This window comes from Staurois parvus, unplaced genomic scaffold (assembly GCF_062004578.1).
Source record: "Staurois parvus isolate SC_StPar_1 unplaced genomic scaffold, SC_StPar_1.0 ptg000401l, whole genome shotgun sequence".
In the NCBI taxonomy this organism is placed as follows: Eukaryota; Metazoa; Chordata; class Amphibia; order Anura; family Ranidae; genus Staurois; species Staurois parvus.
In genome coordinates, this window is record NW_028318197.1 from 5,710,858 (window position 1) to 5,855,036 (window position 144,179).

The following is a 144,179-nucleotide window of genomic DNA, read 5'->3' on the forward strand; positions in this document are numbered from 1 at the left end:
CCCCCCCCCCCCGCCAATTCATAACAGGCCCTTCAGGACTGGTATAGATTTTAAGGGGGAACCCCGTGCAAAAATAAAAAAAAAAGACATTAGATCTCTCCAAAATCCATACCAAATCCAAGAATGCAGCCTGAGAGGATAAGAAGGGGGAAGAGCGTACGCCCCCACTCAAACCATACAAGGCTACAAGCCCTCAACATGTAAAGGTACGGGTATTCCTGTGATGTCATTGACTATATATGTTCATAATATCAGAAGAGACCAATGAGTCTAACTCCTGCTGAGTGGAGGCAGTGATCCAGATTGAGCTCCAGTGAACGTATGTATCAGGATTGACCCGCAGATAGACCAAGCCTTGCTGCGGATGGCGAGCCTCCAATAGACGATGGGGTTCACCCTGCAGCAAGGATATCACGAATCCCACCTTCACAGATTCGGATGCAAACGTTCGAGGTTGGAGGTCAAAGTAGAGCTGGCAGGAATTTAGGAAGGCCCGAAACTTCCCTCGATCTCCATGGAATCGCTCAGGCATTGGGACTCGAGGCTCTGGCGGGGGAATGGAGAACACGGCTCCAGCGGAGGGTCCCGCAGGGCTACTGGTAGGGGGTGAACCGACCGGGTCTGACACCATAACAGTAGGAGCAGCTAGGGCCTGGACGCGTCCCTCCAAGTGTTTATAACCCTCTTCCAACGTCTTGACAGCTTGGGTAAGCGCGAACAGATGGTGGCACATCTATTCCCAGGGAGAGGGTCCTCCTCCAGACTCCGTCATTGCCGTATGATTCTGTTAGGGACCAGCCGGTGGTAGCCTCTAGCGGCCCACAGACCAGAATTCCCCAGGGCGCGGAATCTAATTTCCGACATGCTTGTTCATCAGAGCCCCTGATGGTGGGGATGGACTTGGAGCAAGCCGAGACCAGGTCGTGACCTCTGGGTGCAACCAGCTGTGGTAGAGGCACCTGTCGGTGGTACGCAGCAGGTGAGAGTCTGATGTGAGGAGGTAGAGTAAGCGAGGTCAGACAGGCCGGGTCGGTAACAGAGGAGCAGGTCGGTATAAAACAGCAGGCAGAAGAATAAACGGATCACGGTCTGGGTTTGGCAACAGGAGATCAAAAGTGCAGGAGCAGGCAGGAGAATGGTCAGGCAAGCCAGGGGTCAGAGCAGGAGAAGTCAGCAGATCAGGATCAGGCAGGGTCAGCAGCAAAGTAAACTCACAGGAACACAGGAAAGACCATACGGCACTTGAGCATTGCAAGAGCTGGGTTTAAATAGCCCGCCCGACTCCTGACAGGCGCTCCTGGGTCCTAATGCTTGCCCGGCGTCGTCATTGGTGACAGGCGCACCTGGGTCCTAGTTCCCGCCTGCCTGTACGTTTTGTCAGGACTCTACGCATGTGCGGATTCGATTGCCGCAGTGATCTTCCCATTCCCTGACACCCCATTTCTCCGTGGCTTTCCTTCTCTACCCCCTTTCTTTTTTCTGGGGGGTGATGAGGTTATCCGCAGAGTACATTTACTTTGTACTCATTCCCTTCTTCAAGAGCACCTGACTTCAGCTAATCATAACTGACCCCTCTCCTCCTGTAAAGACAGATGACACATGTCCCCCCACCAGGTAATGACAGATGACCCTTCCCCCCCACCAGGTAATGACAAATTACCTCCCTCCCCCCAACAGGAAATAACAGATGGCCTCCTTCCCCCCACCATGTAATGACAGATCACCCCCCCTCCCCCCCCACCAGGTAATGACAGACAACACCCCTCCCCCACCAGGTAATGTCAGATACCCCCTCCCCTACCAGGTAATGACAGATACCCCCTTCCCCACCAGGTATTGACAGATGACACCCACCTTCAGGTACCCTCCTCCTAGTAATGACACATGGCCCCCCAGGGAATTACTGATCCACCAGATCATCCAGGGGAATGACAGATCCCACTCTGCTCATCCTGCTCAAACTTGCATAGTAAAATATGCAGCCTCTGGAGCCCGCAGTCCTTCGTGGGGCCCCACAGGAGGTGCTATGAGATTTTGTGAGAATTATTGTGTGAATGGCAGCAGGAATCGTGGGGAGGGGTGGTGTGCTGTGTATCTGTTCTCTGCACAGATCCGACCGGTATCTTTTTACCTCTCCAATGACAGCAGTACCAACTCCTGGACGGTGCTCTCCTCCTCCTTCCTCAGTCAGCCCAGTGAAAGCTTGGTGTCCATCCCCGCCTGCTTGTCAGCACTGACATTTTCCCATCTAGCATGGCTGGCCTCACCCCGTCCTTCCTCCGCTACTCGCTGGCTCAGGACTTGAAAATGAAGCTTCCGCTTTGCTCTGGATTCCACTTTGCCCATCATAGTGACAGGGAGGCACCCCGGGAGCATGAGCGGGGACACATTTGTGACCCCTGAGACCCCTGATGCTACACCCATGCCCAGCCATTTTATTTACTTGAAGTTTGCATTTTTAATGTTTCAATATAAGGATTAATAAAATCACTGTTCTCCGTCAACCTGAATTCTTTTTTGTTTGTTTTATTTTGGTACATGTTCCCCAGAGTATTACCCAGCCCCCAATGCTATTTGTTTGACAGTCACTTGGCTATTAACCTAGAAGTAGTCCAGGGCTACTTTTTCAATGTTCAGCTCCCATTGACTTAAAAAAAAAATAGAAAAACACTACTTCGAGGTCTCACAAGTTTGCCGCACAACAACAGACTTTATCACTGGAGGTGAGTATTATGGTGGGGTGCATCATTTGCCCATTGGCTTTCACTAGGACAAAGGAACCTATTATCAGAGCCTCTAAATGGGTGGTGGGAGGAGAATTTAGTCAGCTGTTACCACCATATGTGAGCATATATGGATCATATAACAACACCAGGGGTGGACTGACAACTCATGGGGCCCCCGGCAATAGGGGATCATGGAGCCCCTGTGTCCTTGCCCAAACTCAAAAAAGCCTATGAAAAAGGTACCAGGGGCATCTCATGGGGCCCCCTACTGACCCCGGGCCCTCGGGCAGTGCCCGAGTTTCCAAATTGTCAGTCCACCCCTGAACAACACTGATAACAGTTTCCATCTACAAGAGACTTCTGGTAAAGCTTATTCAAAACATCCCATGAGTGGGAATGAAGATAATCCAGGGATCCTCTCTCCATTGTAGTGGATGCTCTGGTTAGAGGGGCTTGATCTACTCTTTTCAGCCTCTGAAGCTCCTCCCTCATCTGCTCTGCAGAATCAAGATGGAGGGCATTCTACTGATAATCATTGCACTAAACTGGTCCAGGCAGATGTGGCACTTGAGTCTCATCAGGCTCCTAGCAGACTCTCTTTAGGGTCATCTTTTTGTTTCAATGATCAGTTTACCACCATGCTTCACAGTTGCTGGCTTTGAAGCCCAGATCTTAAAGGATAAAGGAACTATGCCACTCTGTTGTCCCTAACCTCCTCAAGGTAGGAAACACACCACTCACAAGGTCTACCATCACACTGGAAAAGCATGCGTTGCATGGTGCAAATCAAGGAAGTTTCCTCCCAGGAAAAACTCTCTAGGACACATCTTGATTTTTCTCTGGTTTGGATCAACATTTAGCCTTGAGTACTGTTAAAAGTCAGATCTCAGCTCTACTGGTTATCTTTCTTGCCTTTCACTGTATGTGAGAACTATATGTGACTCATATAGTTCCACCTGTACAACCACCTGTGACTCCACAGGAAATCAAACTGGAATGTTGGCTCCTCAAAAACCACCTTTTGAACCCTTCAGAGATACTAACCCCTCCATACTTATTCCACTAGGTTGCGTTCCTTATTGCGATTGCTTCTTTAAGGTGAGTTTCCAAATTGGTGGCCCTCTCTTGAATTTTATCTTCTTCTACACTATATGGTCATTTCTTCCTATCACCTTATAGCCAGAACATTGTATTCCATGTTTCTGTCCTGCTCCAATACATCCCAAGAAGATTTCACTCCACTGTTTAAATGTGGTACAAGTTGTTTAAGTCGTGTCTGTCTTCTTTCAGGTTAACTGGCTCTCTTTTAGTCATTCCTGGGGGTTCCTGTAAGAGACAGCTTGCATATTATTCCACAATTTTTAGGTAGTGTAGGTAGCTCTTTATCAAAGTCTTTAGGCTTAAAGCGGAGTTCCACGCCAAAGTGAAAGCTCTGCTTCTTTACTTCTTCCCCACCTCCAGTGCCATATTTGGCATTTTTTGGGGGGGAGGGGGGAGCGGATACCTGGTTTTGACAGGTACCCTCTCCCACTTCTGGCTTAATTCACTACAGCAAAGTGGACCAGAATTTTGACCCCCTCCTTCTTCCTGCAGTATTCTGGGACACTTCACAGGACCAATCAGGTAGCGCAGCGTGGCTCGCGCATGTTCAGTGGGCACCCGGCTGTGAAGCCACAAACTGTCATAGCCTGGAGCCCACAGTTGACATGCCAGCACTGGGGTGAGGAGAGGGAGAGAAGGAATGACAAGAGAGAGCACATCGCTGGACCCTGGGAAAGGTTATTGTATGTATATTAAAAGTCAGCTACAGTTTTTGTAGCTGCTGACTTTTAGTAAACACAAAAATGACTGGAACTCCACTTTAAGAACAAAGTTCCTCCTTTCCCTGTCAGGGTGCACTCACCTAGATCAGTAAGTGCCTCTTGAACTTTTCAGAATCAGGCATCTGTTAAAAAGCCCTCCCTGGACCCCAATGACCCAAACAACCTCAGACCCATCTCCCTGCTCCCATTTACATCTAAACTCCTCGAGAGCCTCGTCTACACCCGACTATGCTCTCACCTCAACGACAACCACCTCCTCAATCCCCTACAGTCCGGCTTCCATCCCCTACACTCCACCGAAACCGCCTTACTCAAACTCTCCAACGACCTGCTAACCGCCAAAGCTAATGGCCACTATTCAGTGCTCCTACTCCTTGACCTCTCTGCGGCCTTTGACACAGTCGACCACCCCCCCTCCTCAAAATACTACGGCCTCAGATATTCTGCTCTCTCCTGGCTCTCATCCCACCTGTCACAACGCTCCTTCAGCGTTACCTATAATGCTACCACCTCCCCCTTACTCCCTCTCTCTGTTGGGGTCCCTCAAGGCTCTGTCCTTGGGCCCCTTCTCTTCTCCATCTACACCTCCTCCCTTGGCCAACTCATACACTCTCACGGCTTCAACTACCACCTCTATGCCGACGACACACAAATCTATCTCTCAACCCCCCACCTCACCCCCTCGGTCTCTGCCCAAATCACACACCTACTGAGCGACATATCAGACTGGATGTTGTTCCACTTCCTTAAACTGAACCTCTCCAAAACCGAGTTTCTTGTCTTCCCCCCAGCCCGGACACCACCCCCCATTGACTTCTCCATCACATCCAACAACGCCACCATCAAACCCGCCCCACAGGCCAGAGTACTTGGTGTCATTCTGGACTCCAACCTATCCTTCCAGCCCCAAGTCCAATCTTTAACTAACTCGTGCAGACTCCACCTCCGCAACATCGCGAAAATACGCACGTTCCTAACCCCAGAAACCACTAAACAGCTCATCCACTCCCTCATCGTATCACGACTCGACTACTGCAACTCCCTCCTCACTGGCCTGCCTCGCCGCTGGCTATCCCCGCTTCAGTCGATCCTGAATACGGCTGCCAGACTCATTCACCTTTCCAACCGCTCCGTTTCCGCCACCCCCCTCTGCCAATCCCTCCACTGGCTTCCGATTGCGCAACGGATCAAATTCAAAATCCTAACGCTGACGTACAAAGCTGTCCACCATACTGCCCCGAACTACATCACTGACCTGATATCCAAGTACCGCCCAGCACGCACACTTCGCTCCTCACAAGACCTCCTTCTCTCTAGTTCCCTGCTCTCCTCCTTCCATGCCCGCCTCCAGGACTTCTTCAGGGTGTCACCCATTCTCTGGAACTCCCTGCCCCAACCCATCAGATTATCACCTACTCTCCTCTCCTTTAGGCGCACCCTGAAAACCCATCTCTTCAGGGAAGCCTACCCCACCCCCTGCTAACTTGCCGACCTCCTCCACTCTTCCTACCACTCCATCCCCCACAGCTATCTCCTCCTGTGCCACCATCCCCTCCCTCCTAGATTGTAAGCTCGAAAGAGCAGGGCCCTCAATCCCCTCATGTTTTGCATTGTATTGGTATTGTTCTGTCACATGTTCTGTCCCCCTTTGTAATGTACAGCGCTGAGTGAACTATTGGCACTTTATAAAAACTGTATAATAATAATCTGTTTCTCAGGTTTTGAAGGCTGCCGCTTGGTCTTCTGTTCACACTAAGTTTTACCAAGTAAATGGTCACGCCTCCGTTGATGTCAGCTTCAGATACAGTGCCTTCAAAAAGTATTCATACCCCTTGAAATTTTCCACATTTTGTAATGTTACAACCAAAAACGTGAATGTATTTTATCAGAATTTTAAGTGATAGACCAACACAAGGTGGCATATAATTGTGAAGTGGAAGGAAAATGATAAATGGTGTTCAACATTTTTTACAAATAAATATCTGAAGAGTGTGGCGTGCATTTGTATTCAGCCCCTGAGTCAATACTTTGTAGAACCACCTTTCTCTGCAATTACAGCTGCAAGTCTATTTGGGGATGTCTCTACCAGATTTGCACATCTAGAGAGTGAATGTTTTGCCCATTCTTCTTTGCAAAATAGCTCAAGCTCTGTCAGGTTGGATGGAGAGCATCTGTGAACAGCAATTTTCAAGAACTCTTGCCACAGATCGGATTTAGGTCTGGACTTTGACTAGGCCATTCTAACACATGAATATGCTTTGTTCTAAAGCATTACATTCTAGCTATGGCTGTATTTTTAGGGTCATTTTCCTGCTAGAAGGTGAACCTTTGCCCCAGTCTCAAGCCTTTTGCACACTCTAACAGGTTTTCTTCTAATATTGCCCTGTATTTGGCTCCATTCCTCTTCCCATCAACTCTGACCAGCGTCCCTGTCCCTGCTGCAGAAAAGCATCCCCACAACATGATTCTGCCACCACCATGTTTCACAGTGGGGTTGGTGTGTTCAGGGTGATGTGCAGTGATAGTTTTCCTTCACACAAAGCGATTTGCTTTTAGGCCAAAAAGTTCAATTTTTCTCTCATCTGACCAGAGCACCTTCTTCCACATGTTTGCTGTGTCCCCACATGGCTTCTCGCAAACTTCAAATGGGACTTCATATGGCTTTCTTTCAGCAATGGCTTTCGTCTTGCCATTCTTCCATAAAGGCCAGATTTGTGAAGTGCATGACTAATAGTTGTCCTGTAGACAAATTCTCCCACCTGAGCTGTGGATCTCTGCAGCTCCTCCAGACTTACCATGGGCCTCTTGGCTGCTTCTTTGATTAATGTTCTCCTTGCCCGGCCTGTCAGTTTAGGTGGACGGCCATGTCTAGTAGGTTTGCAGGTTTGTAGGTAGGTTTGCAGTTGTGCCATACTCTTTCCATTTATGGATAATGGATTGAACAGTGCTCCGTGAGATGTTCAAAGCTTGGGGTATTTTTATATAACGTAACCCTGCTTTAAACGTCTCCACAGCATTATCCCTGATCTGTCTGGTTTGTTCCTTGGCTTTGATGATGCTGTTTTTTCTTTAATGTTCTCTGTTTAGGAAGTTGAGAACTTGGGCTGTGCAAAGTTTCAAGTCAATTGATTGAGATTTAGGCAGTTTATTACACGTTAAGCTACATTAAGCCATTTTCACATTAAATGTTTTAGTCTGCCTCTAATAAACCTCTGAGGGCTTCACAGAACAGCTGTATTTATACTGAGATTAAATTACACACAGGTGGACTCTATTTACTAATTAGGTGACTTCTGAAGGCAATTGGTTCCACTAGATTTTACTTAGGGGCATCAGAGTAAAGGGGGCTGAATACAAATGCGCGCCACACTTTCCAGATATTTATTTGTAAAAAATTTGAAAACCATTTAGCATTTTCCTTCCACTTCACAATTATGTGCCACTTCACAATTATGTGTTGGTCTATCACATAAAATCCCAATAAAATACCGTACATTTACATTTTTGGTTGTACCATGACAAAATGTGGAAAATTTACAGGGTATGAATACTTTTTCAAGGCACTGTATAAGGTCATCCAGGCAACTCTCTGAGCTGTAGCTAGCCCCCAGTTTACCATGACATTTGTGGGCCTATAAATTTTTTTTTACTTTGTTGCTCACTCCTCAGTAAGACTGCTTTGGTACATCCCAGTGATTCAGAACTTCTTCCAACCCTGTGTCACTTAAAGTGGAACTTTAGTCAGAAAATAAGTCCTGAAAAATTACTTTTTGTGGTCCCGTTCAGGTATAGCTATGTAAAATATAAAAAATAAGTGTCTATGCTATTTAAAATGTAGTAGTATATGCGATCAAATACCACCACAAAAAAGTTCTATTTGTGGGGAAAAAAAGGATGTAAATTTCATTTGGGTGCAACATTGCATGACAGTGCAATTGTCAGTTAAAGTAGTGCAGCACCATAATGCAAAAAAGGGCCTGGGCAGGAAGGGGGGTTAATCCTATGGAGGGAAAGTGGTTAAACTGTTATCTGTAGAGTCAAAGCACACAACATAGCTGGGGGCACCCAGATCCATTGTGACTTTTCTACAGAAGGATTTTAATAAAAGGTTCCAAAACTGGTAATTTCTCACTGTTAAAACTCAGCAAAAACAGCATGTACTTAAAATTAGTACAGACAAAATATTTCCATGGTTTCCCAGGGTATGTCATAAGACTGTTTCATTTGTTTTCAATTTTCACATGTGATTAGATTTATGGCTAAATGGCTCTAAGGCTTAAAGCTGAACTCTAGCCCCATATGAAAGATGCAAATGAATGCAGTTCTGTAATCAATAACACATAATTACATTTAAAGTGATAGTAAACAGAGAACTGTTAATTACCACAATTCATTCACATAAATCATATATATCATACCACTGTATTTTGTAAAAGCCTATACATACCTTACTCCTGCAGCAATGTTCTGTGGCCACATGATCTTTCCATGTTCTTTTGGCATCTGCAGGGAAACATCCTTGGGAGGAGCTTCTTTTTTATTTCCATCAGAAAATGTTTATTGAACAAGAATAAAGTATACAGTATCCAAAAGTCTTACAATAAGGGGCTTCTATTACTCTGCTAATGTATACTCTTTACAGTATGAGTGCCTACGCCTGCACAGCCCTGATTAGTGCTGTGCCAGTCACATGACTGAAATAAAACAGTTTCAGAAGAGCAATTCAAATGACATTATAAATATCTAAAAAACTGTTTTACAGCTTCCTATAAATCTTAATTGAAATGTGTATTTTTGTGCATTAATATCGTGCAGAGTCACTTTGTTCAGATGGCATCTGCATCCAAGTCTCTTTTTTTAATTTGGGCTGCACAGATAAGAAAAAAAAAGGAAATTAAGTGCTTAGAAGGGAATTGAAACTGGAGCATGCTCAGCAGATGACAATAGCTGGTCTACAGAATATCAGACTGCAATGGGGACACAGAGATCAGAGGGAGAGCTTAAAGCAGGATCAACCAGGTATATCTCATGCTACACAAAACAAATTTAGCATGTAATGAGAGTTTTCATAATCTGGGTTAATAACACTTTATTTTTTTTAAGTACAAGTAAGTAAGTGAATTTGAACCGATTTGTAAGAGGAAGAAGCCGCACAAAGAGCCAATCAGTCCAAGTGATGACAAGAAGCTTGCTGATAGGGAAACTAAGCAAAGAGACTTAGAGAAATTAGCTCACCACTGTTCTGCTTATGCTTTCACTGTCCTGTCACAGACTAGGATAGGTTTAGGATGATTTGGGCTCAGGTGAAGTTGGTTGAATAGTGCAAACCATCAGACTGGAAGCATCTAGTGGCAAAAAAGCTATTACAGGGGAATCTCTGGAATGAAGTTCAATATTGCAGTAACAGCGTTTTTTTTTTTGTTATTTTATCATTTAAAGGGCTGTTAATTTATTTTTTAATTTTTACTAGAGTTCTGCATTTAAGGTAGCCATACATATGGGCAGAAAGGTGTAGTTGAACACCATTTCTCCAGCACTTGTGTTAACCCAACCCTCACCTAAACAAAAATGCTTTTGATACGGCAATGGGAAGACAAGCAGAAAGTCTTTACAGTGCCCCCTATTACTGAATCCCACATAGACACTAGGCTCTGTGTGACTTACTGGGGTTAATTTCCTAAAACTGAAGAGTGCAAAATCTGGTGCAGCTGTGCATGGAAGCCAATCAGCTTCTAACTTCAGATTGTTCTATTAAGCTTAAAAAATCCCAAACCAACCTGGAAGCTGATTGGTTTCTGTACAGAGCTGAACCAGATTTTGCACTCTCCAGTTTTAGTAAATCAACCCCACTGTGACCATGCTGTATATGCTGGGAGGATAAATGGACCGGTGGCAATGACATCACTGAAATCATCCACTGTGACCACACCTCTATAGAGTGCCAGTCCTTGAAAGCTGAACTCCAGAATCCCTTTAGTCATGCATAGATGTACAAAGCACAGCTTACTAAGGCTGGCCATACACTATACAGTTTTCTTTCAATGTTCTGTCCAACTTCTGCCCAATTTTCTTTAGATTTAACTTCAACTATGTAGATCAAGGGCCTGCCTAATTGGATACAAGTAAAAGTGTTGTTTAGATTTGACCTCATATTATATGATTTTTGGTAAATCTAAAGCAAAATTGTCAAGAAAATTGTATAATGTATGGCAAGCCTTAGATTTCTTACTGTAATTTCAGAGCACACTGTGAACTTCTCACAGTGCGCATTAAAAGCTGCAGCCAGTCAGAGAGAGATCATCTCATTTTCTGACTGAAGTACATCTAGCATCATTTCTCCTCAGCTTTACTGTCCTACTGCTTGAATCAGGGCTAGGGGTTCAGGAATGAGAGGCATACTCAGGCAGGGTGCTATGATGTTTTCAGGAAGCTATGCACAATTGCACTGCACCCCACTGACACCTCCCACCAGCTGTGATCTGCCAGCAATACATAGAAAAGCACAGAAGACTAGTGGTGATACTATTGGATCTATAATAAGGTATGCAATGAAAGCTAAAAAAGTATTTTTTTAAATTGTCATTAGCATGATGAAAAAGGAGAGAGGATTCTTAGAATGCAAAATATAAGCAGATCATACTTCCGTTTTAAAGCCTAACTGCAGGAAACATGTCACCCTTGCAGTCACCCCCCTACACTGCAAGGGCTAAATGCGTTTTATGTGTATGGGTGCAGAGTGCAAGCTCAGTCACTTACCTTATGTTCAGCTTGGGCCAGCTCAGGCACCCTTCTCCTCTGCCCAAAATGATAGTCTGTGGGTGACATTATGCTGGGGAGTGCTACTGGAGCCAGTTGCAGCTTATAGAGCAGGCTGTGGGGAATTGGTCACATTGCTAGAGGAATGCTACTGGATCCAAGAGTAAGCTAGGTATTTACTTACTTTCTGTGCACCTCTAGACATAATGGGCATTTATACCATTATTAAACGTTTATTATATTGCAGCTTGCCAATAATTAGCAGTAAGGGCTGCATTAGTTTTCTTGTTTTAAGGCTTTCTTTCTTCTATTTCTATTTGGTGATCCAGCCAGTAAGTCTGTTGTTTTTTAAAAGAACAAACTTTCTTTGATGTTAGAGGATTGAGACAGACCATTTACCACTGACAGAGGTGCCTACAAGGATCAGATTTTATTCATTTATGTAAAACCTTTATTCAAAATGGAAAAACTGTTGCTGTGAGTAGTTATAAAGTGTTAGCTGAAGCTTGGCTTCAATTTGTTAGTGTATTTAAATCTGCTAGTACATATAATTCCCCCCCCCATACTCGATCCAGAGATGTGCACGAGAGTAACGGCTCTCCTAGGTCTCTCCTTCCTCAATGGCTGGGAGCCAGTGCTGTCAATAGCAGTCAGTGAGGAGCAAGTGGGAGGGGTGAAGGGCAAAACCATTGCTCAGAGTAGGTAAGCATGACATGTTTGTTATTTTAGAAAAAAATGGGAACATTTAGTATCAGTTTAAGTCTTCCAGTGTGAGGGAGCTCCACTGCAAGAGTAAATTTTCAAAAATTCCTAGAGTTGGGCTTTAAAGTTCCCATGTTCTCCTTTGGTCAGTGTCTGGGAATATCCAGGAAGTCACAATACACTTATGAGCAAGAACATACTGCTGTGCACTTTTAACCAGATAAGGCAATCTATTAGAAGGTGCCAAAGTATTTCACAGCACAAGACAGGTTATGAGAAAGAGGAATTAAAACTTAAAGCTGAATTAAAGACAAAAAGTAAAAAAAAAAAAGAAAAAAAAGTTGAATAGGCAGAAGAGACATGCTATTTCACTTTAAAAAAATGGCCTGCTGTTCAAAATCCTCTACAGAATGTACAGCGTGCCATTTACATTTCCGGCACAATTCCAGTCTGTCTAGAATGAATGACTGCCTTGCATGCGTGGGAGCGACGTCATCCTGCATTGGCCAATCAAGATGACCAGAGACCAGCACTGGGAATGGGCTGGAAAAAAGATGCTGGTGCTGGTTAGGGACCTTGCAGTCATTAGATTGTGTCTTCAGTTGTACTTTTCAATCCTACTACCTGAATAAGTAATGCTTTGCTGTTATCTGATTTATCACACTACACTAAAGCCACGATGAGAAAATCGGACGAAAAATACCGCTTTTGGAGCAATCATTAATATACAGCTTTTAAATGCTGATCATGACAGTTCATGCAAAATTATCCAAAGGGACAAGCACAGAAATGTTTCTTGTACGATGCCAGAACAAATGATTTTCGTTTAATCAGTACAGTATTCGTCCAAAAAAAAAAAAAAAAGAGTGACCAAGACTGCACATGCTCGGAATCGAAAGAATACATTACAATAAAATACAATACATTACATCAATTCCAAAGTTGTATTCGTTCGTATGAGAATTTACATAACTTTAGTACCCTATTTGTTTTCGATATGAGACCAGCATGCAAAAAAAAATTAACGATATTCTCATAGTGTGTACGAGGCTCAAGGGTCACCTTACACGTTACAATCTGATCATATATTCTTTATACGATCAACTTTAGATAAACCATTTACTACTTATAATCATAACATATCTAATCTATCCAATTAAACAAGCCCTTGCCGCACATACTTGTTGGTAGATCTAAAAGAGATTGCACAATCAGTAATGTGTATGGTGAGCTTAAAATTGGATGCTTGGGGCAGCACAGTGGCTAGATTGTTAGCACTTCTGCCTGGCAGTACTAGGGTCATTGGTTCAAATCCCAACCACAGCACCACCTGCCTGGAGTTTGCATGTTCTCCCTGTGCCTGTGTGGGTTTCCTTCCACACTCCAAAGACATGCTGGTAGGTTAATTGGCTCTTATATAAATTGGCCCTAGTATGTGTATGTATGAATGTAAGTTAGGGTCCTTAGATTGTGCGCCCCTTGAGGGTTAGGGACTGATGTGAATGTACAATATATATGTAAAGCACTGCATAAATTGACAGGTACTATATAAGTACCTGAAATAAATAAATATGTTTGTGTTGGTACAGAAAGTACTCAGCATGGATAACTTCAATTCAAGCTGATCAGAGTGGCACATCAGAAGATCCTTTAGCTACAAGCGCCACCTGGCGGATGCAGGACACATTGCAGCGCCCCCTCCTTGCACGGCATTCAGAGAGCCATTCCTCTGTAGATATTGTTAGAGACATAAATTATCTTTCTAACCTGCATTTCTTATCCTACTGCGACCCCCTGAGGCCGCCTGTCCCTGCTCCTCATTTGAACAGCCTATCTGCGCTTCCAATGGCCGCCCTGGAAAGGCCAATTTGCTGTATACTTCATAAATTTAATCCCTACAAAGGGAGCAAAAATGGAGTCTAGAGACAAGAAAGAGAATACAACAGCACTGATTCCCCAGCAAACTTAAAAGGTAAAGACTGATACATAAATCATGTAGCTGAACCTATCAATAACACATTGCCAAATAAAAAAATGGTTTTCCTCTTTATTAAATACAACCTCCCCCAAGCCTTAGATGCCTGAGACCACCACCAAAAAGAGGTCATAAATAAAAATATTTGACTGTGTTCAGGGACTCCTGCTTATACAGAATCCTATTCATTATTTCCATGAAGGTTCGTTTTTATATGCACATACAGAAATGATGAGTTCATGGTGCAAACTATATTACAGGTCAAAGGTTACTTTACATTACACTTATTTTATTTGCTTGCACCAAATGGCTCAACTATATGCACACACTAGACACAGACCAAAATTGCTTAAAAAAATAAAAGCTGACTTCACTAAGAATACATACATGCAATACTATATAGAAAATAGGAGAATATACAATTCATTGTCAGTGTGGTGGAAATGCATTCGATTCATCGTCACAGTTTCCAGTGGCTTGTTAAGTGATGACATAGAACTTAAATGGCTTGAAGCATTGATTGAGTCATTTACCTACAAATATATATTCGGCAAATGGCTAATAGGTACCCTACTTCAATTAACGGCATGCTTTAATAACATCTGCTACTTTAACCGTGGGTAAAGAGGTATGGCTGTACCTGTGTCTATAGAGCAAAGAGGAGGGAATGTTTTATTGGAAAATTAGGGCAGCATTAAAAATACAATTACTATAAGCAGGTACAGGAGAATATTTATGCTTTGTATTTGGTTGGGCAAATTAAAAATATTCTGCTGTTAAAACAATATATATATATATCACCAATGCCTGCGTTCAGGTAAAACTAAACATGTTCTTGTGTTTAGTTTTCAAACAAAATAAAACAAAAAATACGAAAAACAAGCAAACAAAAAAATATGTTTTTATATATATGCACCGTTTAGTTTTCAAAAAACAAAATTATATATATATATATATATAAAATTGACGAAGCTATACAAGTACCTGAAATATATATATATATATATATATATATATATATATATATATATATATATATATATAATAAAAATATATATATAAAATTATTAATATTATTATACAGAATTTATATCGTACCAACAATTTGCGTATTTATGTGCACTTTACAGCACTTGTGCCTGTGTTGTTAGCAAAAAAAACCCCAAAGCCACATATATATATATATATATATATATATATATATATATATATATATATATACACATACATATACATATACACACACACACCTTACCGCACCCGTGTCTGTGTTTAGCTTTCAAAGAACAAAAAAAGCAAAGCAAGAAAAAAAAAAAAAAAAAAATATATAGATATATATATATATATATATATATATATATATATTTCAGGTACTTATATAGCGCCGTCAATTTATATACATATAATCAATTATTATTATACAGGATTTATATCATGCCAACAGTTTGCTTATTTACGTGCACCTTACAACACCTGTACCTGGGTTTAGTTAGCAAAGAAAAAAAAAAACAACAAAAAAAAAATTATATATATATATATATATATATCCATATTCCCTTGGTAGGGATTTTCTGGGTCCCCTAGCTTCCCCCATACAATCCAAGAGCATACAGTGTGGATAATTGCTCTTTTAACTGGCTCTAGTGTATATATGTCTGTCTGCATATATAAAGACATTGAAGTTTTTTCAGCCACATTGTTGATGCGAATTTCTCTACCTTTGGGAAGCTGTGAGAATGATGTAATCTTTCTTTAAATATGGAAAATATATACATTTTGTCTGTGGTTATAGGTAACATGTTAGTATCCATCCTATGTATAGTTCAGGTCCCTTAAGCTTTATACCAAAGGCATGCACTTCCTTTGGACAGACAATTATAGCTGTCCTAGACAAGGAATGCAGCCTATCATATTTTCCGTCTGGTGTTGGTACAGCGGGTACAAAAGGTGATTTTCTTTAAACAAATATATATCCAGCGAAAAATTAAACCATTTATCTCAAGGACAGGGCATCCTAGAAAATATTCAACTAAAGAGCTCTGCTGACCCCTGCTGGGGAAAAGGTGAAGCTCCATTTAAAATAGCTTCTGCTTTCCTATCGGCCACCCTGATTACATCTCGCTATCTTATTAATAATGTTGACCCAAAACAAAGCCTTAAAAAGCAATAAAACTAGATTGCTTCCTATCAGAGATAGCGAGGGCTGAAGTGCCGTTTTGGAGATGAGGCTACATTTGGATGTGCACTGAGGAACAGAGAGATGATATATAGAAGTGTCACAGTGTCTGCTCTTATGAAGTCACAAGTGCATATTTCCTGGCTGCAACAGCCAGCCCACACTATTGTGCTATTCCTAGAGCCTCTGGAACTCTGGATCTAGAGGGGAACTACAAATCTCAGCATGGACATCCAGAGGCTGACTGGGCATGCTGGCACTTATAGTTCCACAGTCAATGCCATTAGCTTTTCTCAACTTATGGGGGAATTAGAAACCCAGGCATCTCTATAAGCTATATTTTCCCTACATTTTCTTCCTCTGACAGTCAGAGGGTTAAGGATTATGCAAGTGGGGACTTGCACTGTATTTTCACCCCCCACCCTTTCCTAATAACAAGCTTTTTGTTTTACCACTTCAAGCAATCATTCAGTAATTGTCCCTCATACATGCAACTGAGAAATGTCATTGTACTTCTGTAAATATTGGATTAGCTCCTCAATGACCAGCTCTCCAGCAGAAGCCAAGAGCCAGGCTAAGGTTTGCTTCATAAGCCCAATGGTCAATAGGTAGCCAACATCACCATGCTCCTTCCTTTTATCGACCTACCTCTCATCGCAGCAAAGCTTAAAAGGTCCATTCACTTCCCTCTAGAGCTGCCTTTAAAACCCAACACCTGACTACTGCAGATCCAATTTCAAGGCCAATCCCCCAGTATAGCATTAGCTTACTGGCCTTACAAAACCAAGTTCCAATTTCCTTCTGTCGGTGTAAGCTTAAATACCTCCTAATCAAGTTAAGGAAAGCTAGTTACCGATCCACAAAGCCACTAGACCCAGCGGATGTTTAACAGACCTTTTGGAATTATTTACTTAAAAAAAAAAAAAAAAAAAAAAAGCTTAACTTAAATAAAAAAAAAAAAAATTACAGCACAAATGCAAACAAACAAAAAAATGCAAATAAAAAAAGTTCATTTTTTTAAAGTTCTTGACATAATACATCCCAGTTCACATCGATCCCTGTACTTTGAAGGGCAAAAAAAAAAAAAACAATTGCAACATTGAAACAGTTGATTGACAAAAGGCATTATTGTGTCCAGCAGTCAGTGTACATATTCAATTAATTATGACGTCCACAGATTTTGTTTTCTTTTCTTTTTTTTCCTCTCTCTCTCTCTAGTCTTATGTGTGTGAAACAAGCAGAATCAGTTCTTTTCTTGTCCATTATTGTGGCATTCTATCGATTTTCCCAGCACTTTGTTAATATGTAACAGACTAAAGCGATTACAGGTGCCAGCAGCTGGGTCTACACAGAGAAATCTTAGGTATAGCTGGTCCAAAATTGTCTTCGACACTTGTGCCCTCACTAAAAAGGAAGACATGGATAGAATGGGTCAGATCTAAATAGAATTTCACCACTGGAATTTTATAATGCACACTATTAAATACTTCTATGAAATCATTTCCTAGGATGGGGCACTTAGGATATTTTTTTTAATCTAGCAGGAAGTGTAATTAGGATGTCTGCTTAAAGTGTCATTTTTTTTATTTTATAGTCCTGAGTCCTAGCTGAGGCTTTTCCCAATTTCCTGTGGAATGACAAGCAATCTTGTCAGAGGGCATGGAAAAAAAAAGGGGGGGGGGGGCTGTTATGCCTTTCTCCTTCCACACGAATAAATATAGCACGAATTTTTAATTCGTCTTCCTTTCACAGACAACAATGCTGGTTTTGAATGCTGGACACAATTTGGGTTTTGTGAAAGTGTCTTTTTTTTTGTTGCCCTCCCTCATCCCAGCTGTCCATATGGAATACAGCGTGTACAAGTTGGATCACAATGGAAACAACTGACAGGCACAACAAAACCTCTAGGACGGTTCTCCCTGTCTCTGGGATGCACTGCTACTGATAAACCTATTCAATAGCCAGCACAGGAAAGAATAGAAGAGGAAGAAAAAAATCACTATCTTTCTGTGTGTCCCCCATGGGTCTCTTTCATTGAGACTTGTTAATATGCACGCCTCTTACATCCACTACTACCAGCCTTTCTCATTGTGCTGTTTTGTCCTGTCTACTGTATATTGTTCAAAGATAGACTGCACAAACTGCCCCATTAGAGTGTGAAATTTAAGGCCAGAGGGGTTAGGGCCACACAAGGCTTGGAGGCTTTTATTGACTCAGGTACAAGATGCCAGTTACTATGCTCTTTTTGTGGTTTGGAAGTTAAAAATGGCAAGATACCAAATGTGGACAATTGTTCTAGTTTTGTGTATGGGGAAAACTCCTAGACAATTCTTAGCATTCAGAAAATACACATTTATGTACATTAACAAAGCTCACAAAGCCATTTATATGTACATCATTAAGAGTACCTACCCATAGGCAAAGTTACATCAAGAGAACCCTGATACCTCTCTCTCTCTCTCTTTGTGTATATATATATATATATATATATAAATTATATATATATATATATATATATATATATATATATATATATATATATACATATATATATACATTTCTATTTCAGCAGATAATGATCTCAAAAACTAAACAAAACTATAATGATAAAATAAAAATGTAAAAAAAAATAGTTTTGTATATGGGGAAAACTCCTAGACAAATCATAGCATGCAGAAAAGAAACACATTTATGAATATTAATACCAATGTTTGCTCACAAAACCATTTATGTGTATATTAATAAACGTACCAAAGTTACAAAAAGAGAAATGTGATATCTCTCTCTTCATATGTATATATATATATATATATATATATATATATATATATATATATATATACACATTTCTCCCCCCCCCCCCTCAAATATTGATCTCATTAAAAAACGAAAGCAAATATAATAATGAAATGAAAATGTAAACAAAACAATATATTAAAAATGTAAACACAAAAGAAATCTATGCTGAAAATATTTTTGAAGCTTCATAAAAGCAATAAAGCAATAGATAATTGTGTTCACATTCTGAGAATTCGAATTCGAATGAGATGGCCTCTATCATGTAACAGTAGCTTTCACAGACCTTATATAACTTTAATGGGGGGGGGGGGGGTTACGATTACCTGCTAAATGCATTTAACACCGACTCATAGTACATCAGTTATGTTTGAGGTCGGGTAATCTTGTCAGAATTGAATTAGAGGACTGTGCACTCTGGTAACAATTCATCTGTACCTGCTAATCAATATTTATTATAAATATAATATGACATAAATACAGTTTGTGGGTTGTAACTCGGAAGGGTAAAGAAATGTCGGTCTAATGCTTGGGGAAAAATAAATGAGATGATAGGAATGAAGGGAAACAATATATATATATATATATATATATATACATATTTTAAAAAAATAATATAATATATATTTATATATATATATATATATATATATATATATATATATATATATAGAGAGAGAGAGAGAGAGAGAGAGAGAGAGCAAGGGTAGTGAGTAGAGATAAAGAATTTTTTTTTGTTATACAAACTATAGTTAGGCCATTTTAAAAGTAATGCTAATTATTTTATATTGCAAAATCATTATTTTTTGCCTTACTGAAGCAACAGAAAAGATACAAAATATAATAGGCAAAAATCAGGAGTAAGTAAAAAAAAAATCTACTTTCAAAAGCAACTAACAAAAAATAAGTGCTGTTCAGATTGTGGGACGCAAATGTTTGCCTGTTGAAGGGGCTCTTTACTGTCTAAGTAAGTGGGGTCTTTTCCTTCTTCTATGTCACTTTAGCTTGGCTGCCTCTCCAGAAAGATAAATAGAACTCTCAACCATGATCAAGTAAATAGACACACGTTTTCACCTAGGATTGACTAGATACAACTATTGCATAGTTCCTACAGTAATTCTAATAATAGTTTATGTACATATATATATCTATATAAAAGCGTATCCTAAATATAACGTTTGTAATATATAATATTCAACAAATGATATAATTTAAAATAATTGTTATACTTTCAATCGGCAGCAAATTCCTTTCATCTACTGCTGTATATTTTTCTGTCCAAAAATTCAAGCACACGTTCTTTCTTTTTTTAACACATCATTTTATTAAAATTCTTATAAAAATTGAAAATCTCCCAAGGATGCGTTTTTTTCATACATAATTGGGTGTATATCTCTATGCAGATGTCTTTGAAATTAATTTTTGTTGCCTTCTGTTTTGTGTTTTGGGGAAATAGTTGCATAAAAACGCCCTGAAGGTTACTGATGACAACAAAAACACAAATATTTACAAAAAAAATGCGAAAAGAGTTGGTGAGATTTTTTTTTTACATGGGCATAAATATTTAAAGTTTCATATAAAAGAAGGAAATAAAATTCTCTCTATTTTTTTAAAGTGATTCCACTGGTTTTATAGACAACTTACAACATCTCTACAGCACACAAACATACTTTACAAAAATAATAATAATAATAATAAAAAAAAAAATTATAGTCACAAAAGCAGAACAAATGATTCCTCTTGGCGTTGTAGGTAGGCAGATTCACTGTCATGGGTCAGTTTTGTAAACATGGTTCACAAGATACCAGAAGGATAGGATTTGGAGAATGGATTGACCTCCATGAGAAAAACAAAAACATCAAAAATAAAAAACATGATCAATAATAATTATAATTATAATAATAGTTTTTTTTACCCAACAGTCTTTTTCAGTGATTTTTTTGGAGCACATCAGTCTGTATATAGAAAAGTTCACCAAGTCCACTGTTGGGCTGGCACCAAATGATGGGCTGTTGGGTATTGGGGATTACTGGCAGAGCTGTACTGGGCGTTATATTGCATATGCTGTAATGACTGGGCGCTATATGCTGAGAAGGGGATGCCAGCGGGGAAAGTGGCTGCTAAGTCCTGAGCTTTGAGCGTGTGGCATGGTTTACCATCTCTTACTAAGACTGGCACTGCCACCCGTCTAGGGGAGGGGAGAGGAGTGACTTCCATACCTTTCTCTGCCCGAGCCCTCTTCATCTTGTACCTGTGGTTCTGGAACCAGATCTTCACCTGGGTGGGGGTGAGTCGGATCAGGCTGGCCAGGTGCTCTCTCTCTGGTGCTGAAAGGTACCTCTGCTGCCTAAACCTCCTCTCCAATTCATAAGTCTGAGCCTTGGAGAACAGCACCCGTCTCTTCCTCTTCTTCCCAGAGTCTGCGCTGCTGGAGGTCTCCTTATCGTTGTCTGGGGATTCATCGGCAGAAGGTTCGGGGGATTTGGGCGAGGAGTCCTGCTGGGAGTTGCTGGATGCAAACCCGTGTACTGCAAGGAGAATGGATGGAGGGAGCTTGTCATTAACCAGGCACTAAGAACACTAGAAGAAACTACACAGCAACCTGTTCCTCTATCCATAGAGGTGAAGATATAGACAGAAATATATAGACAGATAAATAGATACATAAACAAGAGAGAAAAGAAAAGATAGCTAACCAGTTAGAGAAATAGGACAGACAGACAAATAGATGATAGATAGATAGATAGATAGATAGATAGATAGATAGATAGATAGATAGAGTGAGAGATAGAAAAATAAGAAATATAGATAGCTTATAGATGAGAAAAATAAAGCTGGACAGATAAAATATATAGATAGATAGAAAAGAAAGAAAGAAAGAAAGAAAGAAAGAGAGAAAGAAAGAAAGAAAGAAAGAAAGAAAGAAAGAAAGAAAGAAAGAAAGAAAGAAAGAAAGAAAGAAAGAAAGAAAGGGAAAAAAGAAAAGAAAGATAACTGATAAATGAAAAATAGAAATGGACAGAAAAAAATAGATGAGAGAGAGATAATAGAAACAGTGATAAAAGATAGACAATTAAAAAGTAGTGTAGGTGTGTATGATTTAAATTTGTCCATATACACAAACTTCTTTAAAAAATAAGACAGAGAGAGAGAGAGAGAATAGAAATAGAGATAGATAAATAGAAATGTAGTGTTGTGTGTATGATGTAAATGTGTACATATAAACAAACTTCTATTAAAAATAGAAAGAGAGAGAGAGAAAGGAGAAAGAGATAATAAAAATAGTTTGAGATAAAGAACAATGTTGTGTTTGTTGTGTGTATGATGTATATTTGTACATATACACAGACTTCTATCTATAACACACACAAATAATAACAATAATAAATATATATATATATATATATATATATACATCTTCTATCTATAGCACATATATGTGCTATAAATAGAAGATGTGTGTGTGTAAATATATATATATATATATATATATATATATATATATATATATATATGTACACACACCGCACACATCTTCTGTCTATAGCACAAATATATATACACACCACACACACATAAATAATATAAATACACACATATATACATATATGTACATATATGCACACACAAACAGACAATATATATATATATATATATATATATATACATATACATATATACATAAACCACAAAGCAATATAAATGCACACACACACACACAGACATATATATCTTTCTACATGCTATCCTTTATTTCCCAGCAATGACCTTGCCCATAAACTTAGCAGCCCCAGCCTTCTGGACGTTGAGTACATGAGAAGAAGCTGCTTAATGATGTGAAGTTTGGAAGTTGCTCTCCCAGCCTTCAGCCTTTATTTTTGTCCAAGAGACGTGGATGGCTTTTTAAAGAATAATCAACAATTCGTTCATTGATGAGCCCAGCTCCAGCCTCGTGCAGACATTTTTACTGCCAATAGCTTACTCTTCCCAGTGGACACAAAGCCGCCTCTGTCTGGGGAATGGAAAGTGGAACTAGCCCCTTCTTCTACTTCCAGTTGGGAATGTGCAGAGATAACCCTGTGCCATGCCTTGTACAGAAGAGCTGACAATTACCTGCCAGCCACCCAGCCCCCTCCCCAGAGACCTACCCCACACAGGACAGCCAGGAAAGTCCTCTACTTACAGGAATACTGTATACTCTCGGTAGTAGCCAGCCACCGTGTGTAAGGATTATCGCTATTGTCATAGAAGGGGTTTTTCAAAGGCAGTCCTTGCACAGCGTCTATGGTGCTCTGTCCTAACCCCCCAGATTTCTTGGGGGGCTCCGTCCCCTCTGCGTCTTCATCCGCCCCTTCAGCAATGGATCCTTCTTCATCATTGGTATCAGGCAAGTCTAAAATGTCTTTTACTGAAAAGCCCGTCTTTGTGTTGGTTAAAGAAGACATAATGGTGCTCAGTGGCTTGCAGGTATCACCAGTGATGCCAATCCTCTAGGCGAGCAAAGGACAGTCAGGGGGGAAAACAGTAGCAAAAAAAAAAGTGATGATAGCAAAAAAAAAAAAAAAAAGAGAGAGAAGAGCAGCAGCAATGGTGTTAGCAGAGGATCTGAGGAGGGGAACCTCAGGCTGCTCGGATGGGAGGAAGGTTGTGTGGATCTACTGCAGATGAGGGATCTCACAGAGAGCCTCCTCTCAAATAGTTTGTAAGTCCAGGAAAGATGCCAAAGTGCGCTCCTTACTTCAGGCTCTGGCTTAAGCACACTGAGCTGATGCCTGCTGCCTGGGAAAAAGAATAAGCCATTGCTGGAGCAGATCAGTCCATATAAGGTTGGTGTTCACACATGAACCTGCGGAGAGCAGAAAAAAGTACATTAAAATAGCGAAAGCTTGGCCACGTGTGGGCGGGTCTTAGGAGTCAAGTGGATGAAGACAGTGTTTGCAGATGTGAAATTGTGGGTTTTGGGGACATCGGCGCCTTTACCATTGGTGCTTCACTACATGATGAGTGGTATAACGTGTCAATTAATTACAAAGACGGGGAGGGCCTTTTTACATAGTATTTACATACAAAGGGGCCTCCAAGTAGATGATATTCTCCACACTTGAGACCACGTTTAAACAAATTGTCTTTTTTTTTCCACCCCCCACCCTTGCACTCATCCTCATTCTCTTGCTGCTCCAACAAGACAGAATATTCAGTATTTACAGAAACAGCTAAACTAGATTAGACCCATTCAAGATATTGCTGGTTACCTAAACAGGATGCTTATTCAAATGGCAAAGGACCAACTTATGTAAACCTCTTAGGTCAATATTGTGGTTGGGGCTTAAGGATGAGGAGTAGAAATTAAACAGCAAGTAATTGATTCTACTTTACTCCAAAATAAACCAAAGTGGGCAGAAATGGAAGGAGACCTTTTTTTTGCCCCCCCCCCCCCCCCTCTCTGGCTGGAGAAGAGATTTGCTGTTTGTTGAAGGTAACACTACTTCCATTGTATTGACCGCAGACACATTACTGATACAATGTTAACATCTAAAACAAACTGAGGCATTAAGATTAGAGCCTTTCTGGTTGGAAAAGACATCACCTACTGCAATTTGTACCCTTGATGGTCTGGAAAGGCTCTCCAGAAAGAATAGGTGTAATTCAATCGTTATACATAATAAAGTGATAAGACTACTGATTTGCTCTAACAATAAAAAAAGACACAAGTACATCTAGTTTAAGCAATAGAAAAAAATATGAATGCATAAATAGAAATCCTTCAAATACAATGAAACTACGCATTTATTTGGTTGAAAACGAAAAAAAAAATGTTAACGCAATACCTTTTGTTATGACAACCAAGGTGCATGTTTCTTTATTATGAGGTTTTGATTGTATAGTGTGCTTCTGCCTTATTACAATATTTTAGCAATATAATAAATAAAGCTTTTTTTTTTTTAACCTCCTAGCTATTATGTTATTATGTATTCATCGTTCAATGTCAGTGATAGATATATTATTATTGTATCCTGTTGCAATTTAGGTTTCATGTTGCATTATTGGTGACCGTTTTATACTATGTACTTTTTTTATAGTTCATTAGGCATAATTGCTATTGTAACAATATTAGAATTTATGTGACAATATATTTGATAAATGTTACAAAGCCATATACAGAGGGAGAGTTTTAATAAAAGTCAGAGTGAAAAGGAGAAGGGTTTAAAAAGGGGGTTCTTAGGAGGCTGGGAGAGGTGGTCTTTGTGGGGGTCTGGGGAAATTGCCTGGTTTTCTCCCACAACTGTACTGCACATGAAAAAAAAAGAAGCCAATGGATTATTGTTGATCAGTTGATTCCAGGATCTGTGTGCCTCCCATTTAGTATGTGATGTGTGTGACAATGCACTGGGTTGTAGCGAGCCCCCAGCGCATCCTGGGTGGTCGGACCCGGGCAAACACAAATACAAACCGATTGCTAAGCTGCGGACAATGGACGAAATGTAGACAAATGTCCGGGTCCCTTTGGATGCCTTTGTCAGGGCTCAGTTTTTGCATTTATTTCAGTGGGGAAATAATACATGATTGACGCCCTCTTACAATGTGCTCTAACTGTTTGGGATAAATCTGAGGTTGTTGCTAGTTGTCATGGCATTCAACCTCTTTCAATGGGGCTATCTCTTCATTCATTTCTCAGTCCCTTGCTCTCGCCTTAACCCCTTGGGCGCCGGCTCGGTGGCCAACAAACGGTTAAATAAATCAGTGCTTCCACTCACCACTTGCCTAATCTCATGGAGAAACTTCAGAAAGTCAGATTATAATCAAGGCAAATACAATTTCCATGTATCCTCAGCAATTTTATATTTTTTGTTAAGTCAAAGGTTTAAAATAATAATACTATTAATAAAAAAAATCTGTAAATTAATACACTAATTCAATCAGTGTTCATTTGCATTTATACATACAAGTCGTTTTAAATAATAATTGCAAAAACAAAGAACAAGCAGAGGGTTCAAAAAGAAACATATAACACATGTGAGAAGTTAAAACCTCAATGTTCATTATTTTCCTTGGTGGAATGAAAATCTAATTAAAATTAATAAAGTCGATAGCTATTTTGCTTCAGTTTATAGCATTAATAAATGCTTATTGTGGTAACTGCGGCAATAATCTTGGGGGGAAAAAAGGTGCTTAATTTGCCAGTTTAGAGTGGCACTTGCAGTAAGTGAGGTTATGCTATGGAAATCCTTGTTTGTTCCTAGGAGATGTGCTTCACTGCTGATATTAGAGGAAGAAGAGCCAGTGCCACTTAGCAATGATGCCTTATAACGTCTCCTTATGAGGCTGCTGCCTGTCCTGCAACCTGCTCTCTCTGCTGCCTGCTATGCAGCCTGCTGTCTCTGCTGCCTGTCTATAACCTGCTGTCTCTGCTGCCTGTCTATAACCTGCACTCTTTTGCCTGCTATGCAACTTACTCTCTCTACTGACTGTCTATAACCTGCACTCTCCTGCCTGCCCTATAACCTGCACTCTCCTGCCTGCCCTGCAACATGCTATCTCTGCTGCTTGCTATGCATCCTGCTGTTTTTCCTGCTTGTCTATAACCTACACTCTTCTGCCTGCCCTGCAGCCTGCTGTCTCTGCTGCCTGCTATGCAACCTGCTGTCTCTGCTGCCTGTCTATGTCTTGCACTTTCCTGCCTGCCCTATAATCTGCTGTCTATCCTGCTTGTTTATAACCTGGACTCTCCTGCCTTCCCTATAACCTGTTGTCTATCTTGTCTGTCTATAACCTGCTATCTCTGCTACCTGCCCTACAATTTTCAGTCTGCAGTGCCTGCCCTACAATTTGATGCCTCTGGTGTCTTCCCTACAACCTGCTGCCTCCTCTGCCTGCCCTACAACCTGCTGTTTCTGCTGCTGCCCTACAACCTGCTGCCTGTCTTACAATCTGCTGTCTCCTCTGCCTGCCCTACATCCTGCTGTCTCCACTGCTTTGGGTCACCTGATAGGTAAATATTTTGCTTATACAAGGACTTGTGGCCTATTAGTCCCACCAGGCTCCATACAAAGTGAACAAGGGCCCCATTCATTGACACTTCTTCCTTTGTAACACCAGTAGGTAAAACATTCGCCCTTTTTGTTTGAAAACATACAAAGACCTTTAGTGGATGATTGGGAATTATACACTCACGAGCAATGGTGATTATTACATTTAAAATAATAAATCCATTTACAGCAATCGCAATTACCATAACAAAACCCTCTACGTCACAGTTTAAAAAAAAGGATTTGATTGGTCTTGTATTCCTCACCTAGCAGGAGAATATGCACAATATTCCTAGACATTTTTTTTGTATTCATAATTATACACTAATGGAGATCCACCTCCCCCGCCAATTTGCTCTCCAATTTGATGCAGAGCGATCCCAGCATTATGTAACGATAAACGATTATCCATGGTAGTTTTTCAGGCTCTTATGGTATTTTTCTTAATGTATGTTTATTAATTATTACGGGTACTAATTCGCAGTTTTAATCAGCTGTAGAGGTATATGCAAAACGTCGTGGCTGTCAATGCAACATTTCATGCATAGTTAGCATCTCATTACAAATAAAGCAATGTCTGCAGCAGAAGCACGACGTATAACATGCATAGAGTGTGGATAGGAATTATTCTCGTACATTTATAAATATATATATTATAAATAAGTATAAATATAATAATACATATATGTATAATTAACAAAATAATCTTAATTAATAGCTATAATTAACTATTTTTGCTGTGATGAACATATATATATAATATATATACATTTTGTTCATATAGGATAACTGTAATTTTATCTTGAACGCCACACCGACAGGAGGTGTTTTTGTGTAGTGCTACTATGTTTAATAGCACACTTCATTGTATTCCACTCCACTCACTAAATTAAATTCCTAATTTTTTGTTATTTCCATCTATACATACCACATAATGTGCATATACATTACAGAAGATACATTATTTTTTAAATCTATTTATACTGTATACGTCTCTCTGTGAGATATATATATATATATATATATATATATATATATATATATATATATAAACACACACATTGTGTAAAGTATTTTTTATACTTTACACTAAAAGAGCAGAAACTGTTTCTCCCCATATTTACATTGATGAATGATTGCCCAATAGGTCATCCGCATTACTGAGCAGTCAGATGTATGCGATCTCCTGGAGCTGATCTACCTAATATGTCACCCATGTTAGCCGCTCTCCTCCATGGTGCTGCCATCCTCTGAGGCTCCTCACCTTCCCAGTTGATGACATTGGCACAGCTTTATCTTCTGGTCTGGCAGCGCCTGTGGTGGCTGGTCTCGGGAGTGGAGCAGCAGAGTCATGGAGCACTGGGTTTGTGTTTGGGGATTGGAAGACTTGTGGGATTATTTGAACAAGGGAGCAAGGAGGAGAGCGATGTGACTGGGATAAGTGGCAGCACTTCAGCTCAAGTGCTCTCTGCTACTATTTACCTGTTTACTTTTACAGGTAGCTTTAACACAAGTCAACCGCCTTTAAGGACATAGAGGAGTGCCTTCTTGTTAATCAATAAAACCCTCTTTCTGCAAATCTTTTTTGTCTTCTTTCTTTCTCTCTCTCTCTATCTCTCTATCTCTCTATCTCTCTCTCCCCTCCTCTACTTCTTTCTTTGCTACCATTTACCTGTTTACTTTTACAATTAGCTTTAACACAGGTCAAACAAGAACTAAGAGGAGTACCTTCTTGTTACTTAATAAACCAACCTACCTACCCTTCTTCCTTCCTTCCTTCCTTCCTTCCTAGTATTCCAGTTGAATATTTATAACATTTGCTAAACGTAAACCTTGCATTGGCTCACCCAATGCTGGAGATCAGTTTTTTATAACCATGCACACTAGGTTGAATAGGTGCAAATATACTCAGGATTATATAGATACACAAAAAGCACAGATCATCTAAAATACAGATAAATAATACCAGCTCATCTAAAATACAGATCCATAATAACAGATCATCTAAAATACAGATAAATAATAACAGATCATCTAAAATATAGATAAATAATAACATATCTAAAATACAGATCCATAATAACAGATCATCTAAAATACAGATCCATAATAACAGATCATCTAAAATACAGATTAGTAACAGATCATCTAAAATACAGATCCATAATAACAGATCATCTAAAATACAGATTAGTATCAGATCATCTAAAATACAGATACATAATAACAGATCAGCTAAAATTCTTATTAATAACAGATCATCTAAAATACAGATCCACAATAACAGATCATCTAAAATACTTATTAATAACGGATCATCTAAAAGACAGATACATAATAGCAGATCATCTAAAAAACAGATACATAATAACAGATCATCTAAAATACAGATACATAACAGATCAGCTAAAATACAGATACATAATCAGAACAGGTCATCCAAAACACACCCAGTATGCAAGAGAAGTGCAATCTAGCAGTGTCCTATACTCAGCTCAGACCCTGAAAATGACACTCACTGTATAGATAGAGAGATGCACCACTGAGCAGTATCTATTTAATCAGAATAAGAGCAGATACTGGGAATTACATATGTATAAATATATATACAAAAATTTACAGGATGACATGTATACATCTGCTTTGGGGGTTACTTTGGGCTCTACTTATTAAAAAAGTAGAGACTGTTCGCTTTGCAAAAGTAATCCTTTATAAATACAAAGCAGCTGTAATCAGTTCGATCATTTATTCAATCATTCATTTAAGAACCAGAAAAACATACATTTGCCTTTATTTCACATGCACATGATTCCAAGCGCACCTCTTCTCTTCTTCACCTCTCTCTTCCCTGCCTGTATCTGGCTTCATTTCTTAATCTCTCTTAACTCCACTCTTCCCTTTCTCCCACCATTATTTTTCCTATATACTGAAAGTTGTCAGATAATGACCTGTCTTTTTGACAATTGGATTATAACACCGCTGGAGTATTTCAGATCATTGTGTATTTTTTCCCTCCCTCCTATCAGCAGATTATCTCATCCAAAATTCATGACTAACCCTGCGTGGAGCACCAGTATTACTATTTATTTCCATTTAATGAAACTTCTGACACTCTTCTTCAGTGGCATCATAGAAAACACTAGCAGCTTGTTGAATAAAATCCCAAACTAAAAAAAAGAAAAAAGAATGGTATAATAAAAATGGGACTACAAAATAAACACTCAGTCTGTCTGATGGCAGATGAAAAAAAAGAAGGGTACCAGACTGAAGAGCCATGCCTTGTTGGCATATTGTTTTAATATCTGATGTGAGGATAATGGATGTGCATTGATAAAGCTAGTGTAATTTCATTCATTAAAGTGCTCAATAGCATCATTATATCTCATAGGCGATGACATATAAGTCTGACCTGATGCTCATCATCACAACTCAGCTCAGATAACAAGCTTCAAGTGGATTAGTGTATTGTTTGACTAGTTCCAAGGTGCAAGCAATTGTTTTTCATTCACTTCAGACAAACAAAACATATTACACCTTAACGCTCTGCTGAGGATTAGTGAAGCTGACACAAAGCCTTTGTTGGGCTGGGGACTGGTGTTCTATCTGTTTCTTCATACTCAGTGGATGGCTACACTTGAAATCAACTTGGAGGCAAGGCACAGTCCAATTTAGACCTGTCGATTATTCTAAAGACAATACTCAGCTGAAAGCAAGCACTTTAGCATAAGACAAACAGAAGACCTAATGCAACAAACAAACAAGTGCTAGATCTCAGGTGATCCTGAAAATACAGCTCAGGAAGTCCAACTCTTGAGCAATAGGAGGTGATACAATTTATATTATTCTGTAGCCAATTAGGGTGCTTGCACACACATGCATTTATCCAGGATAAATCCAGGATCTTGCTGGCAGAAAGATCATGCATGAAAAACACATCAGGTGCTTCGCGTATACACAAAGATGCGTAAGCGTCTGTAGGCGTAAAAATCAAAGGCCTCGTGCACATGGGTGTAAAAAAATACTGCATGTAAGGGCATGTATATGTGTTTGTTAGATGGTATTGAAAAAGAAAAGTAGAATGTTAAAGAACTACAGTTGTATGCATTTATAAAAAAGGTATTTAAAGGCAAGCACTTACTGGTCATTTATGCATTTACTTTTTTTTCCCAGAAAAATCTTGCTTATATGATCAGGAAAATTCTAAGCGCCATGTACATGTAGCCAAATTCTTCTACTTATACCTAATGTGCATTTGGTGTATTACCTCTGTGCACAAGCGTAGCTACACGCAAATAGTGGCGCATAGCTGCGTACAGTCATCTCCTATGTACGTGGGCAGCTGTACGCAGCTCTAGAACATCCAGGATACCAGAAATACGCAATGTCCTTGTGCTGCATGGGCAAATGCGCCCACGTGCATACAGCCTTATGCCAAGGTTGGCATTTATGCATGAATGCATAGGACACATGCATACAATGGTGAAAAACATAATTCAGTGCGCTCTTGTCTACAGATCTGAATGCAGGTGTATTGTTTTTAATGATTCATGTGCCCATGTGCGTAAACATGCGCTACTTTCAGATCCATAAAAAAATTAATCTGCATCCGAGGACATGCATTTTATGTGTGATATGTGTATACATATAATTAAAAGTGCATTCTGGGATTGAAAACAGAGCAGGAGGATATAGAACCAGAATTGTAGGCATTTTAATGCGTACACTATAAATACATTTAAACACAAGAATTTTACTGATCATTTATGCAGAAACGTTTGTGCCAGAAAAGCCTATATGCCTATATGATCAGTAAATTCTTACAGCCACCTGCATGTAGACATATATGTACGCATGTACATGCCTTTACATGTGTGTAGATGCATACATGTGTACATGTGTTACTGTAGATGCAATATTTTTGTTTTTGGTTAATGGATCTGATTGCAAAGCAGGTTTACTCATCTTTTGCGCTGTGGGGGAATTACCTGTAGTAACCAATCACTTCTAGCTTCATCTTCTTCAGTTAAGCTTTGAAAATGAAAGGTAGAAGCTGATTGGTTTCCATGCACAGCTGCACCAGATTCTGTCTGCTCCAGACTCTTTTAGTAAATGAGGGAATATGTGCTTCAGCCAATCAGGTAAGGGAGAACTAAAATGATTAACTTCATCTTCAGTTGATCAGCTAAGGTAGACAGGGTCAGCCTAGAACGTCCTACAGGGCTGATGAATTAAAGTGTATGGAAACTCCAACAATACATTTCTCTTATTTGCTCCCTTTTGGTCTGTTCAATATAACATTGAAAACATTTTGTTATATCTTTTCAATAGCTGTTCATCCAATTAGAAATCGTATGAGCTGATAACATCCTGTGCTTGCTGCTGCCTCAGCAGACAGTTATCAGTTAGCATTGTTCTCAGTTATCTCTGTTGACTCCTTTTGTTAAGGAGACAGGAGGGGTTGTATTGTCCTAATATATACTCCCTAACTAAGGTGACAACGTTGTTCCTCCGAGGTACACCATAGCTGTCACCCTAAGACTGAAGGGGGAAGTTTTACTAAAACTGGTGCACACAGAATCTGGTGGAGCTGTGCACGGTAGCCAATCAGCTTTTATCTTCAGCTTGTTCAGTTAAGCTTTGGTAATAAAACCTTGAAGCTGATTGGTTTCTATACAGAGCTGCCACCAGAGTTTGCACTCTCCAGTTTTAATAAATACACCCAAAGTGTGTTTCTGGCAGGATCACAAGTGAAAATAAAGAAGAGAAAAATGTGGAAAAAGAAAAGGAATGCAGCCACTACATCTAGGGACTAGTGAATTGCAATGCATTCATTTTTTGTTATTGGGTTTAGATAAATAAGTCATTTTACACCCATCTGTTCTCAGATAGTAGGCTCCAAGGAGCAGGGCCCTCCTAACCTTCTTGTATTGAACTGTATTGTTGCTGTATTATCTCCCTTTATATTGCAAAGTGCTGAGCAAACTGTTGGCGCTATATAAATCCAGTATAATAATAATAATAATTTTCATCCACTCAGCTCCCATGGACTCAGCCTTCTGAAACCTACTGGACACTTGAAGTGAACCCAGACCAGTGTAAAATGACTCTCCGGTTAATGAAACTCTCAATATTTATTATTTCCAATCATTCAATCCACTGGAATGATTAAAAAGGGAGTTAAATTGTTCATTAAAAACACAAATGGATTTGTGTTGATCAGACCACTTTTAAAGATATCCAAGCTAAAGAATAAAAACTGATAGTAATGCAGCTTACTGGTCCTTAGATGTGCTGGCTCCATTAGTTTTATTATTATTATTAGACAGGATTTATATAGCGTCAACAGTTTGCTCAGCGCTTTACAATATAAAGGGAGACAATACAGCAACAATACAGTTCAATACAAGAGGGTTAGGAGGGCCCAGCTCCTTGGAGCTTGCAATCTAAAAGTTTTAATTTTCACACTTTTCCCCTTGATTTTAACCTGGTAATCCTGACATTACTCACTTCATTTCTATGGGTGACAACCATACTGAGCAACATATGTGTTTTAGGGCTTCATAACACCTTTCTCTCTTCACCGTAGCAGAGGAAGGTGTTTTGTAGTCCATGGAGATAGCATGGATTGCTGATAACTGATAACAGGCCAAAGGCAGAAAATATAGGAACTTATTAGCTCCCAGGAGTTCTGGCTTGATCATTGGTTGTTTTTATTCACTTGTAGAACAGTTATATATAAACATATTAAAAAAAATTAACTTTCAATTGCATATTTAACAGACCAAAAGGGAATGAATAAGAGAAATGTATTGTTTGTACTGTACATGCACTTTGGGGGGTGATTTACTAAAACTGGAGAGTGCAAAACTGGATGCAGGTCTGCATAGTAACCAATCAGCTTCAAGGTTTTTTTTTTGTCAAAGCTTATTTGAACAAGCTGAAGTTAGAAGCTGATTGGCTACCATGCACCAGACTTTGAATGTTCCTGTTTTAGTAAATCTCTCCCTTTAAGTTCATTAGCTCCTTACAAGGTAGACAAGGTTCACACAGAACCTCTTATAGGGCTGAGTAATTAAAGGGGTCATTTTAAACTAGCCTGTTCTTTCTTTAAACATCCAATTAGACTCACAAAAAATATTCTGAGACATATTGGACATTTGAAGTGAACCCAAAGCAGTGTAAAAAATGACTCTGCTTAATGAATCCCACAGTATTTATAATTTCCAATCATTCAAAAGGCAGAAATTATTAAAGAGAGAGTTTATTTTTGCGTTGAAACATGGATCGATTTGATCTGCGGATCAAACAACTATAGTGACATTAAGAAAAAGTAACAACAACAACAACAGCATATCTACGATTCATAATAAGAAAGTGCTAATCACACCAATGCTTTTAATTCAGGCTTTCTGAAACTTATCTCTTCCAAACTTTTTTTTTTTCATTGGCCATGGGTTAACATTAATGTGTTTGAATGGCTCCCTGATTTGATAAATCCTCCAATTCATAGCACCCTAGGCATCTCCTGTGACGAGCTATTAATTATTTGTTCGAAATACAATAATCTAAATTGGGATTTTTATTCTATTTCAGCAAAGGATGATAAAAGACTCTAAGCCCATTTTTGAGGACAACCCCAGGAAATAAAAGTGGAATAGAAATCAGGATTTCTCTTTGTATCAGTCACATTCCATGATGTGGAAGCCCTGAGGCTACAGAGAAGGACTTAGCTAAAGCCACTTTCCATGGAAGGTTTAGGACTGTCTACAATAAGGGGAGCCTTGATGAATACACCAGCCTCCCACTTTAAATGTATGGCCGCCTTCCTATAGACCCAAAGCCATGACACAGCCCCGGGGCTGGTTTATTTTATCTGCTGTCTATTACGAGTGTTTAATATGAAAATCAAACTCTTTGTTTCCCTCAGGCAAACATTTTTCGCTTTATTCATCTTCTCTGCTCCAGAAATGATTAAATATGTCACAAGGAGATTAAGCACCGTTATTTTCCCTGCGGAAACAGCCATTTCAAGCCTGGGATGATAAAGCTGCAGCATTTTATGCTCCGAATTCAAGAAATACAGCGCAGCCTTATCTGAATGTGCCTGCAACAAAACGGCCCCTGCAGGGCATCTGTCAGAGGTACTGCGAGCAGACACAGGGACAACACTTAAATACATTGATGCTGATGGCCAGTGCATTGGACAAACAGGATTTGCTATGGAGAGTTAAGATAGAAAGACATCTTAGGCAAGGTCGGTTTAATATAGGCAGCTTTCATATAGGCAGGCTACTTAAATCTGATGGATGGGGGAAAGAGTGAGAAATGAGGACGATGAGACAGGAAAGAAATCTTGGTGAAGGCACTTACTAAAAAAATGTGGATGAGTTACATTACTGATCCTCCAGCGGTCTCTGCTGACTCAAATGAGAACTGCCTAAGTCTAGCCTAGTCTCCAGTAGACAGAGATGCCTGTATTAGGATCAGACGTGCCTAGGCTGTTTGGAGTTTGAAGAGAGCCTGGTAAGTGCCTTATACATTTCCAAAGCAGAGCTCCCTATATATCACCAGATGCTGAGAGTCCCAACTGCCCCATTTATCTCCAGTCCGAAGCAAAAACCTCCACTGTCTTTTACATCTCTAGAGTAGATCGCTCCTATTAGGCTGAAATATCCCTAGAGCAGAGATACCCAACTTTCTTATGTATCTCCAGAGAAAGAGAGATCCAACTGCCCTTTATATCTCCAGAGCAGAACACCCCATACTTCCTTTCATATCTCCAGAGCAGAGAACCCCTTCTTCCTTTCATATCTCCAGAGCAGAGAACCCCTTCTTCCTTTCATATCTCCAGAGCAGAGAACCCCTTCTTCCTTTCATATCTCCAGAGCAGAGAACCCCTTCTTCCTTATATATCTTCAGACCAGAGCACCCCTACTTCCTTATATATCTTCAGACCAGAGCACCCCCTCTTCCTTATATATCTCCAGAGCAGAGAACCCCTTCTTCCTTATATATCTCCAGACCAGAGTACCCCTGCTTCCTTATATATCTCTAGAGCAGTGTACCCCTTCTTCCTTATATATCTCCAGAGCAGAGAACCCCTTCTTCCTTATATATCTCTAGACCAGAGTAGCCCTGCTTCCTTATATATCTCCAGAGCAGAGAACCTCTTCTTCCTTTCATATCTCCAGAGCAGAGAACCCCTTCTTCATTATTTATCTCCAGACCAGAGTACCCCCTCATCCTTATATATCTCCAGAGCAGAGAACCCCTTCTTCCTTTCATATCTCCAGACCAGAGTACCCCTATTTCCTTATATATCTCTAGACCAGAGTACCCCTTCTTCGTTATATATCTCCAGAGCAGAGAACCCCTTCTTCGTTATATATTTTCAGAGCAGAGAACCCCTTCTTCGCTATATATCTCCAGAGCAGAGAACCCCTTTTTTCTTATATATCTCCAGAGCAGACAATCCTTACTTTCTTATATATCTCCAGAGCAGAGAAGTCCTTTTTTTCCTATATATCTCCAGAGCAGAGAACCCCCTTCTTCCTTATATATCTCCAGAGCAGAGAATCTTTACTTTCTTATATATCTCCAGAGCAGAGAGCCCCTTCTTTCTTATTTATCTACAGATCAAAGGACCCCTACTTCCTTATCTCCAGAACAGAGAACTCCTATATCCTTATATATCTCCAGAGCAGAGAACCCCTTCTTTCTTAAATACCTCCAGACCAGAGTACCCCTACTTCCTTATATATCTCCGGAGTAGAGAACCGCTTCTTTCTTACATATTTCCAGAGCAGAGAACCCCTTCTTTCTTATATATCGCCAGTGCAGAGAAACCTTTCTTTCATTTATATAGACAGACTAGAGAACCCCTACTTCTTTATATATCTCTAGAACAGAGAACCCCTACTTTCTTGTAAATCTCCAAAGCAGAGAACCCCAACTTCCTTATATGTCTCCAGAGGCTGAGAACCCAACTGTCCTATGTATCTCCAGAGCAAGGCGTTCCAATTGACCTAAACATTCTCACAACAGAGCCCAAATTGACCTATATATCTCCAGAGGGTGAAAGCCCCAACTACCCTATGTATCTCCAGAGCCAAGAGCCCCAGCTGCCGTATACATCCTCAGAGCAAAGTGTCCCAACTTCCCTAAATATTCTCAAAACAGAGAGCCCATCTGCCATATATACCTTCACAGCAAAAGGCCCCAAATGCCCTATATATTCCCAGAACAGAGAACCCCAACTTCTTTTCATACCTGCAAAGAAAAGAGCCCCGACTTATACACCACCAGAGCAGAGAGCTCCAGTTGCCCTGTGTATCTGCAGAGCACAAAGCCTCAATTGCCCAATATATTCCAAGCGCAGCGAGCCCCATCTGACATATTTGCCATATATATATATATATGTATATATATATATACTAAAGTTTGCTTGCCCTTTTATTCAGTTGCACCAGTCAGCAAAGAAATTTTAATTAAAAGCTAGTCCTATAATTATCATCAGTAAAGCAGACAATGCACCATGCCCTAGGATAACAAATATCCTTGGGGACACCTCGCAAGTTTGATGCTACAATGAGACAATTTTGGACATGGCTCTATAACAATAGTGTTTTGGGGTTGATAGCATCTGTCTTATAATTCCACCATACCTGGTTTTCAAGTAGCTAATTAAAAAGCAACAATTTAGCAACCTTAAAGGGCATTTGAAAATGCAGAAATGTAATATGTCTTGCTGATAATGGGGTGAGACCTACCACTATGGAGAGCAGTGCATCTAGCCAGCATATCACAGAGTACCTCTGAAACTTTTTTTTAAACAGCAATTGCAACATTACAGGCTCAATTCACAAAGCGTAAAGACCAGGACAAGGATCTCTAAGCTGATAAACGTGACAGTTATTTTCAGCTGAATCCAATAAAATACAAAAATTACAGCTATAGCTAAAATAAAGATCTTATCCTTGTGTACACTGGATGTGGTGTCAAAGTTCTATTGTATACAGCTGCCTCTGAATTACCAGTGCAAGCTTGCCACGTTCATCTTTATCAAATAAACCCTTGCCAAAAACCACATAGCTAATGCAAAACAAGTATTCCTTCTTCTGTTTGGTGTTCTACCATAAGCAATATCCAAAGGCACCCAGAGAAACATGTGCATCCCCAGCCACTGGTTGCGCACAGCTACTCTACAGCAGTCGCAGCTTCCACTATCCAAAGCTTCTGTCTCTAGCATACCTAAATAAACAGGTTTTTATAGAGCAATCTCCTTCATCATAACTAGCCCAGGCAGCAGCAATAAAGCAGCAGATCTTGTCTAGCACTCCTACAATAACCCAGAAAAGTCTTGACAGAGTATTGTGCTTGATTTATGAAACAGTTATCTCCAGCACGCCATCTGTCCAGCCCTGTCCAGCTCCTTCTTAATGAGAGTCTTCTTCACCTGTCTTCTCCAAGTCTACTAAATCAGCGGACCTGGGTCCCCATCAATGGCCTTATCTGAGTACCATACAGCCCCGTGTGTACAGTGGCTCAACCACCTGCTGCCCCCCTCCCAGCCCCAGGGATGAGGTTTCACTAGAAGTGGATAAAAGTCATCCAATTATTTTAAGCAGGATTTCATCATGCAGTTAATTGGGCATTAAATCCAGAAACCCAATAAAACAGATCAGGGTATTTTTTTTATAGTACAGGCAGCTATGGCAGGTATTTATTTCCTTTCCAATCCACAGCTCACATCAAAAAACAATTCGCAGCCTCTTTTGTGCACTTGCAAATAAACTTATCCCTTTAATCCCGTTTTTTTTTTTTTTAGAGAAGAAAACAACTGCTCAAGGAAAGAAAAAAAAGAAGATGTGAGAGTTTATTTTCGGCTGCAGATAGACAGCGAAGGGAATAAAAAAGAGCTCACCTGGAGGCAGATGAAAGGCAGGGAGCCAGTTGGGAGACAGCTGGGGCTACTGATGGCTTTCCAGGTAAGCAGGAGTTGGAGAGACAGATAAGGCAGCTGATATGGTGGAGCGCTGATACTCTACTGCACTTCTCTGCCTGTGCAAATACATTTGTCCTTCTCTTCAATTGACCCACATGTCTCATTCACTCTCAAGCACTCCTTTCTGCATGCTATCTGTCTACTTCTCTCTGGGCTCCTCTCTCACACTATCAACCCACCCCCACTCTCTTAAACTGCCAGATCTGTTTGTTTTTCTGCCCTGTGACGTGAGACAAAATATTGGCCATATGTTCATCGGTAATAAATTGGTTATAAGCGCAAACACCCTTCTCCCCTTGATAGCACTCATCTGCTGTCTACCTTGCCTTTGTTCTGCAGGACTTGTCCTTGCCTGAGTCCCATTATGGTGCTCAGGGACCGTGCACTCTGCTGGAGGTCTGCACTGACCAGTGCTCTGCTGGAGAGCTGGCAAAGGGATTCTTCAGTTGTGCTTTCCTGCTCACAAATGTCTGGGTAGTCAGGCTTCCAGAAGGGAAGCCAGCTGTGGCCCCATATTTTTTCATGTCGTGTTAAGTTTACATTAGATCTGCTGATATGATAGAACATGCTTTGGTAGGTAAAGACCTATGATTTAGTTTTCTGCAGCAAGCAGGCACTGGCCAAACTTCAGCTGTCACTTGGAGCCTAGGAATGAGTGAATGAATGTCACAGTGCAGTCCTGGGTAGGGACATGTGTGTCCTGGGACAGAATCAGTGGTGTATTTAGGTTTTGTGCTGCCCTAGGTAACCCAAAAATTGGTGCCCCCCCACAGAGAGAGCCTGATATTGACTAACAACACCCCTCCCCCCCTTTCATTACCACTGCCCCCCATACACCAGCCACCATCCGCCACAGCTAGACAGAGAAATACACTCACCTTCACTGCTCCGCACATCCCCGGAACAACAGTTGGGCTGTGCATACACCATCATGATACCCGCAGGCCCTCTTGGAACCCATCAGGTCCCCATGCCACGTGTGTCTATTCTTCTGTTCCTTCTTCCAAGGGATAGTGCTGCCCCCCCCCCTGAAAAATGCCGCCCTAGGCAAATGCCTTGTTTGCCTTGTGGGAAATACACTCTTGGACACAATGAGTATGCTTAGTGTAAGCACTGGATTTTTTTATGGCTTAAAGAGACACTAAACTCTTGTTAAAAAAATCTCAAGTATATATTCTTGCGGTGACACTAAAAAGTGTTACTAAACCCAGGACCCTGCATTCACTATATTATTTATTTATTTCAGTTACTTATATAGCGCTGTCAATTTACACAGAGCTTTAGATATATATTGTACATTCACATCATTCCCTAACCCTTACGGGTTGTACAATCTAGGGTCTCTAACTTACATACATACATACACATACTAGGGCCAAGTTAGACAGGAGCCAGTTAACCTACCAGCATGTCTTTGGAGTGTCAGAGAAAACTGGTGTACCTGGAGGAAACCCACGCAAGCACAGGGAGAACATGCAAACTCCAGGCAGGTGGTGCTGTGATTGGGATTTGAACCAGCGACCCTAGTGATGCCAGGAGGAAATGCTAAGTATTTAGCCACTACACTGCTCACTATGTCTAATCTCCCACAGTACACAGAACATGGAAATGCAATTATTTTAGTAAATATAAACTAAATACCTTTTCTCATCAGCAGTATATAGCAGTCTTGTGACTTCTATCAGTGTCCAGCAGAGCACTGGTTAAAGCTAAAGGAGGAGTTTTCATTTTGCTTTAGGAGGATGCAGAACCCCTGACCTCTGTCTGGACAGTGTTGATCACATGCACTCTCCCCCCAAAAAAAAACACTCTAGCAATATACACCAAACTGAGCATGTGCAGAGTGACTCCACACGATATGTCTCATCAGGAGATAAGAGGGGTACACTGGAAGAAGGGGAGGATTAGTTAAAGCTTGTAGGAGGAGTTTTCACTTTGCTCTAGGAGGATGCAGGATCCTGACCTCTGTCTGGACAGTGCTGATTGGCCCTGAGCTGATCACATGCACTCTCCCAAGAAAAAAAAAACCTATCTAGCAATACACACCAAACTGAGGAGATAAGAGGGGTACACTGGAAGAAGGGGAGGATTAGTTAAAGCTTGTAGGAGGAGTTTTCACTTTGTTCTAGGAGGATGCAGGATCCTGACCTCTGTCTGGACAGTGCTGATTGGCCCTGAGCTGATCACATGCACTCTCCCAAGAAAAAAAAAACCTATCTAGCAATACACACCAAACTGAGCACGTGCAGAGTGACTCCATGCCATATGTCTTATCAGGAGATAAGAGGGGAGCACTGGAAGAAGGGGAGAATCAGAGAAGACAGGATAAAATAGCTTTTTTACACAATGCAGAGGATTAACCTCTTAGGTTCCACAGTGACTATACCTAGCATGCTTAACAGCATATACAGACTGATTTTACTGTTGTGAGTTTAGTAACACTTTAAATTCTGGTTTTGAAAAAATCAAGTATGCATTTTTAAAGTGATTGTAAAAGTTCTGATTTTTTTTTAACCCCTTGGTGTGGGCATCTCCCAGCCCTTTAGGGGTTTGTGACACTGGAAGGTGAGGCAGGATTAGGGTCATGTGACTGCCCTGATTGGCTGTCACAGCAATCACATAATTGGAAAGGTCCCGATCGCAAGTAGCAAATGTGCCAGGAGCCAACTCTCGGTACATGTTAGTTTACATTGGGTGCGCAAATATGCGGCCTCTTGGTGTCAAGGCCCAGCCGCTGAAAGGCTGCTTTTTTGCGTACCTTAAGCTCTAACAGGGTAAATAACAGACATGTCATACTTAGTTGCTATGGTTTTGCACAGAGCAGTCCCCATCTTTCTCTTCTCAATTCCCCGCCATAACTCCACGCTCCCCCCCCCGCTGAGTGCCCCCAGAGCAAGCTACTTTCTTTAGGGGCACTCTTCCGTGCTCCTTCCTGAGTCACCTCTGGGAGTCTATGAGACACATAGAGCATGGCTCAGCTCTGCCCTTGGCTCCCTCCTTGCTGGCTGCATTTGACAGCAGCGGGAGCCAAGGACACCCTCTGTGTCTCAGCCAGTGAGGAGGAAGATACCCAGAAGAGCTCTAATATACATCAATGGATCAGGATCAAGGTCAGGTGAGTATGGGATGGGGGGGGGCAGGAGCTGCACACTGAAGGTTTTTTTATCGTCCTACGTAGAAAGCATGAAGGTAAAAAACCTTCAGGCTTTAGAACCACTTATTGTAAAAATAATACTTTCTATTGCTCTAAAGCTGCTGGCCATACATGGATCTAAATCTGGCCAGTTCAGCAGGGACTGGCTAGATTTCAATTCATGTATGGGATTATGTATTCTGATGGTGGGGAAGTCTCCCTGCTGTCAGAATACAGTAGCTCAGTGGGGGTGATTCCCCTATTCACCTTGAATGTGTGGATGGGGGAATCAGGACTTCTTTTTTTTTCCAACCTGCTGGTTGAGTAAAAAACAAAAAGACTAAGCTATGGACTGCTTTAGCCTCCTCCAAATTCCTTTGATTTTGCTGCTGTGATATGACTTCCTGTTTGAGGGTGGCTACATTCCTTTTCTGTGGTCCCACTGTCTGTGGTTATACGGTCCCACTCTCTCTTGCTTGCTCCTGAGATGGACTAAGGACTATGGAGTATGGGATATAGAAGTGTGCATAAAGCAGTGCACATGACTGCAATTAAGGTGCACTACTTCTAAGCAAAGCAAAGTGAGGATGGAAAAGGAGAGGTTTGGGAGTTCACAACATTACAAGGAGGCAAAAAAACACAGTAAGAAACAATTTAATGAGAAACAGATTACAGGGCTATTAATGTGATATTAAAGGAAGATTTATTTTTTTAAATAGCAAACATGTCATATACACCTGCTCTGTGCAATGGTTTTGTACAGAGCAGCCCTGATCCTCTTGTTCTTGGGTCCCCCACTGGTGCTCTTGGCCTCTCCCTCCTGCTTAGTGCAACTTGCTATGGGGGCACCCAAGCAGACTCCCTCCCCAGCCTCTGCTCTGTGCGTTCATTCACACATGAAGCATGTCTTAGTCCTGACCTTGCCCTCTCCTTATTGGCTCACTGGCTGTGATTGACAGTAGCGGCAACCAATGGCCTCTCACTGTTGTCTCAACCAGTAAGGAGGCAAAGACATGGGAGAGCTGCCGCTCTTGTACATATTTACATATTGCTGGAACAAGAGGGGTAAGTATTGGGTAAGTATTGGTGTGTGTGTGTGTGTGTGTGTGTGTGTGTGGGGGGGGGGGGTGAAGGGGGCTGCTGCACACAGAATCTTGAGCGTTTACAACCACTTTGAGTAATGGATGAGTATGAATTATTTTTGAAAAATATGGATATTGTATAGTGTCAGTTTAAAGTGTAACTACAGATTAGAACATGTGGCAGGTTTTTATTGCTGTCTCTGTCCTTCTGTATTTGTCCTGTTTTCCTGTCAGGAAAAAGAAGTAGGAATGGCCAGGTCTGCTTATCTACACTTAAGAAACTGAGACCAGACTATACAGTATATAGTAAAGTAAGTTTATTAATATTAAAGCAAAAGACATCCAAACACCAGCAAGAAATAAACACAGTAAATGTGAAGATACAAGTGATCCATAACTATACAATAAAATATGTAACAAGGAACCTAACTAAGCAACAGAAAGCCTGACTAACAAAGTAACTATATACAATATGTACCAAATGAGGAATACAGATAAACAGGGTAATAGTGGAGATGCAAGGAGGAGGGAGAACCAGGACTGAGATCAGGAACAAGGGGAGCAGTCACAAGGTAGCAGGCTACAGGGTACAGGATGCAAGGCAAGAGCAAGATAAGAAGCAGAGTCAGGATAAATGGCAAGCAGTATCTGGGTAGCAGAGAAAAACCCTGACATGAGAAAGGTACTGGTAAGAGAGGAACTAAATATGCTCCCAGCAGCCAGCATCAGGTGGAGAATGATTACTGAGATCTGCTGGCTGGTGGGAGACACCTGCTGGTGGACACAGAACTACAACCTTCTGCTCTGGGAACCACAATGCCACCAGCAGGTGATCCAGGTCCTGACATTTCCTCTCCCATATGAAGCAGCTTCTGGACTCTCTACTGTACCCAACTGCCAGGATCTGGAAGCTTACTGGGTACTTCATTACCAAGGTCCTAAAACTGGCTGGGTTCCTGCTCATCAGATTTCTGAGGAGCTGACAATGCCTTAAGGCAGCAAATGTCCAAATGCTGGGATTCCAAAGGCAACCTGAAGGCTTAGCAAAAGAGTCCCTGGTCCATACAGGTACCCTGATGCCAGTGTGTCTTATCATGACTGGACCTTCCCCATCTGAGCTGATAGAGATTTCTCCACATTTTGACAGCCTCACAGGTCTACCCAAGGCATAGGTTATGCAACCTGGGTCACCTAATGCACCTGGGATTGCAGAGATAATGCCAAGGTCAGGACAAGGCTCAAATGGAACTCTGTTCTTGCCCAGATAACCTCTACTACCAGGGCTATAATAGCAAATGCAGCTCTCATCTTCAGACTGGGTATCTGGACCAACAGACCTTGGCACAAAAGGAGAAAATGGCTGCAAAAGGATCTCAGGACAGGCAACAATAGGGACCTTATACCAAACGGAACCATACAAGCTACATGACATTAATGAAAATTCTGAAATTTCAGACCCATCAGCAGGTGGGGCTAAATCTTGCTAACAGAGTCTGGCTGGGCAGCAGGAAGGGAATCAGAAAAGTCCAGCTAGGCAGCGAACAGAGAATCAAAAAAGTTTGGATGGGCAGCGGGCAGAGAATCAGCAAAGTCCAGCTTGGCAGTGGGCAGCAGATCATAAAAGGCCAGCTGGGAAATGTGCAGCAGATCATCACTGGCCTGCTGGACAGAGGACAGCAGATCATCACATGCAGCTTGGGCATTGGGCAGCAGATCATCAGAAGCTGGCTTGGCAGCAGGCAGCAGATCATCAGAGGCAGCCTTGGCAGTGGATAGTGGCTCGTCAGAGGCAAGCTTGGTAATGGACAGGAGATTATCAGAGGCAGGCTGGGACTCCATCAGCAGACATAGAGATGGACTGGACCCTATCAGCAGGCAGCATGGAGGCAAAGTGGACCCCATCAGCAGACAACATGGAGGTGGATTGGACCCCATCAGCAGGCAGCATGAAAGCAAACTCAACCCCATCAGCAGACAGCACAAAGTCAGGAACAGGCTGAAGAATGGTTGAGGCATCAGTGTGTAGTGGCACAATTGTATGGGTAGGAATAAACTGGTTTTCCTTTTTGGTTTAGATGCTGGAGTCCTGCTAGTGATTGTTTTCCAGATTGTGGTGTTGGTGGAAGGTAGTAACAGTATTGGGGAGCATAAAGGAAAAGGTATAGAGGTTGCCATGGGTAATGGAACTGTAGAGGGAGCCCTCAAAGGGACAAATATAGGGAAAATGCATATAATAGAAGCAGGGTACTGGTATACAGGAGATAGGAAACAGTAGCAGCTGTGATTGCTATAAGGGTAATGAAGGAAAGACTTCTTTATGTTTAGAGGAAGATCTGAATTGGTGTGAATCAACAGAAGCTTGGGATAGTAGACCCTGACTTGGAGCAGAGGCTGAACACAATTTTAATATAAGTGACCACCCAAATGGAGTAATTTTAGGATCACTAAATCCAGATTTATTAATAATATTAACTTGCTGCCACTTTCTTTTCAATATTAAACATGCATTAAATATTATCACCCCTAATTATAGTGATCAATAGCGGTGCATCACATATGCTGCACATTATACTCTATTTAACAATCATGTGTGTCATTTTCTGTCTTCATTAAAATTCCTGTAATATAAACATAATGTGCACAAAATTAAAAACATAAGTGACTACAAAATTATAGTGATATTCCCAAAAATATATATAACATAAATAATAAGTCCCATGATGAAAAAAAAAAATATATTAATAAAAAATAAAGGTCCAAAATAATTTTCACAATGTGAATCCTCATTAACCGTAATTTCCAGTGAAAAAAGTATATCAATACGTTGAACCACGTGCTGTGCCCGTCATGCACCCCCTCTCAGGTGTGCATTCACCAGAACAAAGCCTTTAATCACCCCGATCATAAAGATATCCAATTGTTGAGATCAAGAGGTTCCTCCAAAGAATCATCCTTATCATGAATGGTTGCCAGGATCATAGTAAATACTCTTCTCCATTGTTACATAAAATAGAAAAAATTTGCTCCAATCGTGTATTACCCAAGGTAAACAACTTTAATAAGCCAAATATTGCACTTAGAGCAATTAAAAATTCAATAAGCCATTTAAAACATATCATTCAGTGACTCAGATGCCGCATGGTACTCTCACCACCTCCGGATATGCCGAACAGAACATCGTCACGTCAGTTCTGGTTACGGATCTGCGTCACTTCCGGTCCGCCGCACCGTCGCACCCTGACCCGTTTCGTCATGGCCTGACTTAAAAGGCTGAACATAGTTTAGTTTACAGTTCCCTTGTCTGACTAGAGAAAGCACATCAGTAACACAATCTAACAGAAGCCTTTGTGAACGGGATATAGTGCTGAAAGAGAGTAAAAGAGAATCCAAAGTTTGGATGGTCACAAAAACAGGTGTAGCACTACCCCCTTAGGAGTCGCTGAAGTTTTTTGGGGTCCCCCTATAGTCCTGCACAGCCAGGCAACATGCATTTCCCTTCACTTGCATTCAGGAGTCAATACACAGACCCTGAGCGTTGTTTTTGGTTGTTTTATTAAGGGAAAAAAACTTGAATGGGTAAAGCGTATATGGGATGCCCAATAGAACTGAGAATTGTGGACAAACTTCCTGAACTATTTACAAGTTTATGCAGAAACTTCTGTTCTTGGAGAGCTAGCCAGCATCTCCTAGTGTATCTCTCCAGACCCCAAATATTTCTTGATCTGGCTGCCTGAAGAAAATCCCTGGACAGGGGATCCAGTCCTGTCAATTTAAAAGAAAGACCAGTCCCAGAAGGTTGCTAATCCAGATTCCCACCAGAGTGCTTCTTTCCCTATCTGGCCCAGGGGGTGTAGGTTTACTCACTTGTCTCTCTCCTGTGCTGCTATTGATTCGGTGGCTGCTGCCAGGCCTTCTAGCTGGGCTGCTCCTCCTCTGCTACACAGGTGGTTATCTCTCAGGGGGTTATGAGGGTGCAAGCTTTCCTCCTGTTCAACTCCTCCACCTGTAAGTGAGCCTCTCTCCCATCCAGGTCCCTTCCCAGGCCCCTGCACTCCAGCCTACTTCTCTATCTTCCACTCAAACTCACCTGCTACTGGCCAGGCTCTTTCATATTTAAGGGCTATTCTGACCCCTTGCCAAACCTCCTGTTGAGGATTGGTCAGAGTACCTTGAATATGCAGATCAGCCACTCGTTATATCTGCCCCCCTGGCTTCTAGAACTCTATCCAAAGTCCTAGAGCAGGGGGAGGCTGATTCTGCAGAGCCTTCAAGCCCTGACTGAAATTTGACCCCTCTGACTAGTGCACCTGGGCTGCTATCCAGCCCCTAGTTGAAAATTAGATTCTAGCTCCCCCTAGCAACCTAGGAGGGCACTACACAGGAAAATATTGCAATGGAGATCTTCTAGTTCTAGTGACTCTGGTGACAACCAGTTTTGCTTTCAGTTCTATTTTAACTCGTAAAAAAAATTTTTTTGCTGCTGTGATATGACTTCCAGTTAGAGGATGGCTAGGTTCATTCTTCATGGTCCTACAGTATGTAGAAACGTAGCCATCCTATTTTGCTTGTTCCAGGGTATGGACTATGGAATTTGTAGTGTGCATTGAGCAGTTCACATTACCACAACTAATGTGCACTGCTTGATGTTGGAATACAATGTTCATGTATTTTTGCGCAAAAGCTACTTCAGTATTCAGTAGAGATATATTATTCAACCAGTAGATGGCAGCTTTTAAAAGTTTGTAGTTGCATCTATGATTAACTCTATGTCTTTTCTCTATGATGAAGTTTCCTGTTTCTTGTTAGCAATGAAGCAGCAGATAAATATATATGGACTGTGCACAGTCTGTTCTGTAGGGCTATATCCAGAATATCTGACAGGTTATGGGCCCAGATGCCCAGACACCCAGTCATAGCCAGCTACAGCAAAATAAGTGCAAGATACTGCAATAGAAAGAAGACTGCAACAGAAATAAAAGAAACAAAATGGCAAGTAAAAAATGGCAAATCTGACAAACAAGAACTACCAATCTTGAAAATTCAAGATAAACATGTTGCTCATAATAGAAGGTACATGGAAATGTATAAATGAAGTCAGGCCAAAACACCCTTCAGGGTGCGGGGATAGAGAAAGATCAGAAAGCTCAGAGCACAATCTTAGTATAGAAGATAATCAAATCATACATACAGTCATGGCCGAAATTGTTGGCACCCTTGATATTTTTCCTGAAAATCAAGTATTTCACACAAAAAAGGTATTGCATTAACACATGTTTTGCTATACACATGTTTATTCCCTTTGTATGTATTGGAACAAATATAAAACAGAGGCAGAAAAGCAAATATGACATAATGTCACACAAAACCCCAAAAATGGGCTGGACAAAAGTATTGGCACCCTTAACTTAATATTTGGTTGCACACCCTTTGGAAAACATAACTGAAATCAGTCGCTTCCTATAACCATCAATAAGCTTCTGACACCTCTCACCCGGAATTTTGGACCACTCTTCCTTTGCAAACAGCTCCAGGTCTCTCTTATTGGAAGGACACCTTTTCCCAACAGCAATTTTAAGATCTCTCCACAGGTGTTCAATGGGATTTAGATCTGGGCTCATTGCTGGCCACTTCAGAACTCTCCAGCGCTTCTTTGCCATCCATTTCTGAGTGCTTTTTGACGTATGTTTGGGGTCATTGTCCTGCTGGAAGACCCAGGATCTTGGACGCAAACCCAGCTTTCTGACACTGGGCCCTACAGTGCGACCCAAAATCCTTTGGTAATCCTCAGATTTCATGATGCCTTGCACACAGTCAAGGCACCCAGTGCCAGAGGCAGCAAAACAACCCCAAAACATCATTGAACCTCCACCATATTTTACCGTAGGTACTGTGTTTTGTTCTTTGTAGGCCTCATTCCGTTTTCGGTAAACAGTAGAATGATGTGCTTTACCGAAAAGCTCTATCTTGGTCTCATCTGTCCACAAGACGTTTTCCCAGAAGGCTTTTGGCTTACTCAAGTACATTTTGGCAAACTGTAGTCTTGCTTTTTTATGTCTCTGTGTCAGCAGTGGGGTCCTCCTGGGTCTCCTGCCATAGCGTTTCATTTCATTTAAATGTCGACGGATAGTTCGCGCTGACACTGATGCTCCCTGAGCCTGCAGGACAGCTTGAATGTCTTTGGAACATGTTTGGGGCTGCTTATCCACCATCCGGACTATTCTGCGTTGCAATCTTTCATCAATTTTCCTCATCCGTCCACGACCAGGGAGATTAGCTACAGTGCCATGGGTTGCAAACTTCTTGATAATGTTGCGCACTGTGGACAAAGGCAAATCTAGTTCTCTGGAGATGGACTTGTAACCTTGAGATTGTTGATATTTTGCCACAATTTTGGTTCTCAGGTCCTCAGACAGTTCTCGTCTCCTCTTTCTGTTGTCCATGCTTAGTGTGGCACAGACAGACACACAATGCAAAGGTTAAGTGAACGTCTCTCCTTTTTATCTGCTTTCAGGTGTGATTTCTATATTGCCCACACCTGTTACTTGCCCCAGGTGAGTTTACAGGAGCATCACATGCTTGTAACATTCTTATTTATCCGCAGTTGTGAAAGGGTGCCAATACTTTTGTCCAGCCCATTTTTGGAGGTTTGTGTGACATTATGTCGAATTTGCTTTCTTTCCTCCCTTTTTTTGTTTTGTCCCAATACACACAAAGGGAATAAACATGTGTATAGCAAAACATGTGTTAATGCAATACGTTTCGTGAGAAATACATGATTTCCTGGAGAAATATCAAGGGTGCCAACAATTTCGGCCATGACTGTATATGAAATTGTGAAATTGCAAAAGAAATATGGGAAGGGAAGCCCCATGTGAAGAAAAGGGGATGCTGTTGCGCTTAAGAAAAAAATATTAAAAAATAAATAATACCTACACAGCAGCAGTCCTAATTGTGACCTCTTATACCCAAAATCTTAAATATTTCATATAGACTGCGCTTAGTTCATACAATCAACTAAGTAACAGTGTAAAAATTGAAGTGATAACAATTGACAAAAACAAATAAAATATTGGTATTCAGTCCCAACATGTGAATTTAAGTGCAATTGTGCTGTATCCTTAATGGTGAACCTCTGTGCTGAGGTAACAAGTGCTTCACTGTGCTCACACTGGTGTCCCACATGGATGTAAACTCACCGTCATCCCATGACCACCTATCTCTAGTTTAGTCAAATGCACATTTGGGACTATCCCAGTATGCCATATGGTATTGTTTACTGGTATTCCTTCACACTCTTAACCGTGGTTGCTGGTGACAACTGGTAACCCTCCACTAGGGCTGCATCAATAATAGAAAGCTCCTCTCCTCCACAGGCAGTAATTCATATTCTCAGCATAAAATAAAACAAAACCAGACATTCCATAGTGTAAAACCGTAAGAGCTTTAATAATGGGGTCAAACAATAAAAATACCACTCACACAAAAGTGCCTTTCCTGGCATTAGGTGTATTCAGCCTTGTTGTATATGAATAGAATTTAAAATGGCCACCGCATTCCAAACGGCGGAAGTGACGTTGGCGGGAAGTTGCGTCATAAGCCCTCGACGCGTTTTGACCAATAGATCGTTTTCAGGAAGTGCCTTTGGGATGTCTGGTTTTGTTTTATTTAATGCTGAGAATATGAATTACTGCCTGTGGAGGAGAGGATCTTTCTATGCAGCCCTAGCGTAGGGTTACCGGTTACCACCAGCAACCACGGTTAAGAATGTGAAGGAATACCGGCCAACAATACCATATTGCATACTGGGATAGTCCCAAAAGCACATTTGACTAACCTAGAGATAGGTAGTGATAGGATGACGGTGAGTTTACATCCATGTGGGGCAGCAGTGTGAGCACAGTGAAGCACTTGTTACCTCAGCACGGAGGTTAACCGTCAAGGATACAGCCCCATTGCACTTAAATTTCCTTGCCCCATCACCGACCAGGCTGTCCCACACAGGCATATATATGGGCACTTTTCAAGTGCTATGCAGAGCCATACAAAGCAGTGTGCAGGAGCTGACAGGGGAGAGAACTGTATTGTTTTCATACAGTTCTGTCCTCCCGTCGGTAATACTCGGCAATCACCAGGTACTGGCGAATAATCACCGGCCTGCAAGTGTACAATCCAAACGCACACGTTTCCTTTTTGTTTGTCACATGCCTGATGAAGGGGTCCTGCGAGACCCCAAAACATTGCCTTGCTGTAACTATGTTATCATTCATTAAAACTTTTGGACCCATATTGGTGTTCCTCAGTGTGCTGGTGACATTCTCCCTTGCTAATCACCGGCCTAGACCCAGTGATTGACAGCCGAGAACACGAAGGCGGTGTGGGTAGGGTGTGCGGGCGACTCACGTGCTCCCCCTACCCGGAACTGCAAAATCATGTATTTATATGTGATTTTATGCACATGTGCTGCCCTGTAGTAGTATTTCTGCTATAGGGCGAATGGCAAGCTGTTAATGTGCATGTGTTGCAGAAGCCAATTCATTTGAATAGGCTGTCTATTGCACCACAGCGGACCAAAATCTTACATATAGCATATCTGACAGTGCTGCTCATCAATGCAGGTGCATTGGGAAGGTTTGTTGGAGTGCCATCCAATATAATACATTATTGTGACTTATGGTAAAAGGTCTGCAATGATTTCACAGACCTTTATTCCACAATGACTGCAGTTACAGAGATTGATGACAGCTCATTTAAAAGGTCATTTACCTCCTGCTTAGAATATGCACATTTTTGAATGTACAGTGAAGGAAATAAGTATTTGATCCCCTGCTGATTTTGAATGTTTGCCCACTCAAAGAAATGATCAGTCTAAAAATCGAATGATAGGTGTATTGTAACACTGAGAGACAGAATAGCAACAAAAAATTTAAAAGAAATGCATGTCTAACAAATTATGCACTGATTTGCATGTTCATGAGGGAAATAAGTATTTGATTCCCTTCACAGAACATGACTTAGTACTTGGTGGCAAATCCCTTGTTGGCAATCACAGAGGTCAGATGTTTCCTGTAGTTGACCACCAGGTTTGCACACATCTCAGGAGGGATTTTGGCCCACTCCTCTTGGCAGATCCTCTCCAAGTCATTAAGGTTTGGTGGCTGATGTTTGGCAACTCGAATTTTGAAATTATGACATAATGTATGCTGACTATTTTTTTAGATTTCAGTAAATCCAGGGAGGATAAATCATCATTGGAAATCCAGATTCTGCTTAGTTGCTTCAGTCATTTTAAAGCCAAATGATGGTGACTTATGAACGTGATGGAGTTTTCTTAATAGAGAAAAAAAAATAATTGGAGATCCCAGCAATAAAACAAATTTTGGTACAGCATTGCGGAAAAGGTTGGAGACACAAACCAGTGTGGAGAAATGCCAAGGGAGTTTTAAGAGATATAAGCAGCAATTGGATGATTTAACTAATGATCACGCTCAAGCATAACTGAGACATTACATTTTGGGTGGAAAGAGTGTTCGGCATACAAGGCTGAAATTCTACTCTCACAGTGTTTGCCATATGAACACAATGGGGTTCATTTACTAGAGCTGCTTAGTGCACAATCAGGCTCACTTCTGCATAGAAACCAATCACCTTCCAGGTTTTATTGCCAGAGCTTTATTGAACAAGCTGAGGTTAGAAGCGGTATATATAAAATGAAATTGGATTTTCTCTTTGGGGCTGTATGACATTGGGGATGGGTGAATCTGTGGTTTGATTCACCAAGATATGCAGAATCCTGTTTGAAATTCGGCGAACCCAAACTTAGCAGTGAATACCATTGATGTCTATAGGACAAATGTTAATAAATATCTGGTATTTTTTAGTGATAATAGCCAAACAACTGTCAAAAGGCATAGGAAGCTATTCAGTGCTATGGGTAATGTGTACCAATAAAAATAAAAAAAAAATGTAACCTGTACAGAGAGAACGAACAGTACGTTTTTCACAGACAGTTTCAGTGTACATTGGCAGTGCATATTTCGCTGTGGAATTTATTTTTCCCTTTTTTTTCTTGAAGCCTAACTCCAGGTTTTAGTGAACTTTAACCACTTCAAGTCCGGACACATTTTAACCCCCTTCCTGTCCAGGCCAATTTTCAGCTTTCAGCGCTATCGCACTTTGAATGACAATTGCACGGTCATGCAACACTGTACCCATATGAATTTTTTAGCATTTTTTTGAGACAGATACAACTTTATTTTGGTGGTATGTATTCACCACTGGGATTTTATTTTTTTGCTATATAAATGAAATAATCCAAACATTTTGAAAAAAAGTGTTTTTCTTATAAAATTGTGTAAATAAATAATTAGAGATGAGCGAAGTATTCAAAAATTCGATTCGACTGATTCGGCGTATTCGTGGAAAAATTTCGATTCGAGTCGAATATATTCGCTGCGAATTTAACTTATAAAAGGGTGTTTCTAGGCTTCAGAGAGACTTTATATTAGTGCAGAACACTGTACCTTTAATTTAAATGCCCTTGGAGTCTGCTGGGGAAGAGAAATAATACTGACAGTCAGTATGACATGCAGATGAGTGCCGTCGATCTTAGAATCACCGCACACTTCACTTATTTGGGCAGTCACGGGGCCAAAACCAGAGTGTGGAGCCACAGTGTGGCGGTGGAGGCAGCAGCAATGGGAGGCCATACAGGGACCCATGAGAGACTCTGGACTTTGCAGCAGCATGAGGAGGCGGTATAGGGGCCCATGGCAGATTAGGGGCCTGGCAGCAGCTATGGGAGGCCCGTAATCTGCCAGCACCCTATGACAAAAAATGGAACACACCAGCAGTGTGAGGAGACCTGAAAGTGGCACATGTTTGGGGCATGATTCATGGCGGATTTAGTCAGTTGTGTCAGGAACTGGTGGTTTGAAATCCAGACTAATCCACGCCTGATTCATTTTCACAAACGTGAGTCTCTCCACACTTTGGGTGGACAGTCGTGTCCTCCGCGGAGTTGCAATACCTCCTGCCGCACTAAACACGCGCTCCGATGCCACACTACTGGCCGGGCATGACAGCCTTTCAAGGGCAAATTCAGCTAGTTGGGGCCAAAGGTCAAGTTTCGTTGCCCAGTAGTCAAGGGGATTGTCTACCTCGGTTGGCAGGGTGCTGTCCAAGTAGGCCTAAGCCTGTTGTTTGAGGTCCTGCTCCAGGTCCACCTGATGCTGCTGCTGCTGCGGCTGGTTAGTAGTTTCCTCACTGCGCTGGTGAAGAAAGCTACTCATCATCGACTGCAGACTGAGGCAGCTGCTGCTGGTGGAGCTGCCACTGCTCCTACCACCCCACCCCTCCCCTGCTGCCATGGCAGCGGAACGCGAGCGCACAGGGCCCACAGTGTCTGAGGATGGACGTTGGCGCAGACAGGCAGAGACCAGCTGACTACATAGGTGGTTTTTATAGTACGTTATTTTGGCCTCCCTCTCAGCAGGTGTGAAAAAGGCCACCATTTTTGAATGGTAGCGAGGGTTCAACAAGGTGGACAGCCAAAAGTCATCCCTCTGTCTGATGGTTATTATTCGGCTGTCGGTACGCAAGCAAGCAAGCATGCTATGGGCCATTTGTGCCAAGGAATGCGAGGGACTCCCTGCCTCCATCTCCACAGCATACTGCCACGGTGCGTCTGGGTCCTCTGTCTCCTCTTCCTCCTCCTCTACCAGATGCTCCTGCTCCTCCACTCCTGTCCGCTGAGTGGAAAAACCACCCATTTCACTCAATAATTCCTGAGCACAAATGTCCTCCTCTACCTCCTCCTCTTCTTTCTGTCCTGCCCCCACAGGGGTCATGTGGCGTTGAGATCTGTGCGCCATGTCTACCGCACCCTGACCAGCCATTGTTAACAGCATTTGTTCCAGGACGTGCAACAGAGGAATGACGTCGTTCATCCCATAGTCCTGCCGACTCACGAATAGCGTGGCCTCCTCAAAGGGCCTGAGCAAGCGCAGGTGTCACGCATGAGCTGCCAATGGCTGACATCTAAGTTACACAGGGAGTACCTTTATCCGCTTTTAACATCAGGAAATCTGTGATGGCCTTTTGCTGTTCGTAAAGGCGGTCTAACATATGTAGGGTTGAATTCCACCTTGTTGCAACGTCACAGCATGAGGAGTCGGTACGGGGGCCCATGGCAGATTACGGGCCTGGCAGCAGCAATGGGAGGCCCGTAATCTGCCAGCACCCTATGTCAAAAAATTCAACACACCAGCAGCGTGTGAGGAGACCTGAAAGTGGCACATGGCAGAGTGTGGCGATGGAGACAGCAGCAATGGGAGGCCGTACAGGGACCCATGAGACACTCTGGACCTGGCAGCAGCATGAGGAGGCGGTATAGGGGCCCATGGCAGATTAGGGGCCTGGCAGCAGCTATGGGAGGCCCGTAATCTGCCAGCACCCTATGTCAAAAAATTGAACACACCAGCAGTGTGTGAGGAGACCTGAAAGTGGCACATGGCAGAGTGTGGCGATGGAGACAGCAGCAATGGGAGGCCGTACAGGGACCCATGAGAGACTCTGGACCTGGCAGCAGCATGAGGAGGTGGTATAGGGGCCCATGGCAGATTAGGGGCCTGGCAGCAGCTATAGGAGGCCCGTAATCTGCCAGCACCCTATGTCAAAAAATTGAACACACCAGCAGTGTGAGGAGACCTGAAAGTGGCACATGGCATGAGACACTGTGGACCTGGCAGCAGCATGAGGAGGCGGTACAGGGGCCCATGGCAGATTAGGGGCCTGGCAGCAGCTATGGGAGGCCCGTAATCTGCCAGCACCCTATGTCAAAAAATTGAACACACCAGCAGTGTGAGGAGACCTGAAAGTGGCACATGGCATGAGACACTGTGGACCTGGCAGCAGCATGAGGAGGCGGTACAGGGGCCCATGGCAGATTAGGGGCCTGGCAGCAGCTATAGGAGGCCCGTAATCTGCCAGCACCCTATGTCAAAAAATTGAACACACCAGCAGTGTGAGGAGACCTGAAAGTGGCACATGGCATGAGACACTGTGGACCTGGCAGCAGCATGAGGAGGCGGTATAGGGGCCCATGGCAGATTAGGGGCCTGGCAGCAGCTATAGGAGGCCCGTAATCTGCCAGCACCCTATGACAAAAAATGGAACACACCAGCAGTGTGAGGAGACCTGAAAGTGGCACATGGCAGAGTGTGGCGATGGAGACAGCAGCAATGGGAGGCCGTACAGGGACCCATGACAGACTCTGGACTTGGCAGCAGCATGAGGAGGCGGTATAGGGGCCCATGGCAGATTAGGGGCCTGGCAGCAGCTATGGGGGGCCCGTAATCTGCCAGCACCCTATGTCAAAAAATTGAACACACCAGCAGTGTGAGGAGACCTGAAAGTGGCACATGGCATGAGACACTGTGGACCTGGCAGCAGCATGAGGAGGTGGTACAGGGGCCCATGGCAGATTAGGGGCCTGGCAGCAGCTATAGGAGGCCCTTAATCTGCCAGCACCCTATGTCAAAAAATTGAACACACCAGCAGTGTGAGGAGACCTGAAAGTGGCACATGGCAGAGTGTGGCGATGGAGACAGCAGCAATGGGAGGCCGTACAGGGACCCATGAGACACTGTGGACCTGGCAGCAGCATGAGGAGGCGGTACAGGGGCCCATGGCAGATTAGGGGCCTGGCAGCAGCAATGGGAGGCCCGTAACCTGCCAGCACCCTATGACAAAAAATGGAACACACCAGCAGTGTGTGAGGAGACCTGAAAGTGGCACATGGCAGAGTGTGGCGATGGAGACAGCAGCAATGGGAGGCCGTACAGGGACCCATGAGACACTCTGGACCTGGCAGCAGCATGAGGAGGCGGTACAGGGGCCCATGGCAGATTAGGGGCCTGGCAGCAGCAATGGGAGGCCCGTAATCTGCCAGCACCCTATGACAAAAAATGGAACACACCAGCAGTGTGTGAGGAGACCTGAAAGTGGCACATGGCAGAGTGTGGCGATGGAGACAGCAGCAATGGGAGGCGGTTCAGGGACCCATGAGACACTGTGGACCTGGCAGCAGCATGAGGAGGCGGTACAGGGGCCCATGGCAGATTAAGGCCTGGCAGCAGCAATGGGAGGCCCGAATGGCGACGCTGCATATGCTGACGCAACGCTGTAGTCCCAACATGGGCCCCCTGGCCACGCTTGACTTTCTGGCCACATAGTCGACATACGGCTACGTTTACTTCCTCGGGTGGCTTGACGAAAAATTGCCACACCGCCGAGTAGGAAACTTTGCCCCCGCTACTCCTCACTGGCTGACTGCTACTTCCTCCGTGCACACCGGCACCACTACTGGCCGTGGTGGTAGGCTGCAGTGGAGCTGGTGCTCTACTCCGTGGCCGTTTGCCTCCACTGACACTGCTGCGACCCTGCTGCCTCCTGGCAGCAGCAATGGGAGGCCGTACAGGGACCCATGAGACACTCTGGACCTGGCAGCAGCATGAGGAGGCGCTATAGGGGCCCATGGCAGATTAGGGGCCTGGCAGCAGCTATGGGAGGCCCGTAATCTGCCAGCACCCTATGTCAAAAAATGGAACACACCAGCAGTGTGTGAGGAGACCTGAAAGTGGCACATGGCAGAGTGTGGCGATGGAGACAGCAGCAATGGGAGGCCGTACAGGGACCCATGAGACACTGTGGACCTGGCAGCAGCATGAGGAGGCGGTACAGGGGCCCATGGCAGATTAGGGGCCTGGCAGCAGCAATGGGAGGCCCGTAATCTGCCAGCACCCTATGACAAAAAATGGAACACACCAGCAGTGTGTGAGGAGACCTGAAAGTGGCACATGGCAGAGTGTGGCGATGGAGACAGCAGCAATGGGAGGCGGTTCAGGGACCCATGAGACACTGTGGACCTGGCAGCAGCATAAGGAGGCGGTACAGGGGCCCATGGCAGATTAAGGCCTGGCAGCAGCAATGGGAGGCCCGAATGGCGACGCTGCATATGCTGACGCAACGCTGTAGTCCCAACATGGGCCCCCTGGCCACACTTGACTTTCTGGCCACATAGTCGACATACGGCTACGTTTACTTCCTCGGGTGGCTTGACGAAAAATTGCCACACCGCCGAGTAGGAAACTTTGCCCCCGCTACTCCTCACTGTCTGACTGCTACTTCCTCTGTGCACACCGGCACCACTACTGGCCGTGGTGGTAGGCTGCAGTGGAGCTGGTGCTCTACTCCGTGGCCGTTTGCCTCCACTGACACTGCTGCGACCCTGCTGCCTCCTGGCAGCAGCAATGGGAGGCCGTACAGGGACCCATGAGACACTCTGGACCTGGCAGCAGCATGAGGAGGCGCTATAGGGGCCCATGGCAGATTAGGGACCTGGCAGCAGCTATGGGAGGCCCGTAATCTGCCAGCACCCTATGTCAAAAAATTCTACACACCAGCAGTGTGTGAGGAGACCTGAAAGTGGCACATGGCAGAGTGTGGCGATGGAGACAGCAGCAATGGGAGGCCGTACAGGGACCCATGAGAGACTCTGGACTTCGCAGCAGCATGAGGAGGCGGTATAGGGGCCCATGGCAGATTAGGGGCCTGGCAGCAGCTATGGGAGGCCCGTAATCTGCCAGCACCCTATGACAAAAAATGGAACACACCAGCAGTGTGAGGAGACCTGAAAGTGGCACATGGCATGAGACACTGTGGACCTGGCAGCAGCATGAGGAGGCGGTACAGGGGCCCATGGCAGATTAGGGGCCTGGCAGCAGCTATGGGAGGCCCGTAATCTTCCAGCACCCTATGACAAAAAATGGAACACACCAGCAGTGTGTGAGGAGACCTGAAAGTGGCACATGGCAGAGTGTGGCGATGGAGACAACCCACCGACTGTTTTGCTCGCTAACAAGCTGCCACCCTCTTCTCCTGATGATGCGGAAGCAATAGCCTGATGACGACGAGGCTGCCAAGTGCGATCAGCCTCATCATCATCAATTAGGGTCTCCGCCTCACTACTAGCCCCCTCGGCTGCGTGTGGGTCAGGAGACAGACCTGTCTCTAGACCGGCTACCGAGCCACTCTCCTCGCCACTACTTCTTCGCCTGGCTGCTGAAGAGGCGGATGTCTCCCCCCATTCCTGACCGCCCTCTGTTAGCTCTTCCTCACTGTACTGGATGACACCGGGAGCACTGGCCTCTGGCTGCGAATAGTGCTGCCTCGACCCCTTCCTCTGCTGCCACGTCTGCTCGCTCCTAAAACATTGCCTCCTCTGCCACTCCTCTGCATGTTGTCTGACATACTCTTTAATTCAACGATTCTGTGTCCCTGAGTAACAATTCTGTGTCTGTCCCTGAGTAACAATTCTTTGTCCCTGAGTAATGTTTCTGTGGCCCTAAGTAACAGTTCTGTGTCCCTCAGTAACAATTCTGTGTCCCTCAGTAACAATTCTGTGTCCCTGAGTAACAATTCTGTGTCCCTGAGTAACAATTCTGTGTCCCTGAGTAAGAATTCTGTGTCCCTGAGTAAGAATTCTGTGTCCCTGAGTAAGAATTCTGTGTCTGTCCCTGAGTAAGAATTCTGTGTCTGTCCCTGAGTAAGAATTCTGTGTCTGTCCCTGAGTAAGAATTCTGTGTCTGTCCCTGAGTAAGAATTCTGTGTCTGTCCCTGAGTAAGAATTCTGTGTCTGTCCCTGAGTAAGAATTCTGTGTCTGTCCCTGAGTAAGAATTCTGTGTCTGTCCCTGAGTAAGAATTCTGTGTCTGTCCCTGAGTAAGAATTCTGTGTCTGTCCCTGAGTAAGAATTCTGTGTCTGTTCCTGAGTAAGAATTCTGTGTCTGTCCCTGATTAACAATTCTGTGTCCCTCAGTAACAATTCTGTGTCCCTCAGTAACAATTCTGTGTCCCTCAGTAACAATTCTGTGTCCCTCAGTAACAATTCTGTGTCCCTCAGTAACAATTCTGTGTCCCTCAGTAACAATTCTGTGTCTCTCAGTAACAATTCTGTGTCCCTGAGTAACAATTCTGTGTCTGTCCCTGAGTAACAATTCTGTGTCTGTCCCTGAGTAAGAATTCTGTGTCTGTCCCTGAGTAAGAATTCTGTGTCTGTCCCTGAGTAACAATTCTGTGTCTGTCCCTGAGTAACAATTCTGTGTCTGTCCCTGAGTAACAATTCTGTGTCTGTCCCTGAGTAACAATTCTGTGTCCCTAAGTAACGTTTCTGTTGCCCTAAGTAACGGTTCTGTGGCCCTAAGTAACGGTTCTGTGGCCCTAAGTAACGGTTCTGTGGCCCTAAGTAACGGTTCTGTGGCCCTAAGTAACGGTTCTGTGGCCCTCAGTAACAATTCTGTGTCTGTCCCTAAGTAACAATTCTGTGGCCCTAAGTAACGATTCTGTGGCCCTAAGTAACGATTCTGTGGCCCTAAGTAACGTTTCTGTGGCCCTCAGTAACAATTCTGTGTCCCTCAATAACAATTCTGTGTCTGTTCCTAAGTAACAATTCTGTGGCCCTAAGTAACGTTTCTGTGGCCCTAAGTAACGATTCTGTGGCCCTCAGTAACAAATCTGTGTCCCTCAGTAACAATTCTGTGTCTGTCCCTAAGTAACAATTCTGTGGCCCTCAGTAACGATTCTGTGGCCCTCAGTAACAATTCTGTGTCCCTAAGTAACGTTTCTGTGGCCCTAAGTAACGATTCTGTGGCCCTAAGTAACGTTTCTGTGGCCCTTAGTAACAATTCTGTGTCCCTCAATAACAATTCTGTGTCTGTCCCTAAGTAACAATTCTGTGGCCCTAAGTAACGTTTCTGTGGCCCTAAGTAACGTTTCTGTGGCCCTAAGTAACGTTTCTGTGGCCCTAAGTAACGTTTCTGTGGCCCTCAGTAACAATTCTGTGTCCCTCAATAACAATTCTGTGTCTGTCCCTAAGTAACAATTCTGTGGCCCTAAGTAACGATTCTGTGGCCCTCAGTAACAAATCTGTGTCCCTCAGTAACAATTCTGTGTCTGTCCCTAAGTAACAATTCTGTGGCCCTAAGTAACGTTTCTGTGGCCCTAAGTAACGGTTCTGTGGCCCTAAGTAACGGTTCTGTGGCCCTAAGTAACGATTCTGTGGCCCTAAGTAACGTTTCTGTGGCCCTCAGTAACAATTCTGTGTCCCTCAATAACAATTCTGTGTCCCTCAATAACAATTCTGTGTCTGTTCCTAAGTAACAATTCTGTGGCCCTAAGTAACGTTTCTGTGGCCCTCAGTAACAAATCTGTGTCCCTCAGTAACAATTCTGTGTCCCTCAGTAACAATTCTGTGTCTGTCCCTAAGTAACAATTCTGTGGCCCTCAGTAACGATTCTGTGGCCCTCAGTAACGATTCTGTGGCCCTCAGTAACGATTCTGTGGCCCTCAGTAACGATTCTGTGGCCCTCAGTAACAATTCTGTGGCCCTCAGTAACAATTCTGTGTCCCTAAGTAACGTTTCTGTGGCCCTAAGTAACGATTCTGTGGCCCTAAGTAACGTTTCTGTGGCCCTAAGTAACGTTTCTGTGGCCCTTAGTAACAATTCTGTGTCCCTCAATAACAATTCTGTGTCTGTCCCTAAGTAACAATTCTGTGGCCCTAAGTAACGTTTCTGTGGCCCTAAGTAACGTTTCTGTGGCCCTCAGTAACAATTCTGTGTCCCTCAATAACAATTCTGTGTCTGTCCCTAAGTAACAATTCTGTGGCCCTAAGTAACGATTCTGTGGCCCTCAGTAACAAATCTGTGTCTGTCCCTAAGTAACAATTCTGTGTCTGTCCCTAAGTAACAATTCTGTGGCCCTAAGTAACGTTTCTGTGGCCCTAAGTAACGGTTCTGTGGCCCTAAGTAACGGTTCTGTGGCCCTAAGTAACGGTTCTGTGGCCCTAAGTAACGGTTCTGTGGCCCTCAGTAACAATTCTGTGTCCCTCAATAACAATTCTGTGTCTGTCCCTAAGTAACAATTCTGTGGCCCTAAGTAACGTTTCTGTGGCCCTAAGCAACGATTCTGTGGCCCTAAGTAACGATTCTGTGGCCCTAAGTAACGATTCTGTGGCCCTAAGTAACGATTCTGTGTCCCTCACTAACAATTCTGTGTCTGTCCCTAAGTAACAATTCTGTGGCCCTAAGTAACGATTCTGTGGCCCTCAGTAACAATTCTGTGTCTGTCCCTAAGTAACAATTCTGTGGCCCTAAGTAACGTTTCTGTGGCCCTAAGTAACGATTCTGTGGCCCTAAGTAACGATTCTGTGGCCCTCAGTAACAAATCTGTGTCCCTCAGTAACAATTCTGTGGCCCTAAGTAACGATTCTGTGGCCCTCAGTAACAAATCTGTGTCCCTAAGTAACAATTCTGTGGCCCTAAGTAACGATTCTGTGGCCCTCAGTAACAATTCTGTATCCCTCAGTAACAATTCTGTCTGTCCCTGAGTAACAATTCTGTGGCCTTAAGTAACGTTTCTGTGGCCCTAACGATTCTGTGGCCCTAAGTAAACGTTTCTGTGGCCCTATGTAACGTTTCTATGGCCGTAAGTAACGATTCTGTGGCCCTAACTAACGTTTCTCTGTCCCTAACTCTCTCCCTGCATACAGCCAGGTCTGCCTTTTTTGAATGACTGGAGGCAAATGGAGAATTCTAAAATGGCCGCCATTTATAGCTCGACCATTACACTGTGCTGGCTGGCTGCTGATTGGCTAATGCGATCACATGTCATGAATGAATGCATTATGGGTCAGCGCGCCTTGTCTGCGCGCCTTCCCAGACATCCCCGCTCCGTCGCCGCACATGTCGCCGCCATTTTAGGAAAAATTTCGATTCGCGCATCCGAAGTCTGCTTATTTTCGAATTCGACGCGAATCGAAATTTTCCTAATATTCGAAACGAATTCCACTTCACCTACTTCGATTCGCTCATCTCTAGAAATAATCTTTCTTCATAAATCTGGGTCAAAATGTATTCAGATATCATTTTAGTAAAATAAAATAACCCAAATTTATAACCAAAAATTATTATTTTGCTAACTTTTTTTGACATTTTTATTTTATTTTTTATATTACAGTGACACTGTACTACTTGTGGGGGGGTGATGAAGATTTTTTTTTTTACACTGATTGCTTTTACACCCATAAAGGCTGTAAAAGCTATCATTTCTCCTCTCTGGCTGCATTCTTGCAGCCGTTGAGAAATACTGTGAGAGCTGTGATTGGTCACAGCTTATCACATGCTACAAGGCTGTTGTGAATAACCTTGTACCATGTGACCTCTGTGATCATTCACAGATTTCACTAGTAGTAAGCAATGATGTCAGGAAGTGACATCTTGCTTACTACTATTCATGTGATCACTGACTGGCCAATTAGTGATCACATGATCGGGACCTCACACAGAGGTCCCGTACAACAATCGGTGTTCCAGGGAGCACGCACAGGCAGGGAAGCTCCTGCAATGCTCCCGTCCAGCCGTTTATATACATGGGTTGGACGGGAAGTGATTAAATAATTCATTTGGACCAAGCTGATCCAAAACATGCAGTGGCTCTTTGTGCTGTATAAACTCTATGTAGCATAAGCTACGAGGGGCATTCAAGTCAAACCGGGACTTTTAATTTTACAGGTAAAAAGGGAAGCTATTATGGCAGTATTACATGTAGTAGTAAGTAGCAAGCGTGTCCTATTACTGATAGTCCAGAGACCAAGTGTGGTGATGAAGTTTCTTGTGAATGAAGGCATAAAAACCCGCTGATATTGAGATGATCAACCTCAGTAAGATATTTGAATGGTGTAAACTTTTCAAAGATGGCCGTATGTCTGTCAATGACGATCCTGGCCATGGTGGTTCCCAGCCCAAAGCAGTCAGTGAACAGTCAGCGTGTGGAAGGCCTGATCCTAAATAATCAATGCAAACCTTTTGTGAAATTGCACAGCAAACGAATTCTTTCTGTGGGAATGGTGAACACAATCATTCACGAATATTTGCATGTTTGAAAAGTTAGCCCACACTGGGTACCAAGACAACTTTCTGCTGTTGACCGCTTCTGAGTGATGTGCATACGCGCCTGTGGAAAAAACTGCCTGGTTTGACCACTAAAGTTGTTCTGTTTCTCCAGGACAACGCACAAGCTCTTACTGCTTACTGCATTACGTGCACATTACAGCAATACAGCTGGGAGGTATTGCCATATCGTCTTTACAACCCGTACCTCACACCGAGTGCTCCTCACCTTTTTGGACCCCTAAAAGAGTTCTAGGATTGTTCAGGCTTACTGACAAATCGTTCTATGCCAAAGCTTTCCAGGCATTAGTTAAACTCTGAGATAAGTGTATAAATGTAGCAGGGGAGTATGTCAAAGAATAAATGCAGTTTCCACTCCTTAAAATGTGTTATTTTATTATATAAACTCAAAATTCTTGGTTTGACTTGACCGCCTCTCATGCATACAGTATACAGCTCTGTGTTTTGACTGCAGAATGTAAACTTCCTGTCCTGCTCCTGAAATAAAATGGAGTTGGACTGAGGGCTGCTCAGTCATTACAGGAGGATTTGTATTTTATAAATGGATACAAAGCTTCCTCTGACTGGCATTGTGATGTCATCTGGAGGTGAGTGGGGAGAGGGAGAGCTAAGATGCATCTACCCTGTGTGCGTTTGGGGATGGACCATCAGCAATGGGGGTTAGTAGGTCCATGTGGAGGTGGTGTCCAAGTCTATCTGTAGTGGGGAAATTATAGTAGTATGGACTTGTCCGAGGAGGCAACTGGCTGTAAGAGCTTGTAGATACTCCTAATGCAGGTAGAGAAGAGAGACAGAAGCGACACTCTAAGTGTAGACGATTAAAATCAGGCAGATTTAACGGTAAAATTGCACTCACATAGGTAGGTAACAGGTAGGCATGTCAAGTAAGGGAGGTCCAGTGGGAGCATCAGGTCCTTTGACCATGCTCTGGTTGTTTTCCCGCCACTCCGGTGGTGTCCAGGGCTCGGGGAGTAACAGAGGGGTGCTGGGAGGCTCACAGGGATGATGTCACTGCATGGACTGGGTTTCCAAGATGGCGCGTGTTCGAAGCATGCTCACTCCTACATCAGGCCGATTGTGATGACATCTGTCCACCTCTCCTGCTCAGCCAAACAGAGGAAGCTTTGCATATATAATATAATATAATATAATACAAAGCCCCTTGTGAATGGCTGATCAATGCTCAGCCCAACTCAATTTTGTTCTTGGAGCAAGATGGGAAGTTGTCCCAGCATCCAAAACGCAGAGCTGTATACTGTTAGTGAAAGAAGTAGTTCATTTGGATCAGCTTGGTCCCAATGAAATATTTAAAGGTCACTAAAACCTGATGTTAGGCTTAAGCTTGTATTACATATAGCAGCAGGATCCCAACTGGATTAACTTTCAGTTTAAAAAATATACTTTTTCAGGTAGTTTTAGCAGCCATACATATTTTTGATCAAACAATAATAGGCTCGCTTTGATCTGCTGATGGAAATTGACCATTAGATCACCGTACCTCTTTTCATTGATGCAAAACTGTCCGGCCAGTGACCGATTTCTATAAAACTCTCACTAAAAATGAATAAACTGCAGATAACACAGCACTGTTGGTAACCAGTAGGACAATTTTAACTAGCAAGACTAGGTCCAAATTTAGTAGAGACAAAGAGCACAGGCTGAGGGTTTACAGCAGAGTAAAATTTGCCAGCAGCAGCAACGTTTTAATTCAGGGATAATAGACCTAGTCGCTTAATGCCTAACTTTTATTTTATGTATGGATATAGGAGGGTGTGATGAATGTGATAATGTGACATGGTTTAGGTGCTCACTGCACTTAGTGTTTTTTACCTTCAAATGATGCAGCAGCATGCTGTGAACAAGAGATAGCTTCAAGAACAGATGGTCAGTAACAAGTGAATGCTGCACTTTGAGCAACCCAAAATAAATAAAGCCTATCAACATTAGATAACATTCAATAGTAAGAAAATAAATCCCAAAAGAAATGAAAACCCCAAAATAACCCCTCTGAAACATTAGTAACTCCGAGCTCTGCTGATCCCCCACTCAGTAGCAACCCCCAACTCTGCTGATCCTCCTCTATCTCTGGTCTTCACTCACCTTCTACTATATTGCTCCCATGCTGAGCACCACATGTGAAATGTACTAGTTTCTCCTGTTTTGGTCTCCAAGCTCTGGTGATCCTCTGCTGCACAGTCCTCTCTCTCTGGTCCCTGCTTAACTTCTGTTATAGCCTTTCCAGGTTGCATATCACGTGCACCATCTGCTAGTTGCTCTGCTCCAGTCTGAACCCCACTCACATTCCTGCTGCTCCACTCCGCACCAGACACTTCTAGAATATATACAATGCACCAGACGTGACTGCTGATGACTTCTTTCTGGTTTGCTTGTTGGTTTCCCAGTGTTTCCTGGGATATCTCATACCTGTAATACCTCCAAAATAAACTGAAGATAACTCCGAATAAAAACCTCTCAAAAGCTGCAAGTGCTGCTAATGAGTGTTGTCATAGACTTCTATGGAGATGCTTTGAAGCACCAAAAACGTGCGATGGGGTATAATTTTTGAAGCAAAGCAAAACAAACATGTGAACATGACTGTAAGCTTACCATTTTATTTAGTGACGGGTGCTTTGATTGGCATTCAGAGCACTTTAAAAAGTGTGTCATATACCACATTTTGAAGCAAGTGTAAATGAGCCCTTAGGGCTAACAATCAGGTTTAAACACCATTTCCTAGCTGACTCTAATTTTTCCTTATGCGGTTTATCAGCTTTCCATATCCTTTTCCTACAGCAGCTTCCAATACACTGACACTTATGGCTGCCCTGTGCCTTGTGAACATGAGTGTGTGCTTAAATGGTAAGTTCACCTTTTGGACAAAAATAATAAATGCACATTTTTTCAGGTAAAAAAAAATGTGCATTTATATTTTTTGTCCAAAGGAGTCTGAAAAGCTTTTTACCAATGATCAGTAGATCACTGATGTCATGCAGGTCTCCTGCAGACCTGTCAGAATATCTGCTTGCCATATGGGATCTACAGTCAAGCAGATATACTAACAGGAAGCTTCAATGAACTTCCATGGCTCTCCACAGCACTGTGGTAGTTAATTGAAAACTACAAGCCGACAGCCGCTAATTCTGTGAATGAGTGATGTGGTCGTGTGGGTGGAGTTCCGCACAGCCGCGCTATTTTCAAATCTGACAGATAATACGGGGAAACTTCTTTGGTGGGCACGGCTGCAGCTATGGGAACATGTTACATGTTCCACTCTAAAAATGGGTCGAACATGTAACATGTTCCAAAGGTGAACTTATTCTTTAAGTAGAACTGGGTGTACAGAATAGTTACAAACAAACAAGTTTCTTTAGGAACTTTATGGAAAGCCCCTGTGCTTAGATCATATAGGGGTTGATGTACGAAAACTGGAGAGTGCAAAATCTGGTGCAGCTCTGCATGGTAGCCAATCACCTTCTAACTTCAGCTTGTTCAATTAAGATTTGACAAATAAAACCTTGAAACTGATTGGTTTCTAAGCAGAGCTGCAGCAGATTTTTCACTCTCCATTTTCATTCAATCAACCCAATACTGTAATACAATCCCTACATAGACTCTGAACAGATACCAAAAGGACTGTTAGTTATCTCTGTGAAACCACAAAAATTTACAGCTCTGTTGATCATCTTTGTTTCAACTGAAAATGTGGATTACATGTTGCAGTAATGTAAATTCCACAATATCCAAGTGCAAGAAAAATGTACCATTCTTTATATTATTGGATAACATTCACCCACCATCTTTCCATATTTTAACGCGGATCAATACTTAAACATTATCTTGAAGCTATTTTACCAGTTGTACTTGGATGAATAAAAATAACAGAAAGGCTAAATACTAACCTTTTGTGGAGAACGAGGTGCTTCGGGTTCCCTCCTGTGTCAAGGAATTTGGTTTCTCTGGGTTCTCACTGGCTGTCTTTTTGTTTCAGTGAAGATCATTTGACAAAAGCATAAGCTTTTGGTTTTTTGACCTGCACTGAAGGAAGCACAAATAATTTTTTGAAGGAAAGGTATTTCAGCCTAAGTGCAACCACAATAAAAACAAAACAAAACACAAAAATCAGCACAAGGGATATAACCTACGATTAATCTTAACCAGACAAACGCATTGACTCCTGCTGTTCTTCTCTGGGTAACTGCATTTATCTCCTACCTCCACTCTTAACCAGACAAACGCATTGACTCCTGTTAAATTCTGAACAAATGTTGTAATTATATCTGTGTATCTATTGACTTGTCCTCACCTCTAGGTGCACTCAGGTTTATGACTGTGGCCTGGTTCCTAAGAAACATCCCCCACTATTCATGTGAGCCTTATCAGCTTCTAATTGGGGCGGAGTTGAATGCTCATTTGAGCATCTCCCTATAAATTTAGTTCAGCTCATGGGGGAGATCTCTGATGGGGGGCACAGTCTCTGATGGGGGTGCTGCTTATGATGGAGTGCGGAGCAGTTAAACACAGCAGTTGAACGTAAGCAGCAGGAAGACACAACAACATCAAGAAACTCAACTGCATGCTGGATAGACTGCAAGGAAACATCTTTTACATACCTGAGTCCCACTCCATGTACCTTTTATATAATACACCCCTCTTCTCCTCTTCATATTACTATCCTCTGTTCCCAAATCTCATTTCTTTACCCCTCTGCTCTACCCCAAAACTTGTACATCTACCCCTCATTGTTATCATCTCCCTACTATTGCTTTCATCACCTCCCCAAAATGCCTCTTCCACTCCTCCTTCTCATTTTCCTCTCCTCTGTTCCCAAAATCCATTCACTATATCCCTCTGCTCCTCCCAAACATTTGTATATTGTGCCCTCACTGCTTCCCTCACCCCTCTATGGCACCCACCACCTCCTCCTATTACTCCACTCTCCCACTGACCCGAACACCTCCACTAGTAGTTTCTCACGCTCCTGCACATCCCGCTCCCATGCCACCTTTCTCACCCTTCTCCTCCTCATAACTGCGGGGGACATCTCCCCGAATCCTGGCCCTCCACCACCTCCCTCACCCGCACAAAACCCTCCCGCCTCCACGTCCTGCCGCAACCCCCGCAACTTAGTATCTGTCCCCCTGCTCCCTAAAATCTCCCCCCCCGTTTTCATGTGCACTCCTAAACGCCCGATCGGTGTGCAACAAGCTTACCGCCATCCACGACCTCTTTGTTCCCCGCTCCCTCAACCTCCTGGCGATTACGGAAACCTGGATCCAGCCCACTGACTCTAACTCCCCTGCTGCACTCTCCTACGGAGGTCTCACCTGGACCCACTCACCCAGGCCCAACGGTCGTAAAGGTGGTGAGGTTGGCCTGCTCCTGTCACCGCTGAGCACCTTCCGAGTCCTCCCAAACCCCCCCTCCTTTTCCTTCTCCTCCTTCGAGGCCCACTGCGTCCGACTATTCTCCCCAACCCCCCTGAAGATTGCTGTGATATACCGGCCTCCTGGATCCATATCCCGCTTCCTGGAAGACTTCTCCTCCTGGCTACCCTTCTTCCTCTCCTCTGAGCTACCCACTATCATCCTTGGGGATTTCAACATCCCTGTCAACCTCGACAACCCGGACACAGCCCGTCTCCTCCATTTAACCTCCTCCTTTGCACTTGCACAGTGCATACAATCCACCACCCACTCCGACGGTAATATCCTTGTTCTTGTCTTCTCCAACCGCTGCGCTCCCCACAACCTCAATAACACCCCCTTCCCTCTCTCTGACCACAACCTGATTACCTTCTCTATCTCCTCATCCTCCAACGCCTACCCCTCCAAATGTCACACTACTACCAGCCGTAACCTCCGCAACCTTAACCCTGCCTCCCTCCACTCCGCAGCCGATCAACTCCATGACCGCATCCTCCCCCTGTCCTGCCCCGACTTGGCTATGACCGCCTACAACAATGCGCTGTCAACAGCCCTTGACTCACTAGCACCTTTAACCACACGCAACATCAGACCCCGACCGCTCCAGCCCTGGCAGACTGATCACACCAAAACCCTCAAACGACACAGTCGTGCCCTGGAGCGACTATGGCGCAAAACCAAATCCCAACAAGCCTTCACCCGATACAAATCTGCCTTCCACACCTACACCTCCTCCCTCCATACTGCCAAACAAGCCTACTTCCTGACCCTCATCAAGGCCCTCTCCTCCAATCCTCGCCGACACTTCTCCACCTTCAACTCTCTACTCTCGCCACCCTCACCTCCACCCAGCACCTCACTCACTGCCCTTGAGATTGCCAATCACTTTCAAAAACAAGATTGACACAATTCGCAAGGACATTGCCGCAACTCACACGCCTTCTCAACCCGTCCACTCTCACACAGCTACCCCCTCATCCCCCCTCCCCCTCGACATAACCCACAGGGACTTCGTCGCTGCTCAAACTCCCTCCAACCCCCTTCCCCCTCACTCAGCTACCCCCTCTTCACCCCTCTCCCACGGCCCCACCACTGCTCTGACCTCCTCTTCCACCCCACCCTACATTCCTCATACTGAAGCTCCCCCAACACTTCTCACCTTTGACCTTACTACCATCGAAGAAGTCTCCAAGATCCTCTCTGATGCCCGCCTCACCACCTGCCCCCTCGACCCTATCCCCTCACAACTCCTACGACCTCCCTCCCCCTCCATCCTACGCTCCCTCACCCACATCTTCAATCTCTGCCTCTCCTCCGGCACTTTCCCTTCCCCTCTGAAACATGCACACATCACCCCCATACTTAAAAAGCCCTCCCTGGACCCCAATGACCCGAACCACCTCAGACCCATCTCCCTGCTCCCATTTACATCTAAACTCCTCGAGCGCCTAGTCTACGCCCGCCTATGCTCTCACCTCAACGACAACAACCTCCTCGATCCCCTACAGTCCGGCTTCCGTCCCCTACACTCCACCGAAACTGCCTTACTCAAACTCTCCAACGACCTGCTAACCGCCAAAGCTAATGGCCACTATTCCGTGCTCCTACTCCTTGACCTCTCTTCGGCCTTTGACACAGTCGACCACCCCCTCCTCCTCAAAAAACTACACTCCCTCGGCCTCAGAGATTCTGCTCTCTCCTGGCTCTCATCATACCTGTCACAACGCTCTTTCAGCGTTACCTATAATGCCACCACCTCCCTCTCACTCCCCCTCTCTGTTGGGGTCCCTCAAGGCTCTGTCCTCAGGCCCCTTCTCTTCTCCATCTACACCTCCTCCCTTGGCCAACTCATACACTCTCACGGCTTCAACTACCACCTCTATGCCGACGACACACAAATCTATCTCTCAACCCCCCACCTCACCCCCTTGGTCTCCGCCCGAATCACACACCTGTTGAGCGACATATCAGACTGGATGTCGCTCCACTTCCTTAAACTGAACCTCTCCAAAACCGAGTTTCTTGTCTTCCCTCCAGCCCGGACACCACCCCCCATTGACTTCTCCATCATGTCCAACAACGCCACCATCAAACCCGCCCCGCAGGCCAGAGTACTTGGTGTCATTTTGGACTCCAACCTATCCTTCCAGCCCCAAGTCCAATCTTTAACAAACTCGTGCAGACTCCACCTCCGCAACATCGCCAAAATCCGCACGTTCCTAACTCCAGAAACCACTAAACAGCTCATCCACTCCCTCATCATATCACGACTCGACTACTGCAACTCCCTCCTCACTGGCCTGCCTCGCCGCTGGCTATCCCCGCTTCAGTCCATCCTGAATACGGCTGCCAGACTCATTCACCTTTCCAACTGCTCCGTTTCCGCCACCCCCCTCTGCCAATCCCTCCACTGGCTTCCGATTGCGCAACGGATCAAATTCAAAATCCTAACGCTGACGTACAAAGCTGTCCACCATACTGCCCCGAACTACATCACTGACCTAATATCCAAGTACCGCCCAGCACGCACACTCCGCTCCTCACAAGACCTCCTTCTCTCTAGTTCCCTGGTCTCCTCCTCCCATGCCCGCCTCCAGGACTTCTCCAGGGTGTCACCCATCCTCTGGAACTCCCTGCCCCAACCCATCAGATTATCACCTACTCTCCTCTCCTTTAGGCGCACCCTGAAAACCCATCTCTTCAGGGAAGCCTACCCCACCCCCTGCTAACTTGCCGACCTCCTCCACTCTTCCTACCACTCCATCCCCCACAGCTATCTCCTCCTGTGCCACCATCCCCTCCCTCCTAGATTGTAAGCTCGAAAGAGCAGGGCCCTCAATCCCCTCATGTTTTGCATTGTATTGTTATTGTTCTGTCACATGTTCTGTCCCCCTTTGTAATGTACAGCGCTGAGCGAACTATTGGCGCTTTATAAATACTGTATAATAATAATAATAATAATAGGGTGTGTCCTTTTTTCTGATGCCTCTTCTATTACCTCTGGTTCACATATTCGCATTCCTGCGGGCCGCGTTTTGCACGGGCACGAGAGGCCATTCATTTGAATGGACTCCTGTGCCCAGGAATACGCAGGGAAGAAGTCCCTGCACTTCCTCTGAAAATGCAGCTCGCACGGGAACCTCGGTTCTCAGTGTGGTTGCGATTTCCAATGCGGGCGACATGCCATTAGAATTAATGAAACCTGCTCGCAGGTCCGCATTCTTCTGTGTGGGTGGTCGGCTACACGGATTTTTGTGTGGATCCGCAGCTGCACAAACCGCACATATGTGAACACAGCCTTAGGTGAAATTCTCCTCCCACCCCCGACTCCAAAGTAGAAGGATTCATAGAACTAGATTGTAAGCTCAAAAGAGCAGGGCCCTCGATCCCCTCATGTTTTGCATTGTATTGTTGTTGTCCTGTCACATGTTCTGTCCCCCTTTGTAATGTACAGCGCTGAGCGAACTATTGGTGCTTTATAAATGCTGTATAATAATAATAATAATAATAATAATAGAACTAAGGGTCTGTTACAGGCTCTCAATAAGAGTGTCCAATTTTTCCTGCCCTTTCCACCCATCTCCACCACTAACAAAAGCTGTACTATAGTTTCTATGAATGGAAAGCAATCTATGAATGGAGGATGGGCAAATGATTGATAGGTCCTCCAGCTCCATTCATAGATCCTATTTAATTCATAAAAGAACCCCACACTTTAGTGAAGGACCAAGTTTCACAACACTTCTCAGGTTCTCCAATCAGGATGAAGTTTTTCCAAGGTGCTTAAATCCCGTCAGCATACTAGGCCTCCTATGCCATTCAGCATATTAGGCCTTAAACTTAGGCCTATATCCAGACACATGGAAACCCTCCTAAGGCAGCAGGCCTGAAAGGATCCAACAGCAACCTACATCCCTACCCCAGGTAGGGAGTCCGGAGAAATATTGACTTCCCAAGGTCACACTGGATTTATACCCTCTCCCACATCTTGCTCCACTGGCAGTAAACCTTCTAGTGGTTGTCCAGGAGAATATAAGTTTTCATATCTCTGACTGAGGTAGCCTCTCATACTATTACTAGGGACACTACTTAGCAGCAGGCAGAAGCAAACAATACTAAGAACCCAGGAGAGACCCATGAAAGCTGTACTATAAATCCAGCTGAGGCTGACTATGGCCAAGCAAATACTAAATTTAAATAGACCATATGAATAACCTCCTGCTTAAAGCAGAGTGTCTACATAAGTGATGACAGAATATGATTAATTTGTATTAACTACATATTTAGTTTTATTTCACCAATAGGAGTACATTATTTTTGTATAATATGCTTCAGGTTGACTTTGACTTGACAAACGCAGACTTATACAACATGCTGACAGAAAAGGGGGCATAATGACAAAAAAAACTGTAAGTCACTGACAGTGATGGCATATATTATCATAAATGAGCTAACTACAGGACTAGGTAGCAGACAGCATAATTGTCAGCACATACCTCTAACTTTAGCAATTCCTGCTGTTCCCCCACTTCCTAATAGAGAAACAATATACCACTCTCTGCATGTATACTGTATTGCATTGTTTGGAGTCTACACCACCTGCCAGCAGGCTTTCTGTGTAAGAGGGATAAAGACACCTCTGTTTTGGCTCAGGCTAATATCTTTTTTTGGGAGGTTCTTCTTTTACCTTTTTTTTTCTATTTATTGTAGCTTCTAAGGTTACCATACTATCTGATGGAAGCTCCCCTTGAGCTGATCAGTGGAATATTTGAGGGGCAGTTTTATATTGCCAATCAGCTAGAGAAAGGTTCTAGAAAGTGAGGATTTAAAAATATGGCAAAGATGTTTGTGCCTGTGAGGGAAGCTTTTCTAAGTTGGGGTGCAGGTCTGGATCCCGTGAAGACAAAGAACACTTTTGCCCCCCCCCCATGGTGGCAGAATGCCAGGGCCCAGTCACAAGTGTCACCTTTGCAGTCCTGGTAGTTCTATAACTGGTGTCAGTAGTTTTTAATGTTTTTAATTGTATTTTTTATTATTTTTTTACCATTTTATTACATTTATTTTTATTTTCAATTTTATTTTTTTAACACTTTTTTTCAGAGCTCTGTTGGGGGCGCTTTGGTGAGAAATCAGGGGTCTAAACAGACCACTGATGTTCCACTTTTGAGACAGTGAAAGAAGACTGAGGACACAATCTTCAGTAAACACAGTTTACTATGCTTCAGTTATGAATAGACAGAGTCAATGATCGGTACCGACTGACTCTGTTCATTCAGAAAAGGAAGGGGGGGTTAAATTACATATTTACCTGCCCCTTCACTGCTCTCCATCCTGACACATCCTCTGCAGAAGCTGGTGGGCAAGGGGGGTAAGGAGGGTACACAGGGACCCAGGGGAAGTAAAACCTGGACAAGAGGAGTGGCGGAAGGGTGACAGGGGCTGCATATAGAGCAACCGATCCCCCCATTTTCCTCCTGCTAAATGCCTGTGGGAGGGAAAGTAGGAGAAGCGTGCTTTCAGCGGCTGCAGTAGGAAAATGGAGGGAATCTGTTCCTTTATATGCTGCTGCCACTCCTATCCAGGTGTACAGGGGAGCTGCACATGCCCCCCTGGAGCATGGGGCCTGGTTGCAATTGTGATGGGTTAGTTTTTGAGGACTTGCTAAGCTACAACATGGAAATGGCCTATTGGGGCAGAACTCAGGCCAGCACAAATGGTGAAAACATCTAGGATGATTTTACAATTCAGTACTGTCCGTGATACTTTTTTTATTTGCACTAACATACAATTTTGAGGACAAGCTTTTACATAATTTTTATGTCTACTACAGGACAGCTCCCATGGCATAATATGGCTTGAGGCTGTAGAATAATTTTACAGAATGAAATCTAACATTTGAGGTCTATTTTCCTGTTCTTCTGCCTAATAAAATATTTTAAATAATGATAATTGTAGCTCTTCGCTTACGTGACTTAATGTTAAAATAATGAATTAATGATAGGTTTACTATCTATAGCTATAATGATAGCTATAAAAAACCTCAAAACTTACTTTATGGAGGGTTCACATGTCTGCCAATAGATGCTACTGCAATGGTGCACAGCAGGGTTGCATTATCAAAATAAAGCTTTTCAAGTATATAATACAGTGTCATTTTAAAAGCATAACAAGTGAGCAAATGTACTGTAGACAATTACTTTTTTTTTTGTTTCTGAGAGGCAGATTACGAATTCCAATTCTAACTGTCTGGAAATTTGTTCCCATGACCTCTGTCGCTGTGCATGGCGTTTGTACTGAGGGTCTCTGAGATTGTAGAGATTGCTGTGGGCCCTCACCAGGGAGATGAACCTCTCAACATCCAACAAGGACACTGCGCTATCCTCCATTTTTTCATAGAGCTGTCTAAGCTAGGGGGGAAACCTGCTGTTAGGTGCGAAAAGTTAGGAAAAATGGATGAAAACACTTGTGCTTTATGTCACCACTATCCACACCCATTCACCTTTACTGCTGATGGCAGCTTAGAGAACTGTCATTCGTCAAGTGACATCAATTGGCTAGGGTTGTAGCACTTACTCCCAAAGGAGCCTCTGAATGGTGTCGAGACCTTTCTGCCATTCACCTGTGATGTTCTGTCCTTATTTGGACCTGAGAACACTGACACACCTGTATTGATTTTTAAATGGAATTTATTAACAAGTGAAAGTCCCGGAAAGGAAAGGTTCAGTAAGCAACATCAAGTAACAATAGTACAAATACAGGTTTACATTTGACCCAAGTCAAGTATTTCTTGCCCATCCTTCTCTATGGCAAGAAAAACACCAGGCCTAAGTAAAGAAACATTGCTGGTTTGGCAACAACCACAGGATTAGTGACAGTATCAACAGAAGTGTATTCTAACTACTAAATTACAGACCCTGTCTATCACTGACCAGCGGGATACTAAATACAGTCCTGCAGAAGTTGGGGCACTTATGGTGACATACTTACTCTCTAGTAGGAGTGTTTGTTATCCCAGGATAGTTATGAGCTCCAGTCCCCTCTGGCAGCATCATTCAACAACAACAGCTGTGTTACAAACAAAGTGGCCATGTGGCCTCTTTCCATTCATGTTCTTATGGTCACCATACAGTCTAGTATCATTCTTCCCCTTAGGCCCCATTCAAATTAGGGTGTTTTGAATTGCTGGCCAAATCAAATTTTTACTTTTTTTTTTTGCATTGCTACATGTTCCCTAGAGCAGTGCCCAACCCCATGCTGTTTTTATCAACTCTTCATCTACTGTATTAGAAAATGGGTGTTTTTGATTTGACAGATTTGCTTCCTATTGATTTCAAAAGGGTTCGGGTTTGGCATCTGAACTCCAGTAAAGTTCACCCAATCCTGTAAACTAGTCCTAAATTATGGCAATTAGTGGAACCCCACTCATTTTCATGAAAAGATGCCCACAATTTGTATAAATCTAGAAGAGGTGGGCACTAATTAGAACATTAATGCCTAATTTAATAATATCCTGTCTCAAATTTACCCAACTCTAGACATGTATAACCATGTCAACCATCATTGGAAAGGTTAACTAAAAGCAGACAAAGTCCCCTGTGCATTGATTTGCTTGGGGTAAGAGCAATGTTTGTCACATCTGCAGGATTTCAAAGTGCAGAAGAAGTAAAATATTGCCAGTAAACCTGTATAATTTCAGTCTATGCACACTTGCTATTTTTACATATTTGTCCTTGCATTGAATGTGTTTTTCTGAAATTGCCTATTAAAGGGACAGACTGGTGGTTTCATACTGTCACATCTACAAAAAACTGAAAGTTTTTGGAAAGTTTAGTGAGGGGTTAGATCCTCTATCATTTTTTTTTAATGCTGGGGAGACTCACGCTCTCTGTTCTGTTGACCCTTGTCACTGTGAATGAACTTGAGGAAAAATCTAACGTTTTGAGATGTCATCAGAATAGGAATTAAGGGGACAATTTCAATGGGGATATTGGTTCTGGTGACAACTGTCTAAGATAGGATTTCCCTTCTGGGAGATTTCCTCTGACACCTGGAAATCCAGGAAGAGAAAAGAAAATCTTCCCACTGGGACACAAAAAAAATGTAAAAAGTGTTGGTTTCATACTAATTTAGTGCTAGCCCCGAAGGGGCCACTGTGAATTCAAGGGTTCTTTTCCAAAACAGTGCAGAAGCAGCCAGGCACACAGAAATGGTTCATTCACTCCAGCTCATTGAACAGTCTAGGGGATATCTTTTTAAAATTTTTTTGCTTGTGGAACTGGTAACAGGAGGGGATGTGGGGTGATGTGGGATACTCCAAAACCTCAGATATTGTTAACAGTGGATTTTTCTCTCTCATTAACAGTTGCACTGTAGACTGGAACAGTCCACAGGTTAACAGCTGGGAACCATGAAGTAGCTTTATCACAGGTAAAGGCAGACTGGAACAGTCCACAGGTTCACGGCTAGGAACCATGAGATATGTGCAACCCCTAGAATGGGGTTACGAGTAGGTTTAGCCCTAGTTAGATTTTGACTGAACGTCCACTTTAACAGCATCCCAGCCACCATCTGGGCACACCTCCCCATGGATTGGCTAGGCTCTGATTAATATTCAGGCTGGTCATTTGAATTCTCTCTACTTAAGTTCACAAGCTTCTTCCAGAGGAAAGTGGAAGCAATCAAACTCCAAGTCTGTTATGCCCCGAGCAGACCAGACCAAACAATCACTTCTCCTCTGATTACAGCAGGAGCCAAAAACTAGATTTACATAGCATCCTAACTAGGAGTGTACTACACATAGCATCTTATATCATTCTCTGTCAGTATCAGTTGGTGTTGTAGTGCAGGTCATTGTAAATCTCACTTTATCTCAGTTGTGTTAAAGGAATACGTAAGCCTTCGTATATAAGAGTAGAGAAGGATGTAAGATATATCTCTTGATTTGCAAACAGTGACAGAACTCTCCATTGTAATATCTTTATAGTATTCATGATCCTGTATATAACAAGTACTGTTGCTCAGCAATGATACCAGGAATTGTATTACACTGACATGATCAGAGTAATAAAGACATATCAAGCAGCTTAACTGGCACTGGAAGAAAGCAAACAGGAGCCAGCAGGTAACATCATATACAAATAGTAGAAGAATATCTTTTGGCACAATGAGACGTCCACACCTGTGAGTAACAGATGGCTACTTCATGCTATTGTCTGGTGTAAACACAGGGCAAAGTACTTTTCCCAAGAATAGGTGAAAAACAGATACCTTCAGGTAACTAGACAATAAATACACATAACCATTTAGTATTTGAAACATATGATCAGTGCACAAAGTAGCATATGAGGGTTGTTTTAGTATTTCAAGGCTGCATAACTATATCTCAGTTGCTTCAAATAAGCAGAGCGGATACCTGGCTGTTAACGAGTGGTGTGCTAATGAGCTTTTTTGACTACTAGAAATTCTCTTTCCAATAGCGATTAGAGGTAAAGAGGTCTGCCCCTGCATCTACTCGTGTTGAGAAAAAGAACCCCACACAACATTATTTTCTTTGAAATATTACACTCCATTTTTTATTTCCTGATAAAAGCTGCCTTGCCTCACTTTTGTAATTGCAGACTACTAAATGCATTGCTTACATGGAATGCATCGATTGTACTTGTACAAGTCACAGCATGAGGAAAGTACTGATGATAACTGGCAAGTCTGAAAGGAGACATCTACATGGATAATCAAGGCACTGATTATCACTGCTCTGATTATCAGTGCAGCTCAAAAAGTGCCCATCAATGCTGCCAGTCTGTGCCCAGTAGTGCTCTCAACTTTATGGACTGGCACCTTTGGGTAGCGGGTACCTGATTGACAGGTACCCATTCCCACTTTCTGAACAAAGCTGGGGTGAGAACAACGCTGGATTGAGGGACAGGAGAGTGACTGTTTTTTTCAAAATCAGCAGCTCCAGTTTTTGTAGCTGCTTTTTATTTTTTTTTTACCGGAGACTGGAGCTCTGCTTTAAGAGATGTAGATTTTCATGCCTGCACAGTGTTCTGTTTGATGACTATGAAGATATGGATTACAACTTTTCTGCTATGGTGCGGGATGTGTTCAATAGGTTTATGTGTAAAACATCTAGTTAAGATTTTTACATCAATATTTAATAAAGAAATTGGCCCAGGACTGGGTATCCTTGCTAGGTTTTGGAAGCATAACTATACTGGCTTTTGGCATATTTTGCGACAAGTAACCATTTTGTTGGTAAAACACTTTTTTGCTGAGATATGGGCCTACAATGTTACATAGTTACATAGTTAGTCTGGCTGAAAAAAAGGCAAAAGTCCATCCAGTTCAACCAAAAAAAAAAAGTTATAATACTATACCCACAGTTGATCCAGAGGAAGGCACAAAACCCAGCAAAAGCATGATCCAATTTTCTCCTGTAGGGGAAAAAATTCCTTCTTGATCCCCTGAGAGGCAATCAAATATTCCCTGGATCAACTTTATCTATAAATGTTAGTGACCAGTTATATTCTGTGTATCCAAGAAAGAAACCAGGCCTTTTTTAAAGCAATCCACTGAGCTGGCCAGAACCAACTCTTGAGGGAGTCTATTTCACATTTTCACAGCTCTTACTGCGAAGAAACCTTTCCATATTTGGAGATTAAATTTCTTTTCCTCCAGCTGTAAAGAGTGCCCCCTTGTCCTCTGTGATGACCACATGGTGAATAACTCTACACCGAGTTCACTATATGAACCACTGATGTATTTATACATGTTGATCATATCCCCCCTTAATCTCCTCTTCTCAAGAGAGAAAAGATTCAATTCCTCTAATGTTTCCTCATAGCTGAGCTCCTCCATGCCTCTTATCAGTTTGGTTGACCTTCTCTGTACTTTATCCAGTTCCCCAATGTTCTTTTCATGAATTGGTTCCCAAAATTGAACTGCATATTCCAGATGAGGTCTTACTAATGATTTGTACAGGGCTAAAATGATATCTCTCTCTGGAGTCTATACCTCTTTTAATACAAGAGAGGATTTTGCTCTCTTTAGAAACTGCAGCTTGGCATTGCATGCCATTATTTAGCTTGTGATCTACCAGAACTCCCAGATCCTTCTCCACCATTGATTCCCCCAGTTGTACTCCCCCTAGTATGTTTTATGCATACATATTATTATCCCCCAATTGCAAAACGTTACATTTATCAACATTAAACCTCATTTGCCACATAGCAGCCCAGTTAAAATGTCTAGTTTCTTGAAGAGTAAGGCTGAAAATCAATCTGCACTTGAGTGTTTGTGTATTTTCCAATTCTTTAATGTTCTGGAGAGAATTAATGTGTGCCAATTTTGGGAAAGGAGATTTAATTTAGAAGGGTTTGTGGATAAATTGTGGTTGTGTCAATGGATTTAGATTAGAATTTGAAGATGATGGAATTCATCTAAATTCCTGAGTGGGTTATATGTGCAAATAGGAAACCTCATTTTGGGAGAAAAGGAGGGTTGCTTAGGGATGAAAGAGCTTAACTGATAGGAGCGTTAGTTACACTCTTAAACCTGTTGTAGCCTCCCTTCTGGTGGTTACCTGTTACCACTGCACCTTTCCCAGGTCTGCTGAAGCCTCTCAGCTCCTCCTAATGGTTACTTACTGCAACTGCACCTTTCCCAGATTTCATAGTCAACTGTGGGCTCGACAGCTTTACCACAAGCTCTCCAGCACCTTCAGTGCTGTGAAATAAGGAATCTGAAGGTTTGGGAAAGGCTAATGGTGCTTTATTTAAACAGGGCTCTGAGCCTGTGATAGTTCTTTCTATACCAGCCTTTTATTCAGAATTTTTGCTGTGTCTGTCTCAATTGTTCTGCCCCAGATTCATGCAAACAAAAATGTATGCAGAGTTGTTTAATGGTGCATCTATTACGGGTCATAGGTTAATATTTGACAAGCTCCAAAGTCTTATCAAGGTCTGCTTTAAGGCATTTGATATGAACTGTCCGTTCTTTTTTAATGTCAAGATGCCTGTTGGATAATGTTTTCATGAATAGCAGATTCATAGGTTTCCCAGAGCTTTGTGTAGGACTGTACTGAGTGTTTTATAAAATGGAAGTAATCAGTAGGTTTGGTTTTAAAGTGTCAGGAAACCTAAAATGTTTCTTTGTATATAAAAATGTATTTTCCTAACCTTGGTGCAGAAGCTTTACAATATGCAGTATGTCATTATGAGTAAAAGCCTGATTAATCCTGCTGTTTCCATAGGCTTCTCTACAAACACGAACGTTGATTCATAAACCTGGAATGGGGTATGAATAATGTGTCTAATCCTTAGAAATAGGACCAAACATTTTCAAGGCATCTATAAAATTATTTGAAACTGAAGCAGTAGGTGCTTTTGCCGGTTGTGTAGAATATTTATCACGTTAGAAAGATGTTTATTTTATGTTTGGGATGTAATAGGTGCAGATTTTGACTTCAGTGTCTTGGAGAGAGTCTTGTAACAGTCTAGTAGCAGTAAACATCACACCTCTCTTTTTGGTGCAAACAATTTCTTAAAAGACTTGTGTAAAGTGGGCATCAAAGTAGTGAAGAGCAGCAGTAGAGGAAAGGTGTGTTTCTTAGAGGTATGCAATATCTACCTTTTGGGTTAGAATGTATTTGAAGACATTGACTCTCTTCTTTGGAGAGTTCAGGCCTTGAACATTGACCTATAACAAAATGTAAACCATGAGCAATAAGAAGGAAATTATGCCTGATGAGCAAAACAAGGGTAGGCAACCTCTGGGCAAGAGTTTTGATGGGTGGGAAATAAGAGGGATGAGAGGGTGAATAAGGAGTACAGATGAAAATAAGAGAGAATGGCTAAATAATAAACATAAAAAAGATAACAGGTTTTGAGGTCCCTAGAGTTTCAAAAAGCCTCCAAGTCAGTTGACGCATCAGCATGCTTCCAGTCTGGTCACTGAAACCATGGAAACACCTTCTATAGTGAGGAAGAAAGTTTTGGGAGACATAAATCACCCTAGGTCCAAAGAGGCCCCAGAAATTAACAAACTGAAACTCCAGTTGGGGGTAAGGTGAGGCAGTATATGTATTATAATTCAATGGGGAGAGGAGGTGACACTCATGAGGTGTAAGCCTATACAGGTAGCTGGTGCTAACTTTGCATGAAAGGAACAAGGTCCTGTGATATTCAAGATTACAGAAACATCACTGAGGTAGAGAGATCAAGAAAAAGGGCAATTAATTCATATATCAATTCACATATAAAGTGTCTTGAAGTGGACTGAGGATGGGGAGTGGGGCACACAGACTCATAGTGGGTATGGAACTTTAGGTAAATAGAAAAGAAAAGAGGGGGGAGTAAGGAAACAAAAAAGGTGGGAGTGGGGGAGCATGCCAAATCATTGTGTGAATAAGAATTTAGGCAAAGAAGAAAAACAGAGATGGAGAAGGGGAAGGGGCAAAGGGGTATAAAAAGGTGTATAAAAGGAGGAGGGGAACAAAAAAAGGGGAAAGGGAATTGGACAAGGGGGTAGTGGGGATGGTGGGAAAGGAAGAGCTGAAGGAGTGGAGAGGCTCTGTGTGGTCACCACCATTAATGCTAACACTATGCAACACTATGGAGTTGATTTACTAAAACTGGAGAGTGTAAAATCTGGTGCAGCTCTGCATAGAAACCAGTCAGCTTCCAGGTTTTGTTGTCAAAGCTGAAATGAACAAGCTGAAGTTAGAAGCTGATTGGCTACCATGCATAGTTGCACCAGACATTGCACTCTCCAGTTTTAATAAATCAACCCATATGATGCATTCAGAAACTAGTAACAGGTGTCATTAAAACTTAAGACTAATGGTTGCACAAAATGTACAGGTGAAAGATCGTAATAGTGGAGAGGAAAGCCTACAGCCATAGCTAAAATGAAATGGGAGGCACAGTAGAGCCCTCCAGAAAGTGAGGGCACAAATGATAAAGAAGTATCCTAGCTGGTTGCCAGGGAGAACAGTGTATCTGTGGATTAAAAGAAAGAACACCTTTCATAAATTGTAACAATCAACACAATAGTCAGTGTATTTGTTGCAGAGTTTGTTGCAGACAGCAAAAATGTAAAGCAATGAATGGGGAAACAAGTGAACATATATTAGCATACAATGGGGTATAACATGAAACATCTTATATGAATACCATAATGAGTCTATACAGCAGTACTTAACAACATCAGTCAGAAACATTTGAACAGTACATAAAAGAGCCAAAATCCAAATATATGTAACAAAACCGGAGGTTAGCCTATAGGGAGGCACCTGTGAGCAACTGACTAAGATGATGTTAATGTTAAGCCAGCATTGCTCCATCTGGGTGTGGTACAAATTCTTTCCTTCAGCAAAACCACTTAATTCACTGAAGTTCCTGCAACATGACTGATGAACTGCTCTCCTGAACCAGTATTATACTACAAAAGACGAGTAAGACAAAGGTTCATTATAAAACAACAGCACCATCCAGTCCACTGGTTGGCTCTGAGGAAGAGGCAAGTCCTCGGAACACGTTGGCTGTTGGATGTCCATTCACCCTATGATGCGACGTAATGTATTGCGGACTGGATGGTGCTGTTTTATGATGAGCCTTTGTCTTACTCTTCTTTTGTGAGTATAATATTATAATTATTTTATAAAAATAAAATCATATATTAAGGATAATGCATTAGGCCAGTGTGCCCTCTTTTTTGCATTTTTGGTTACAGTGTTCTCAGACTTCCCCAGTCCTTTGAGGGCAGTAAGGTGAGTGTCATCTATGAAAGCCAGGATGGAACCATATTCAATTGTGATCTTTGAGCCCACTTTCAAGCGCAGTAGGTTTTGTGTTTGCCATTCTCCTGAACCAGCCTGCCGCTCTTTCTGAACATGCGGCAAGTGGGCACCATGATTATAGATGTAAGATGAGTGCCTGTCTTACTTGGCATTACTAATTCTCCTGCAACCTCAACATTTCTGGAGACCTCTCACAGGTTGGAGACTTCACACCAACCCTGCACTCTCCTGAACTGTTCTGACACCTTCCAGGCTGGTAAAAGTGGGGGGAGTGCTACTTTGCAGATAGTAAGTGAGAGCGTCACTGGCCTTTCTACACTACATAAACAGGCAACTGCTTTTTCCTTTTGCTTCTTTGATTTCATTACCTTCTAAGCTCAACAAACCACTCTATCAACAAATTACTGCAATATCTGACCTCTGTATTCTCCCCAAGATTCCTTTACAGCTTAGCCTCTTTTGGTCTGCAGTCACCACAACAGCTACATTTATTCTTTTCCTACTGAGAGGCACATTTGCCTTGCTTTATACTGTATCATTAAATCAGGCCGTTCCTAATCCCCGACACCCAAGCATCAAAACAAATTTTGCCTGTACTCTGTATCCTAATTTACAGCGTATAACAGGTGAATTCAGCTCTTCAAAAATAAAAATGCAATTGGCGCAAGAGAATTTGTAGTGGATATAACGTTCACTCAGTAAATCTTAAACAAAATAATCCAGTAAACAGAAATTAAAATATATAATCATATATGCTAGTAATAAAGGGACAACAAGTAGATGATGCAGCTTTAGTGGTGAGGAAAGGGAAGGGGGGAGGGGAGGGGGGTAAGGAAAGGAGGGGAAAAAAGGCCTTGTAATGCAAACAGTACTGGATTGAGATAGATGGTATATATATGTGTATACATATATATACAACGCTGCAATGTAGACACCGTCGTGAGGCTTGCACTTTCTAGAGTAAACCGGACTCTGTGGTAAATGGAGAAGAAAGAGAAGTGCGCCAGACTAAGTGCAGTATGAATATAAAAGTTTATTGCACACAAGATTATAAAAACTCACAAGACGTGGGTAGATATCAGGCATCAATATATAAGGAGGAGGATGTCATCTGTGCTGCACCTCACAAATGGATGGCTGTAATGCCAAGGTGTTGCGTGGCTGGCGCTCTAGGCGGGTCCCACAGGAGGAAGCGAGGATGGCAGGCGCAGTAACCGCTAGTCGCGGCGCAGATAAGAACCGGGATCCAGGGCAGGCACTGCTGATCTCTCACATCAGCGTGGGTACAGTAGCCAGCTTAAGGCACATCCAAGATGGCCGCGGGGCAGGAAATGACATCCTGATGTCATTTCCTGCCCGGCGGCCATCTTGGATGTGCCTCAAGCTGGCTACTGTACCCACGCTGATGTGAGAGTTCAGCAGTGCCTGCCCTGGATCCCGGTTCTTATCTGCGCCGCGACTCCCGGTTGCTGCGCCTGCCATCCTCGCTTCCTCCTGTGGGACCCGCCTAGAGCGCCAGCCACGCAACACCTTGGCATTACAGCCATCCATTTGTGAGGTGCAGCACAGATGACATCCTCCTCCTTATATATTGATGCCTGATATCTACCCACGTCTTGTGAGTTTTTATAATCTTGTGTGCAATAAACTTTTATATTCATACTGCACTTAGTCTGGCGCACTTCTCTTTCTTCTCCGAATTCAGCTCTTCCACACCTCAACCTGCTTTAAGAGTGCATTTGAGGCTTGTTTGTACCCCCATTCTGAGTAATTACACATGGGTAAGAAGTTCACTGCAACTAACCAGAGGATGGGTAAACCAGTTGTTACCACAGCCAAGAGCCAAACCAGTAAAATTGCCACTTTGCAATCCCACTAGAGCTACAGCACTCTTCAATGGAGTTGTTAGATAACCTGGATGACTACTCTAAAGACAGCATACCTGCTTCCTGGGTTGGCAAGCCAAAGGAAGTGACCTGCCAAGATCCCGCTCTCTCTCCTCCAAAGTAAGCTTAACAATGTCACGAAAAACTTACCACAAAACTGACCCGTGAGATTAAGGACTTGGGCACTCGGATCAATGATCTGAAACAAAATGGATGAGACAATTTTTGTCATTGAATCCCATAAACAAGTCATTACTACATTTAGGCTTAAATTAAATTACCTCTTGAATACCTTAATTAAACTAGAAGATTTGGAAAATTGTAATAGAAGAGCAGTGTCAGGGATACCATAGGGCATCCAGCAAGGATGACCAGATCAGTGGGCTGTACCTTAGGAAATCAGGAAGCAGGCTGAGTATGGTTAAATTAAGTTTTCCTAACATGACTATCACTCCTAAAATGCCAACACCAATAAACCATAACAATGTAAAGTGACAAAATTAACATGAATGTGTAGCAAACCAAAGGATAACCTAACTAACTATATACAAAAGCTATAACTATATAAAAGCACACAAACAAGCAGGACAAGGTCAGGACTAAGACAGGAAACAAGAGGAGCAGGGAGCAAGGTACTGGGAGAGCTGGATGCAGGGTACAAGGAGCAGGCCACAGACCAGTTCTCAGGATCAGGTGCAGGAACAAGGCTCAGGAACAAAGATCAGGCTCAGGCAGGGACACGGCTTGCAGGAGGAATACTGAAGCACTGAACCTGGGTTATGGGTGGGTTTATATACCTCCCAGCAGCCCATGTCAAGTGCAGCCTAATTACTTGTACAGCCCATTTGCTAGGAGACACCTGCTGGTGACCAACAGAACTGTGCCCTTTGACTCTGGGAACCACAGTGCCACCAACAGGTGACCCAGGTGATGACACAAGTCCTAACAAGCAGGCATCAGAATTAGTAGTAACAGAATTCATTAAGGATCTGAACTGTATCTTCACTGCCCTATTGCAGGAACCTCTTCTGGAGATTCCAGTAGAGAGCTTCACATTTGACCTCATCCACAGGACCCTGAAAGAGAAGATGGACCCCTACAAGCTATCATAGTGAAAACCATCTTCTATAACACCAAGGAGGCCATCATGCAAGTGGCATGGGCAAAAAAGGACTTAATTTTCCAGCCTCATACAGTGGGGCAAAAAAGTATTTATTCAGCCATTAATTGTGCAAGTTCTCCCACTTAAAAAGATGAGAGAGGCCTGTAATTGGCATCATAGGTAGACCTCAACTATGAGAGACAAAATGAGAAAAAAAATCCAGACAATCACATTGGCTGATTTGGAAAGAATTTATTTGCAAATTATGGTGGAAAATAAGTATTTGGCCAATATCAAAAGTTCATCTCAATACTTTGTTATATATCCTTTGTTGGCAATGACAGAGGTCAAATGTTTCCTGTAAGTCTTCACAAGGTTGGCACACACTGTTGCTGGTATGTTGGCCCATTCCTCCATGCAGATTTCTTCTAGAGCAGTGATGTTTTGGGGCTGTCGCTGGGCAACACGGACTTTCAACTCCCTCCAAAGGTTTTCTATGTGGTTGAGATCTGGAGACTGGCTGGGCCACTCCAGGACCTTGAAATGCTTCTTACGAAGCCACTCCTTTGTTGCCTGGGCGGTATGTTTGGGATCATTGTCATGTTGGAAGACCCAGCCACGTTTCATCTTCAATGCCCTTGCTGATGGAAGGAGGTTTGCACTCAAAATCTCACGATACATGGCCCCATTCATTCTGTCCTGTACATGGATCAGTCGTCCTGGTCCCTTTGCGGAGAAACAGCCCCAAAGCATGATGTTGCCACCCCCATACTTCACAATAGGTATGGTGTTCTTTGGATGCAACTCAGCATTCTCTCTCCTCCAAACACGATAAGTTGTGTTTCTACCAAACAGTTCTATTTTGGTTTCATCTGACCATATGACATTCTCCCAATCCTCTTCTGGATCATCCAAATGCTCTCTAGCAAACTTCAGACAGGCCCAGACATGTACTGGCTTAAGCAGGGGGACACGTCTGGCACTGCAGGATCTGAGTCCCTGGCGGCGTAGTGTGTTACTGATGGTAGCCTTTGTTATGTTGGTCCCAGCTCGCTGCAGGTCATTCACTAGGTCCCCCCGTGAGGTCCTGAGATTTTTGCTCACCGTTCTTGTGATCATTTTGACCCCACGGGGTGAGATCTTGCATGGAGCCCCAGATCGAGGGAGATTATCAGTGGTTTTGTATGTCTTCCATTTTCTAATTATTGCTCCCACAGTTGATTTGTTCACACCAAGTTGCTTGCCTATTGCAGATTCAGTCTTCCCAGCCTGGTGCAGGTCTACAATTTTGTTTCTGGTGTCCTTCGACAGCTCTTTGGTCTTCACCATAGTGGAGTTTGGAGTGTGACTGTTTGAGGTTGTGGACAGGTGTCTTTTATACTGATAACAAGTTCAAACAGGTGCCATTGATACAGGTAATGAGTGCAGGACAGAGGAGCCTCTTACAGAAGAAGGTACAGGTCTGTGAGAGCCAGAAATCTTGCTTGTTTGTAGGTGACCAAATACTTATTTTCCACCATAATTTGCAAATAAATTCTTTCCAAATCAGCCAATGTGATTGTCTGGATTTTTTTTCTCATTTTGTCTCTCATAGTTGAGGTCTACCTATGATGCCAATTACAGGCCTCTCTCATCTTTTTAAGTGGGAGAACTTGCACAATTGGTGGCTGACTAAATACTTTTTTGCCCCACTGTAAATACCAAGCCCCACAAACCCTGCAAAGATGCAGTGAGTTAAAAAAATTACAAAATTAAGTACCAATGGGGTTTCTCTTTTAAACTGTAATTTTTAGATGACAGCCATCCATGCTCCTTTCCCATCCCAGAAGGAGCACAAGAGGTCCCCAAATGCTTACTAATGGAACATGGAACCTAACAGTTTTGGCCCCAAAGCTTGATAAAACAGGACTTGTTTAATAATGTAATCACAATTGATCCAGAGAAAGGCAATAAAACACCCAAAAAAAGCATGATCCAATTTGCGAGGGGGAAAAGCATTCCTTCCTGATCCCCCGATAGGCAATTGGATATTCCCTGGCTCTACTTTATCTATAAATATTAGTATCCAGTTATATCATGTGCATTTAGGAAAGAATCAAGGCCTTTCTTAAAACAATCTACTGAGCTTGCCACAACCAGCTCTTGAGGGAGTCTATTCCACATTTTCACAGCTCTTACTTTAAAGATGTCGCTCCATAATTGGAGATTAAATCTCTTTTTCTCCAGATGTAAAGAGTGCCCCCTTGTCCTCTGTGATGACCTAAGTGAATAACTCTACACCAAGTTCACTGTATGGACCACTTAACTATTCATACACATTGATCATATTCCCCCTTAATCTCTTCTCAACAGAAAATAAATTCAGTTCCTCTAATCTTTTCTCTTAGCTCAGCTCCTCCATGCCTCTTATCAGTTTGGTTGCTCTTCTCTGCATTTTCTCCAGTTTTGCATATACACGATGAGATCTCACTAATGATTTATACAGGGGCAAAATTATGTCTCTCACTCTCTACAGTCCATACCTCTTTTAATACAAAAAAGGATTTTGCTCACTTTGGAAACTGCAGCTTGGCATTGCATGTGATTAATAAAGGATAAGTTCACCTTTCATAATATGTTACATGTTACACCCAGGGGCGGACTAACAACTCATGGGGCCGCCAGGCAATAGGGGATCATGGGCCCCTGTGTCCTCGCCCACACTCAAACCACACTCAAAAAAGCCTATGAAAGGTACCAGGGGCATCTCATGGGGCCCCCTACTGACCCTGGGCCCTCGGGCAGTGCCCGAGATCCTGAATGGTCAGTCTGCCCCTGGTTACACCCATATTCAGAGTGTAACATGTTATGAAATGACCGGCCCCTGCTCCCCCCCATTCCCCATTTTGACAGCTAGCAGGGGATCTTCTCCCCCTGTTAGCTGTAAAGATGTTTAAAAAGTGGCCATGTGGGGATCTGCCTGCTCTTCTGTGTTACTCATTCGCAGTATTTTGTGAAAGAGAAACTTCAAGTCCCTACAGCCTTAGCGACTGTTGGCTTGTAGTTCTCAATGAACTACTATGTAGAGCGCTGTTGAGCGCTGTGGTAGTTGATTCTTCCTCTCAGTAAGTATCAGGCGCATAACTTTATATTTATAAACATTAAGCCTCATATGTAACAGAATCTAATATATAGGTGAGCGCTGGTGATAACTTGGGAGCAGCTAGCACACAAGGTGAAGGTAACAATCCCCTACAATAGTATATATAAGAAAGAGCAGCGCTAAGAAAAAAATAAAAAAAATAATATATTGCGGAATGGTAGAGTGCAACACATAAAAGTGCAGAAAACATTAGTAAATGTGAAATCTAAAAATCAAACAGTATGGTAAAGTGCATCATGAATGTAATGAGCTGAGTGAAATGGTAAAGTGCATCAAGTAACAGCATGAAAATATCAGCTAAACAGCTCTAAAATCAAATGCCAAACAATAAAGTGTATCACGGGCAGAATCTAAATACAATAATGTCCATGGTGATCTGTGAAGTAAAGTGCAGTAGTAAATGATGTTACAATAAACATATAAAATCTGAGATATATACAGGAGAAACTCGGAAAATTAGAATATCGTGCAAAAGTTAATTTATTTCAGTAATGCAACTTAAAAGGTGAAACTAATATATGAGATAGACTCATTACATGCAAAGCAAGATAGCTCATAATTGTGATGATTATGGCTTACAGCTCATGAAAACCCCAAATTCACAATCTCAGAAAATTAGAATATTGTGAAAAGGTGCAATATTCTCGGCTCAAAGTGTACCACTCTAATCAGCTAATTAAGCCATAACACCTGCAAAGGGTTCCTGATCCTTTAAATGGTCTCTCACTCTGGTTCAGTAGGAATCACAATCATGGGAAAGACTGCTGACCAGACAGTTGTGCAGAAAACCATCACAGACCCCCTCCATAAGGAGGGAAAGCCTCAAAAGGTAATTGCAAAAGAAGTTGGATGTTCCCAAAGTGCTGTATCAAAGCACATTAATAGAAAGTTTTGTGGAAGGGAAAAGTGTGGAAGAAAAAGGTGCACAAGCAGCAGGGATGACCGCAACCTGGAGAGGATTGTTAGGAAAAGGCCATTCAAAAGTGTTGGGGACTTTCACAAGGAGTGGACTGAGGCTGAGGCTGGAGTCAGTGCATCAAGAGCCACCACACACAGACGGATCCTGGACATGGGCTTCAAATGTCGTATTCCTCTTGTCAAGCCGCTCCTGAACAACAAACAACGTCAGAAGCATCTTACCTGGGCTAAAGAAAAACAGACCTGGTCTGTTGCTCAGTGGTCCAAAGTCCTCCTTTCTGATGAGAGCAACTTTTGCATCTCATTTGGAAACCAAGGACCCAGAGTATGGAGGAAGAATGGAGAGGCACACACTGCAAGATGCTTGAAGTCCAGTGTGAAGTTTCCACACTCTGTGTTGATTTGGGGAGCCATGTCATCTGCTGGTGTTGGTCCACTGTTCTTCATTAAGTCCAGTGTCAACGCAGCCGTCTACCAGGAGATTTTGGAGCACTACATGCTTCCTTCCACAGACGAGCTTTATGGGGATGCTGACTTTATTTTCCAGCAGGACTTGGTACCTGCCCACACTGCCAAAAGCACCAAAACCTGGTTCAATGACCGTGGGATTACTGTGCTTGATTGGCCAGCAAACTCGCCTTACCTGAACCCCATAGAGAATCTATGGGGCATTGCCAAGAGAAAGATGAGAGACATGAGACCAAACAATGCAGAAGAGCTGAAGGCCGCTATTGAAGCATCCTGGTCTTCCATAACACCTCAGCAGTGCCACAGACTGATAGCTTCCATGCCACACTGCATTGAGGCAGTAATTCCTGCAAAAGGGGCCCAAACCAAGTACTGAGTACATATGCATGCTTATACTTTCAGAGGTCCGATATTGTTCTATGTACAATCCTTGTTTTATTGATTGCATGTAATATTCTCATTTTCTGAGATTGTGGATTTGGGGTTTTCATGAGCTGTAAGCCATAATCATCACAATTATGACAAATCACGGCTTGAACTATCTTTGCATGTAATGAGTCTATCCCATATATTAGTTTCACCTTTTAAATTGCATTACTGAAATAAATGAACTTTTGCATGATATTCTAATTTTTCGAGTTTCACCTGTAAATAGGATAAAACTCTACATCAATGTCCATGCCTAAACGTGCTATTTATATAGTCAAATATCCATAAATGGAAACAATTGTCTGGCGCAGTATAATTAAGGTGCAGAGTGCAAATGTGCTGATTAGAGATAAGCGAATTATTCAAAAATTCGGTTCGGCTGATTCGCCGAATTCGCCGAATAAATTCGCTTCGAGCCGAATATATTCGCTGCGAATTTAACTTATAAAAAGGGTGTTTCTAGGCTTCAGAGAGCCTTTATATTAGTGCAGAACACTGTACCTTTAATTTAAATGCCCTTGGAGTCTGCTGGGGAAGAGAAATAATACTGTCAGTCAGTATGACATGCAGATGAGTGCCGTCGATCTTAGAATCACCGCACACTTCACTCATTTGGGCAGTCACAGGGCCAAAACCAGAGTGTGGAGCCACAGTGTGGCGGTGGAGGCAGCAGCAATGGGAGGCCATACAGCACCCTATGACAAAATGGAACCCACCAGCAGTGTGAGGAGACCTGAAAGTGGCACATGGCAGAGTGTGGCGATGGAGACAGCAGCAATGGGAGGCCGTACAGGGACCCATGACACACTCTGGACCTGGCAGCAGCATGAGGAGGCGGTACAGGGGCCCATGACAGATTACGGGCCTGGCAGCAGCATGAGGAGTTGGTACGGGGGCCCATGGCAGATTACGGGCCTGGCAGCAGCATGAGGAGGCGGTACAGGGGCCCATGGCAGAGTGGCGGAGTGTAAGCAGCTAAAATTGAAGGCCATACAGAGGCCTATGTTAAAAAGTCCCCCCAGCAGCAGCGTGGGGAGACGACTATCAAGAGTCCAATGGCAGAGTGACGGAGCAGAAGCAGCTTCAATTGAAGGCCATACACAGGCCTAGGTTTAAAAGTCCCTCACAGTTAATTCCAATAACGAACTCTACTCCTCCATGCAATCTACTTACGAGACCCTGGGCAGGTCTGGGTCCAATTTGTGGTAGAGACTGGTTTTGTTCAGCCATGCTTGAGCGAGTAATAACAGGTCTGTGCTGCCCTTTGGTGTCTGGCTTAATGCGCACAACACTGAACGTCCCAGCGTTTGTCAACGATTTGCCGTTAAGTGATGCAAACCCGCTGAACCACGTTCATGAGGAGCCGGTACAGGGGGCCATGAATCAGTATGGACCTGGCAGCAGCGTGAGCAGACGACAGAGGCACATGGCGCAGGGTGGCGGTGTAGGCAGCATTATTCTGAAGCCATACACAGGCCTAGGTTAAAAAGCGGAAGCCGTCAGCAGCGTGAGCAGACGACAGAGACACATGGCGCAGGGTGGCGGTGGATGCAGCAGTATTCGGAAGCCATACACAGGCCTCGGTTAAAAAGCGGAAGCTGTCAGCAGCGTGAGCAGACGACAGAGGCACATGGCGCAGGGTGGCGGTGGAGGCAGCAGCAATGGAAGGCCATACAGCACCCTATCACAAAATGGAACCCACCAACAGTGTAAGGAGACCTGAAAGTGGCACATGGCAGAGTCTGGCGATGAAGTCAGCAGCAATGGGAGGCCGTACAGGGACCCATGACACACTCTGGACCTGGCAGCAGCAAGAGGAGGCGGTACAGGGGCCCATGGCAGAGTGGCGAAGCGTAAGCAGCTTAAAGTGAAGGCCATACAGAGGCCTATGTTAAAAAGTCCCCCCAGCAGCAGTGTGGGGAGACGACTATCAAGAGTCCAATGGCAGAGTGGCGGAGCAGAAGCAGCTTCAATTGAAGGCCATACACAGGCCTAGGTTAAAAAGTCCCCCCAGCAGCAGCGTGGGGAGACGACTATCAAGAGTCCAATGGCAGAGTGGCGGAGCGGAAGCAGCTTCAATTGAAGGCCATACACAGGCCTAGGTTAAAAAGTCCCCTCAGCAGCAGTGTGGGGAGATGACTATCAAGAGTCCAATGGCTGAGTGGCGATCCGGGAAGTCAGCGTTGTGATTGCAGATGCAATGCAGAAATTTTATGAGGTAATGCCGTGGGTGCGAAGAAGATCATATACCGTCGTACTTCCATCCATAAGATGGAACAACCTGCGAACTGGGAGCTTTATTGCCCTGACCCGCTGAGCAGCTTCTGGGATTCCCAAGAGTTTGGCTTCTGTGGGGAATATGGTTGAAAACTGAAACTTAAAGGCATGTTGACGGAAGGGCACCAGTGTCAGTGCTCCGGAGGGAATATAGCTTCAAAGCTGACACTTAAAGGTATATCGACGGTCAGAGACCACAGGAAGTGGAGCTTGCGTCTTAAATCGACTGAATGTGGCAGACGTGAAACGTCTACGGGCCGTATATGAAACGGGTTGTTCCTCTTTCTGGAATAAGTGTTGGAAATGGCCACTCTTTTTGGTGTGGAGTTTTGTCTATTTAATTCCGATAACGGACTCTACTCCTCCGTGCAATCTAGTTACGAGACCCTGGGCAGGTCTGGGTCCAATTTGTGGTAGAGACTGGTTTTGTTCAGCCATGCTTGAGCGAGTAATAACAGGTCTGTGCTGCCCTTTGGTGTCTGGCTTAATGCGCACAACACTGAACGTCTCAGCATTTGTCAACGATTTGCCGTTAAGTGATGCAAACCCGCTGAACCACGTTCATGAGGAGCCGGTACAGGGGGCCATGAATCAGTATGGACCTGGCAGCAGTGTGAGGAGACCCGAAAGTGGCACATGGCGCAGGGTGGCGGTGGAGGCAGCAGTATTCGGAAGACATACACAGGACTAGTTTAAAAAGCGGAAGCCGTCAGCAGCGTGAGCAGACGACAGAGGCACATGGCGCAGGGTGGCGGTGGAGGCAGCAGTATTCGGAAGCCATACACAGGCCTAGGTTAAAAAACGGAAGCCGTCAGCAGCGTGAGCAGACGACAGAGGCACATGGCGCAGGGTGGCGGTGGAGGCAGCAGTATTCGGAAGCCATACACAGGCCTAGGTTTAAAACTGGAACCCAGCAGCGTGAGCAGACGACAAAGACGCACATGGCAGAGGATGGATCTGGCAGCAGTATGAGAAGGCGGTACAGGGGCCCGTGGCACAGTGTGGTGATGGGGGCTACAGCAACTGGATGCCAGAAAGTGGCCGATAGGGCTATATACTGCATGGAATTATAAAGTTATAAAGACAGCGGCCTATAAGGCTATACACACTATAACAATCATGACTTGATTGACCATTGGCCTATAAGGCTATACACAGCATGAATATCATGACTTATTCTGAGAGTGGTTTGGAAGGCTATATACAAAAAGTAACATATGTAGGGTTGAATTCCACCTTGTTGCAACATCGCAGATCAGGCGATGCTGTGGAATTCCGTTCTGCCGCTGCAGCTCAAGGAGGGTGTGCTTTGCGGTGTAGGAATGGCTGAAATGCATGCAAAGTTTACGTGACATTTTAAGGATGTCTTGCAGTGGGATGGTGGATTTTAGGAACCGCTTGACAACCAGATTGAACACGTGAGCCATGCATGGCGCATGGCACAACCTTCCTTGACGCAGAGCAGACACCATGTTTTTTCCGTTGTCGGTCAACATGGTTCCGATTTTCAGTTTGCGCGGAGACAGCCATCTGTCGATTTCTCTGTTCATTACACTCAGAAGTTCCTCCCCTGTGTGACTACGTTCGCCAAGGCATACCAGGTGCAGCACAGCGTGACACCGTTGCACCCTGCACATGTGATATGCCGGTCGGGTAATGGGACTTGGCACGGGGGTGGCGGCTGAGGACACGGCAGAAGAAGAGGTGGTAGAGGCGGACATCTTTGCTGGACCAAGGACGTGCAAACGTGGAGGCAAAAGCGGCGTGACCTGTCCAAGTTGCTGGTGCGGCTGTGCCGGCACCACGTTCACTCAGTGGGCCGTAAATGACATGTACTGTCCCTGACCGTAGTTACAGCTCCACACGTCGGCGCTGCCGTGCACTTTGGCAGAGACCGACATGCTCAAAGACTGGCCCACCATCTCTTCTACATGTGAATGCAGGGCTGGCACTGCCTTTTTGGCGAAGAAATGCCGGCTTGGCACTCTCCACCGCGGCTCGGCACAAGCCATCATTTCTCGGAAAGGTGCTGAGTCCACCACTTGGAAAGGGAGGGACTGCAGCACCAGCAACTTGGACAGGAGGACGTTCAGCTTCTGCACCGTCGGGTGCGTGCTCGCAAACTGTTGTCTCTTGGAAACGGATTCCAAGAAAGACTGCTGACGGAATCCGTGAAGAGGAGTAGCAGGAGAAGGAGCATCTGAACGAGCGGAAGATGCCAACGAGCGACAACTCCCCTCAGCGTTGGAGCCTTGACTGGCTGATAGAGGGCGATTGACGTCGGGTGACGGAGCAAGTAACGGAGCGGGTGATGGAGCGGGGGCTGGGGCAGGCAGAACCGCCGTATCTTTATCACGGTTTTCCCAGGCCACCAAATGGCGACGCTGCATATGCTGACGCAACGCTGTAGTCCCAACTAGGGCCCCCTGGCCACGCTTGACTTTCTGGCCACATAGTCGACATACGGCTACGTTTACTTCCTCAGGCGGCTTGACGAAAAATTGCCACACCGCCGAGTAGGAAACTTTGCCCCCGCTACTCCTCACTGGCTGACTGCTACTTCCTCCGTGCACACCGGCACCACTACTGGCCGTGGTGGTAGGCTGCAGTGGAGCTGGTGCTCTACTCCGTGGCCGTTTGGCTCCACTGACACTGCTGCGACCCTGCTGCCTCCTGGGCAACCCACCGACTGTTTTGCTCGCTGGCAAGCTGGCACCCTCTGGCACCCTCTTCTCCTGATGATGCGGAAGCAATAGCCTGATGACGACGAGGCTGCCAAGTGCGATCAGCCTCATCATCATCAATTAGGGTCTCCGCGTCACTACTAGCCCCCTCGGCTGCGTGTGGGTCAGGAGACAGACCTGTCTCTAGACCGGCTACCGAGCCACTCTCCTCGCCAGTACTTCTTTGCCTGGCTGCTGAAGAGGCGGATGTCTCCCCCCGTTCCTGACCGCCCTCTGTTAGCTCTTCCTCACTGTACAGTGGGGCTGAGCCCACAGCATGCGATACTTCGCTTGGTGAGGGAAAACCAAAGGACAGGGGCAGGTCGAGGACACGTGATTTCAGTGGGCTTGCTCCCGGGCCATGCCAACTAACGGTTGTGTCTGACGTACCCACCGACCGTTGGCTGTAGGTGTCAGAGGTGACCTGGGAAGAGGAAGACGACCGAGTCAACCAATCGATGACGGCAGGGTTGTCGGTGGAGACACGACCGCTGGATGACACCGGGAGCACTGGCCTCTGGCTGCGACTAGTGCTGCCTCGACCCCTTCCTCTGCTACCACGTCTGCTCGCTCCTGAAACATTGCCTCCTCTGCCACTCCTCTGCGTGTTGTCTGACATACTCTTTAATTCAATAAGCACCCCAAAAATAAAACCGGATTTAACTCTTTGAACGTACAATAGTGGTTGTGAAGTCAGTTTATTGTACACAATCTGTCAATTGCAGCTTGCCGTTGGCTGTAAACTGTACGTTTATGTCACTGGAATGCACTAATCACCCAAAAAATATTACCGCCACCCGGCGTGTATATGGATTTAACTCTTTGAACATACAATAGTGGTTGTGAAGCAGAAAGTCCGTTTATTTAGCACAATCGGTCAATTGCAGCTTGCCGTTGGCTGGAAACTGTACGTTTATGTCACTGGAATGCACTAATCACCCAAAAAATATTACCGCCAGCCGGCGTGTAAATGGATTTAACTCTTTGAACGTACAATAGTGGTTGTGAAGCAGAAAGTCAGTTTATTGTACACAATCGGTCAATTGCAGCTTGCCGTTGGCTGTAAACTGTACGTTTATGTCACTGGAATGCACTAATCACCCAAAAAATATTACCGCCAGCCGGCGTGTAAATGGATTTAACTCTTTGAACGTACAATAGTGGTTGTGAAGCAGAAAGTCAGTTTATTGTACACAATCGGTCAATTGCAGCTTGCCGTTGGCTGGAAACTGTACGTTTCTGTCACTGGAATGCACTAATCACCCAAAAAATATTACCGCCAGCCGGCGTGTAAATGGATTTAACTCTTTGAACGTACAATAGTGGTTGTGAAGCAGAAAGTCAGTTTATTTAGCACAATCGGTCAATTGCAGCTTGCCGTTGGCTGGAAACTGTACGTTTATGTCACTGGAATGCACTAATCACCCAAAAAATATTACCGCCAGCCGGCGTGTAAATGGATTTAACTCTTTGAACGTACAATAGTGGTTGTGAAGCAGAAAGTCAGTTTATTTAGCACAATCGGTCAATTGCAGCTTGCCGTTGGCTGGAAACTGTACGTTTATGTCACTGGAATGCACTAATCACCCAAAAAATATTACCGCCACCCGGCGTGTAAATGGATCTAACTCTTTGAACGTACAATAGTGGTTGTGAAGCAGAAAGTCAGTTTATTTAGCACAATCGGTCAATTGCAGCTTGCCGTTGGCTGTAAACTGTACGTTTATGTCACTGGAATGCACTAATCACCCAAAAAATATTACCGCCACCCGGCGTGTATATGGATTTAACTCTTTGAACGTACAATAGTGGTTGTGAAGTAGAAAGTCAGTTTATTTAGCACAATCGGTCAATTGCAGCTTGCCGTTGGCTGGAAACTGTACGTTTATGTCACTGGAATGCACTAATCACCCAAAAAATATTACCGCCACCCGGCGTGTAAATGGATCTAACTCTTTGAACGTACAATAGTGGTTGTGAAGCAGAAAGTCAGTTTATTTAGCACAATCGTTCAATTGCAGCTTGCCGTTGGCTGGAAACTGTACGTTTATGTCACTGGAATGCACTAATCACCCAAAAAATATTACCGCCACCCGGCATGTATATGGATTTAACTCTTTGAACGTACAATAGTGGTTGTGAAGCAGAAAGTCAGTTTATTGTACACAATCGGTCAATTGCAGCTTGCCGTTGGCTGTAAACTGTACGTTTATGTCACTGGAATGCACTAATCACCCAAAAAATATTACCGCCAGCCGGCGTGTAAATGGATTTAACTCTTTGAACGTACAATAGTGGTTGTGAAGCAGAAAGTCAGTTTATTTAGCACAATCGGTCAATTGCAGCTTGCCGTTGGCTGGAAACTGTACGTTTATGTCACTGGAATGCACTAATCACCCAAAAAATATTACCGCCAGCCAGCGTGTAAATGGATTTAACTCTTTGAACGTACAATAGTGGTTGTGAAGCAGAAAGTCAGTTTATTGTACACAATCGGTCAATTGCAGCTTGCCGTTGGCTGGAAACTGTACGTTTATGTCACTGGAATGCACTAATCACCCAAAAAATATTACCGCCAGCCGGCGTGTAAATGGATTTAACTCTTTGAACGTACAATAGTGGTTGTGAAGCAGAAAGTCAGTTTATTGTACACAATCGGTCAATTGCAGCTTGCCGTTGGCTGTAAACTGTACGTTTATGTCACTGGAATGCACTAATCACCCAAAAAATATTACCACCAGCCGGCGTGTAAATGGATTTAACTCTTTGAACGTACAATAGTGGTTGTGAAGCAGAAAGTCAGTTTATTTAGCACAATCGGTCAATTGCAGCTTGCCGTTGGCTGGAAACTGTACGTTTATGTCACTGGAATGCACTAATCACCCAAAAAATATTACTGCCAGCCGGCGTGTAAATGGATTTAACTCTTTGAACGTACAATAGTGGTTGTGAAGCAGAAAGTCAGTTTATTTAGCACAATCGGTCAATTGCAGCTTGCCGTTGGCTGTAAACTGTACGTTTATGTCACTGGAATGCACTAATCACCCAAAAAATATTACCGCCACCCGGCGTGTAAATGGATTTAACTCTTTGAACGTACAATAGTGGTTGTGAAGCAGAAAGTCAGTTTATTTAGCACAATCGGTCAATTGCAGCTTGCCGTTGGCTGGAAACTGTACGTTTATGTCACTGGAATGCACTAATCACCCAAAAAATATTACCGCCACCCGGCGTGTATATGGATTTAACTCTTTGAACGTACAATAGTGGTTGTGAAGCAGAAAGTCAGTTTATTGTACACAATCGGTCAATTGCAGCTTGCCGTTGGCTGGAAACTGTACGTTTATGTCACTGGAATGCACTAATCACCCAAAAAATATTACCGCCACCCGGCGTGTAAATGGATCTAACTCTTTGAACGTACAATAGTGGTTGTGAAGCAGAAAGTCAGTTTATTTAGCACAATCGGTCAATTGCAGCTTGCCGTTGGCTGGAAACTGTACGTTTATGTCACTGGAATGCACTAATCACCCAAAAAATATTACCGCCACCCGGCGTTATTAATATATATATTTTTTTTTATTTTTTTTTTTTTTATTATGTTTAATTTTTTATTACATTTTTTTTTAAGATTTTTTTTCATATTTTACTATGACCAAAATAGTACAATGTTACCATAGTAACACTGTACTACTTTGGGGAAGTGATCAGTATTTTTTTTTTTTACACAATTTGCTTATAGCAAAGAATTACTTTGCTATAAGCAAGCATTTACCTGAATGAAATCGATTCATTCAGCTTTTTTTTTTTTTGTGCTTAGCTGTGATTTGGTCACAGCTAATCACATGACATGTGCATGTGATTAGCTGTGACCATTCACAGCTAGGCACTAGTATACAATGGATGGCATCATGAATGAAGCCATCCATTGTATACAACTGTCATGTGACCTGCTGTGATTGGTCACAGCAGGTCACATGGTACCTGCAACGGGAGTCGGTACTCTGATCTGTCATCGGCCGTGTCCGAGGTGCACGGGCGGTGACAGATCGCACTGCTGCGTCGCTCTGCAACCGCGCAAACCGCGCATGTGCGGGAGCACGCCAAATGGCGTGCACCCGGAATACAGGAGCACATTTCAAGCCGCCAAACGGCCATTGGCCGGGCGGCTAATGGTTAAGCCTCATATGCCACACTTTTGTCTAATTAAACAGTGCATTGAGGTCAGCTTGTAAATTGGATGTAAGGATGCTATTCCACTGCACAGCTTGGTGTCATCTGCAAAGACTGAAATGGTACTTTTAATCCCAGATCATATATCACTTCTAAATATATTAAAAAGTAAGGGTTTGCAACACTGGGGTACACCACTAATAACCTTAGAGCATTCAGAGCATGAATCATACTCTCTCTGAATATGTTTTTTAGCCAGTTTTCCATCTATTTACAAACTTATTTTTCCAAGCCTGTAGACTTTAATTTACACATTAGCCTTGTGTGGGGAACTTTGTCAAGCGCTTTTGTAAAATCCAAGGATACCACGTCCACATCCAGTATTTCTAATGTTTTGCTTACCTCTTCATAAAAAGAATTCAGATTTGCTTGACAACTTGTTTTTCATAAATCGATGCTGGCTATTGCTTAAAATGTTTTTTCTAGCAAAAACTCATCTATATCTTCCCAACTATAGAAGTTAAACTCTCAGATCTATAGTTACCCTAATGACTTTGATCCTTTTTTCTTTTCAATAATCTTTTTTGTGTTTTTTAATAATGTTAAATACAAAGATCAAACTTGACCACACACTAATACATAAAACCAGGATCCAAATATAAACATCTGCTAATGGTGGTCGTATGTGAGTAGAACAAAATTTAAATAAGTAACATTATTAGCATATTGTTATATGATCAGAAGTAAAACATACTGTATGTGTCAATTAGTTGATATACAAAAGGTACGAAATATTTGTGATTCATCAGCCAACTTTGGTATAAAGAGGTATCGTGGAGGATACACAATTTTGCAATCCAAACGGGAGGTGTATAAGACACCTCATGGTTCATATGGCATCCCTGTGGAAGAACCGGAAAAAGAAAATCTAGGAAAAGGAGGACAGTAAAAGAGAAGAGATGGATCAGGAGGTGGACAACTGAAATGCCTGGGTTTGAGCTATAAAGAGATAATGCGGCTATAGCGTGGTAAAACTCACTGCCGAAATCTCAGGGTGGGCATGTTGGATCCATGGAGTCCAAATTTTGAGAAATCTCTCATGGGTATCTAGGAGGATGCTGGACAATTTTTCATTGATCAGGAAGAAATCAAGGCGGTGGTGAACTTCTGTACAGGACACGAACTGTTGGATTTTGATCCTTTTTTAAATATAGGCACCCATTGGCCTTATGCTAATCCATTGGTACTATGACAGTTGTTCAAGAGTCTCTAAAAATCAGAAGCAATTACTTTGAACTGACAGAGCTCAATTCTTTTTGGACCTGTGGGTGTATGTCATCTGGTCCAGGTGCCTCACTACCCTTTATTCTGTCTAACAATTTCTGGACCATATCAATTTTGAGCCATCATGGTTCATTTGAGGCAATGTCAATATCATCCCCATTATGGACTTGAGCTCTCCCATGCTCCTTTGTATACAAAAATACTGGACACTTTTACCCCCTTCCTGCGCAGGTCATTTTTCAGCTTTCAGCGCTGTTGAACTTTGAATGACAGTTGCACGGTCATGCAACACTGTACCCATATGAAATTTATATCATTTTTTTCCACACAAATAGAGATTTCTTTTGGTGGTATTTAATCACTACTGGGATTTTTTAAATAAATAAATGAAAAAAGCCCAACATTTTGAAATAAAAACATGTTTTCTGTTATGAAAGTTTGCAAATAAATAGTTTTTCTTCATAAATCTAGGCCAACATGTATTCTGCTATATTTCTTTGGTGCAAATTACCCAAATCAGTGTATATTATTGGGGTGGGAGAGATTGTGGCGTTGTTAGTAGTGATGGAGAGGATGGGGGGCGTTGTTAGTAGTGATGGAGAGGATGGGGGGGGCGCGGGGTAAGGGGAAGACCAGGAGCTCGGTTTTGGATAGGTTAAGTTTGAGGAAATGGAGCGACATCCAGTCTGATAAGTCATTTAGGAGGTGGGCGATGCGGGCGGAGAGTGAGGGGGTGAGGTGGGGGTGGAGAGGTAAATTTGGGTGTCGTCGGCATAGAGGTGGTAATTGAAGCCGTGGGAGTGAATAAGTTTGCCAAGGGAGGAGGTATAGATGGAGAAGAGGAGGGGTCCGAGGACAGAGCCTTGGGGGACCCAGACAGAGAGGGGGAGGGAGGGGGAGGTGGCAGTGTTGTAGGTGACACTGAAGGAGCGTTGGGAAAGGTAGGAGGAGAACCAGCGTCCCTGATGCCAAGGGAGTGCAATTTGGCAAGGAGGAGAGGGTGGTCAACAGTGTCGAAGGCCGCGGTGAGGTCGAGGAGCAGGAGGATAGAATAGGCCATTGGTTTTGGCCAATCCCTTCACTGGCTCCCAGTTGCCCAACGCATCAAATTCAAATTGCTTACTCTCACCTACAAAGCCATTCACAACGCCGCCCCAAACTACATAACTGACCTGATACCCAAATACTACCCTACCCGTGCCCTCCGCTCCTCACAGGACCTCCTACTCTCTAGCTGCCTGGTCTCCTCCTCCCATGCCCGATTGCAGGACTTCTCTATGACTTCCCCCATCCTCTGGAACTCCCTACCCCAATCCATCAGACTGTCACCTACCCTCCTCACCTTCAGGCGCACCCTGAAAACCGTCCTCATCAGGGAAGCTTACTCCAACCTCACCTAACACCTGACCTCACCTAACAACTAACCTCCTCCACTCCTCCCACCACTCCATCCCCCACAGCCATTTCCTCCTGTACCACTTTCCCCTCCCTCCTAGATTGTAAGCTCAAAAGAGCAGGGCCCTCGAACCCCTCGTGTATTGTATTGTTTACTGTCTTGTCTCATGTTCTGTCCCCCTTGCTACTGTACAGCACTGAGCAAACCCTTTGGCGCTATATAAATACTGTATAATAATATAATAATAATATTATTTAGTCTGTAGGAAAGTTATATTTCTTGAGGCCCTAAAATGCTAGAACAGAACAAATATCCGCAAATGTCCATTTTTTGGAAAGTAGACAGTCCAAGGTATTTAGTTAGAGGCATGGCTCATTTTTTTAAGTTGTAATTTTTTTTGTCACACTTTTGTGGAAAAGAAAAAAATTTAATTTTTTTTCATATACTGTTACTGGTGTAGTACAGCTTCATCATATACTGTAACTGGTATTGCGGTGAACAGGGACACTGACTGGTGAAAGTATGTAAAAAAAATTATTATTATTTTAGTTTTCAATTTTTTTAAATAATTTTTTTCTTTTTTTCTTTGCTTTTTTTCCCATTTTTTGCCCCTTTTTTTTACTTACTGTGACCAGGGCAATAAAGTGTTACCATTGTGTCACCATATAGACTAAACTGGGTAAGGCTTCTTTGGACCCTCCCAATTTCAGGCCAGTTTCACTCCTGAACATTAATATTGGTATCTAAGCTAATTTTTTGGCTGCCAAAAACCTTTTCTGCGTGTCTTGAGCCAGAAAAAACAGGTAGGCTTTGACCTGCACAGACAATTCATCAGACAATACTAGTAAAGTATCTTCCTTTTCCATCTGTTGCTGCAAAAACACATCCAAGGAATGCTACTGGGCTTAGATATTCATAAAGCATTTGATACTTGGGACTGCATGGGCTATGCTTTGCAAAAATGGGGATTCCACACTACTTTTCTTGGCTGAAAGCACTATACCACTAACCTCACCCACCTGTCTGCACCTTTTCCAGCTTACTGAAATTAGATTTTTTGAAATGTAGAATTCTTTTCCCACTAACATGCGTCTCTTTTCTGTAACTTATGGCACATATAATTACACCATGATCACTCTTATTCTAGTTGTCTCTAACTTGCACATCTGTAATAAGCTCTATGTTCTTTGAAATTAATAGATCCAACAGAGAATTTTTCCTTGTTGGGATTTGTACCATCTGTTCAATGAACTTTTCCTGCAAAATATTTAACTTCGTCCCTCCGGGAGGACGCCATATGGCGTCCTTTCCATAACGTGCATTGCAAATGCCCGCAGGGCCGCTCTGTGGCGAGATCTGTCACCTGCTGTGTACCTCGGACACGTTGCCAGTACCATGTGACCTGCTGTAACCAATCGCAGCAGGTCACATGACAGTTGTATACAATGGATGGCTTCCTGTCATGCCATCCATTGTATACAAGTGTGTCCAGCTGTGAATGGTCACAGAGATCACATGCACAGGCTGGGCCAATCACAACCCATCTGTGTCATTTGATTAGCCGTGGTCAATCACAGCTAATCACAACAAAAAAACCCTGAATGAATCGAATCAAATCAAATTGTGTAAAAAAAAAAAAAAATATTGATCACTTCCCCAAAGTAGTACAATATTACTATGGTAACATTATACTACTTTAGTCATAGTGCAATATGAAAAAAAAATCTTAAAAAAGAAAAGATCTAATAAAAAAAAATAATAATAAAACAAAAAAAACCTTTTTTTTTTTTCGTACTGTCACCAGTCAGTATCCCTGATCACTGCCACACCAGTTATATGATGATCCTGTACTGCACTGGTGACAGTATGTATACAAAACAATTGTGAATTTTTTTTTTAATTTCTTAATTTTCCGAAAAATTATGACATTGCAAAAAGGGGTCATTTGGGGGATATCTGTACTGCTCTGACATTTTGGGCCTCAAGAAATTAGATTGGCTGTCAGTACTTCAGGATTGATCAATTTTCAGATATATTCCATAGTTTGTGAACTCTTTCCTACAGTCTAAATAATAAATACTGATTTGGGTTATTTTCTCCAGAGAAATGTAGCAGAATACATCTTGTCCTAAATTTATGAAGAACAATTATTTATTTGCAAACTTTTATAACAGAAACAAAGAAAAACGTGGGTTTTTTTTTCCAAAATTTTCAGTCTTTCTTGTTAAATTAGCAAAAAATAAAATCCCCAGTGGTGATTAAATACCACCAAAAGAAAGCTCTAGTTATGTGAACAAAATAATAAAAATTTAGTTTGGGTACAATGTTGCATGACTGCGCAATTGTCATTCAAAGTGTGAGAGTGCTGAAACCTGAAAATTGGCCTGGGCAGGAAGGGGGTAAAAGTGCCCAGTATTGAAGTGGTTAAGAAATGGCAAGCCTTTGTTAACTTTGTAATTCTATTTGTCTAATCAATATCAGGATAGGTCAAATCACCCATAATAATATCACCCTGTTTCCTGCTCATTTCAGTCTGTGAAAGGAGCTGGGGACTCCTTCTCATCCTTTAGTCTGGGGGCCTAGAACACACTCCCTAAAATAATCTACTGTTTGCTGTATTCGTATGGAGTTATAACGATTCTGCATCATCACAGTTCTCATTAGTGATATAACCTTTCAAACTAACTTTTATATTGCCCCTCACCTCCATACATGCCCATCCACCTTTTCTGACCCTCAGAAATAGGATGTACCCCTTGATATTTGTAGCCTAGTCATGTGAGCTATCCAACCAGGTTTCTGATATTCTCATGCAGTCAAAGTGATCCTCAAATAAAAGAAGTTCCAGTTTATCCATTTTGTTTGCCAACCTTATTGCATTTGTGAACATACCTTTTATTTTTTTGTATTGGAGTTTAATATTATATTATTACTCATTTATTATTAATTTTTGAGCTCACCTTTGACCCCACTACTCTTCTTGTATTTGGCTTATGTAATACGGTTATTCTGTAAAGATCATTGATGGCACTCCTGCACCACCTCCTATCTGTGCTAATAAAATTGTGATAAATCCTAATTATATGTAAATAGCCACAATCATCCAATTGTGTTCCCACAGTATAAACATAATATAAAACAAATAAATGATTCTACAACTATTTCAAAATAAATTACTGTGCATGTGGTATACAATGACATACACCCTTAAAAATTGTGTCACTATTATGTATTCACAAAACAGTACTCCGTATAAACAATAAATTAAATACAAAATGTCTTGTGAACTGTCTCTCTTATACACTGCTCAGAAAAATTAAAGGCACACTTTTTAATCAGAGTATGGCATCAAGTCATTTAAACTCCTGGGATATTGATCTGGTCAGGTAGGTAGCAGAGGGGGCTGTAAAAAGGTACACATTTGGGATCCCAGGTATCCGAAATCTTTAAATTAAACTCATTGTGTCAAAATAAAGGAATCTCTGAATATTTTGTTGTTCCCCCTGCCAGAGGATGAGGACATTGTTAGCATACCTTAACTAACCAATAATGTTGGCCAAGTACCCCAACAAATTCTCATCCCTGAACACAAACTTTTCCCACTGTCCGAGGTAAAGATTTGCATAAGCTGGGCACATTTTAAGTCCTTTACTGTTCCTTGTGCTTGACAATAGCATTTATCATCAAACATAAATTAATAATCATCCAAGAGAAATTTGAGAAGACTGACAACAAATCTTGTGTGTGTAAATAAAGTTTTTAATCCCATTGTAGCCGGGTGCTTAGCTGGCAAGAAAGAAGCAACTACAGAGACATCGTGCTTCAGCTCCTCTATCTGTTCACACAGGGATTCTATGCTGATATAGCCAGAGGCATTCCACTTCCAAGTAACAAAGGGAGCCAGTGGGACATGAAGTACCAGAGAGGTGCATAACAGTAATGGAATTTGGGAAACTGAGTTAATTGAAGGGACTTGACCATGGGCGGACTGACAACTCATGGGGCCCCTGGGCAATAGGAGATCATGGGGCCCCTGTGTCCTTACCCACACTCAAACCACACCCAAAAAAGCTTATGAAAGGTACTAGGGGCTCTCATACTGACCCTGGGCCCTCGGGCACTGCTCGAGCGCCCAAATGGTCAGTCCGCCCCTGGACTTGACTATTGTAGCAGATGGGTGAAGGACTTCAGTTCCTAAGAGTGGAGATAACATGAGAGGAACCAGAGGTAGTTTTTTTACCTGGGCAAACTAAGGAAGGACAGTCTCTTTCTGTGGGAGGACTAAGGCAGTGCACTCCTCAACCTAACTGTGTGCAGTAAAAGCAGAGGGCCATCCTCCTGTATGAAAACGTGACATAGCTGGGAGCTGGTTATGCAGAGAGGGGACCTGCACTGAGGATATCGTCAGAAGAGTCCCTGGTTGCCAAGCATCTGGACCAGAAATTGCTGTGCACATGGTAAGTAGCTCCTGGTTGGCTTTACACTACAGCTGCTACCAGAGGAAGACTAATTGTCATTTAGGAACACTGTACAACCATATGCAGTATTCTAAACTGGTAAGTATTTCTAGTGCACCAAAACAAAGTTTGAGCCTCACCAATTAGCCAGCAGAAAATTGAGAGCAAAGAGTCTCTTAATTACTGACTGTTGTCATGGTGATCACACATAATTCTTTCCCTATCCAAGGACACCCTTTGCGGGTTAATACAAAAGTGCACTTTGGAACATGCTGCCAGATAAGACAAATGTTCAACCATTGTTTTACCAGCATTTGATATATTTTTTTTTTCTGCTGTCACTCTTTTTTTTGACGTACCCCTGTGAAGGGATGCGCCAATGCTCTTTTTATATTGGCAAGTACGAGTATCAATACTTTTGGCTTGATAGGAGATACAATAATGTGATTTGTATCTCCTAGATTGTAAACTCCAAGGAGCAGGGCCCTCTAATCCCTCTTGTATTGAACTGTATTGTTACTGTACTGTCTCCCTCCATAATGTAAAGCGCTGAGCAAACTGTCGGCGCTACATAAGTCCTGTATAATAATAATAACAATAATACTTTTGGTCAAGTACTCGCTGATACTGAGTACCTATACTTTGCGGTGTGATTTGTATCTGTACAAAATGGGCACAATTCGCAATGCAAATAATAGCATGTGATTTGTACAGGAATGCAGTGTGATTCCTGTCCAAATCCCACATGGTTTCCCCATCGCTCCTGTGTGAACCCAGGCTTGTCATATCTTGAGTTCACACAGGAGTGGTGCAGGAAACGTCCCTGCACCGATCCCGTGCTGTCACACAACGAAAAGCCACTTCACAGGTCTGGGGATTTGAAATCCTCATAGCTTTCTCTCCTCTCCTTGCACTGCTTTCCTGTTCAAAATGCATGCTATTCTTTGCAGTGCGATTTGTGCCCATTTATTTTGTATGGACGCAAATTGCACCGCAAAGTATCAGTTTTGGGTATTGGGAACATTTTCACAAGTACGAGTATTGGTGCATCCCTACTCCTGTGGTATAGCTGCCAATTGTGAGGTACTATAACGTGATGCTTTCTAATTGTTAATCAATTTAGATTCATGTATGCACAGGCTGATTGTACCCAAGTCGATCTATCTATCGGCTTGGATACAACCAGCATGTTGGATTTCTAGAATGAGATTATTGCCAGCGGCTATAGCCGCTAGCAATAATCACTATGTTCTCCTGGCAGGGATGCCTCCCTGAGGCCCCCCCGTAAGAGCACAATAGCTCTGAGGGAGGGATTCCCCATCAACAGTGATTGTGACATTACACTCTACGTCTTGTCAATCAGTTTGGTGTCAGTTTATGTTTTCTTGGCATATTTGTACATGGGGATACTTATATTTATTATATTTATTTATATCTTCTACCCAGCCAGGTTTTCCAAGAGTACAGAGCTCAAGAACAAGAACAAGAGTTGAGGCACAAGAACAGAGAACCCAATACATCAAGCTAGGGGTAAATTACAATATGGTGTGTGCCACAATGGTATTTGCTATTTTTTTTTTTTATTTGCTAGATTTTTTCCCATGAAAGTGGAGTTACCCTTTAAAGGAAAATCCCCATCTATAGATGCAATGTGACATTAGAATCTACAAGAGAGACTTCAAGGTACACCATTTAATGATAGAAGAATGTTCTAAGTCTACATAAATTTGATATGATTGGCCTTGTAAGGAGAATGTGGAAGCATCACAGGCTCCTTGGAGCACTCTTTCTTTAGAGTGGTAAAAATGTCACTAAAGGTTACCACATGCTATTACATGGTCAAGTGACTCAGTTGCATACATTATCTCATGCAAAGGCCACTTGATTATCTGTAGGTCAGGTCTCTATGAACTCTATACAGCTCCAGGCATTCTGTGGGAACCTTAGGGACCAAGTTCTGTAATAGGGCCAGTGTGGAACTTTGTAGGCTGATTCCACCCTCAGGTAAACCATGAATACCAATATTACAGTGAAAAGCCTCCAGGACCATTGTGGCATTGTTCATATGATGTTCAAACAGGACCATGCATTAGGCTGGTCATAGATGGGTCGTTTATCGGCTGAATTGTCGGCCGATAAATGAAAAATCTGTCGTTGCTGATGCTGCCGCCAATGTCCATGAAAAATAGCCATTTTTCGTGGATTCTCCAGCATGACCATTAAAAAGAAACGAGAAGATCCACGAAAAACGGCTTACTTCTTGTGCACCAATTGTACAATATGTATAGCTATCATTTGTGAAATATTATACTCTTACTTTAATTTTTTTTTAATAAAACCTGTCTTTTCTTTCCATCTGAAATTGTGGCTGGCTAACACTGCTTACATATAGAGCATCGACCATACAAAATTTCTAGCTACCGTTTGTCAATTAATGGCCTCTAAACCTGCCTCATATCTCCATCTGAAATTGTGGCCTAATAATACTGCTTACATTATAATGTGCATCAACTGTACATATTTTGGGCTGTTTTCTGTGAAGTAATATGCTTTATTTTATTTCATAATAAGCTTCCTTATCTCTTTCTCTGTATGCATTATATGTGTGGCTATTATCCTTAAATAATACACACTAAATAATACACACTTATAAGATAAAAACTCATCTCTGGAATGTGGAGTTGGAGTTGGTTTTGAAGTGTTTTTGTGCACTATGTTTTGACATTTTATTAAACTTTTTAGACAATACAGTGGGGTACTGTGCAAATAGAAGCTATAAAACTATAGCGAAAATGTTTTGCCACTGTCTGTTTGAGACAAACCTAAAGGCTTTAAAAGCTCAGCTACATGGATCTACATGGTCCCTGATGAGCTGGCTGAAATTTTGAACCAAGTGTAGGCAGGAAGGTTGTACAGAAATTAATCTACTGATCAACGTTTGTACAACTGCCCTGTCGGTTTTTTGTTGCTCACTGATCATCATCAGTGTATTCTGACAACAGGGAAGTTTGTCCACTGTCAGAATACAATAACACAGCTGTAAGATTACCTGACTCACCTTGATTCATGTATGGGCTGCCTTAGTTTTATTTTTTTAAGGGTACACTTTCCTATAGCTTTTAGATCTGTTGTGGCTGCAATAAGCCAATTACCTCAGGTTAACAAAAACAGGTGTTACAGCCAAAACTATCTAAAAACAAAAAATGAAAGCAAAATAAAAAAACTTTCACGCTTCCATGCACATCTATCACAATAGGTTTTTCCTCCTGTCCTAGTTGCTCCGGTTCCTGTCTATCCGCCCTGAACCCAGGTATTATTAAGCCTTTGCACCTGTGTGTTGGTGTTTGAGCAACGTGCCTCCATGTAGAAGCTGAACCCCTCTGATTCCTGTGGTGTTCGCCACCATTTGAGTACTCTCATATTTTGTGTGTTGATTGATGCTGTCTTTGTTCTCAGTGTTTTCCTTCTAGCTGTGCAGTTATATTTCCTTTGGTTTCTGTCCATGTATTCCTTCATCCCCTGTTGTGTGTGTGTCCTTCTCAGCATCGTTTCTTGTTGTTTGCCTGCAGTCCTTTCCAGCTTGCTGCAGTAGGCTACTTTGCTTCCTAGTGTCCTGTGCGTACCCCTTGTCTTTCCAGCATGCTGTTTGGTTGCACTATGCCCACACAGGTGTGTTAGAGAGCCACAACTCGGGGGCTGCCATGCAGTGCAACATCCACACCTCCAGTGGCTCTGGTGAAGACTGGGTGGTTCCTTAGATCCTGCAACTCTGACACACCACTGTTTGCATGCGGTCACACTGCTCCTGCATCTGTGAGAACTGGTATCCAGGTACACCTGTTTAGCTGTTGCCACTGACCTGTTGAGTTACAATCCCAGGTTGTCTTACCCCCTGAATGTAACCTCGAACCATGACAGATGAATCTCCATCACCTGCTGATTTCAATGAGTGACTTCCCCAGAAGATCAGTGCTCAAGAATCTAGTCAATTTCAAGTTTTTCATCATCTCCAGACTTGAACTACCCATTTGGATAAATTCCAAGCTTTGCTTCCGGTGACTGCAGACTTTCCTCAGCCTGCCCCTTTGAGTTACAGCCACAGAATTTTCCTGTTGGTCGGGTCAAGGTCGCATACTGTATGTCATTTCTCTGCTTTCTGGAGAGGCTTTGGCACAGGACTTTCCGCTGTGGGAAAAGGTTGATCCAGTTGGGCAGGGAGAGACGTCTAGAACTAGCTCAAAAACGAGTCTCAGAAAAAGAGTCAGTGGTACATAAGTACCGTACCTCCTGTCTATATTCCTCTTGGCGCGAGGTACTGGATAAAAACATATGTAAACATGAGGATAACACTGTTAGTAAAAAAATTGGCAAGTTTGAACCTGACATCGAGGACTATAAAAATAGGCATATTTTCAATTGGAAGCGCCCAGATGTCTCAAAAAAAAAAAACTCCTCTGTGTCAAATAAGACTATACAGGGCCAAAAAGGGCCCCACAAATCCAATAAAACCCAGAATGTAAATTTTAGAAAGAAGAACAGTTATAAATGTATACAAGAAAGACAGAACCCTAGTTCATCTAAATATTCAAATCTTTCTGAGACCAGGCCCATCACCAGTGATATGGATGTTAATTTACACAATGTAGAAAGGAACATAAAGCCATTATGCAACGAGGAAGGTGAGGGAGAACAGAAATATATTCCACCAACCTCCCTTCTGAATACACCTACTTCTAGACCCAACACCGATGAGACAAGGCAGAGGACTTCTGCGGATTTGCTCCACCTACCTACTTATGCTGTCACCACTCACAACAAGTATAATCCACTATCATGTGACTTGGAAAGCTATTTTAAAGAAGGGTCATGTCCAAAATTTCCTAGAGTAGAGAAACCACCCACTTCTGTTGAACATTCACAAAATAGTGGTTCTCACACAACATTACATAATTCTTCTTTTTTAGAGCTGCCTACATAAGCACAACAAAAGAAAAATGAAAACTCAATGAGGCAGAAGAGGAGGAAAGCAGTTTCACAAAAAATAAAGAACAGTCCTTGACTGAGAATACGATCAAAATTGACAACTTATCTTCATATACACTTACTGAGGCTGAGTATGCCTTATTGAGGAGAGGTCTTAATTCTGCCCCTTCTATAGGGCCCCAAAATTTGAATATTTTTAAAGATCTACGTTTAGGTTTATTCGATCCTTGACTATCAAACGGCATTATGTCACTCATGACTCAATTGAAACCCAGCCTTTAGATGATCCCAGTCTCCATACTTCTTTTATGGATGATACTCCAGTCGATATACTGAGTGAGTTATGGACTGAAGGACATACTGATACTCAATTTGTAGAACCTTTTTTTAGATCCAGGTATTATACATTCAGGTTTTAGACCTAAGTCAACTTTTTTTCCCTACACAGTCCAAGGGCCCCTATATAGAGGCTTTTTTTCAATTGGTCTATAAAGATTTTCTAGTACTGTGTAACCTCTCATAAACAACATTCTTACAATCTTTCATTACCTGAATATGGTGCCCTAAAAGTCTTGGAGGCCAATAAATGCATTATTATTAGACAGTCGGATAAAGATGGGAGTTTAGTGATACAAAATAAAAGTGATTATTTAACAGAAGCACATCGTCTAGTTGCAGATGACAAAACGTATTGTAAACTAATTGGTGAACCCTCTACCCGGCTACCAACAGGCCTTGAAACATTTAGTGGATAAAGCCTTTATAGATGGGGTGCTGGACAAAAAAGAGACACAATTTCTATTGCCCCGTGTGCAGCATCCTGTACTTTCACCACTTACCTAAAGTCCACAAATAAATGAAAAAAATGTGGTGCATCTCATCATAAATAGAACCATAAGCTTGGAAACATAAAGTGACAGTCCAAAAGAAATTTAACAGATAATAAACGTCCAATTCAGTATATGTTGCGTTATCTTCCAGCCATAGTCAACACAGTGCTTGGCTTGTGCCTCACTCCCTGCTCACCTTGACCATTGACCTATAAATTATAATAGGCCAAAAACACGCTTTATAAGGAAAATGTGTCTCAAAATTTCTGAGACAGAGTACAGCAATCTTCTTCCCTGTTATTATTACTATAGTTGGAACATAGCAGCGCATAGGTCTTTACCATTTGAAATTTCTAGTTAACCCTCCTGGCCAGCCCACTGTGGCAAGTATATAATAGTTTTCTTAGTGGTCTGTCTCAATGCATTGATTTTTTTCTTCAACCTATAGTGTCACATTTGCCCGCTTATATTCGTGACTTGGGACCTGTTATAGAACTGTTGAAACATTACTCATGGGATAAGAAATATTATTGAGCCTCATTAGATATAGTATCATTATACACTTCAATACCCCATCAGATGGGTCTAACGGCATTATGTTCTTTCTTATCTAAAGAATCATCTATGAGCTCTAGATAAGCTCAGTTTTTGGTAGACAGCAAAAGATTTTGCTTAGAGCACAATTATTTTTTGTTTCCTGATTAATTTTATCTGATAATCTTGCCCTGGTGTATGCCAATATTAGGAGAAGTATGTTTGAGCTAACAATCCCTTTGCCCAATATCTCACTTTTTATGGTAGATATATAGATGATATTATCATCATCTGGTGAAGTTCCCCGGACGACTTCTCCTGCTTTGTCTCCCATTGCAATGATAATTCTCTAGGTTTCACCTTTACTTTGGTTTTTGATCCAGATAAATTGGTTTTTGTAGACTTGGAACTTTTGTATGATGGTACTAATATTGTTACTAGTAATTACTGTAAGCCTATGGCTGGAAATTCTTATCTACACTTACATTATAGTAGTTGTCATCATCCAGCCTGGCAAGATAACATTCCTTTGGGTCAGACGTAATTGTTCCAAGATAGAAGATTATCTTAAACAAAGTGACACCTTGATAAAAAAAAAATTCTGAAAAGGGCTACCCAGATAGCTTGATCTCAGAAGCACATACCAAAAATCTATCAGTTGTACCGAAAAAAAAAAAAACACCCATCAACAGTCTCAACACCGTTAGATTCATTACTTGTTTTAATAATAAATATAGGGCAATTTCAGGTATCATTCACAAACACTGGACTATACTAAAACTAGACCAAAAACTCAGCTCATTATTACCATCTGATCTTGCTATTACTTTTAAGCGTTCTCCTACATTAAAAAATATTTTTTTGCCCCTAGTAAGGTAACAACATGTAAAAAAACAAACACCCTTTCAGATATACGTTCCTTTTTTGGTAGTAGAACAGGCATTTTCCAATGTCAAAAAAGGGGATGTTTGACCTGTCAGTCCATTCATCATGGACACTCCAGTTTCATGGATAGTAAAGGGAACAAATTCAGGATTAAACAATTTATCACTTGTTCTTCAGAATTTGTTATCTATGTTTTACGCTGTCCTTGTAAACTGTTATATGTTGGTTGTGCTAAACGTACATTATGTAAACAGCTTGGTGAACATTGCCAACTTATTATAGACAGCAATGACCAACATACTGTTCCATGCCACTTTCTCCATTACCATAACAAATATTTAAAATTAATGGAGGTCTTGGCTATTGAATGTATTAATGATAGATCTCTGACACTGAATGAAAGATTTTCCCTTCTCTGTGATTTTTCCTTCTCTGTAGAAGAGAAACTTTCTGGATATTTAAATTAGGAACTATGACACCTGATGGGTTAAATGAGGATCCAGAAGTACATTGTATAATGTAACTCATATTGTAATGAATGACACATCTGATTGATGTACCGTATGATAAAAAATGACTTGGTACATAGGTTCTTATCATTAGTTTTCTCTAACGTAAATTGATGTGTCACATATTGAACATATTTTTTTTAAATTAGATATTCATTTTTTGATTATTTTTTCTCCTTATTTTTTCTGGGTATTCAGTTTTATTTTTTATTTTTTTATCATTTCCTATCAATATGAGATATGGATTAGCTTACTTACATTATGCAGTGATGTTCTTTTTTGCAGGTTACCCTCATGTAGTTGAAGATTTCAAGATGGATGAAAGGGGGTGCAAGCTCATTGTAACCTTATAAAAGATTGCGGGATTCTATGCAATTTTTTTATGTAAATGGTGTGGGTGTTTTTATTTACTGTTTAGTTACATTTTGTAAAAAGAGGTACTCCGTTTAAGAAAGAAAGAAAAAATGTCGTGCAGTCCCTCTAAAGTTTACAAAGACCCTTATCAAATGATCTTAACTTTGGACGGGTATGGAGTACTTTTTTGTACAAAAAGAACCTTAAAAATGAAAATACCCACACCATTAAAAAGTCCATTATTAGAAAAAACAAAAAACAATGTCCTGACTTAAAGTCAACTATGTTTTGTAGCTCATGCCCCATGACACAACGACCAGCTGTGCCAGATGATGTTCACCTACCCCCAAAGCAAATGACAGATTTCTGGCTGGATTCTTTTTGTAAAAGGGATGGGATGCTAGGTGAATTAATTGTCACAAATATGGTCAATACCAATACACAAATATAGCCAAGACTATATTTGGTCAATTACATCACCCAGAATCCCTGCCCTGTTTGTTTACAAACGGAAGCAGGCAGGGATCAGTACTTTTAGTATGGTAGTGCTACTGCCACTAATTGACAGAGTTCCTGGTTTCTTGATAAACACAAGCCAGCTTTGGATCTGTCATTTACTGATGGTAGGACTACTGCTACTATATGACAAACCATGCACCTTTGTTTGTAAGAAGAAAATGTTACCTTTAAAGGAGTACATCATAGTGCCCTGCAAAATCACATTCAGGATTAAAGCATCCCTGAAGCATCTTATTTAAAGGGTTTATGTATTTTTATTGGTAGAATGCATGAAGGTAAAAAACCTCCAGCCTTTAGAACTACTTTAAGTCACATTAAAAGACATACTCCACACTAAACGGTATTTAAAAAAATATTTGCATTGGTAAATGTCTACTATGGCAGTGCCCAGCTACCTATGTTCTTTTTTAAAATAAAAGCTTGCAAAGTGGTCTTGAAAGAGGCAAGAAAAAAAAAAACATGATTGGTGCTATGTTTTAGTACCAAACCTCCTGAATGCAGAACTTTGCCCAGTTTGCTCATCCCTACTGGGTACATCTAAAAATACATTTGCTAATTTCTAATAAAGAGACATGCATTAATTGGCATTGTTGTTATATCTGTCTGCAGTTCAGTTTTAAAATATCTAATGTTACTACACATAATAGGTTTCCTGGGACATATCTGGGCAGTGGCTTATCCTGTTCAATAATATCAGAATTTATGCTATTTACATTCCACATATGAATAAGTCACTCTCATATGGATATACATCAGACACGATGTAAAATTAGAACTCAAATGTTTGACAAAGTGGAAAAAAAAATAGTGTATGATGCAGACCACAAAACACTATTGCAATACCACCAAAAATTTGCAGGATTAAATATTTTAATTTGGGATCTTCATTTTCTGCAAGCTTGTAAACAGTGGGCATGCTTGTCTTTGGGGCTTCTGAGTATGAGGGCACACCCCTTTAAAAGTGTCAGCTGAGAACTGATGAGCTGGTGGGTGTGTGGTCACATTACAGGTTTGGTATACTGAAGGACACCTACATATATATATATATATATATATATATATAGTGCTATCCCTGCAGGAGCCAATGATTAGGATGGGTTCTCTATTCTTTGCAACAACTTTTTACCAAAAAACCTCACCACATTTTGATTGTACAAAAATACAATATCAAACAAAGTCGCTGAAGGTAATTCTTAGTACCCAGTTGTAGCTCTATATCAAAACAAACAGGCACCAAACCAGGTAATAAAGCCAAACATAATATATTGTCACCCAATACGTTTGCTAATTAGGCAAGCATAAAATGGATAAAAAAATCATAATAACACAATGTAGCATACTAGATCATTAAGAGTTAGGACTAGGCTTAAGATGAAATATGGTGTGCAGAGCAGCATAATCAGTAGCAAGACCACCTCAAGTGCAACAGTGAGCTGTAGTAAAGTTTAGATTCTATAGGTTTGCTTGTCTTTAGCTCTCCTCCAGCTGGCCAAAGGAAGATGGTGCAGCATAACATCAGTATTTCAGTAGAGGGAGAGAAGAATAAAGGGCAATGTCTCCATCTTCATATTACTGTATCCCAACACGTGGGTACATACAGTACTGTGCAAATGTTTTAGGCAGGTGTGCAAAAATGCTGTAAATGAGGAATGCTTTTTAGAAATACAAATGATAATAGTATATATTTTTTAATTAACAAAAGAGAAATCCAGATCAAACCAATATTTGGTGTGACCACCTTTTGCCTTCAAACAGCATCAATTTTTCTAGGTACACTTGTACTGTTGAACACCTTGTTTTTGAAGGAACCCGACAGGTAGGTTGTTACAAACATCTCGGAGAACTAACTACAGTTGTTCTGTTGATGTAGGCTGCCTCAAATCCTTCTGTCTATTCATGTAATCCCAGACTGACTTGATGTTGAGATCAGGACTCTGTGGAGACAAAACCGTCACTTCCAGTACTGCTTGTTCTTTTTTATGCTGAAGATAGTTCTTAAAGACATTATCTGTATGTTTGGGGTCATTGTCTTACTGCAGAATATATTTGGGGCCATTCACTAGCCTCCCTGATGGTATGGCATGATGGCTAAGTATCTGCCTGTATTTCTCTGCACTGAGACACCATTGGGCAATGTTGAGGATTGTAGACGCAGTGGTCGGCCAAGGAATTTTAATGCAGCAGATGAAAGACACATCATGTTTACTTCATTTTGACATTGAAAGATGTCCAGCAGCGCACCAGTACAGAACTGGCAGAAACCAGTGGGACCCAGGTACACCCTTCTACTGTCTTGTGAAGTCTGGCCAGAAGTGGTCTTCATGGAAGAATTGCAGCCAAAAAGCCATACCACGGATGTGGAAACAAGGCTAAGCGACTCAACTATTTATGAAAATATAGGAACTGGGGTGATTTAAAATGGCAGCAGGTGCTTTGGCCTGATGAGTCAACGTCTGAAATATCTGGCTGTAGCAGGCGGCAGTTTGTTTGTGAAGGGCTGGATAGGGGTACAATAATAAGTGTCTAGAGGTAACAGTATAGCATGATGTCGGTTCCTTGCAGGTTTGGGGCTGGATTTGTGCAAATGGAGTTGAAGATTTGGTCAGAATCATTGGTGTCCTCAATGCTGAGAAATACAGGCAGATACTTATATTGCACTCCCTAGCAGCACCTCTTACCACTGCTCTGCTACACCTCTGATAACAGCTTTATTTACATTGTTGGAAAGTAAAATTCAGCCCTTTTATAACAATAGTGGTCAGCACAGATATATATAATTTAGTGCATTGAAATGCGCCCCCCTGTTTTATATTGATTTTTATTGAAATGGTCCCTGTAATGCTCTGGTGGATAGTGAAATCACAGCTATGTTATTAGTTGTAGCTAGTGAAACACCCACTTGGCATACATTGGTGGTCAATGCTATAAAGGAGCAAATGCCCTGGCATCAATGATCAGTAATGCAAAAAGTTCAATACCTAGTATACCCTGGCATAGTTGGTGTGAGGACAGAAGAATACCCCAGTACTGGAGGCCAGTGAAGGGAAGACTCCCCCTGTTATAGGTGTCAGTGGAAAGAAAATTAAAGGGGGCTTTGAAGTGCACTATAGACTCTTTATGGGACTGACAGTTGAAGGACTTTGGATGGGGATGGGTGTCACTTTGGGGGATTGGGGTTGAGATAGTTATGCAACTCTGCAACAGACTGGATGGCCCTGTGGGGAATAAGGGCTCTGGAGGAGCCTGGTGTGGAACTCGGGGAAATGGTGGCTCTGGAGGGGTTAAGAGTCTCTCCAAGGGGCTGAGGTGCACTATAGGGTGCACTGGAGGCTTTGCAGAGGCACTGTAGGAGACTGAAGAGCGCTGTGAGAGGCTGGGCAACACTGTTGAATGATGGGGTTCTGATGGTTCTGCAGAAGGCTGGATAGGACTGTGGGTGGCTGGGGGCATTGCAGGGGCTGGGGAAACACTGCAGGGGGCTGGAGACACTGTGGGAGACAGGGAGGCACTGACGGAGGCACTTCAGGGCCTGGAGTGGAAGTGGGGCACCATGGAAGCTGAGGGACATAAAAAAACATAATGGAAGGTTGAGACACCATAAGAGCTGGGGGCCACTGTGGGAGGTTGAGGGGCACAGTAGGAACTGGGGAGTGTTACAATCATGCCCACGGGGAGAGGTGTGGTTCTCCATTTTACCACAAACATCTACATTTTGGTATTGCTCTTAAACTCATATGCCATCCCCTGAGGGGGGGGAGGTGTAGTATCCTGCATACAAGAGTCAGGCACAGGCTCTCACTGTATTAAGAAGTCTTCATGTATCCCCTCATTCCCCCCTCCCTCAGGAATGCGATCAGCATGTGATGCTGAGCCCCTGCCTAACAATTTATTGCCAAATAGGGATTGGCTTGTCCGTGGTAGGAAGATACCAGTTGATTTTGTGTAGAAAAAGAAGCTGTTATTCTTTGTGTGTAGTCAGAGAAGTGAGGACTTTCTGCCTGCAACATCTTGCAGAGAAAGAGAAAAGAAGATCTCCCTGCCTTAATATCGAAACTAACAGTGGGAGATCAAAGCATCCTTTTGGTCATGAGACTTGAAGCTGCTTAAAACCAAGGCTGACTGGCAAGTACTTTAACCCTTTAAACTCCTTTCTGTTATCTGTTTGCTGTGCTGTTATGCTCTGTATATTTACATATATATATATTGGTTACATCTTCTTTCTGTAAATATTTCTTCTGCACCCCTTTAACCTTTTGGTAATAAATCTTACTTTCTGAAAGTGTTGAACTGTTTCTATAGCTCTTGAATGTAACTTACGAGTCCCTGCTGCTGAAGAACGCTACTATGATTGTTTAACCCTCTGTATAACCGGTCTGTAGAGATAGCGGTATACTGTCGATTAACCAATCATCCTAGTGTATTGCTGAGTTTCCTCTTTCTCTGTATAAAAGGAGGTGGTGGTAGTGTGAAGGGTTAATTGCGTAATTAACCTTACTCAGTAACAAGCGCATTCAGGCTGCCGGTACATCGATTGTGGTCCAATTAGCTGGAAAATCTTTGTGCAGGGTGCAGCTGGGCGTGGCATTGTGACAGCGCGGTTTTAGATTGGCTAGTCCTTCGGTCACGAGTTTGGTGAGAAGGGCTGGGGTCTGACGCCGTGCTTGTCACAGGGAGCACTGCAGAAATGAAAAAAAAAAAAAAACATTGTGGGAGCTGGGGGCACAGTGGCAGGTGAAGGCACACTATAATAGTTGGGAGGCATTTTAACAGATTGGGAGGATACTGTGGAAGGTTAGGGGATATGCAGCTAGCTAGAGGTTTTTCGGGGTACTGGGGGGGAGGGGCACAGTGGGGGCTCAATTCAGCAGATTTACTTCAGACTTGCTATCAATATAGGTGTCTGCTGGGAAGTGAAATCTTCTTCAACTTTCTGTGCATGCGAATGGTTACATAAGCAGGGAAACTAAAGAATTGGACTTTGGAACTGCCCAGCAGATGCCTGTACTCATGACAGGTCTGCTGTAGATGCTCTTCATAAAGAAGGTTATCAATCAACAATTCCTCCTCACAATGCCTAATGGAGCAGTGCCAGTATTGGGTAAATGTTGCTTCTGTGCAGCCCTGACAAGAGGACAACTGCAGTTGTTCCGTTAAAGTTCACCGCATTGGTTCCCCCCACCAACACAGACTGCTATAATGGTAGTTACATCAAGGCTATAAGGCAATAATGTTATGACATATTTTAAATACAATGGAAAAGTGAACACCGCTTAATCGACCACAGGAGTCAGATGTATGGAATGACCTCAACCATGGCCACGTCCACTGATGCATTTCGCTCCACCCACCTGGGACTGATCACCGAGTCTCCGTATGGTGGGGTGAAATGCATCAGAGGGCATGGCCGGAGCTGTGGCTAAGGCCATCCCATACATCTGACTCCTGGGTTCGGTTGAGCTGCGTCCATATTCCCCTTGAATTGGCTAATGCTGGAATCACTTCTGGACACCTGTTCCCTCTTTTTATCTGCCGGTGGGGTGATTCCTTTTTTCCCATTTACAGCTTGGAGCAGCACCATAAGGTATTTCTATATTTTAAACACAGATATTATTATTTTTTTATAGCTTTGATTTATTATTTACAGCATAGATAACATATCACAATAATTTCTTCCACTGAATAAAAACCCCAGTCCATGAAAACAAGGTCAGTCACTGATCACTAGCTCATAGTGGAAATTTCATAAATAACTTAATATTTGCTTTAGTATATAAGTAGATCTTTCCATTTAATTACAAGTCAACCTTTGCATTTCACACACTTATCTAATGCATTTAGTATATTTAAGTGGTGAAAGCACTTAATCTATTCAGAAACGTTCTATAGACTTGAAATTATTCCCTGCCGAAAGGGAAAATTGACGTAAGGTGAATACAATGTGCTGTTCATATTGTGTATTGTATGTATTACAATATTTTTGAATATATTAATATATTAACAGTAGTATGTAATACCAGACAACTACCCACAATGCCTTTACTAAAGTGAAGGATGCTGTGGTGTCCTGTAGTCTGGGAGGCAGAGTACTTTATTAACAACTTCTGCCATCAATAAAACGTGCAGCCTTCTGAGTATATCATTACATGAAAAGGAAATGGAAGTAATAGAAATAATACACGTATAACAACTGCACATATGACAGGCCAGAGGTATGAACACCACACATGTCAATTCGCTTGCTATTCCATCTACAAGTACCTATGCATAGGGGTTGCTCTAAATTCTTTATTGCTATCTCTCCCATGTCAGAGCCATTAAAGTTCATGTGCGTGCAAAGACAGGCACCCCAATACTTCTGGCAATATAGTGTACATTAAGGATGACAGGCTGGTTGGCTATCTGTCTTCATGTAACCCCCCCCCCCCACGCACACCCTCTCAAGCAGCTCACCACCTGAAAGAAGACGTCCTTATGTGCCTTATCCTGGGAATGTGGTGACTATTACACTTGTGCTCTTATTGGTAAGGGGCGGCAGACTGGATGAAGATGAATGGTCATGACAGGGGACAATACTCCTGGTCCGGACAGCAGTCAGTTCCATTCTGCCAGGGTCTTTATGCAACAATCTTCACACACAGCTCAGAGGTGGGCAGCAGCGAGCAGCAACAGGAGTCGGGAAATGGGATACTCCCAGGGGCGGACTGACAACTCATGGGGCCCCCGGGCAATAGGGGATTATGGGGCCCCTGTGTCCTTGCCCAAACTCAAAAAAGCCTATGAAAAAGATACCAGGGGCATCTCATGGGGCCCCCTACTGACCCTGGGCCCTCGGGCAGTGCCCGAGTTTCCAAATGGTCAGTCCGCCCCTGGATACTCCTAAAGCTACAGGGAGAAGCCATCTTTAGTGTTTTTAGAGTCAGTTTGACAACACTGTATGGGGCCCCCTACTGGTGTGCCTGAACGGTCAGTCCGCCCCTGGAGATACGTCTGTCAAGTATATCACAAGTATTTAGATACGCACTCAGGAAGCTATGGGTAGCTGAAGTTAAACTATTAGAACATAGGAATTCCTGCCTAATTGTCCGTGCTTCTGGTCTAGGTGAAATAATTATGTGGCTCAGTTCTCCGTGTCTACTGCCTGGAAACTTTAACATCACAGACTTCCAAATGAGGTTTCTTACGCAGTTAACAGAGACAGGAATTACCTGTCTGTAACCCACTAACTCTGTGGTAATCAACCACTTCAGCTCCAGGTTTTCATCCCTTCCTCATCCAGGCCATTTTTTGCTATTCAGCTCTGTGCATTGTCAACTGGTAATTAAGTGGTCATGCAACGCTGTACCCAAACATAATTTATGTATTTTTTTCACACAAATAGAGCTTTCTTTTGGTGGTATTTGATCTCCGCTGTTTTTTTAAAATTGTTTGTGATATAAATGAAATAGACCGAAAAATGTTTTTAATAAAAAGATATTTTCTACTTTTGGTTATAAAAAATGTCCAATAAACTCATATTTAGACATAAATTTAGGCCAAAATGTATTTTGCTACATGTCTTTGGTAAAAAAAATCCCAATATATGTATATTAATTGGTTTGTGTGAAAGTTATAGCATCTACAAACTATTATACAGTATATATATTGGAATTTACTTTCTGACTGCCTATCACATTTCTTGAGGTGCTAAAATGCTAGGGCAGTACAACCCCCCCAAAAATGACCCCTTTTTGGAAAGTAGACACCCCAAGGAATTTGCTGAGAGGCATGTTGAGTCCATGGAAGATTTTATTTTTTTCCACAAATTTTTGGAAAATGACAGAATTCTTTTTTTTTACACAAAATGGTCACTTAAGTTATATATTGCTCACGCATGCCATGGTTGTATGTGAAGTAGCACCCAAAACACATTCTTGTACTTCTCCTGAGTATGGGGATCCCATATGTGAGAGACTTTTTGGCAGCCTAGCCACACACAGGCCTCCAAAATCCAATGACCACCACCAGGCTTTCAAAGAGCATTTATTTTCTCCTATCACTTCCTCACTAGCTATCACTGTTTCAGAGGCCCTAAAATGCCAGGATAGTACAAACACTGCCCCATATAACCCCTTTTTGGAAAGTAGACACCCCAAGGAATTTGATAAGATGCATGATAAGTATTTTGCAGATATAATTTTTTGTCACAGGGTGTTTAAAAAGAAAAAAAAACACTTGAATTTTCTTTCTTCATTTTCCAACAACTAGTGGTAACAAATGAGATCTGAAAAATACTCACCATGCCTCTTACCAAATACCTTGTAGTGTCTACTTTCCAAAAAGGGGTTATTTGGCGGGTTGCGTATATTATCCTGGCATTTCAGGGCCAACATTAGAAGCTTATGCCACACATCATTCACTCTTCTAACCATGTGAAGACCAAGCCTTTTCTGACACTTTTTGTTTACATGAAAAGCAAAAAGCTAATTTTTTTTGGTAGAACATTACTTTGAACCCCCAAACATTATATATATTTATATTTAAAGCAGATGCCCTAGAGAATAAAACAGTGGGAATTTCAAATTTTTGTCACACAGTATTTGCGCAGCAATTTTTCAAACACAAATGTTTTGGAAAAAATGCACTTTTTAAAAAATTAATGCACAAAAACATAATATATTGCTAAATTGTTTGATAACATATAAAAGATGATGTTATGTCAAGTAAATAAATACCAGACATGCTTTAAAAGTGCACCTGTGCAACAGCTAAAAACTATGTACATTTTTAATATCCATTGAAAACGCTTTAAATACCTTTACAGGTTACCACTTTAGATTTACACAGGAGGTCTAGTGCTAGAATTGCTGCCTGCAATCTGACATTCGTGGTGATACCTCACATGCATGGTGCAATCTCTGTTTACATACGATATATATATGAGACTGTCGTTTGCGTCTGCCTTTGCGCGTGAGTACGGGGGTAGATTTTTTTTTAAAATTATTTATTTTGCTTCTTTTTTTACTTTTACATTGTCCCTTTCATGTTTTTAATCACTTTTATTGTTATCACAGTGAATGTAAATATCCCCTGCGATAGCAATATAAATCTGGGGTCTGTTAGACTCTAGATCTCTCCTCTGCCCTTAAAGCATCTGATCACACCAAGATCGGTGTAATCAGATGCTTTCCCAATTTTAAAATGACGCTGTTTATATATAGTGAAACCAAAATGATGAAATGCTTGTTGCTTCAGGTTTCTTAGACCATAGAGATAATTGGAGACATTTTGGTCTCTGGCCAGCTCTATGGTCAGCCAGCGGAACTGCCAGCTGCATTCTCGAGTTAACCTGGTGGGATGGGAGAGCCCAAAAAAAGCCATTGAAGGTGGCGGGAAGGGGAGGGGAGAAGTCCCTTCCCGCTGCTTGCAAAAGCAATCCAGCGGATAATTAGCTGGTAGGATTGCTTTTACATGAAAGCCGACTGCCAGCTGAAACAATGATACCAGGATGATGCCTTTAGCTGCAGGCATCATCCTGGTATAACCACTCAAAGTCCAGTGACGTACCAGTACGTTGATGATCCTTGTTGGGCATATACACTATATTGCCAAAAGTATTGGGACACCCTTCTAAATCATTGGATTCAGGTGTTCCAATCACATCCATTGCTACAGGTGTATAAAATCAAGCACCTAGGCATGCAGACTGCTTCTACAAATATTTCTGTCAGGGCTCTGTCCTCAGCAGAGGTATATGGAGACCTGGCATTCCTGCCAGTACCTGGCATGGCCGCAGAAATACACACTGACGAACATCTATGCGCATTGGTGCACGGATGTGAGCCAGAACCCACATGCACACTGGCGCACAGTTACGCACGCATTAACCCAGTTTGGCGCCAGATGGCCTTTATAAGGAAGCCCATCATTCTCTGTTATTGCTGGTGGATCTCTGGCTTCCCATTACCTTTGTCCCATGTTCCCCTGATATTGTGATCTGCTTTTTCCTTGACCTGTCTTTCCTGCCTGTCTTCTGATCTGACCTCAGCTTGGCTACTGGATATTCTCACTTGCTCTCTTGTGTATGACCCCGACTATCCATCTGACTATGTCTGCTCTAATCCCCACCATTGACCCTGACTCCGAACTGTCCCATGCTACTCTGAAGGCCAGCTATCTCTTACGGATGCCACCTGTCTGCAGACACCATTCCAGTGAATCAGCTGTGCTCCTGGGTGTACCTCTGATAAGTAACCTCAGTCAGATCATCTCTACAAGCACTCCTGCAGGTGATTCATGCTACTTTGGGCCTGACTCCTTTTGTCCCATCTCCAGGGGAGTCTGGAACTTAGCAGCTAGGGAATCCCTTTCTCTATTGGCCTCCAGCACCAGGTACGTGATAATTTGTGAAAGAATGGGTCACTCTCAGAAGCTCACTGAATTCAAGTGTGGTACTGTTAGGAATGGACTGGCCAGCAATGGTGGGACTCACCTGCCTTTTGATCTGCAGTACCAGGGCTGGCCAGCGGGTGCTCCCAGCAATCAGAGACTCAACCTTTCAGCCAGCTAACACCTGGAACAGATGATACTGGTGTATTTAAGGGATGGCCAGACTTGCAGACTCTGCCTTGGTGTTGTGTTTGTCCTGGGCCCTGTATCTGTCCTGCATCCTGTTTCTGTTCCTTTGCTGACTTCTCCTGCTCTGATCCTGGCTTGTGACCCTGACCATCCCTCTGTCTGACCCTCTGTACTACGCTGCTTGCTACCTGCTGAACCTGGCCTGTGACCCCGACCATTCTCCGCTTGCTCCCCCTGTACCTACCTGCCCAATTGATATTGACCCGGCCTGCCTGACGACGCTTGCTTGTATATACTGTTATCTGTGGGTGGTTTGGTTTGGTTTGTTTGCACCGTATTATGTTTTAGTATTGCACTGCGTTTATGTTTGTACTGTTAGTGTTAATAAATTATATTGTTTATAACATATCTGAGGTCTGCGTTTCCCTGCTTCAGTCACACACCTCTGGTCATACCTGGGAGCCCTGACATTACACCAAGGCCAATCCTGACCAGAAGTGGCTGCACAGGGAAGCCATCTTGGCTTGTTGATGGGAAGGATGGATCTTGATGAGGTTGAATATTTATATCTGCTAGTGTTTGATGACAGGGAGTATGCTTATCAAACTCTGAAGGAGTATACCCGGGATGAATTGCTAGAATGTATACGGCTCGCTCATGTTCTAGTAGATCAGGGCACAGTATTCTCTGAGGTGCAGCCATTGATTGAGGTTTGTGCAGAGTTGGTTTCATCTGGTTCCCCCGAATGCAGGGATGAATTTTTGCCACCATTTAGTGCAGACCAGGTAGAGTCCCTGGTGTGGTTATTAGAGGATGATGTGGGTTACTTTCTGGAGCGTTATTCCACATGTTCACCACAGACACTGAGAGATTGTATAAACGCAGTGCAGTCATTGACCAGACAGACTTTGTGTAAGCTCAGCTTTGTTCAACCCCTACTGCAGACATGGACAGATTTGTTGCACCCAGCCTCAGTCAGCTTACAAAAACCCAGTCCTGCTTCTAACTCTACTCCTGTATTCCCACCAGCTCCTCCAGTTACAGCCCAGTATACTTGGCTATCTACCGCATGTCAGTACCCTGTTCCCACTCGCTGCACCTATCCTGCCTTTAACCCTGTAAAAAAGCCCTCTGTAGCAACTGCTCCCTCTCCTGTTCCATCCTCCAGTTCTTCTCTGTCTCCAGCTGCTCCATTCGTTTGCAGACCTGCGTTTACTTGCAGTGCTCCAGTAGTTAAAACCAGAAAAAAGCGAAAATTCTTTCCAACCAATACCATCCTGCCAGTATCCAAACCGGTGAGCCTGCCTTCCGTGGTTCAGACTGATGCCTGTACGCAGCCTGATGCCTCTACGCGGCCTGAAGCCTCTACGCGGCCTGAAGCCTCTACTCGGCCTGAAGCCTCTACTCGGCCTGATGCCTCTACTCGGCCTGATGCCTCTACTCGGCCTGAAGCCTCTACTCGGCCTGATGCCTCTACTCGGCCTGATGCCTCTACTCGGCCTGAAGCCTCTACGCGGCCTGAAGCCTCTCCTCAGCCTGAAGCCTCTACTCGGCCTGATGCCTGTACTCGGCCTGATGCCTGTACTCGGCCTGATGCCTGTACTCGGCCTGAAGCCTCTACTCGGCCTGAAGCCTCTACTCGGCCTGAAGCCTCTACGCGGCCTGATGCCTCTCCTCAGCCTGAAGCCTCTACTCGGCCTGATGCCTGTACTCGGCCTGATGCCTCTCTTCAGCCTGAAGCCTCTACTCGGCCTGATGCCTCTACTCGGCCTGATGCCTCTACTCGGCCTGATGCCTCTACTCGGCCTGAAGCCTCTACCCAGCATGATGAACTGATCCAGCCTGACGATCCTATTAGGCCAGTTGACTCGATGCCCGCTGTTGATCCAGATGATCCGGTACCTGATCCGGTGCCCGCTGTCGTGCCAATTGACTCAGAGCCCGCTGTCGTACCTGGTGACTCGGTGCCCACTGCCTTGCCAGATGACGCGGTGCCCGCTGGCAAGCCAAATGACCTGATGCCTGGTGACCTAGTGTCCGCTGTCATACCTGATGACCCGATGCCCGCTGTCGAGCCAGACAATCCGGTACCTGATGACCCGGTGCCCACTGTCGTGCCTGTTGACTCGGAGACCACTGCCTTGCCAGATGACGCGGTGCCCGCTGTCGAGCCAAATGACCTGATGCCTGGTGACTCGATGCCCGCTGTCCAGCCAGACGATTCAATGTCTGCCCCGGTGCCCGCGGTCATGCCAGTTGACTCGCAGCCCACTGCCTTGCCAGATGATGCGGTGCTCGCTGTCGAGCCAAATGACTTGATGCCTGGTGGCCCGCTGCCTGCTGCTTCGCCTGGTAATCCGATGTGCCTCTGCCCGGAGTCCTGCCCGATGTGCCTCTGCCCGGAATCCTGCCCGATGTGCCTCTGCCCGGAATCCTGCCCGATGTGCCTCTGCCCGGAATCCTGCCCGATGTGCCTCTGCCCGGAGTCCTGCCCGATGTGCCTCTGCCTGGAGTCCTGCCCGATGTGCCTCTGCCTGGAGTCCTGCCCGATGTGCCTCTGCCTGGAGTCCTGCCCGATGTGCCTCTGCCTGGAGTCCTGCCCGATGTGCCTCTGCCTGGAGTCCTGCCCGATGTGCCTCTGCCTGGAGTCCTGCCTGATGTGCCTCTGCCCGGTGTGCCTCTGCCCGGAGTCCTGCCTGATGTGCCTCTGCCCGGTGTGCCTCTGCCCGGAGTCCTGCCCGATGTGCCTCTGCCCGGAGTCCTGCCCGATGTGCCTCTGCTCGATGTGCCTCTGCCCGGAGTCCAGCCCGGTGTGCCGCTGCCCGGAGTCCTGCCTGGTGTGCCAGTCTTTGATATCCCGCCAGTTGCCAGACCCGGGCGGTGGAACATTTTGCCCAGCTAGGACTGTTTGGAGCGTCCTGAGGCCGCTCCTTGAGGGGGGGGTACTGTTAGGAATGGACTGGCCAGCAATGGTGGGACTCACCTGCCTTTTGATCTGCAGTACCAGGGCTGGCCAGCGGGTGCTCCCAGCAATCAGAGACTCAACCTTTCAGCCAGCTAACACCTGGAACAGATGATACTGGTGTATTTAAGGGATGGCCAGACTTGCAGACTCTGCCTTGGTGTTGTGTTTGTCCTGGGCCCTGTATCTGTCCTGCATCCTGTTTCTGTTCCTTTGCTGACTTCTCCTGCTCTGATCCTGGCTTGTGACCCTGACCATCCCTCTGTCTGACCCTCTGTACTACGCTGCTTGCTACCTGCTGAACCTGGCCTGTGACCCCGACCATTCTCCGCTTGCTCCCCCTGTACCTACCTGCCCAATTGATATTGACCCGGCCTGCCTGACGACGCTTGCTTGTATATACTGTTATCTGTGGGTGGTTTGGTTTGGTTTGTTTGCACCGTATTATGTTTTAGTATTGCACTGCGTTTATGTTTGTACTGTTAGTGTTAATAAATTATATTGTTTATAACATATCTGAGGTCTGCGTTTCCCTGCTTCAGTCACACACCTCTGGTCATACCTGGGAGCCCTGACAGGTACTGTGACAGGTTGCCACCTGTGCAATAAGTCCAGCCGTGAAATTTCCTTGTTACTAAATATTCCACGGTCAACTGTTAGTGGTATTATAACAAAGTAAAAGCAACTGGGAACAACAGTAAAATAACAGAGTGGAGTCAGCACATGGTGAAGCACAGTGCAGAGAAGTCGCAAACTGTCTGCAGAGTCAATAGCTAAAGACCTCCAAACTTCATGTGGCCTTCAAATTAGCACAACAACAGTGCGTAGAGAGCTTCATTGAATGGGTTTTCATGACCGAGCAGCTTCATCCAAGCCTTACATCACCAAGTGCAATGCAAAGCGTTGGATTCCACTAAAGTTCATGTGCATGTAAAGGCAGGCATTCCAATACTTTTGGCGATATAGTGTATGTAACAGCAGTGAACATGGGCATATGATGAATTGAGTCTGGGGACCAATATGACCGCAATTCATTCTTTTTTGTAACGCCCATGTTGAGGATTTGGCCCCAAAAAGTGTTAAAGTCAGAAACCGTGACAGGTTTCCATGCGAATTGTCTGGCAAGAGCTGAATTTGGGTGGGCGGCGATGGATTGTTGTGTGTATAAATTGCTTTGGCCCACAATCAATTGATACAACAGTGAAGGGGCTAAATGCTAGTGCTGGCAGCGAACTAGGCTGATCCTGCTAACACTGCATTTTTGGGGACACTATACTAAGCGGGCACTAGTATAGTTCTGTTCGTAAACAATATACTGATCTGTGCTAGTCGACTCTCTGACACACAGTAGGGCTTCCAGAACTTTATTAGGAATTGTATTGTTTTATGCTAGAAAAGGCATTGTGTTGAAGTGGAAGTCTCCGAATGTCCACAACTCTAATTCCTGGAAGAGGATAATTAACTCTATGATTTCATTGTATAAGGCAGGCCATAGATGGGTCGTTTATTGGCCGAATTTTCGTCCGCATGAAAAATCGGACGATATTCACGCCATTAGTGGGGCCAGCCCGTCGGCTGTTTTTTCGTGGATCTTCACATTTATTTTTATCGGTCATGCTGGAAAATCCACGAAAAACGGCCATTTTTCGTGGACATTGGTGGCAGCATCAGCAACGGGGCCGACCGATTTTTCGTTTATACGGCCCGTCTATGGCCTGCATAAGGCCACCTATCTATCAAGGGGATGTCCTCATAAATTCCACAAGGTTTGGGATATTTGGGTAGACTCGCCAGACACGAATGAGGAGCAACAGTCTTCTATTTAACTTGGAAATGTAAGTGATATCCCTTAATGATCTCATGGAGATCTCTGCGGTTATGTTATTAACACTGGTATAAGGGCCCTGGAGTTGTCATCTCTGTTAGCTTCCTAGAAGGCATAATTTTACAGAGTTTTTTGGTGTATAGGACTGTTTTGAACTTTACATGTCGAATGAACATACAGTTAACTTGTTACTGTTATTTTTTTTTTCATTAATAAGTTTGTAACCTTGTTAAGTGTAGTGCCGAGCCTGGCTATGCCCTATAGGCTCTGTTTTGTATATTTCAACACTTTTAAATTTGAACAAAAGAATTTATAAAACAAATTGAAAAAATACTGATCCGTACAAACACTATACTAGTAATTGCGGTGATCAGTGACCTATAGCGTGAGTGTGATAGTGTGCGATCAATCTAACGCTAGCTGAGCCTGGCTGGGAGGAGTGCTAACTGACCCTGATGCTATCTGATGTTGCTAGTGACTGTAATACAGTAATCAATTAAAACTTTTATATGTTGACACTGTAATGGCACTGGCTGGGTGACAGGGTGATCAAAGGGTTAATAGGGGGCAATCAAAGGTCTAAATGTGTTAATCTAATGTGTGTGTGTAAAATGTAGTGCTTTTACTCACAGTGTGGTGTTCTCTCTTCTCCCCCTGGACTGACGGGGGGCAGTGGGGGGCGCACGCATACTCGCTCACACCTGGAAATAAAAAGCAAAGGGTACGTCACTTTGCCCAAAGCAACCATTCACTCGCACATTGCAAGTAGGTAAAAAACAAAAACATTTACATTTAAAAAATTAAAAAAAGATTCTCAATATAGTAATTTTTTAGCACATTTTTTTTTACTATTAAAAATAAATACTTTCATCAGAGTAGTTCATTGTTACTAGAGATGAGCGAATCGAAGTATCCGAAGTGGAATTCGAGTCGAATATCGGAAAAATTTAGATTCGTGCCGAATCCGAAAAATAGCCTAATTCGGACGCGCGAATCGAAATTTTTCAGAAAATGGCGGCTGACATGTGCGGCGACGGAGCGGGGATGTCTGGGAAGGCGCGCAGACAAGGCGCGCTGACCCATAATGCATTCCTCAACTACATGTGATCGCATCAGCCAATCAGCAGCCAGCCAGCCAGCACTGTGTAATGGTCGAGCTATAAATAGCGGCCATTTTGGAATTCTTCATTTGCCTGCAGTTATTGAACAGAGGCAGACCGCTCTGTACTAGGGACAGGGACAGAGTTAGGGCCACAGAAACGATAATTGGGGACAGAGAAAAGTTACTTAGGGACAGAGAACCATTACTCAGGGACACAGACTTGTTAATGAGGGCCACAGAATCATTATTTAGGGACAAAGAAACGCTAGTTAGGGCCACAGAATTCATACTCAGGGACAGACAGAATTGTTACTCAGTGCCAGAGAATTGTTACTTAGGGCCACAGAAACGTTATTAGGGCCACAGAATTGTTACTCAGGGACAGACAGAATTGTTACTGAGTGCCAGAGAATTGTTACTCAGGGACAGACAGAATTGTTACTGAGTGCCAGAGAATTGTTACTTAGGGCCACAGAAACTTTAATTAGGGCCACAGAATTTTTACTCAGGGACAGACAGAATTGTTACTGAGTGCCAGAGAATTGTTACTCAGGGACAGACAGAATTGTTACTGAGTGCCAGAGAATTGTTACTTAGGGCCACAGAAACTTTACTTAGGGCCACAGAATTTTTACTCAGGGACAGACAGAATTGTTACTGAGTGCCAGAGAATTGTTACTCAGGGACAGACAGAATTGTTACTGAGTGCCAGAGAATTGTTACTCAGGGCCCCAGAAACTTTACTTAGGGCCACAGAATTTTTACTCAGGGACAGACAGAATTGTTACTGAGTGCCAGAGAATTGTTACTCAGGGACAGACAGAATTGTTACTGAGTGCCAGAGAATTGTTACTTAGGGCCACAGAAACTTTACTTAGGGCCACAGAATTGTTACTCGCACAGACACAGAATTGTTACTGAAGGCCACAGAACTGTTACTTAGGGCCACAGAATTGTTACTCGCACAGACACAGAATTGTTACTCGCACAGACACAGAACTGTTACTGAGGGCCACAGAACTGTTACTTAGGGCCACAGAATTGTTACTCGCACAGACACAGAATTGTTACTCAGGGCCACAGAACTGTTACTTAGGGACAAAGAAACGCTAGTTAGGGCCACAGAATTCATACTCAGGGACAGACAGAATTGTTACGGAGTGCCAGAGAATTGTTACTCAGGGCCACAGAAACTTTACTTAGGGCCACAGAATTTTTACTCAGGGACAGACAGAATTGTTACTGAGTGCCAGAGAATTGTTACTCAGGGACAGACAGAATTGTTACGGAGTGCCAGAGAATTGTTACTCAGGGCCACAGAAACTTTACTTAGGGCCACAGAATTTTTACTCAGGGACAGACAGAATTGTTACTGAGTGCCAGAGAATTGTTACTCAGGGACAGACAGAATTGTTACTGAGTGCCAGAGAATTGTTACTTAGGGCCACAGAAACTTTACTTAGGGCCACAGAATTGTTACTCGCACAGACACAGAATTGTTACTCGCACAGACACAGAATTGTTACTGAAGGCCACAGAACTGTTACTTAGGGCCACAGAATTGTTACTCGCACAGACACAGAATTGTTACTCGCACAGACACAGAACTGTTACTGAGGGCCACAGAACTGTTACTTAGGGCCACAGAATTGTTACTCGCACAGTCACAGAATTGTTACTCAGGGCCACAGAACTGTTACTTAGGGACAAAGAAACGCTAGTTAGGGCCACAGAATTCATACTCAGGGACAGACAGAATTGTTACGGAGTGCCAGAGAATTGTTACTTAGGGCCACAGAAACTTTAATTAGGGCCACAGAATTTTTACTCAGGGACAGACAGAATTGTTACTGAGTGCCAGAGAATTGTTACTCAGGGACAGACAGAATTGTTACTGAGTGCCAGAGAATTGTTACTTAGGGCCACAGAAACTTTACTTAGGGCCACAGAATTTTTACTCAGGGACAGGCAGAATTGTTACTGAGTGCCAGAGAATTGTTACTCAGGGACAGACAGAATTGTTACTGAGTGCCAGAGAATTGTTACTCAGGGCCCCAGAAACTTTACTTAGGGCCACAGAATTTTTACTCAGGGACAGACAGAATTGTTACTGAGTGCCAGAGAATTGTTACTCAGGGACAGACAGAATTGTTACTGAGTGCCAGAGAATTGTTACTTAGGGCCACAGAAACTTTACTTAGGGCCACAGAATTGTTACTCGCACAGACACAGAATTGTTACTGAAGGCCACAGAACTGTTACTTAGGGCCACAGAATTGTTACTCGCACAGACACAGAATTGTTACTCGTACAGACACAGAACTGTTACTGAGGGCCACAGAACTGTTACTTAGGGCCACAGAATTGTTACTCGCACAGACACAGAATTGTTACTCAGGGCCACAGAACTGTTACTTAGGGACAAAGAAATGCTAGTTAGGGCCACAGAATTCATACTCAGGGACAGACAGAATTGTTACGGAGTGCCAGAGAATTGTTACTCAGGGCCACAGAAACTTTACTTAGGGCCACAGAATTTTTACTCAGGGACAGACAGAATTGTTACTGAGTGCCAGAGAATTGTTACTCAGGGACAGACAGAATTGTTACGGAGTGCCAGAGAATTGTTACTCAGGGCCACAGAAACTTTACTTAGGGCCACAGAATTTTTACTCAGGGACAGACAGAATTGTTACTGAGTGCCAGAGAATTGTTACTCAGGGACAGACAGAATTGTTACTGAGTGCCAGAGAATTGTTACTTAGGGCCACAGAAACTTTACTTAGGGCCACAGAATTGTTACTCGCACAGACACAGAATTGTTACTCGCACAGACACAGAATTGTTACTGAAGGCCACAGAACTGTTACTTAGGGCCACAGAATTGTTACTCGCACAGACACAGAATTGTTACTCGCACAGACACAGAACTGTTACTGAGGGCCACAGAACTGTTACTTAGGGCCACAGAATTGTTACTCGCACAGTCACAGAATTGTTACTCAGGGCCACAGAACTGTTACTTAGGGACAAAGAAACGCTAGTTAGGGCCACAGAATTCATACTCAGGGACAGACAGAATTGTTACGGAGTGCCAGAGAATTGTTACTCAGGGCCACAGAAACTTTACTTAGGGCCACAGAATTTTTACTCAGGGACAGACAGAATTGTTACTGAGTGCCAGAGAATTGTTACTCAGGGACAGACAGAATTGTTACGGAGTGCCAGAGAATTGTTACTCAGGGCCACAGAAACTTTACTTAGGGCCACAGAATTTTTACTCAGGGACAGACAGAATTGTTACTGAGTGCCAGAGAATTGTTACTCAGGGACAGACAGAATTGTTACTGAGTGCCAGAGAATTGTTACTTAGGGCCACAGAAACTTTACTTAGGGCCACAGAATTGTTACTCGCACAGACACAGAATTGTTACTCGCACAGACACAGAACTGTTACTGAAGGCCACAGAAACTTTACTTAGGGCCACAGAATTGTTACTCGCACAGACACAGAATTGTTACTCGCACAGACACAGAACTGTTACTTAGGGACAAAGAAACGCTAGTTAGGGCCACAGAATTCATACTCAGGGACAGACAGAATTGTTACGGAGTGCCAGAGAATTGTTACTCAGGGCCACAGAAACTTTACTTAGGGCCACAGAATTTTTACTCAGGGACAGACAGAATTGTTACTGAGTGCCAGAGAATTGTTACTCAGGGACAGACAGAATTGTTACTGAGTGCCAGAGAATTGTTACTCAGGGCCACAGAAACTTTACTTAGGGCCACAGAATTTTTACTCAGGGACAGACAGAATTGTTACGGAGTGCCAGAGAATTGTTACTCAGGGACAGACAGAATTGTTACTGAGTGCCAGAGAATTGTTACTTAGGGCCACAGAAACTTTAATTAGGGCCACAGAATTTTTACTCAGGGACAGACAGAATTGTTACTGAGTGCCAGAGAATTGTTACTCAGGGACAGACAGAATTGTTACGGAGTGCCAGAGAATTGTTACTCAGGGCCACAGAAACTTTACTTAGGGCCACAGAATTTTTACTCAGGGACAGACAGAATTGTTACGGAGTGCCAGAGAATTGTTACTCACGGCCACAGAAACTTTACTTAGGGCCACAGAATTTTTACTCAGGGACAGACAGAATTGTTACTGAGTGCCAGAGAATTGTTACTCAGGGACAGACAGAATTGTTACTGAGTGCCAGATAATTGTTACTTAGGGCCACAGAAACGTTATTAGGGCCACAGAATTGTTACTCAGGGACAGACAGAATTGTTACTGAGTGCCAGAGAATTGTTACTCAGGGACAGACAGAATTGTTACGGAGTGCCAGAGAATTGTTACTCAGGGCCACAGAAACTTTACTTAGGGCCACAGAATTTTTACTCAGGGACAGACAGAATTGTTACTGAGTGCCAGAGAATTGTTACTCAGGGACAGACAGAATTGTTACGGAGTGCCAGAGAATTGTTACTCACGGCCACAGAAACTTTACTTAGGGCCACAGAATTTTTACTCAGGGACAGACAGAATTGTTACTGAGTGCCAGAGAATTGTTACTCAGGGACAGACAGAATTGTTACTGAGTGCCAGATAATTGTTACTTAGGGCCACAGAAACGTTATTAGGGCCACAGAATTGTTACTCAGGGACAGACAGAATTGTTACTGAGTGCCAGAGAATTGTTACTTAGGGCCACAGAAACTTTAGTTAGGGCCACAGAATTGTTACTCAGGGACAGACACAGAATTGTTACTGAGGGCCACAGAACTGTTACTTAGGGCCACAGAATTGTTACTCGCACAGACACAGAATTGTTACTCGCACAGACACAGAATTGTTACTGAGGACCACAGAACTGTTACTTAGGGCCACAGAATTGTTACTCGCACAGACACAGAATTGTTACACAGGGACACAGAACTGTTACTGAGGGCCACAGAACCGTTACTTAGGGCCACAGAATTGTTACTCGCACAGACACAGAATTGTTACTCGCACAGACACAGAATTGTTACTCGCACAGACACAGAATTGTTACTGAGGGCAACAGAACTGTTACTTGGGGCCACAGAAACGTTAATCAGGGACACAGAATTGTTACTGAGGGCCACAGAACTGTTACTTAGGGCCACAGAATTGTTACTCGCACAGACACAGAATTGTTACACAGGGACACAGAACTGTTACTGAGGGCCACAGAACCGTTACTTAGGGCCACAGAATTGTTACTCGCACAGACAGAATTGTTACTCGCACAGACACAGAATTCTTACTCGCACAGACACAGAATTGTTACTCAGGAAAACAGAACTGTTACTGAGGGCCACAGAACTGTTACTTAGGGCCACAGAATTGTTTCTCGCACAGACACAGAATTGTTACTCGCACAGACACAGAATTGTTACTGAGGGCCACAGAACTGTTACTTGGGGCCACAGAAACGTTAATCAGGGACACAGAATTGTTACTGAGGGCCACAGAACTGTTACTTAGGGCCACAGAATTGTTACTCGCACAGACACAGAATTGTTACTCAGGGACACAGAATTGTTACTCAGGGACACATAATCGTTTAATTAAAGAGTATGTCAGACAACATGCAGAGGAGTGGCAGAGGAGGCAATGTTTTAGGAGCGAGCAGACGTGGCAGCAGAGGAAGGGGTCGAGGCAGCACTATTCGCAGCCAGAGGCCAGTGCTCCCGGTGTCATCCAGCGGTCGTGTCTCCACCGACAACCCTGCCGTCATCGATTGGTTGGCTCGGTCGTCTTCCTCTTCCCAGGTCACCTCTGACACCTACAGCCAACGGTCGGTGGGTACGTCAGACACAACCGTTAGTTGGCATGGCCCGGGACCAAGCCCACTGAAATCACGTGTCCTCTACCTGCCCCTGTCCTTTGGTGTTCCCTCACCAAGCGAAGTATCGCATGCTGTGGGCTCAGCCCCACTGTACAGTGAGGAAGAGCTAACAGAGGGCGGTCAGGAACGGGGGGAGACATCCGCCTTTTCAGCAGCTAGGCGAAGAAGTAGTGGCGAGGAGAGTGGCCCGGTAGCCGGTCTAGAGACAGGTCTGTCTCCTGACCCAGACGCAGCCGAGGGGGCTAGTAGTGAGGCGGAGACCCTACTTGATGATGAGGAGGTTGATCGCACTTGGCAGCCTCGTCGTCATCAGGCAATTTCTTCCGCATCATCAGGAGAAGAGGGTGGCAGCTTGGCAGTGAGCGAAACAGTCGGTGGGTTGCCCAGGAGACAGCAGCAGGGTCGCAGCAGTGTCAGTGGAAGCAGTGTCAGTGGAGCCAAACGGCCACGGAGTAGAGCACCAGCTCCACTGCAGCCTACCACCATGGCCAGTAGTGGTGCCGGTGTGCACGGAGGAAGCAGCAGTCAGCCAGTGAGGAGTATCGGGGGCAAAGTTTCCTACTCGGCGGTGTGGCAATTTTTCGTCAAGCCGCCCGAGGAAGTAAACGTAGCCGTATGTCGACTATGTGGCCAGAAAGTCAAGCGTGGCCAGGGGGCCCATGTTGGGACTACAGCGTTGCGGCAGCATATGCAGCGTCGCCATTTGGTGGCCTGGGAAAACCGTGATAAAGATACGGCGGTTCTGCCCGCCCCAGCCCCCGCTCCATCACCCGCTCTGTTACTTGCTCCGTCACCCGACGTCAATCGCCCTCCATCAGCCAGTCAAGGCTCCAACACCTCTGCTGAGGGGAGTTGTCACTCGTTGGCATCTTCCGCTCGTTCAGATGCTCCTTCTCCTGCTACTCCTCTTCACGGATTCCGTCAGCAGTCTTTCTTGGAATCCGTTTCCAAGAGACAACAGTTTGCGAGCACGCACCCGACGGTGCAAAAGCTGAACGTCCTCCTGTCCAAGTTGCTGGTGCTGCAGTCCCTCCCTTTCCAAGTGGTGGACTCAGCACCTTTCAGAGAAATGATGGCTTGTGCCGCGCCGCGGTGGAGAGTGCCAAGCCGTCATTTCTTCGCCAAAAAGGCAGTGCCAGCCCTGCATTCACATGTAGAAGAGATGGTGGGCCAGTCTTTGAGCATGTCGGTCTCTGCCAAAGTGCACGGCAGCGCCGACGTGTGGAGCTGTAACTACGGTCAGGGACAGTACATGTCATTTACGGCCCACTGGGTGAACGTGGTGCCGTCACAGCCGCACCAGCAACTTGGACAGGTCTCGCCGCTTTTGCCTCCACTTTTGCACGTCCTTGGTCCGGCAAAGATGTCCGCCTCTACCACCTCTTCTTCCGCCGTGTCCTCAGCCGCCACCCCCGTGCCAAGTCCCATTACCCGACCGGCATATCACATGTGCAGGGCGCAACGGTGTCACGCTGTTCTGCACCTGGTATGCCTTGGCGAACGTAGTCACACAGGGGAGGAACTTCTGAGTGTAATGAACAGAGAAATCGACAGATGGCTGTCTCCGCGCAAACTGAAAATCGGAACCATGTTGACCGACAACGGAAAGAACATGGTGTCTGCTCTGCGTCAAGGAAGGTTGTGCCATGCGCCATGCATGGCTCACGTGTTCAATCTGGTTGTCAAGCGGTTCCTAAAATCCACCATCCCACTGCAAGACATCCTTAAAATGTCACGTAAACTTTGCATGCATTTCAGCCATTCCTACACCGCAAAGCACACCCTCCTTGAGCTGCAGCGGCAGAACGGAATTCCACATCATCGCCTGATCTGCGACGTTGCAACAAGGTGGAATTCAACCCTACACATGTTAGACCGCCTTTACGAGCAGCGAAAGGCCATCACCGATTTCCTGATGTTACAAGCGGATAAAGGTACTCCCCTGTGTAACTTCGATGTCAGCCATTGGCAGCTCATGCGTGACACCTGCCGCTTGCTCAGGCCCTTTGAGGAGGCCACGCTATTCGTGAGTCGGCAGGACTATGGGATGAACGACGTCATTCCTCTGTTGCACGTCCTTGAACAAATGCTGTTAACAATGGCTGGTCAGGGTGCGGTAGACGTGGCGCACAGATCTCAACGCCACATGACCCCTGTGGGGGCAGGACAGGAAGAAGAGGAGGAGGTAGAGGAGGACATTTGTGCTCAGGAATTATTGAGTGAAATGGGTGGTTTTTCCACTCAGCGGACAGGAGTGGAGGAGCAGGAGCATCTGGTAGAGGAGGAGGAGACAGAGGACCCAGACGCACCGTGGCAGTATGCTGTGGAGATGGAGGCAGGGAGTCCCTCGCATTCCTTGGCACAAATGGCCCATAGCATGCTCGGTTGCTTGCGTAGCGACAGCCGAATAATAACCATCAGACAGAGGGATGACTTTTGGCTGTCCACCTTGTTGGACCCTCGCTACCGTTCCAAAATGGTGGCCTTTTTCACACCTGCTGAGAGGGAGGCCAAAATAACGTACTATAAAAACCACCTATGTAGTCAGTTGGTCTCTGCCTTTGTGCGCCAACGTCCATCCTCAGACACTGTGGGCCCTGTGCGCTCGCGTTCCGCTGCCATGGCAGCAGGGGAGGGGTGGGGTGGTAGGAGCAGTGGCAGCTCCACCAGCAGCGGCTGCCTCAGTCTGCAGTCGATGATGAGTAGCTTTCTTCACCAGCGCAGTGAGGAAACTACTAACCAGCCGCAGCAGCAGCAGCATCAGGTGGACCTGGAGCAGGACCTCAAACAACAGGCTTGGGCCTACTTGGACAGCACCCTGCCAACCGAGGTAGACAATCCCCTTGACTACTGGTCAACGAAACTTGACCTTTGGCCCCAACTAGCTGAATTTGCCCTTGAAAGGCTGTCATGCCCGGCCAGTAGCGTGGCATCGGAGCGCGTGTTTAGTGCGGCAGGAGGTATTGTAACTCCGCGGAGGACACGACTGTCCACCCAAAGTGTGGAGAGACTCACGTTTGTGAAAATGAATCAGGCGTGGATTAGTCTGGATTTCAAACCACCAGTTCCTGACACAACTGACTAAATCCGCCATGAATCATGCCTCAAACATGTGCCACTTTCAGGTCTCCTCACACACTGCTGGTGTGTAGAATTTTTTGACATAGGGTGCTGGCAGATTACGGGCCTCCCATAGCTGCTGCCAGGCCCCTAATCTGCCATAGGCCCCTATATACCGCCTCCTCATGCTGCTGCCAGGTCCAGAGTCTCTCATGGGTCCCTGTACGGCCTCCCATTGCTGCTGTCTCCATCGCCACACTCTGCCATGTGCCACTTTCAGGTCTCCTCACACTGCTGGTGTGTAGAATTTTTTGACATAGGGTGCTGGCAGATTACGGGCCTCCCATAGCTGCTGCCAGGCCCCTAATCTGCCATAGGCCCCTATATACCGCCTCCTCATGCTGCTGCCAGGTCCAGAGTCTCTCATGGGTCCCTGTACGGCCTCCCATTGCTGCTGTCTCCATCGCCACACTCTGCCATGTGCCACTTTCAGGTCTCCGCACACTGCTGGTGTGTTCAATTTTTTGACATAGGGTGCTGGCAGATTACGGGCCTCCCATAGCTGCTGCCAGGCCCCTAATCTGCCATGGGTCCCTATACCGCCTCTTCATGCTGCTGCCAGGTCCACAGTCTCTCATGCCATGTGCCACTTTCAGGTCTCCTCACACTGCTGGTGTGTTGAATTTTTTGACATAGGGTGCTGGCAGATTACGGGCCTCCCATAGCTGCTGCCAGGCCCCTAATCTGCCATAGGCCCCTATATACCGCCTCCTCATGCTGCTGCCAGGTCCAGAGTCTCTCATGGGTCCCTGTACGGCCTCCCATTGCTGCTGTCTCCATCGCCACACTCTGCCATGTGCCACTTTCAGGTCTCCTCACACACTGCTGGTGTGTTGAATTTTTTGACATAGGGTGCTGGCAGATTACGGGCCTCCCATTGCTGCTGCCAGGCCCCTAATCTGCCATAGGCCCCTATATACCGCCTCCTCATGCTGCTGCCAGGTCCAGAGTCTGTCATGGGTCCCTGTACGGCCTCCCATTGCTGCTGTCTCCATCGCCACACTCTGCCATGTGCCACTTTCAGGTCTCCTCACACTGCTGGTGTGTAGAATTTTTTGACATAGGGTGCTGGCAGATTACGGGCCTCCTATAGCTGCTGCCAGGCCCCTAATCTGCCATAGGCCCCTATATACCGCCTCCTCATGCTGCTGCCAGGTCCAGAGTCTCTCATGGGTCCCTGTACGGCCTCCCATTGCTGCTGTCTCCATCGCCACACTCTGCCATGTGCCACTTTCAGGTCTCCTCACACTGCTGGTGTGTAGAATTTTTTGACATAGGGTGCTGGCAGATTACGGGCCTCCCATAGCTGCTGCCAGGCCCCTAATCTGCCATGGGCCCCTATATACCGCCTCCTCATGCTGCTGCCAGGTCCAGAGTCTGTCATGGGTCCCTGTACGGCCTCCCATTGCTGCTGTCTCCAT

The 144,179-nt window shown here is 43.5% G+C and overlaps 1 protein-coding gene and 1 long non-coding RNA gene across 6 annotated transcripts; one reads left to right on the forward strand and one right to left on the reverse strand.

The window, feature by feature from the left end:
• Positions 1 to 17,151: 17,151 nt before the first annotated feature.
• On the reverse strand, positions 17,152 to 39,028 carry NKX2-2 (NK2 homeobox 2). 4 transcript variants are annotated; one of them, XM_089686538.1, is made up of 4 exons: positions 38,905 to 39,028; positions 23,138 to 23,800; positions 21,174 to 21,482; positions 17,152 to 17,562 (listed from the first exon to the last, which is right to left on the reverse strand). In XM_089686538.1, the coding sequence occupies exons 2-4, from the start codon at positions 23,397 to 23,399 to the stop codon at positions 17,402 to 17,404; spliced, it is 732 nt and encodes a 243-aa protein (XP_089542664.1). In that variant the 5' UTR covers positions 23,400 to 23,800; positions 38,905 to 39,028; the 3' UTR covers positions 17,152 to 17,401. The 4 variants fall into 4 exon arrangements, with proteins under 4 accessions (XP_089542664.1, XP_089542665.1, XP_089542662.1 ...); XM_089686539.1 differs by lacking the exon at positions 17,152 to 17,562 and adding an exon at positions 20,262 to 20,790; XM_089686536.1 differs by lacking the exon at positions 17,152 to 17,562 and having other exon boundaries at positions 20,262 to 21,482; positions 38,905 to 39,015.
• Positions 34,591 to 111,052, forward strand: LOC149455298 (uncharacterized). Of its 2 annotated transcripts, none has more exons than XR_016314089.1 (3): positions 34,591 to 35,122; positions 38,809 to 38,968; positions 110,146 to 111,052. It is a non-coding gene; the product is annotated as an uncharacterized LOC149455298 (long non-coding RNA). The 2 variants fall into 2 exon arrangements; XR_016314090.1 differs by lacking the exon at positions 34,591 to 35,122 and adding an exon at positions 35,434 to 35,504.
• Positions 111,053 to 144,179: the final 33,127 nt, after the last annotated feature.

Coding starts and splice junctions, on each gene's coding strand:
- NKX2-2 (XM_089686536.1), bottom strand. CDS start 23,399: ATGTCTTCTTTAACCAACACAAAGACGGGCTTTTCAGTAAAAGACATT. Junction 21,483..23,137: donor CGAGAGTATACAGTATTCCT/GTAAGTAGAGGA, acceptor TTCTCCTTGCAG/TACACGGGTTTGCATCCAGC.